General features: G+C 40.8%; 5 protein-coding genes across 9 annotated transcripts in view; 4 read left to right on the top strand and 1 right to left on the bottom strand.

The window, feature by feature from the left end:
- Positions 1-757, top strand: part of LOC115381399 (14 kDa phosphohistidine phosphatase) — a 1,687-nt gene extending 930 nt beyond the window's left edge. Inside the window, exon 3 of the mRNA XM_030082740.1 lies at positions 94-757. Coding sequence (XP_029938600.1) covers positions 94-186 — 93 coding nt within the window. The 3' untranslated portion in view covers positions 187-757. The remainder of the gene's footprint in view (positions 1-93) is intronic.
- A 4,315-nt stretch (positions 758-5,072) lies between these two features.
- firrm (fignl1 interacting regulator of recombination and mitosis) lies at positions 5,073-18,037 on the top strand. 4 transcript variants are annotated; one of them, XM_030082724.1, is made up of 25 exons: positions 5,073-5,091; positions 5,477-5,610; positions 6,593-6,632; positions 6,730-6,818; positions 7,149-7,253; positions 7,407-7,547; positions 8,003-8,165; positions 8,247-8,331; positions 8,432-8,570; positions 8,990-9,079; positions 9,207-9,271; positions 9,357-9,505; positions 10,366-10,495; positions 10,754-10,940; positions 12,977-13,059; positions 13,292-13,343; positions 13,925-14,014; positions 14,700-14,885; positions 15,948-16,067; positions 16,150-16,245; positions 16,332-16,445; positions 16,654-16,758; positions 16,863-16,943; positions 17,017-17,163; positions 17,696-18,037. In XM_030082724.1, exons 2-25 carry the CDS (start codon positions 5,515-5,517, stop codon positions 17,891-17,893), a joined length of 2,751 nt encoding a protein of 916 aa, XP_029938584.1. In that variant the 5' UTR covers positions 5,073-5,091; positions 5,477-5,514; the 3' UTR covers positions 17,894-18,037. The 4 variants fall into 4 exon arrangements, with proteins under 4 accessions (XP_029938584.1, XP_029938585.1, XP_029938582.1 ...); XM_030082725.1 differs by lacking the exon at positions 5,073-5,091 and adding an exon at positions 5,111-5,253 and having other exon boundaries at positions 16,156-16,245; XM_030082722.1 differs by lacking the exon at positions 5,073-5,091 and adding an exon at positions 5,111-5,253.
- Positions 18,038-18,482: 445 nt separating this feature from the next.
- scyl3 (SCY1-like, kinase-like 3) lies at positions 18,483-29,725 on the bottom strand. Its single transcript, XM_030082726.1, has 14 exons — positions 29,467-29,725; positions 29,183-29,361; positions 25,638-25,823; positions 25,432-25,545; positions 25,249-25,305; positions 25,067-25,169; positions 24,850-24,961; positions 23,861-23,938; positions 23,481-23,620; positions 23,046-23,236; positions 22,638-22,809; positions 20,899-21,063; positions 20,015-20,817; positions 18,483-18,643 (listed from the first exon to the last, which is right to left on the bottom strand). The coding sequence occupies exons 2-14, from the start codon at positions 29,345-29,347 to the stop codon at positions 18,581-18,583; spliced, it is 2,349 nt and encodes a 782-aa protein (XP_029938586.1). The 5' UTR covers positions 29,348-29,361; positions 29,467-29,725; the 3' UTR covers positions 18,483-18,580.
- A 3,388-nt stretch (positions 29,726-33,113) lies between these two features.
- On the top strand, positions 33,114-41,033 carry lpxn (leupaxin). Of its 2 annotated transcripts, XM_030082734.1 has the most exons (9): positions 33,114-33,164; positions 34,021-34,097; positions 34,287-34,348; positions 35,014-35,110; positions 35,540-35,782; positions 35,862-36,035; positions 36,583-36,664; positions 36,747-36,895; positions 38,627-41,033. In XM_030082734.1, the coding sequence occupies exons 1-9, from the start codon at positions 33,152-33,154 to the stop codon at positions 38,891-38,893; spliced, it is 1,164 nt and encodes a 387-aa protein (XP_029938594.1). In that variant the 5' UTR covers positions 33,114-33,151; the 3' UTR covers positions 38,894-41,033. The 2 variants fall into 2 exon arrangements, with proteins under 2 accessions (XP_029938594.1, XP_029938595.1); XM_030082735.1 differs by lacking the exon at positions 33,114-33,164 and having other exon boundaries at positions 34,059-34,097; positions 35,031-35,110.
- A 14,809-nt stretch (positions 41,034-55,842) lies between these two features.
- Positions 55,843-123,027, top strand: trabd2b (TraB domain containing 2B). Its single transcript, XM_030082727.1, has 7 exons — positions 55,843-55,956; positions 58,512-59,081; positions 94,912-95,058; positions 100,658-100,832; positions 117,900-117,996; positions 120,235-120,519; positions 122,183-123,027. Exons 1-7 carry the CDS (start codon positions 55,843-55,845, stop codon positions 122,409-122,411), a joined length of 1,617 nt encoding a protein of 538 aa, XP_029938587.1. The 3' UTR covers positions 122,412-123,027.
- The last annotated feature ends 21,152 nt before the right edge of the window (positions 123,028-144,179 follow it).

Below are 144,179 nucleotides of genomic sequence, written 5' to 3'. Positions count from 1 at the left end.
CCATGATCAGGGTTGGAGACCCCTGGACTTCATAAAATAACACCCATCGTTGTATTTATTTTGTAATTTAAATTGTGTATTACTCCTTTTCAGGCCTTTGGGAAGGCAGACCATTCTGTGTCTGCTGACAAGCTGAGGACTACCTTCTCCGGCTATGAGGTCACCTGGTCTGATGACACAAAATAAGACCCTAAACCTGCAATTTATTTCAAAAGTTATGCATTTGTTTCTCAGACCTAGTTTGGATTCTGGATAATTTTGCTTTGGCCCTCATGTGCAACAGTCATTTGTTCAAACGCATAATGTCTGCCTTCGTATGTTTACTTCTGACTTGGAAAATATATATTTCGACTTATGAAGGGTATTTATGTTATATTATAAAAAAAAAAACATGTCATATATATTTATATTCATGGCCCCTTTGTGTTTTCTCTGCTACCAAATATATTTAAAAGCTATGTTATGAATACTGAGGTCATCCTCAAATATGTGTAATTTTTTTTTTTAGAGGTTGATTGGCCGTGTATTCAAACTGGAGTCCTTTGCCAAGCGTAAAGTCCATGCAGGAAAGGGTGAGCCAGTTGAAATCACAGACATATCCTGTTGCCCTGAGGGAAAGTTTGTTGGAAAAAAGAGAGAGACTTTGACTTTCCGTTATGATAAAGACACTTTCGTTTGTGTGTGCTCCAATGATGACTGAGTAACTTCCACTGAGGGGAAAATGTCACTATGTAGTTTGAGATTTAAGCCAATAAAAACCTGTGTGAAACTGAGCTGAAAGAGAAAATGGTCTGAATTTGGTGTTTTTGTCAGTGAGACTTCATCACAGTGGAACATTTTCTTTCACTTTTCTTTCAATGGGCCAGGTATCGACCATGCTGAAATGACCTGTTTTCCACTATAATACGTTATAAATTAGAGTATGTTTTTTTTGTTTTTGTCAGTGTGTAAACAGATGCTTGTTAACATTCTGAAGGAGGAGTGTCAAACTCAACTCTGGAGCACTGCAGCTCTGCACGTTTTCCACGTTTCCCCGCTTCAACAATGCTGGCTGTAATTGAGGCTCATTATCAGGCTTTCTGTTGAACTTGATGATGGAACCGTCATTATATTCAGCTTTGTTGAAACAGGGAGACGGAAACCATGCAGAGCTGCAGTCCTCCAGCATCTGAGTTTGACACCCCTGTGTTAAAGAGAGCTTAGGCTAATGGTATCAATGGACACATTTAATTTGAAATGCCTTAAGTTAGAATGTTGATTTAATTATTGGGAAAGCAAAGAAACCATCTAAGCATTCTTCCCCAGTAATACTTCATCTCACTGAGGGTTGTGGGGGGACAAGTTGTGATTCCATCGCAGGGCAAATACTGATAGAGAGATACTCTTACGCACTTTGAGACCCATACACAAATTAGAATCGCCAATGATGTTTTGGACTGTGGGAGGAAACCTAAGTGTACTGTGAAAACCCATGAAATCACAAACAAAATATGCAAATGCTGCACAGAAATGTCTGAAAGCCCTATATACAGTTTTTCTCCATTGGTTTGGCTCATTTCTTGAAACTGAAATTACATTTTCAAAACTCGAAGATCATTTGGCAAAATGATCTTACAGTTCAGCTCAACACCATAGTTCACTTGCAAAAGCTCATCTCTCTCCCAAAATTATTCACTCATGTTTCAAGTTACATTTCTTTCCCATATAAACAGTCAGAGCCTCCAAAGTGTAAAGATCCTTCTCAACAGCTTCGGCTCATTCCTCAAAACAGACCGGACGTTCTCAGTTCTCTTGGTTCTCTTGTCAAAAACCACCTGGACGGTTCAGCAAAACACCACGGTTCACCTGTCAAAGCTCAGATCTCTTCCAAAACTGTTCACTCAGGTGACAAAACTAAATTTCTTTCTCAAATAAATGGTCAATGTCCTCAAAATGCTTTGTCCTTTTGACATTGTGTGAGCACTGACAGTCAAAATGTTTAGATGTTTTGTGATTAAGGGCAGAGGACCATTGAAATATTCCTCATCTACCTTTCTACCTGGGCCCAGTCCTTCATTCATACTGGTTACTGTGATAGTTTTTATTTTTTTCTTTGGGTTTTTTAGCTAACAGAAAATATCATGCGTAAGAAAATGAAGACAAAAAGCATTTTACAGTAAGAAGAACCTTCAAGTTCTGATTCACACATTGCTCTCATACCTCCAAGGAAACTGTTATAATTTTTATTCACACACAAAGCAACTTCCGTCCATCGGAGTTCAATATGCTGTAAAATAAAAACAAAGAAATAAAAACAAAAAAACAAAAAGGAAAGTTGTTTTTAGCCCAATGTACTGTAAATGAAGCTGGGGTTTTAAAGCTCACTTCTTCGCTGTTTCCCCTCCTCACCCTCTTGACTGTCCTCCTCCTCATGCAAATAGATTCATGTCTGGTCTTCACGGTATTGAAGTGTGTTTTTGACTAATTCTTGACAGTTGAACAGATGATTTTGCAGGTGGTGACTGATACAATGAAATGATGCTGATATGTTTTGGAGAGAACAACCATGAGACTGAGAATCAATCAGTTTAGATCAACAGGATCTATTCACTTGGGAATTGTGCTAAATCTATCCTTACTGTGCTTCATCATTTGCAACAATTTTCTGAGACACTGAGACATGTACTAAGACATTTCCAATGTGATGACATGAATGAGAAATGCCGTTCTGTTGTGAGCAGCTACAGAGTAGTTTGGAGATTTGTCCATGTTGTTTTGAAAATGTAATTTCGGTTTCAAGAAATGAGCCAAACCAATGGAGAAAAACTGTAACCTGGGGTTGTTGTAATACTGTAAGGCTAAACAATACACTTCACTATCCACTATTCAGTTTCAATATTTAAATGTTTCAAACAATATTTTTCAGGCTTATATGCTAAAGTCAGTTGTCACTCATTTTCAATATGTTTTTCATTTCAGGTGGAATTAAATGAAAATCTACTTAAAGGGAAAAAATGCACTGACTGTGAAGTTGCACTGCACTTTCAGGTCTAATCTGTAGTCATGAAAAGTTAATCCACTGTCCACATCCATGTTGTTGGTTGAATACAATGAGTACATTGACTGCTCTATATATATGTATCTTAATAAAATGTGTTAAAGTATTGAGCCATATAGCATAGGGGAAGGCTTAAAGAGTAAATTATATCCGTAACATTCCAGTATCAACATGAGTCTTTGAGCATCTTTATCCTTTTCATCTGGATTTTTTCCCAAGTGAAACTGACAGTCTTTGATGGCACCAGTTGCTGCTGCAGTGAGAAACATCCTTGCCAGTACATTATTTTTACATTTGTGAGTCACCACAATCCTAATGAGTTACAGAAAAACAATTAGACTCAGAATGGTATGTGACTCTACAAACTAATACAGAAATAGCACTTGCTGTAACTGTGTCAGTGCCAATATCCTTGACCCTCAGCAATATAAAAACACTGATACTCTGTTCCCTGTAACCTCAAGAAAGATGAAAAACAAAGGGCATCTTCCTTCCACTTTCCATCACAATACAAAGCCAGGTTTCCTGTCAACTGATAACCTTTCCATTATGCACACTTTTTGGGGTCAGTGTGGGAGGGAAAAGATTTGAACTCAGTCTACTTCTTGGAAATGACGGGCTCAAGTCAGAGTTAAATAAAGGGGCGGGGGGGGGGGGGGGGATTCTTTACATTTTTTTTCTGTTTGGCAAAGGCTAGATTTCTTAAACAGGAAACAATGCAAGGCTTTTATTTACACAGGCTTATTTTTTAATCATATGACGTTGCTTGTTTGTTGTTTGCTCTTCTTTTTTTTTTAGTTATTTTAAAATAGATCTGGATAGCATATCCACCTGTTTCCATGGGGGTAAACTGTACATTTTCATTTCCTGAAAAGTTTAAGTGCCATGTACTGCATCTACAAAGAGATAAGCATCAATGTGAAGCTCTATTTCCTAAACAAGAAGTCATTTCCTTCCCGTGGAGGCGGTAGCTCACACCTCGAGCTGTTGGGGAATTCAGTCAGAGCAAGTTGCAGCACATGTTAGTCCTTTAGAATGTTCCAGTTGAAACAATAGCATGCAGGACAATGATTAGGAAGGTCAGAATCAACAAAACTTCCATATGCCCCAGACATACACATATTATCCTTTTCTTAAAGATTCCATTTAGACATGCTATAAGTGACAATACTCTAAATAAGGAAGTGAATTCCAAAATATGGATGTCATATGCCAAGTGCATGTATACCAACATTTGACATAAATTTTTCAGTTGACCTAAATTAGATAAAAATATCTTTGAAATATAATCTATTCACCTTAAGTATTTCCATTAAGTATGATATTATCATTAAAATGTTAACCAAAACACCTGTCATGGGTCCAACTCGGAAACTTTGGAATTTCTACATAAACTTTGTTACAGATAGAGGTTTGCTCAGGTAAAATTTATGGGGAACTGTTAATCAAAAGAATACATCCGGAATATCTCCTCCATTTAAGGACTGCCCCACACAAGTTTATACGTCTCACCTTATAACAAATCACAAATGATAAATATTCTGGCTACAGTGTTTCATGAAGACAGATGCTATCATCACATTATCCATAATGTGAATCTATTCTATGAATTCAACTGGATATAATTAAGTTGAATTAAGAAAATCACATTTATAATGAAACTAATCAATAATGTATTTTTTTTTATATTTGGATTTCTAGTGTATAAAACGTATTTATTTGAAGGATCACGTGGCAATTCATTACATTTGTAGTTGTGAAAAATGTGGCAGTTTTTTTAGGTCTATACGTAATAATGTATACTAAACACTATGCGTACTTTATACACATATACTCAAGCAACGTGGGTCAACAAACGTGATTCTTTTCATCGTCAAACTTGACACTATCTTTTCAGACAGGAAGAACAGCAGTAGGTTTTCTCAGCGCTTACAGTTTGTCTGCTCTCTCGTTGGCTTGATGGAATTCAGCGCTGCAGCATTTGGCCAATCAGAGCGCGGCTGATGAGGCGCGTCAGTCACGACGTCACCTCCGCCTCCACACAGCGGCGCGCGGTATGTTTTTTTGTTTCCCGTCACTTTTTGCTTTTATGCTGAACAATATCTACTTTTTTAACTCGTTGTCCCCATTAAAACGGCGAAGTTTTGACGAACTAACTCGTAGGAACGTCAGCGTGACTTCATGCCGAGCAGGTGTGGAACCCTCCCCGCTTCTTGGTAGGACATTTACATGTATTATTCATACGAGACAACTAAGCTAGCGTTAAATGCTAAAACGAGTAAAACAAGTCCATCAAAAACCTCTAATCTTTCAGTGCAGTCTAACAAGTGAGCCCTGAATTACACGAGCCAGACACACGTCCTGGTGACACATAGCGCACTTGAATGAGTCGTTCTCAGAGAAAGTAACATCCTGGATGTTCCTGTGGTCTGGCTGCAGTGCTGATATCCCGCCCCCCTTCCTCCCGGTGAGCCATCATGTCCCAGACCAACGCCTCGCTCCTGAACGAGGTGGTGCAGTGGAGCCAGGAAACCTGTCGCCAGGAGCTCAAGTCCGTCCTGCCCAAGCTCACCATATCCTCTCCATCACAGCCTCATGTCCTAGTCTGCTATCCCATGAGTCATTACGTTGTTGACTTTTCTAAATAACTTTTTTTTTTTTAATGTGGTTCTTATGTTTGCTGCATACGTCTTATGTTCACCCACGCTGAACATCAGATTGATCAGACGGATCAGGATGATTAAGTGTATCGTTAGAAAGCATATAGTTGATGACATGTGTGTTTTGCTCAGGCAAATTGGTGAAGTAATTGATTTGTAGGTGTGAAAATCGGGTGATACATTATTATGTTGCTGTATATTGTGTTCCTTGTCTTATATAAGCAAATTCAATTTCAAAGGTGTAACGGGCACAAGGGTCCCTAAATTACTCAAAACTAATGTAATTAGCCCCCAAATACATATGGAAACCTTTCTGTATATAACGAAAGTTAACTCCAGTAACACAACCTCTGTTTAAGTTCAACAGTGCATCTTTCAAGACTTCAGTGGAAATACATACAGCATTTTGAAGCACAGCAGAGTAGTGACTTCATCTATCATGGACAACCTTTTCTAAGTTTTTTTGGCAAACACCTGGTTTCTTTTTTCATTTATTTCATGTCTATATTGATTGACAAGTAGCTGAAGCCCCCAAAATGCAGAAATGATCAAGAAAGAAGATAAAACATTTTTTAAAATAGCTGTGTATGTTTTGAAAGCATGCCATTACATACCAAAATCAGATTTCCTCAAGGTTCTAAATTATCATGAGATTACATTTTATATGAAAAATGTATTAGTAAATAGAGCTTCAAATTCTCATTTCCAGCGGTATCAACACATAATAGATCAAACTTAACTCAAAAGTAGGAAAGAAACATGAAATAGAATACAAATAAAACCTGAAAATGAAGTAGTTTATAGTGTGCTGTCCGTAAACTTGTATTACTTTTAGAGTATTTCACACAGCAACTTAATGTCTGAACTGACTGTGGTGCTCCTTAACCTGTTGCACTCTTTGCATTGCCAGTCTGACAGCTGGGAGGACCATATACGTAAGTTTGTGAAATGCACAATTCTAAGTAGCAAGTTGTTTGTAATCCTAGATTTAATTGTTGTTTGAACTGTCTTCAAAATGTGTCAACTTCACAGGTGTACTGAGAATAATTACAGACATGTTCCTCCCACATATTGACCTCTCAGAAATTGAAAATGAGTGCTTCTCCAAGATCTTACCAAAGGTAAACAAAACCATTTTATGCTGAATGTTTTATCCCAATGTATGTACATTCTGTACATTGGTATTAAAATAAGTCTTAAGTTCGTTCTGTCATAGAAATTTCATAAAAGCCATTTGACCCTGTTAAAGGAAGCTTTCTTTCTTGATTACGCTCATGGGCACCATGACCACAGTGCTGGATTTCTCTGCAGTATCAGTCACATTGAATGTTTTGGCTTTACTTTTTTGCTGCTATGTCATTTTACATGCCACAAACTGTTTGCTGTGCATTTACATCCCTCATTAACATTGCACTTCCTAAGTTTGTTTGTGTTTTTTGCCACACATGCAGTTAGTGACCATGTTTGACAGCATGCTGAAAGAAATTGTGGACCAAGTTGGAGGTCTTTCAAGCCAAAACACTGAGCTGTGTGACTTACTGAGGAGCATCTTGCAGGTATTACAAAGCAACGTACTTCAAAATTATGCAGTGAGACACGTACACCCATTGCATTTACTCTTGTACATCAATGCGCATATGATACACACAGTATGATGTTTTTGCATCAGGGGTCAGTAATGTTTTGACCAGACTTCTTGTGATTTTTAGGCAATGATGCAGATAATTGATGCATTATCGTGTTGCGTGCGTCACATCGGCTCTTTTCAAGAAGCTCCAGATCTGTGTGCTATCCGCTCACTACCAGTGTGTATCCTCAAAGTCCTGAGAGAAACCTTTCAGCACTGCAAAGTAAGTCTGTTTGGTTTACGGTTTAGAGAATCAAGTGCAATACTGATTCTTGTGTATTTGACATTATATGCTGAAGCTGCTCTCATTTGTATTGCTTAATTTTATTTATCCGAAATGGTGTTTGCAAAAATATAATATTGCTTCTGGATGAAATCTGTGAGCTTTAACATGTGCAGTACTGACATAGTGAACGTGTGAAAATCAGGCATAACATACCAGAGCAGCCTAGGACAGTGATTATTTCTTTTTTTTAATTCTGTTTCTGTTGTTTCCTTCATAGTATTTAACTGAATATGAGTGCAGTAATCCCTAATCAATTCAAAACAATTCAATTCAAATCAATTTTATCCAGTTAGAGATATGAAAAAATATGAAACCAGCAAAATGTACATGTTTTAAAAAAATCAAATAGATAAATGATTTAGCTTTGTTTTCTCTGCATGTTGTCCCTGCAGGACAGTGATGCGGTTTATTGCGGCCGCCTGTCCCTGGTGGCTGACCTGCTGCAGGGACTTTTCAAGGAGGCCTATTCCCTTCAGAAGGGCTTGTTGGACCTGCTGGATCGGATCTCCCTCAGCAGCAGTGCCTCTGAGGAGGAGGTGTCAGACATTGTCACAGGTTTGTGTTTTGGTCATATTAATTAAAAATACATTTGCTATGGTCTTGATTTTACTGGACATAATTTTTCATCACACTCAGTTATCCATAGTCTTCTGGACATCTGCTCCATCATCTCCAACCTGGACATTGCTCTGCATGCAAACACGTGGAAGTTCCTTATCAAGTGAGTGCCGTCACTAACAGATTATCTTTCATGCTACATTTCTTGTAATAATGCAGTCCTAGAGCAAATTAAATTGACTTTTTTTGTTGTTGTCGTTCAGACAGAGCCTGAAGAATCAGTCGTTGGTTGAAGAGCATCTACATCATGGTGATATCAGCCGCAGTCTGAGCGACAACCTGCTGTCCTCTTTTCAGAGCTGTGTAGAACTGGCTGGACAGATTCAATATGCTGGACTGCAGGTAGGAAGCTCTGCTGAGTGTAAATTATATATATATATATATATATAATTTTTTTTTTTTTTTAATTTAATTAAATTTTTGGTGTCCAGAAATACATCACTTATTGCACAAATACTTTTCACCTCCCTTGTCCAAGTGTTAATTCTTGGGATTTAATAATGGCATACATTTATTGTGATCTGCAACTATTTATGTTCACTTACAATAATCTATACTCCGAATATGTTAATGACTGCAGTTTTACACTTTATTTCTGCCTTTGACAGAATTATCAGACACTATGAGAGATTTTTTTTTAAGATGTTGGAGTAATGTGCTGACGTAGGATGTTGTGTTCCCCTATTCCCATCAGTGAAAGATCAAATGTAAACTTGCTGTTGGCTCCCTTTTGTGTTAATATTCATTTGTCTTTTGTAAAGGAGACGCCACAGAGCCCAGAAGTCAAACTGTTTCAGAAAACTGCGAAGATGTGCAGATTTTTTGCCAACACCCTGGTTCATTATATAAAGGTACATAAAAAAATCTGGACCTGGTTGTGATACTCTTGGTTGTTTTAAAAACAATTTTAAACTTAAAAAAAAAAAAAAAACTTTATTAATGAAAGTGCAGCTGAACATGTAAACCTCTCTTTAACAGGAATTCAAATATTTTCTGGTAAAGCACTGTGGCTCCTTTCACCAGCTGTACCTTCAGATCATAAGGTATTTTTTGTTTATCTCAGACTCAGCAGTATTTAGTGCCTCATCGGTCGATTTCAGTTGTGTTGCGTGCTCGATTGTTTTGCAGTAAATTTCCTCCCAGCATCAGCGCGCCAGCGCTGCCCGCAGGTCTGTGTGAAGAGCTGAACGCAGCAGCTCGCGTTCCCATGGACGCCTTCTTGCTCCAGCTGCTGCCACTAAAGCCTTTTGCTGAAGTTGTGCTCCAGCAGGAACTACGTGAGTCTGAAGTCTGTTTAACATTTTTCTGTCCGATGCCGTGCTAAGGCTGACGGATGCTTTCCCGTTTCTCCCCATAACGGAAGAGTGGGGCAGTTGTAACTTGGCATTCAAATTTGTAAACATCACTAATGGACTCAGATCTGCTAGAATAACGTCACATTAAAAAAAAAAACAAAAAAAAACCTACAGTTAAGATGCTCTCTCAAAACTGAATAATTGTGGTATTTGTCCAGCAAAACAGCTCCAAACAGTAAGAACTGATGAAACAAAAAATGCTGGAAAAATAATTGGAACAAATCCAAAAGCAACTGAAACAGCATTTTTGCAACTGTTGGGGTGATTGGTAGCAGGTCAGTAATGTGGCTGTGTGTCAAAGAAGCATTTTGGAGAGGCACGCAGATTTAAAGGTCAGATTTCACAAACCTGCAGCAAATTAAAAAAAAAAAAAAAGAAAAAAAGTGAAACTATTTTAGAAAATTCATGGAGTTGTTGAGGATCCCACCATGTGCGCTGATAATGTCAGCACACACTCAAGAGAATCAGGAGAAATCTCCATGGCCCAAAGTCAAACCTGGAATGCTACACTTTTCAGGCCCGGCTTTTCTCCCATGTGTCGTTGAAGTATTGTGCAAAGAAGGTGCTTTATCTAAACAATCCTTGAATGTTGCCATCAGCTCTGGTGATAACTCGTTTGAAATGGCCATTTGAAGAGGTTGTTTGAGTATGAGCAGCATTTACACAGATTCTGAGGTTATTGCTGCTGCGGCTGTGAGTTTGGTGACGTGCTGCTCGCAGTTTAATCAGTTGTGTGTCTGAATGGAGTTTTCACATCAAATCATGCAACATGGTTTCTGCAGAGTTGAGTCCTGAGCAGGAGCTTCCTCAGTGTCTGCTGCTGGTCAACATCATGGGGCAGATGGCCGACCAGCCAGAGGAGGTGCTGCAGCTTTGGCACACTGGCAGCCAGTTTTCAGAGGAGACGCCGAGGTAATGAGAGCGCATTGGACTGTTTTTAATCATGTAAAGTGTTTCAATATATCAGGTGCGTGGTGCACGGTGTTTAGCAGGAATGATTTTGATATATTACATTTACAACACAGGATAACACAGGATAATATAAGTGAATAACATAGTGATAAGTGCATCACTCGAAAGCCTTAGAAAAAGTGCATGTTTCATTGATAAAGCTGACTGGAGGAGCATTTTTATGTTTTCAGAGCTTGTTTCCTGTGCTCTTGTCACCAGGCTTCCTCTTTACCAGGCCATTTTTACGGCTTTCCGGCGATGCCACACTGAGCGCCAGCTGCCGGTGCAGTTGCCAGGGGTCATGCTGAAGGGTCAAGCCCAAACCCAGGTCTCGCTCCACCACCATGTGTGTGTGCAGCTCTGCGCCAGTGTGGCTGTGCTTCCACCTGTGTACTTCCCCATGCTGGTGAGACCTTTACACAGGAACAATGAGAGTGGAAGTTCCCCTGATTTAAGTCTTGTGGCACTGTGTTTCAAAAGCTGAAATCTTGTTAAATTCCACACATTTTCTTTCTTTCTCTTTTTAATTTTTTGTTGTTGTAAATTGTAACCTCTGAGGAGATTTTTTGGGCATGCTGGTGCCACTAATGGGAAGTGTAAACACCCATTTAGTCTAACGTAATACGTGACTGCTGTGATTTTGTTGGTTGTTTTTAAAATATCAAGGCTCTGTGCTCGGAACCAGCAGGGAGATTCTTTCAGCAGGGCAATGATGAAGGTTGTGCCTTTAATCATTGTTTGCCGACTTCTCCACTAACTTGGCCTGACTTCATACGGCCTCTAATTGCTGCTAGAAGTTTAATCACATTTCGGCTTTAATCCCTGAATAAACCCATTATCGGTTACCGGGGGAAGAAAAAGACGAGGAGTCTGCTGGAATTTTGTAGCTCTCTGCTGCATTTTGTCATAAAATATCATCTAGTCTACATATAAGACGCAAGCACGTTGTACTTAACATAGCAACGCACAAATAATGCTCTTATTTCACATCTTTATTGAGCATATCCATTAAATTCAATCTAACTCAAGTTAAAATTTTGATTTAATAACTCAGTGAACCTGTTTTGGCAGCAAAATCTTTGACCAAGCTTTACTTGTAGCTGCTAATTAGAACAGCGTTCAAGGAATTTTCATCAGTCCTTGCTTGACTCCGTCAACTCGTCCATATTTGTGAGTTCCCTGGTGCATCGCTATGTTAGCTCTTGGTATTTCTGTTGGTTTCGTTCTGTCTTTTAAGCTATGTTGTAGATTTTTTTTCCAGTGTGTGAATCACTGCTCCTACTGAGCTTCACTCACTCAAACATTATCCTAAATGTTTGTAAACATTATTCCCTGGGGAAATATTTTCCCCTCTATATTGGCCAGCTGTCCAGGTTTCCAGCTTGTGAACCAGACCTAAACCGTGACTGAATCTCCTCTGCACTACTGGGGTGATGTTTTTAATGTTTCTTTTCACCAGTTTCATGCGCTTAAGGAACACAATATATTCTTCCAGCACAATTCAGCCTCGGTTCAGTGAATCCAGAAAACTTTTTCCTAGTAATGTAGTGGAGTGTCAGCAGGTTCTTTGACAAACTTCTGTACTGCAGTCATGCTTTTTTTTCCCCCTCTTTTTCTTTTTCAAGCAGTGGCTGTCTCTGTGACGCACCACCAGGGACAACTTGCCGAATCAATGTTTTTGTAATATTAACCAATTCATAAATATCTGACAAAGGCTTTTTTTTGTTGAACCCCCACCAGCTTTACGAAGCTGAATTACTCCTTCAGAAACTTGGTTCATGTGAGACACGGATCCTTTCAGCAGTTGCTTTTTGTTCAAAGCACATTTGGAAAAATTGGATTTGTTTCTAGGTCAAGTGAAGTTGGTCCTTGGCCCAATCTCATTTTTGGAATCAAGGTTTGAAATTCCTGACTCAGATAATCTATTGTGAAACCATTAGCATTGGAGATAATTTACTTTTCCTACCAATTCAGTTATTAAATAATATTTTAAGGATCGTTTTGATGAAGACAATAAACATGATTTCTTTTTGTCTTATATTAGGTTAGGCACTTTGTGTGTGTGTGAGACTTCGACAGGGACGAGTTTACATTTTATGGCGCTTTAACACAGAAAACAAGGACATTCCATGTGCTTTGTCCATTTTTTCTGCTCACTGTCTGCAGTCTGAAGTGGCTTCTGGCATCATATTCCTAAATTGTTTTTAGCAAAAATTATGCAGGCATATTAGATGGATAGAAAGTAAGTGATTTATTTATCAAGCTTATCTAATCACATTCTAGTTGTGTTTTTCCCACAGGATTTCCTGTAATTCAAGTTCATACAAGTTATTTTTTCACTTTCATTTTTACAGTTGTTAAAACATTTTTGCTTTCTGCAGATTCACTTTTGCTTTCACCACCTGCTCGTCTGACTGTCACCGTTTGTGTTTCTGCTTTTAGGAGCGATGCTTGCTCGACGCGGTGCTGCAGGCCGATACTCACACAGCGCTCCTGGCAACAGATGTGTGGTGCTTCATGGCACGGTGAGAGTGAGGAGCTATGGATAAATATTAATCCTTTATTATTATTATTATTATTATTATTATTATCATTATTATTATTATTATTATTATTATAACAGCAGGTAGTAATTTGAAACTTTCAAAGCATTTTCTGTTTTTTTTTTTTTATCATTTGTGTGCGAGCAACAATGCGAAGTGTCGCTGCTCTTGGAAGATCTCAGGCATGTTTATGCTGCTCACTCTGTGCCTGCAGGTATGGAACGGCAGAGCTTTGTCTTCATCACGTGCTGCTCATCGCTCGGCTGGTGGGTAGAAACTATGAAAACTAAATCACGGATGGTGGCATTCAGTATCCCTGTGCTCTTCAGTCGTTCTTATTTATATTGTACATGCGTTTATGTCTTTAATTTATTGTTGTGTTCTCTGTTTCTCCTATTATACTGTCACTTTGCTGCTGCGACATTGTAAATTTCCCCCTGTGGGACTGATTTTCAACTTCACACTGCTGACTTGATATTTTATGCACATTAAATAGGATGGATTTCAAACTCCCTTGTGCCTCTCCCCCGTCTGTGACCTCTCTCACCCAAAATAACTAAATCCCCTCAGCAGGGTTACAGCTTGGTATGGGGTCTAACCCTGTTTTCTGTGGCATCCCAGCGGAGGTGATGATTGGTGTTGTAGGAATTTTGCACACTGTGACACCTTTTCATAATCTGTTACTTGTTATATCATCGGATTAAGCTGGATCTCACACATTTATGTACAAATCCCTTCTGCTTCAGTTCTTCACCGTCCGTCTTACTCCCTACGCCTTGTTGCTGTTATTCCCTCCACGCTCTCACACCGGCAGTCGCACTGTCTCACTTCATCTCTGCTCCTTTAGGTGAAATTGTGCAGTGCTGAGTGTTACCAGTCCTTCCACCTGGGCTTCCTGCTGAAACGCATGGTTTTCCTTATGACACCAAACCACCAGGTGAGGAAAACCAGGAGAACTGGGGAACCCTCCCCCCAACAAAGTCTTCATTAGAGAGGACTGTTTCTCAACTGACTCTAAGGTATTATCGAGGACTGCAGGAAACTCTTTACAACCATATGAGAAGAAAAACCATTTATACTCCACTAGACTGCAGAAACTCACATGTCAAAGTGTTCACTTGAAGATAGATTGATTCCTTTTACTCCAACCTCTTTGTTTTTATTTTACCGATTAAGATAATGCTCTTTGTTCATTTACTGCATTTGGCAGATAATTTCTATCTTATTTTTGCCTTGATATATATTTTCAGTATGCAATGTGTCATGTAAAAATGCATAAGAAAAAATCTTCACAAAGATGTATCCTACTCATGTCATTACATGCAAATGCATAATTATATCATACATGCAATCAGAACATTCAGTTTTCAATAAACCTTGAAAAAAACAGGAAGCAGTGAGAAAGATTCAGCCTTCTAAACAGCAGTCAGTCGTTAGCTGAGGTCGTCCACTGTCGAAATCCAGCAACTTCATGTTATCCCTGGTGTGACGATGCATTCATCATGCCCTGACTCCTCTGTGTGGAACTCCCATCAAATGGTGCTTCACGTATTCAGCCCAGTGCCTCATCCAGTGCCTGATCATACGCTCTGACAGGTTTTTAAGTGTTTGGTGTTTTCCAGGTGGAGTTGGTGACACATTTTCCTCCGTCCAAGGTGGAGAACCTTCCCGTGTGGCATCAGGTCGTCCTCAGAGCTCTTTCACGTGACACACATCAGCTTGTAGAAACTGAAATCATCTCACATGCTCAGAAAGTCCTCACTGACTGGCAGAACGAGGGATACAAGCTGGGACAAGTGGAGAAAGTGGTGAGGAGATTTAAAGAGTGTCAGTGCTTTATGTGATATTGTGAGAGGCCGTGTTTGAGTTTTAAGACGTTACTTGACATCTCTCGGTGGTATTATTTAGTTTTGTGCTGAGATGAAGTAGCTGCAATGAACAAAAGAAAAAAAAAGCTCCTTATGAGAACCTCTTAGCAAAGCTTTTACCCTTGAAAAATGATGAAAGACTGGACAGATTATAAAGGCCTTCAACAAGTGATGTCCAGATAAGCTTGTTCTGAAGGTTGAAAGCGGACAACTTGATAAGATTGTTAGTTGCGTCAGTAAAGTCACTGTTAGGTGGGAAAAAAAAAAGAACTGGTCTGCAGAAGTTGCTGTGGTGCATTTGTTTTTTTAAAGGTTTTCTTCTTTCATGACTAACAGCTTTATCACTATTGGAATTTGTCTATCGTGCATATAAAACCTGTAAATTACATTCCTTCTTATTGGACAAGTGACCATATTAACTTATACAGTTCTTCCTGTTTATTCCAACTCAACTAACCTGACAGCATCAGCCAACTGGTTATGTTAAACTTTGAGATAGATGTGGCTTTTGATTTATTTCTAGAATCGGAGAAAAAATATGAAAAAAACTTATGCTTTAAACTTTTCACAATATCACAAATGTTGAGGCTTTTAGTTTAACTACTGTCAGCACAGCTGCATTCAGTATTATGACACTATGTAGGATCAGAATGTAAACATAAACCTTCCCTAACGTCCAGTACATCACACTCATGCAGGTTACTGTTGTGGTTAATCTCACATTATGTGACATGACAGCAGTATTCGGGTGTGTGGGTTGCACGTTTCAGAAGTTTAATTTGTGAGGACTTTATGCCTGGAGAAATATGTGAGATTTTTGGTGAATGTATTTATATTTAAAACAGTTTCAGTCTTTAAAAAGCATCTGTCATAAAGTACGTAACGGTCTTTATTTCTACTTCCTTCTGCAATGTAAAAAAAGTTGAAGTGAGCTCCCTGTCAGAGCTTCGGTGCAACTGCAGCTCGAGGGTGTTGTGTTGACTCAGTGTCTCTCATCACCAGAATGTGGTGCTGTTATCCCTCCTAGTGGTGCTTCGAGGGCAGTCGTCTCCGGAGGAGCAGTGTGTGCTTTCTGCAGTGAGGATAGTCACACAGCTTTGGCTGCGAATGAACCCGGACCAGGTGAGGTGAAAGTACCTGTTTGATCGAGTAGCGAAGAAGCCAACGTGCTGGACTCTCCTCCCTGTAATGTGGCGCTCTGCAGTTGCAGGTCCACCCCGTGCTCCAGTGTACTCTGCAGCAGCTCTTACCGCTCTCATCCATCCTGGTGAAAAACATGGAACCCGAAGTCATTGCTCATGTATGATGTCTGTTTGCTCAGTCTCCACGTTTGACTGTGTGAAGAGTGGACGAGGTGTGTGTTGATGCGGTGCGCTGTCCCTCCAGGCGCTGTCGTGCGTAGAAGCAGTGGTTTCCCTGAAGTGTGGCGATCAGCTTCTGCTGGCTGCGCTGGAGTTCCTCTCCTCTCTGGGGAAGATCTTTATTCCTCCTGAATCCCAGGTGATGGATCCAAAGTTACAAAAAATAATAGAAATGTGACTTTTTTTTTCTGAGAAACCGTGTCTGCTGCTGCCTGAGACGCTACTGTGAATCCTACAGCAGATTATCCATGTCAGAGTGCTTATTGAAACAGTCTCTGACATGTTTTTTGGAACATCATGTCATTGGATAGTGAATGTGATATTAGACAACTTATTTGGCTCCACAGAGTGAAATTCTTCCGAGGCTGAGTGGCCTGTTTGGATTCCTCTTGGCTGACTCATCATGGTTGCTGCATCAGCATGCCTTGGAGGCTTTTTCGTATTTCGCTGAGGTATAATAAAAGACTGAACCGATGCCAGCTTTTTTTTGATGTATTCCGGTTTTGCCTCTGAATCCTTGATTTAACCTCAGTGTCCCCTCTTTTACTGTTAAAAGAATACAAACCACGAAGAGGTGATCTCCCAGAGTTTGTCTGCAGAAGACACGAAGACCAAAGTGGTGAATTATCTCAGCAAGGTAAGCAATGGCAACACATTACTGGAATTAATCCTCAGGCTGAATGGTGAATGACACTTATGCTATTCTTCAGACCGTGAATGCAGAAGAAGAGGTGGGGTCACGGCTCCAGAGGCTCCAACAGGAGAGGCCAACTATTGAACAGCACAATGAAAAGCTCGAGCTCAACAAAGAAAATGCCTCCAACAAACGAGCTGCTGAAGCATCTGTAGATTCAGAGGTTAGCATCAACACTATATTAACTTTACATGTATTAACAGCTTTCCTGAATATGCATGCTTAATGCATGGTTATGCCTCCGCTGGCCAGAGTGACACACGCTGAAAAACAGTAAAAAAAGTAGCAAATGTTTGATCCAAATATAATTTACAAATACAGACTTTTTTACATACATAGTGATGCACAAACCCTAAGGCAGATGTGGGTGAAAGCAGCAGTTGTCATCAGACTATAGTCGGGTGTTGGAGCAGTGATGGTGTGGCCAGTGAGGGGCCAAGTGAAACTTCATGCAGTTTATATCTGCAAAGGTTTTATTTTTCATTGTCCAAGATGTTTTGACTGACCTTTCTGCAGAGGTCCTTCACAGTGTGCAATTAAACTAAGATGGAAAATTGTTATTTGAATTACCTGAAAGTTCTCAAAGGGCTTCCCGCCACATTTTACCTTTTATAAATAGTCCAGCTGGTCGGATTATATTATTACAGGATATTGGCCTCTCTTCAAGATGTCATCAGTGTCCTCTTCCTTTTCAGCTGTGCCCGAAGAGAGCTCGACAGGAGACCAGTAGCGAGGATGAGTACAGCCGCTACCTCCAGGCTGCTGAGAGTGCCTTAAAGGCCCTTCAGGCTCTGGCTGAGCGTCAAGCCGGCAGCACTTCACCACCTCCACACTGGCTGCAATCCAGACTGCAGGAGCTTCAGGCCCTCATAACCCAAATCAGCACATCGTAGCAGCTCCAAGTCTCAGATTATTATCTGTCTGTACAACCTAATCTTTGATCCTTCTCAATGTTTCCTCACTATCGACTGCTGCTGATTTCTTTCCCCCCAAATCCTTTTGACTGTTCATTTGTTAAGTTTTATTAAACATTTTATTACCAAGTAGTTTGTTTCCTTTTTGCGGTACTTACAAACAGAATATCCCTCAAAACTAAATACTTCACACTGTTAAAACAGGGACATGTTTCATACAGCATAAAATGTTTATTTCACCAGCAACCAAAAAAAAAAAAAACCCTACAAATAAATTATGTAATTTTTGTTTCACATTCATACAAAGTGCAAGCCATCTGTTAATCAAGTTGATTGATCGTGGTTAAGTTGTCATAGTGTACCCTAATCTCAATGCCAATATTAAAGTTGGCACTTCACAAAAATTACAGTCGAGCAGATGGAAAACTTTTACCTCTGGATTAACTAGAGAGGTGATTAATGTCACTTGGCAAACAGTTATGATCGGCTTGTCTTTGAAGAGCCGGTCCTTCCAGTTCATCAGCAACTTCTCATGAGGTGCAACCAGAAAGTCTCTTTGTAGTTTGAATGAAGAGCAACTTCCAGTTTACTCTTCTGTTAAATGGCATTCCAGATGTGGCGCATAGTTTTTTTTTTTCTTTTTTTTTTATCTAGTGGTCGAGTCTTTCACCAGGCGTTCTCATCATCCCAGTTCAGGTCATCTCCGTCTCCCCAGCCGTCAGTTTCAGCCTGTGAGAGGGGAGAAAGAAAATGGATGTGCTGCAAAATGAAGTTTCCAGAAAGAAGAAACTAACTTTCTTTTCGTGACTATTTACATTGTAGATTCTCACTGAAGACATTAAAACTGTAAATCAACACATAAGGTTAAAGCTTCGAGTGTGAAATCGCTCAAAACATGTTGACTTTAAAGCCTTCAAATCGCCACCCTGTGCTTGGATTTCTTGTCTTTTTAATGGCGTTGGGGATCATCAGATGGTACACAGCTGACTGTCCTATTGGACAACTGTTCATCCATCAATCATCGCTGCAAAGAGAAACTGTAACAAACTGACATGAGGACCACCTCAGAGTCGCCTCTGCTGCTGAGGATAAGCTCATCGGAGTCAGCAGCCTCATAAATTCACAGCAAGTTAACAGCATCTCAGATTAGAGCGCAGATAAATGCTACTCAAGAGCTCCAGTAGCAGACACATCTCCACGTCAACTATTAAGCTGCTACAACACTACGACTGAGGAAGAACAACAAGTAGAAGAGTTTTTTTGTAGGGGGGACAAGGAATGGACATCAAATATGTCCAAATCTGAGATGTTTGGTTGCACTTGCTGTCTTTTTGCAGAAAATGTGAAAGAATGTTTTCTCCATGCCCTTCCCACTGTGAAGCATGGTGGAGGAGGTGCTTTTCTGGTGGCACCGTCGGGGATTTATTCCAAACTGAAGGCACAAAGAATCAGCGACATGCCATGCCATCCGGTTTGCACTTAGTTGGACCGTAATTTATTTTTCCAACAGGACTGCCACCCAAAACACACCTGCAGGCTGTGTTTAGTTTATTTATTTTAAGTACTTGACAAAATTCCGACAATTTAAAGAGAAGAAGAATGAAAACTGATGAGATGGAGAACACAGTGAAGCCAAAAGGGCCAACAAGTGTTCAGCATTGTAGGGAATTCCTTCAAGACTGCTGGAAATCCAGTTCAGGTGACTGCCTCCTGAAGCTCATTGTGAGAATGAAAAGAATGCGCAAAGGGAAGAATGTTGAATAAAAAACAGGTTTTGAGTTACTTCACACTTTTGGTTTACTGCATATTTATGTTCATTCACAGTTTAGATGCCTTCATGAAAATCTACAATGAAAACAGTCAAGAAAATGAAGAAAAAACATTGAACGAGAAGGTGTCCAAACTTTTACTGGTGAAATAAATTTTGCTACAAAATCTGAATAAATTCAGGATTATAACTTAGATGTAATTCAAGCTATTAGGGTTAGGGTTACAAATTAGGATCACCAATTAGGCTCATAAGCATGTTTTTTGGATAATGTAAGGAAACACCCGCCGAAGGAAAAAAAAAAGGCGTCCCAGAGCACAGGTTACACTCACCTCGGCCAGGCTTGAGACGGCGAACTTGGTGGTAAGAGTTAAATGGTCGACACTGGAGTCGACCTGCAGAAACTTTGCGGCGTCCGAGGAGGCTGGAAGCTGCCCGGTCTCACCCACGCTGCCGTCTTCCAGTGGCAGCAGAGCAGGAGAGGACAGCTTGATGTCCGGCACCATGTCTGCAAACAGGTCCAGCTCTGGGTCTTGTGCTACCTTTTTCTTGACCTTGATGGTGAACTCGTCCCCCAGACCTCCTGTGCCACCCGCCTTTTGCACAACTGTGGGTTTCAGATTTGTGGGGCTGAGTGATTTCCTAGAGTCCATTTCCTCTTGAGCCCAGCCACTGTCCCACGAGGAAGTGTTGGTTTTCTGTGTCGACGGCTGCAGTGACGAGGTCAGTTTAAGAGGTTTAGACGAGCCCAGTTTGATCACTTCAGGAGGAACTTTTGCAGGCGCTACAACAATGGCCCCCGTGGGCGGTGTAAGTACGACTGGGTCTGAAAAAGGAGCTGTAGGAGACAGATCTGACGTAGCTTCGGTGTCCTCAAAGTCATCCCATGGCTCGTCTTCAGTGTTTTGATCTGAGAGGGGCAGCCTGGTGCTGGTGGGATCTTCTTGCTTCGCAGCCTGAATGTGAATCTGAACCGACTGTGGAGCTCGACCGTCGCTTTCCTCCGGGTCACTCCAGTCAGGCCAGTCTTCTGTGGCACCTCTGAGCCTGTCGGTCCGCTCTGGGCTGTACGACAGCGCCATGCCACGATCTGGATGAAAGCCATTCAGAGGTAGAGACATCTGTGTGCTCACATCTGGAACACAAAGGCAGTCTGAGCTTTAGGTGCTATAAATTCAAAGACATGAATTAATACCAATGACAGTGTCTTTCCTACCCGATATCGGTGTGATGACCCTTGGTTTCTCTCGAGCGCCAGACAAGTTACCCATGTGACCGAGGACTAAGCCTTCAGTTCCTGCCGGTCTGGGAAACAAATTCAGCACTTTGGAGGGCTGAGCCATCTGAGGGTGGGAGGCTCCAACGATATGAACAGGTGAAGCTAAAAAAAAAAAAAAAAAAAAGGAAAGGTTTCCTTAGCTTTGTGAGAACATTACCTTTATGGTGATGTGCTGGTTAGCATTCTTGCTTCACATCAAGAATGCACCCTTGTTTGAGTAAGTAAATTGAGTAAATTGTAGTAAACTAAGCTCCGAAGAAATTTATCAAAGCTGATGTGAGATAGTTTGCTAAAATTCCCATCATTGTATTTTTCTGTCACTATGTTTTTGTCCTCTGATGGATATTTGTAACGTCTAGAGTGTATTCTGCCACTACTTTTAATCAGCTGTGAAACTACAACAGCTTTAAGCTGGATCAGTGAAGAACAACTGAAGACATGTTCACTTTCCACATTTAATCAAAAAATGTTACATGAAAATTAGGACAAAGGATGATTCTTTAAAATACTGTAACAGTTGATTGCACTGACCTTTGAGATTTTATGAAACTTACATAATTTTAATTTTTATTGGATTTAATGAAATTGTGGTTATATAACTGTTTTTGTGATTAACCATTATGTTAATGAGTTGCCTTGCTTAAGTTGCTTGGGTTGTTTGATTTTTCTTTTTTTTTTCCTCCTTTGTAAAAAGGGTAGGCATCATAAGCTGAGCTTCAGACAACACCTTTTTTTCAATTAACATCATTTATCACTTTTGTAATTAAGCTGTGTTCACTATTCACACTTTACCAGTGAGTCTGCTTTTTGGGTACATTGTCATGCAAAAGACAATATAAGTAGCTATATGAAAACACAGCTAAAGATTTTCTCTGCAGAACTAAGTAATTTGCAGTTGCATGCACAGTAACCAGAGGAATTTAAATGAACATATTCATTTAAATAAGTCATTGAAGTTTCTTAAAGCCTAATGTAAAACTGGGGCAAACCAGCCCTTTAGACCAAAATGGAAAGAGCAGCTGACTTTCGCCTTTGAGCAAAGGCAATGTTTACACTTTTTACTATTAGTCCAGTTCAGACACATTAGTAAGATTTCAGCATTTCTTCAATCCCTACAATTCAGCACAAACACGGCGTCCTGTGGCCCAGTACGCACTCAGCGAAAGGACCGAGTTTGCTTGAAAAAGAAACAGTGTGAAACAGCAGCAGTTAAAGGATCAAACGCAGAACATTATGTACTTTAAAAGCATTTTATAGTCAAAACATCAAACTTTTATATTTCATAAGCTGCTTAGGAATTCTTTGCGAGTTCATTTATGACAAATGATCTGCTGTGCCTTGCACAGTATTCAAGAAATCAGAGTAGAGTGTTGTGTTGCATTCCATCCATCACAACAGCTCACACACATCTTATATCAACGATCACATTTGCTTTGTTGACCACAATAATGGTCACAATAATTTATCGTTAGGTTTGAAAGACCAGTTGTTTTATAGTTTTGCTTTGATGACACCTTACATCATAGTTCTTAGGAGTAATTATGTAAATAAAAATATTCCATGAAGTTTATATAGAGACTTTCAGGTCAACACATTCTCTTTAGAGACTGTTAATTGCATGTATTTTCATAACTGTGGCTGTCACCGTTAAAATATGATTGCTTGGCATTGCTTACTTTCAGGGGTGACTTCTGCCGACTTGTTGAAGTTGGGCGTGGTGCGTTTAAAGACTTTAGTTCTCTCCCCACCAACGACCACATGAGCCCCCAACAACGGCACCAGCACCGCCAGACTCTGCAGCGTCATTGCAACTAGAGAGTCATTACTGTCTCTCATTCCTAACAAGACCTGCAAAACAAGCCCAGGAAGAAACAATAATAACACAATTTGAAGTATTCAACAGTGACACATATGTCTAAAACAATTTAGCTCAAAGTGTAACTATATACAGACAAACCTGTTCAACATCTATAGTGAGCTACACCCTTTTTAAATGCTCAAATGTGACAAACTTTAAACCTCTCAACAGAAATGCAAATAAGAGTATAACGTCACACAAAAAAACTACCATAAAGTGTCATTACCTGAGGTAAGATCTGGTTTTTAAGCTCGTCGTGGGAGAAGAATTCAGCATAGATGTGGATGTGAGCGAGCAGCACGATCCGGATGTGTTCCTCATTAACTTTGTACAACTTAAGAAGCTGAGGTATCACATGTTTACGGTACAGGGAGAGAGACAGTAGGCAATCTTCACCGCTATCGCCACTGCTGGGATCTGTGCACAAAGGAGAAATTAAGAAGAGCTTGAGCTGCACAACTTCAAACTCTGCACTGCAGTGTGCTTGTCACAGTCATCTGTTACACACTTTTAATTTCCCTTTGAAGAGGAAATTAGCACATTTGAATTATTATTACTGTTCTCTTGCTCTGTAGCACTTTGAGATTGTTGAAATGTGAAGTGCACTACGAATAAAATGTAGTATTGCTTTTGCAGAAATTTGAAAAAAGTCCCATCTTACCCTTCTTTGGCCTTAACAGATGAGGCAGGAAGCTTTTCACAGCCATGGGCTCTGCAAAAACGAGAGAGTTGAGGAGTTTTGGGACGAGGCGAACAGCAATCAGCTCTTCAGGGAGGTTCTGGACTCTGTCTAGAAGAAATCTGAAAACATAAAATCAGAAGGTCAGGAGACAGACACTCTGGAAACATGTGAAAGAAAAAAACAGCTATGGTACAATGGTGGGTTAAATGGTAGTAGTGCATTAATGACAACATTTAGTCAGAAAACTTCCCCGAGGAAAATTCTTCACCAACAATTTATTCATTCATATTATCTATTTTTTTAACTGATAATTAATAGAAGAGCACCATTTGTAGGAAAACAAGAAAGGCATTCCTTACTTAAAGAATTCATTCTTTTCTTCTTCTGTCTTCAAGGTCAAGCTTTTCAAAAAGTTCATCACTTCCAGAAAATCATTCCTGCGTATAAAACAATAACAGAGTTTGAAAGCAGGTCATTTTCAGTGTTGCACAAAAAAATACCAAACAACGTCACTGATGGGCAGTAATGCGTTAGAAGTAACCCGTTACTGTAATGTGATTACTTTTTTCTAGTAATGAGTAAACAAAACTGCAAGTAATTAATTTACTGTTATTTTCACGGAAGTACGCCGTGTTACTGCGTTGCTAAACCGTGACTGTTTTGTGAGACTGTCTTGTGACAATGGCGTGTGAGTGGTAGAGCATCAGCGGTAAACAACAGACGTGTATTGATGAACAGACACCGTGGAGTGGGAGACAGTAGGAAAAATTTTAAGGCTGGAAAGTACCGATATGACTGAGTTTGACTCAGTAAAAGGTGAAAGGAAAAAAAACGCTGTATGTTCCGTAGAAAGCTTTCATCTACAGCGAAAAATTCGATCTCATACCAGAGCAAGCACCTTACAAGGAAATATGAAACTTAGTGAGGAAGCCCCTGATACAACCACTGAATGAAGGAATGAAGGAGTGTGCACACAAAGAAGAACTGTTTTTATATGCTGAAATATGCAGAAGTATGTTACCAAAGAATGACTTTATTAAAACATGGTGGATGCAATGTGCATTAAGTCAAACGACTGGAACTACTAAAACGTCTAATAAGGACACTTTCATTTGATTCAGTTTTATATGATGGAATATGCAGAAAAAACAGAAATCGGCTGAAAGATCTACTGCTTTACATTGGATTTAGGTCGTGCATCACGTTTTTGAAAAGTAAAGTAATAAATAACATTACTTTTGAAAAGAAACAATCAGTAAAGTAACAGGATTACCTTCTTAGAAAAGTAATAAGTACTTAGTAACTAATCATTATGTTCACATAACTTGACCATCGCTGCACAACATACCTGAAGAAGTCATGACTCAGCAAGGAGCTAAGTGGTGGTCGAGACAGGGGATCAGAGTGCAACAGGCCAGTCTGCAGTGTCTTTCTTAGACTGTCGGACAGCTCCTGTGACACTGAAGGCAAAACAAGACCGGAACGAACAACTGACAATATATACATGCAGCTTTGACATGACACACAAAATAAACAGTGGCTGTTACGGGGAGGTGTTCACTCACCATAGCCACTGAGCAGGGGAAGAAGGGCCTCCACCATCATTCCAAAAGAGTAACAGTCTCGGGAGTGAGCATGTTTATCCGGAAGGATTTTAAAGCCCTCCACCTGCCAACAACATATTCCTTGAATAATTGTGTAAAAGGCGTAGATTATTCTTTGTCATCCTGACATTCAACAAGCTTACCTGCTCTTCAGGGGGAACGCAGCTCACCTCTCTTGCATTTTTAATGCTTGTGAGAAACTGTAGAGATATACCAATTTAAAACATGACAAACTAACTTTGAATAAATCTTGAAATGTCAAGAATTATAAAATCTACCAAGAACACACTTTGCTTGCTCTGCCATGCCTTCATTTTCTCTCTTACCTCAGGAGTTGCTTCAGAGAACTTGCAAACAGTCTCCATTCCTCCCAGTTTCCAATGACCATCTTCGCTGACGAATACAGATGAAATACAGACATTGTTGTGACTTGATTTACCCTGGTGAACAAGAGAGAACAGTTCAAAAGATTTGCACACAAAAAGACAAAAAGACAAAAAAACTAGCAATTTCAAGAGAGCGTTTGGTTCACCCTTTCGTGGAGAAAAACAAGCGCCTGTAGGAGGTCATAGATGCCTGCACAGATTTCCTCAGGGGGCAGACTTTCCAGCAACAGCTCCAGGGGCTGCACATGCTCTGTTACCAGGTGGATCCCACCGTCCTGCACTGAGCAGGAAAGGAAGCGCAGCAGACACGGATGCCTCAGTGTCTTTAGGTGCTGCAGGAAATGAAACGACAATTAAAGAAATGTTTACGAGTACACAATTGTTTATGTTCTGTAAATCTGACTTATATTTTTATATACCAGTAATATTGAACAAAAGCTAGTGAAATGAAAACATACAAACATTTTTACAGGCTTTGGATTTATGGTAGTGCACAGTCTAATCAAAGCAGTCAATGTGAAGACACACAAGGTTGCAGCTGAGTCATTTCATTTGTAAATATAAGAAAATGTTCACCTGAGGCTGACAATGCAGTTTGTCAAATGTGCTTACAATGCTCAGTAGATTTGTATGTGGCTGACAACACAACAAAAACAGTGGAGGATGTAAGATATTCTCCATATTAAACATTTCTTAGAGGCTTATACTGAAAGCACTACCAGCAATGACGAGACATGGATTTCTGAATTACCTATATCCACAGCTTGTGTAAAGGAGTGCCATAACTTGTGTGAAACAGCCTGGCAAATAAGACATCAAAGGCTCACACACTACCTACAAAATCATCCATCACACTGATCGATACTCATTTCACAGAAAAAGCTGAAGAATTTGGACTGTATTTTTGTGAGGTACACTTCTTTGTGGTAGCTTTACCTTTCACAGATAACCATCACAAAGTGCTTTAAGTATAGTGCTTTTGGAAGTTAAAAACAGGAATAAAATCTGTGAAAATATTAGTATGTGTTGTAATAAAAACAAGGGAGTAACAGCTAAAACACAAAGGAGCAAAAACATTCATATACAAAAAATAATAAATACAACTGATCAGCTACAGATCAAAGAAAGGAGTGTGTGAGAAAAAAATGTTTTCAGCTGCCTCATTAGTTTCACAGGACTGAAGAGATCCCAGCTGTGGAGCAAAGAGCAGCTTTGGTGTGACCATGGGTCACCATGGGTTTTGTAAGACCTCAAGTAACTATTCATGACCAGACCTGACAGCTCTTTCTGGAGCATAAAGGTGATGGAGGTCAGCAATATACCAAAGTGTTTGACCATGCAAAGTCTTAAAAGTTAGCACCAGTATTTTAAAATGAACAGGAGAGTGACTGGGAGACAGTGAAGAGCGGATAAGACAGGGGCGATGTGGGAGCAGCTGCAGTTTGGCCTGTTTGAAGGTGACTTGAACAGGTAAAAAGGGCAATACAATATTCTAAACAAGAGGAAGTAAAATATCATAAAATCACCTGCAATTTCACTTTAACTCCCAAACATTTTAACTGACTTATGTTATGCAAATGCAACAACAAGAATAAGTTTGCTGGTTGACACAGCTGACTAGTGACAGAGACTAGTCAAAGATACACCTAGATAATGACGGCAGGGTTTACCACGAGCACTTGGAGTCTATATGAAGTCAATATGCTGATTAATGGATGATATCCATTTTGGGGTGGGGGAACAATGTGACCTTCTGTTTTGCTTGAACCTAGTTTTTAGACATCCACATTTGCAAAGAGTCTCTTAAAATTGGTAGTTTGCTGCTCTCGCCTTGTTTGAATTAGTAATATAATTGAATGTTGTCAGCATATAATTGATATGACATCCTAAAACAGCTAATTATCAACAGAGAGAGAGAGAGAGAGAGAGAGAGAGAACAAAGAAAGCAAGAAAAGTGTTGGACTCAGGACAGAACCCTGTGGAACACCACTAGACAGAGGGGCGTTGTGGACATTAACTGGCCCACTAAAACAGACAGTGAAGAATGAGAACAGTGTCATAAGCAGAGCTGAGGTCAAGAAGCAGTAGCAATGAGCATTTCCCATCATTTTCCACCATCAAAATGTCACTATTGATTTTATTCAGAGCCGATTCTGTTGAATACAGGTTACAGAAGACAGACTGGAATGGCTCGTACATGCCATGTACTTCGAGAGCAGCTGTGAGCTGTGTGGCAAAGACCTCTTCCAGCATTTTAGAGATGAAGGGCAGTTTGGAGATATGTCTATAATTGGTTGATAGGGAGAGGTCAAGATTATTTTTTTTTCAGGAGAGGCTGGATTATAGCATGTTTGAAAAGAGTAGAGACAGAAAGGGGGAGATTTATGATGTTGACAACGGTGGGACTAATTTTAGAAATATTACAAAACAAGGATGGAGGGATAAAATCAAAACGACCAAATAAGGGCTTCATTGCAACTAACCTGTAACGGTTACAGGTTATTGTAACCTCTTCTAAGGAAACAGAGGAAAATGAGTTTAAAATCGAGATGTGAGAGCAAAGCAGAAAGATGGTGATATGACTGGTGGGGGGGGTATATTGGCTCTGGTTCCACTGAATTTATCAACAAAACATTTTACAAAATTAGTGCAGTCAGTGTGAGAGAAAACAGGAGCCTGTGGATTAGTAGGACAGATTACATTTATGTTATCAAAAAGAACTTTTAGTTTGTTTTGTTGACTGATATGAGGTTGGGAAAGTATGCTTTTCTTGCAACCCTAATCATTGCAATGAATTCCAATAACAATTCTTCAAGATGCAGTCGATGGACCTGTAGTTTTGTGGATTGCCATAAACGCTCTACCTTCAAACACTTATGCCAGAGACAGCAAACTAACTCAAGGTGAGGACTTCACTTTTTTTTTTTTAATATGAGAGAAGCAACTGTATCTAGAACAAACACTTGCTGTGAAAAAGCTGTCACCAGGGCTGGCACATCATCACAGTCTGATTGACCATGTTCGTCACATAATGCATGGAATTTTTCATCTGTGTGTTCATTAATGATGCACCTAGAGTGAGATATGGAGTTGTGTGGTAGAAGATCTAGAAAACAAGAAACTAATAATAGGACACATTTATGATCACTGACTAGGGAATCCTCAAGGCCGTTGTTGGTCCAAATGTAAAAACCAAGCCAAAAAATGTCCAGCTTTATGTGTGGGCCCAGAGACACATTTTCTCTGGGATACTCCAGTTGTCTTCATTTGAAAAACAAATTAACTGAATGCTGACTGGTGACTTAAAATTGTCACTCAAAGATTTGACTGCAATGGCACAGACTCACGGCATGTCCTGGGCATTCCCTTCCTTCCAATCAGAGTAAGCTGCATCTATCAGAGCAACCTCCAACTCTTAACAGATAAAACAGTTTAGATTCTACAGTGTAGAATACAGATGGATTCTGAAGTGATAAACGTTCATACAGCTGCGTAACATTATGTCTCTACCCATCTCGGGTACATGAGAGCCAAGTGTTTAGTTTTCATCTATGAGTATATGTACTATTACAGTTTCAGTGAGACCCAGTTTAATGCTATATTTGTGCAAACGTGTGCATTCAGGCACATACGACCGATCAATACTATTTCAATGAGAAGCAGAAGCGGGGTGCAGTTTTACACTAAATACCTTCGCAGCTTTGCTGACTTTGTCTTCATTGCCTCGCTTGTGAACAAACACTGAAGCGGGCTTTCCATCTTGGAGCACAGCCGAGTGCATGGTGAGTCCAGAGGGCAGAGTTAAGAGCGGCTCCTCCAGGGTACAGCTCCGCAGCGCGCTGCTCTCCGCACCCATGGCCACTCGCCTTTCTGAACCAGCAGGTTGATGCGGGGACGGAATAAAAAACACGAGAGACTTGACGTGGATTATATGCCAGTGGATACACGCACTTCCAACGTCGCCGACACGCTTACCTGCTTCGCAGAGTCGGTCACCGATCGAGCTAATGTTGTTAGCTGCCGCGCTGTGTAACCTCGTCGCTACGTTAACCAGCCTGTCATCGTAACGCGCCTCTGGAACTTTTAGTTCTGCGAGCAAACATGCTAATTGCAGTGGGCCTGTATTTTAAGTATGTGATTAATAAAAAGCTACCATGCCGTAACAAAAGCGTGACAATTTCTCCGGCCAAACCACCAAAGTTAACGTGCAGTGGCTGATACGCTGCTGTAAACACGGACGCTTCCGGATGAGGACGGAACCAAACAGGACGGGGCATTTCAACAATGAAACAAATGGAAGGACTCAGCGGAGCTTCGTCAAGAATAGCACTGAAAGCTCATAATTTAAACAATGTAGTTATTTTATGAACATGAAATGTATTTACCGTTGGAAAACACGGCAAATATAGAGATGGCGATTGTGTTTTTTCGTTCATGTTAATCGACAGACCCCTGCTTTGAAAAACAATGGTCGCGACCAAAGTGGTGCGAGATAACGCAGGTATCCGCGGAGAGGTGACTGCCATATGTTGGCCAAAAACAGGACTTGAACTCTATTTTTGGGAAAAAATTCGTTTCACTGCAACCAAATCTGAAAGCTGTGAATAGAATAAGTTGTACTCCCACTAGCATGCTTCGTTTCCCCTATATTCTCGTGTGTGTGTGTGTGTGTGTGTGTGTGTGTGTGTGTGTGTGTGTGTGTGTGTGTGTGTGTGTGTGTGTGTGCGCGCGCGCGCCAAGCCCCTAAATCAAACAGTATTTGTTCTCTCATCCTCTCTCCCTTCCTTTTCACCTTCTACACGTCGGACTTCACACATAGCTCTAAAAACTGCCACATCCAGAAGTTCTCCAACAACACAGCCATCTCTGGATGTGTATCTGAGGCCCTGTCCACACGGAGCCAAAACGGTCATAATTTACAAAACGAATTGCATAAAGACGGAGTCAGCCACAAAAAAAAAAAAGAAAGAAAGCGTCCACATTAGTGAACTGAAGACGCATGTAAACGCTGTAATACATAACCACGCCCATTGGCGGCGCTGCAGTGCAGTAATAGTTGGGTAGTGCGCATGCATATAAAATTGCGTTGTATTCATGTTGTATTGCAAACAAACGCAAAGACGGCGACCTCCGGAGCGAAAGTTAAGGAAAGTTTGGTGTGGACGGACGACGAGGTACTATTATTATTTTGCACAGATATTTAAAAGACATTTTGAAGCGCCATTGTTGTTGTGGTTCTGTCGGACTTCCGCGCATGCGTCCTGTTGTAGAAGCCGGGCGATGGCGCAATCATCTCAATAAATATGTGCGGCAAAGGCGTAACAGCTGAGACGTCTCAGGCGCGTCTTCAGATTTTTCCACTCTGGGACCCGGCTTCAGACTTTGTCGTTTTCAGAGCCCTGTGACGCTGGCTCCGTGTGGACGATGGTTGACTTAGTACAAATATTTGTGCGGATTTGTCTGAGCTTGGCTCCGTGTAGACAGGGCCTGAGGGGAGCAAACAAGAATACAGGTCTATTATCAAAAACTTTGTCAGCTGGTGTGAGATCAATCAGCTTGAGCTGAATTCCAGCAAGACACACAAAATGATGATAGACTTCCAGAGGAAAACCACACTCCAGTGAACATTCTGGATTCAGTGAACATTCTGGCTACAGTTACATGATGCTTTAATTTCGGAATTAGCTTTTTCAGAATTAAGTTAATCGGAATTAAAAATGTTGTCCTTCGTGTTTACATGGGGAAAGCAAAGGATTAAATCCGCTTTCACGGTGGGGGTTAACAGCTCTGCTCCCCACTTCACCCGACGCGACAGGAGGTCAGATGACATAACAACAAAGTCGATCACGGACCTCCATCCGTGTCCTGGTGTCAAGGGCACTTATGGACACCCCTGTGCTTGAACATGGTGTTTGTTACAGACAAGCTGTGAATAGCATAGAAATCATGTTCATATATTGTACTCTCAAGTCCCTTATTTTCTTACAAAGCAGGGAAAGCCACTCTGCTCTGCTGATCCCAATATTCTGTACTTGCGGTGCAAGTGATGCTGCAGTGATATGCCAACCACAACTGCACTTCAGCATTCAGGACCCACCAATAATTTTCTTTTCTTAATTTTTTGCCAGGTCAGTCCTGCTGAGACAAAATTATCGCTTTTCTAAGAGAAGCCTGGCCAAGACAGCAGCATAAAATATTAAAGGTGCTGTAGGCAGGATTTTGCTAGTCAATGCTAATTTTTCTGTGTTTTCTTTTAATTAAATGTTAGAGTATCCATTGATAATCCTTTAGGAGTGTAGCATAATTGCACTACTGCGAGGGCGCAGCGTTTCCATCTGTCTCTGTTCTGAGCTGAAAAGGAAACTCGACAGCTCCAGGTATCTTTGACCAATCAGAGAGTCCCTGAGGCTCTAACCTTGATTGGTCGAGGGGCGTTCGTCGCACGTTCTTGTGGGAGGGGCTTAACTTGCGTAAGGGCGTGATGTCAGAGAAAACAGGACAGGATTGGCTGTGCTGGGTTTCAAATTGCCATCTTAGATGGGTCAAATCGCCATCTTGCTTAGGTAAACCTAAGCAAGATGGCGGAGATGCGGAATCCTGCCTACAGCACCTTTAAGTTTCAAGTATCACAATGAACAATGCAGAGTTTTCCTATACTCAAGATTAGTAGTATTTCAGTGCTGTAGTCTGTGAAGACATGTGAGCCATCCACATCATGCTGATTACATTGCGTATCTTCAAGGGCAACTGAACACCATCCATCTTCTACTACTTATCTGGGGTGGGGTCGCAGGGACAACTGAACTCGCTTATGGCACTAAAGACCTATCAAAAACCTTCACCTCTTGTTGAAGTAAATTCACAAGTTCCAGTGTGAACTCATGAAGGTTCTCAAAGAAGAAGTGAAAAGTGTTTTTCAGAGTAAAAAGCTCTTCCAATGAACAATGAAACAACTGAGCAAGAACATATAAACACTTGTATGCTCTACACTGTTATTGTCCAAGTGAAGAAAATCTAAACAATATTTATCACTATTGAGAAAATATTTCTGACCGTGTAACAAATACAAACAATGCTTATGTGTTATCCCAGAATCTAATGCACTCAATCAAACACAACACATTAAAAAATCAACATATATCAGTCTTTCATTTTTGAGATGTAGAAAAAAATATTTAAGCTTCTGACACACCTTTCTGTTAATATGCAATTTTGGAGACAATTTGTGTTGATTCGCCTGAAGAAGTTATTTTCCTATGTAGTGTTGTTGAGTTTAGTTTAGACCGTGTCTAACAAATGTTTTTCATTATACCTTTTACTGATACATATGTTTATACATCATCAATTAAAATCTAAATTTCAATACAGAAGTAAATATTGAAATAATCAAATTCATCATCAGTTGTCATCTCCTTTGCTGCCTTTCTCCTTACACATAATGGCTGCTGAGCTTTAATCTACCACAAAACAGATAGCGTAGCTGTTTCACCAGTTTCACCTGTTTCAACTTTGGGGAGGAAGTAATACTGTCTTAGATGAAAACAAATCCTCCAAAGGGGAAATGACGTCTTTGACCAGATGTGACACGAGGCGTGTTTCCTCAGTTACTAACTACCAGAAAGTATCACACACAGTAGGTTATGCACTGAGAGGAATCAGCATGGATGAGCTCGGTAAGACAAATTCCTCTCATGTTTTACATTGCTGATCACTATCAAGTGGATTAATTTCCTATAAAAACTGAAATAATTAAAGGAATCATAATTATTTCAACTGATTCCCCATGCTATATTTTCTGTAGCTCATTTACCTCGTATGCACCAGATTGTTTCTTCATTAAGTGTTGTAATATACAGTAAATCTTTTTTTTTTTTTAATTATTTAGCTTTGTTGTCATATCTCTCATAACTCATATTAAGCCAAAATCCCAACTGATATTTTTTGGTGGGGGTAAAAAAAAAAGTGATTTCTGAATTAATAAAATACAGTATAATTTAACTAAGTTTTTTTTTGCCTGCAATCCTCGTATAACCAATCCGGAAAATCCTGAATGAATTAGCAAAAAAATAACCACAATTATGACTGAACATTTCAAAATGGCTTCAGACTGAACTGTTTAAAAATGTTTTGCAAAAGTCATGTCGTGTATCTCTTCTTAATTTACTTCGTTTCACCCAGGATGTGTGAGTTAACACTGTGAAGGAGAGAGTCATACCTATTGCCAGTTTCTTGCAACATTGCAGAAAGTTTCACTTCTGCAGCCGATTATATCATAACTTCCTGAGGAAGTAGAGTTGCATGAAGAAACCTTTCTCCTGATGTGCACTGCAAGGTGCAATCGGCCTCACTTTCTAGAAAACACTTCTGTCGATACAATTGATACATCTGCTCAGATAGGAAAACACGGTCAAATAACAAACATGATGAAAAAATAGCATGTTTTGGTGCTGTATGCTGTTCTGATTGAATGCATGGCCACATGTGTATTCTTGTAAGATTTTAAGATTGACAGCCTATATTCTGCCACAGATTCGCTGTTAGAGGAACTGTCCTTGACTTTGGTGGGTACAGACAATGTGCATGGGAGCGGCACTGCTGCTACAGAGGTAATAAAGCCACTGATTTTACAAGATTGTAACATCATATTTTAACTTAAAATGTATTCAAAGCCAAGCCTGCAATTCAACATGAGCTACTAAAAATAAAAAGACTACATCTGGATTTTGGAAATAAAATCACATGTTCAAATATGTTCTTGCTGATTCCCTCACACTGTATTCTGGTGAACTTCACAGAGACCAGGTACAGATGGTCAAAACAGAAAAGGAGGGAGCACAGTCTCTTCAGATGTCTACAGGTAAAAACCAAAGTTTGAGAATTGTGATAACCTTAATTTAAAGAGTCATTGTGAAATTCCTGTAGGTGAAAACTTCAGTGATGTACAATATCACAGTAATAGTCTTAAGAAATGACAGAAACATGTGCCGTTCTCAAATGTAAAGAGGTAACAATACATTATGCAAATATACATTTAAATTTTATTAAATCTCTGCCATTTCAAAATTATGCAATCTTTTCCACTGCGTCCTGATGCAAAATACAGTAACATGTCCATGTCCACTAAGTTGAACATTCAAAATGAGAACAAATGAGTTAATTTTGTAATTTTTTTCAGGCAGATTGCTGTGAGATCTGAAATCATGTGTCTTGTAGTATTTCACTTTCTGATGCTCATACAATACCAAAACACTGCTGCAGCTAGACATTTTGGCACATTTTGGACCCCTCGTTAAAAAAACTCCCCAATAACTGTAATTGGAAAAATCAAGGCAACATCCTCTGTCCATTTCCCCCCTCAACTTGGCAATAATATTGGCTATATCAAATTTTGTTTTATTCAGCAAACAATTAACAAGACTTTCCTTTTGAAACAAAATTTCATGAGACAGCATTTTTTTTCCAGTTTTTCTTTTAAAAATGCAAACCATATGATGAATTTATAATTAGACCCACTCTCTTTAGTGATCTGTCACCTCCAGTGGCAGCTTGCCAAACGCCGGACTCACCAACTCTGGAACTGGAATCCATCCTGGAAGATATGATGAGTCTTGGACAGGAGGTCAGTAGCAACGTCTGTAAATGCTTTATCTCTTCGAAGCTTGCAGCCCAAAGAGGTTTAATATATGTATATACGCATTATCCCCAGGCATTAGAGGACAAGTTACAATTGCTTATGGGCCTGTCAACAGTGACACTGACAAAAGCAGACATCTGGTTATCAGTTTGGTTAACCCCTTAACCACCACTGCAGCCCAAGAAGAGGATGCAAGTAGTTTAAATTGGAAATGAAATTAATCAGGTTCAACACTAGAGGGCGCCACTGTATTAAATTGGGTTCAAACCTGAAGTTTCCAACTTGAGGCTCATCAAGGACTTTTGGTGGTGGGACTGCTGAGAAGCATTAATCTGTAAATTCATATTTAATAACGAATCTTCTGAAAGCAACCTATATGTCAGCTTTTCTTCTTCGGTTTTTTTTATTTTTTAGGACCCAGCATCTTCAGCAACACCCCCACCACTGACACAGAAGCAGTCTGTGAAAAGAAAAGAAGACAGAGGCCAGGGCAACGAGGAAGGCAGCAACTCACATACAAAAGCCTCAAACCAGAGAAAAACAACAGACACAATAGATGATCTGCTCGGAGGCCTGAGCTCTGACTTGGAAAAAATCGGTGTACGGACCACAACTAAGGGCAACTGTGCCTCCTGCAACAAATGCATTGTGGGAAAGGTGTGATTTGCTTCCTGATGCCAAACTGCAAAAAATTAATTAAGATAAGAATGAGCTCACTGATATCTTGTTTCTCCAGATGATCACAGCTTTGGGTGAAGTGTGGCACCCGGAGCACTTTGTGTGTGTGGTGTGTAAGCTGGAGCTGAGCACCACAGGCTTCTTTGAGAGAGACGGACAGCCATACTGTGACAAAGACTACCACGAGCTCTTCTCTCCACGCTGTGCTTACTGCAAGGGGGTCATTCTGCAGGTAAGGAGGAGCAGCTCTGACTTCAAATTACGAGTAGATGTTTAGGCTGCGCTGTCAAGAGACAAAATATAACATCTGATCTGGAAAAAAAATGAAGCAAAAAGCAACCCCCCCCCCCAACAAGGGAAAAAAGGCTTTTAAAACATGCAAAACTCCAGTTGGTAAGTGTTTGTTCTTGTTCAATTATTGCTCTGCATTTTAATTCATTACATAATTGGTTCTGTCAGAAATTACACCCATTAATTTTCAGAAGAATCTTTTGAGGACTGGATGTTGACATACAGTTGCATGCAGTTGATTTTTCCTTCAAAATTTCACATGTCATGTCATTAAATGAAATAGTACACCATATTGGGGTTGTGAATACTGAGCAGACAGCATACTGCAGACCAAAGTAATTAATCAGAGACTGTGCAGCTGAATTTTTTTTTTGTGGCTCACAGTCCACATTTGTGTTTCCTCACATTTGAAAATGAGATGAAATAAACATTACTACTCCTCAGGAAGAAACACAGTTGCGATGTAATAAATCTGTCTGGTTCACCAGAATATCCTGACAGCCTTGGACCAGACCTGGCATCCAGAACATTTCTTCTGTGCACACTGTGGACACCTGTTTGGAGCAGAAGGTGAGGGTGGTCGTACCCATTTTCTCCTCTTCAATGGAACAACAGCTTCAGCATACTGCTCACTATCTCCAATGTGTCTTAGGTTTCCTGGAGAAGGATGGGAAACCGTATTGTTGCAAGGACTTCTATCACCTCTTTGCCCCTAAATGCACCGGCTGTGGGGAGCCTGTGAGGGAGAACTACCTGACTGCCGCTAATGGCACCTGGCATCCAGAGTGCTTCGTCTGTGCTGTGAGCTTCTTTAGCTTAGACCACACACACACACACACACACACACACACACACACACACACACACACACACACACACACACACACACACACACACACACACGCAATGTTTTGGCACACAAACAATCCCCAGAATAAATGAGCATGATACCCACACATTTGCTTTATTTGAAACATTTTGACCACAAGGTCAATGAAAGCCATATGCTAGATGAGTAGTTGGTGGTTGAAATGATGCAGATGAATCAAAGAAACCGTTTTCGTCTGTGTCGGTATCCATTACAGTTACCCACTTCTGTGTGTAGCATCTGGACAAAAGCAGCTCAGTGTGTAGCTGTACTGCTTCGCTCAGCTTTGAGCAGTTCTCACATATAGTCTCAGTAGAAATGGCATAATTATTATATTAATAGCTGTTTTTATGATGTCCTTTAACCAGAATATAAAACATGGGAAATATGCTGTCCATCCCCATCAGTCAAAATCACTGCTAAAAACTCCTCATAAAACAGAGAACTCACACAACCATGATTATCTAAGCCCGTCACCACTAGCAGCACGCATTTAGGTGCATAACCTAAACATTTTTTCAACAAAGCAGAAATCAATTATGAGCAAGGTCAATTTTACCTCCCCTCTAAAGGCTGAACTCTATTTGTAGTGGGTATGGGGTCAGGCACTTCATAAGCAGGAAGAAGTGGGTGCTCAACAAATGTTTGATGTGATTTTTTTTTTTTTAAATCAACCCACCACAAAAAATATATAACTCCCTTCACACAATTAAGGACCTTTGGCCTCAAAGCCATTTGCAGTTAACTGTTCTCCAGCTTGTTTCCGTCAACAGTAGAGAGATTTTCTGAGAACCGAGGCTCTTCTGTTAACCCCTTTGTTAAAGATGTATGCAAAGTTTTTTCCTCAAAATGTGACTCTGAGTCATAAAAGAAAAGCCTATAGACCGCCATCAGTTCATTATTCATCTTCCCTTACATAATCATACAAATATAATGTTTTGCTTAAAAAAAACAAAAAAAAAAAAAAACAAAACAAAAAAACAAGCAAAAACCAAACACAACAAAATAAACGCCAGCATTACTGAATAAAATAGACCTCTACCAATTACTGCTGGGACTTGTTGACTCCATCAGCCATGAAAATAGGGCATGGTTCAGTGCAGGTGTTTTGAGGTTTTCTAGTTGTGCATGCTTACTCACTGACATACTGACATGTGGCACAAAACTGGAGCAGAGCTGCAGGTGATGTTAAAAGTTACACCTGTGCTTTCACCACTGCAGCATGTCACATTAATTTGTATGCCAAACAAAACATTTTTCATCAAATTCAAGGCCGTACACAACATGATTTTAGAACATTTAGTTTCCGTGTATGCCATCACAGTATTAATGCAACCATATGACAGCTGCAATTGTCAGTACTCAGTACAGTGTATTGATGGTTAGCACCATGTGGCATTGGATTACTGTCACTATATAATTAAGTTATCATTTAATCTACAGTGCTACAGGTGACTGGACCAAACATTTCAGTTCAATGATTAGATGTTATTCACAACTCTTTATTTTAATGTGATAAAAGAGCGCAAGAGAGAGAGAGCGAGAGAGAGACTCTCATTTTAGCACAAGTTGGACCTCTTTCTGCATATAATTCGTGTCTGTTTTCTGTCTTCTCTATTCTCGTACACCACTCTCACAGACGTCTTTTGTGTTCATACCTTCAGGACTGTCTGCAGCCTTTCACTGACGGCTGTTTTATGGAGCTGGCAGGTCGACCCCTCTGCTCGCTGCACTTCCACTCCAGGCAGGGCACTCTCTGTGGCGGCTGCAGCAAGCCAATCACAGGGCGCTGCATATCTGCGCTTAACCGCAAGTTTCATCCCGAACACTTCGTGTGCGCTTTCTGTCTGCGGCAACTCAGCCAAGGCATCTTCAAGGAGCAGCAAGGAAAGCCATATTGTTCAACCTGTTTCAGCAAGCTCTTTGTGTGACACTTTTTCATCAAGTGAATGACAGGATGCAGTCAAAATTATTCAAATACTGCATTACTGTATGGTTTTCGGGCTATAATTACCATCACAATTGTCTAAATATCAATACTATATATGCATGAGACAATTGTGCTTCGCTATTCTGTGAACTCAATGTATATGTGATGAAAAGCATGTAAGAAAGACAGAGGTATAACATGTTATTAGTAATATATGGAAACATCAAAGTAAAGTCTTAGCACAGGAAAAATAATTGGATGGTTGTAAAACTACATTTCCTATGATAAATGGTTTGCAGAAAGTTTTTACACGTGTGAACTTTGGATGTTTCTAAAAGGTGTGCTGCTGACACTTGCTCGACATTTTATGAGATTTCATACATCATGATCACATAAAATGTATAAATGGAGAAAGAAAAACAGAAATTCTTTTTCATGCATGGTTTCCATTAAGCTATCCTCAGTTTGCCGTGAGACTTGGCAGTTCAGAGATACTCTCTCACAGCATGGAGCAGTTTGTCAGGCAGCTTGTCTATGTGGTCTGATAGCTTGTATTGGCAGTGGCTGGCATGGAATCGGCATGCCAGCCCAAGTTTCCTCTTACTCTGGCTGACCACTTGGCCCCTGGCACGAACAAACGTCAGACAAACTCTTTACTCTTTACACAGGCCCCTTTATGGTGGTATAGGGAAGATTAATGAAGGCAGTCAGGTAAACAAAGGTAGTTTCAAAAGGAGCTCCTTCACGTCACTGAATCTCTTCAGAGACTCACTGACTGTTGAGGGATGAGAGAACTATAACTGTGGTTTTGTTGTAGAAGACAAAAAATATTTAGTAAATTTATCTTGTGTGGTCTGCCTCTCTTCACTTTACGCTACGACATGAATGCGATGTGTGCAACACAGTATAGTTCTAATGATGGGAAAATGTATTAAATGGAAATGTGACATTTTGTTCTGAGTTCTGCAAAATGAAATAGCTAAAAGTCATTCATTGCATTAACTCAGGCAAAGTTTCCTAAATATAATTAAATGCAGCATGAATTTTAATTCAGTATGGTTCCTTTCTTGGAGATTGAAATGCATACATAAACCCTGACATTTTTTTTTTAAAAGGACCTTTTTTCCTTTTTGTACATCTTGAACAGTATGTCATTTTATAAAAACAAGACAAACACCGAAAACAATTATTGCCAAAAAACAAGGACAAAAACATTAAGGCATCTTGACATTGAATTTATTCATTCATTTTCCCAGCCGCTTGTCCGTTTCAGGGTCGCTGGGGGCTGGAGCCAGTCCCAGCTTCATATGGGTGACTTCGGGGTACACCCTGGACAGTTCGCCACTGTTGCAGGACTGAAATTGAGTTTTGAAAGTGACAATAAATTTCTTATTATACTGTGTAACTTCTGTCAAACAGTGAGCTTAATAACAATTTTAAAAATGTCAAAAGTATGAAGTGTCTTCTATCATCATTTATTCTTGCTAATTTGAGCATTTTATCTTTGTATATTGGCTTCTTTTTGAGGGGTCTCTAAACAGCTTTCTTCGTTCCTTCTTAAGTCAACCTCTTAGGTTTGCTGAGTGAAGTTAGTGTGTGAGTGGGAAAGGAGGTGGACATTAATCATCCTGTCAACACGGCCATGCCAGGCCTCTCTGGCCTCTGCTGACTGTGGACCTTGCATCACTGAACAAGTGTGAACGTATCATGTTCAGTCAAATTTAAAATCCATGATCATGAAGTGCTTGTTGATCTGACAGATGTGAGCCCAGACTTCCTCTGAACTGAAATACTTATGATAATATATGAAATAATGATAAATAAATAATAGATAAACACATGGGAGAGACCTGAAAGTTGTATGTGCACCAGTATGACCACCATTTGCATCATGCAATCATGCAGTGCAACACATTTCCTCCTTATTTGATTAGGTTGAGAATAAATGGCCACAAAAATGGGCCTCAGGATATCGTGGCTCCATGCATTCAAAATAGCATCAATAAATTTCATCAGTCTTTGTTGTAGATAACAAAGCCTACCCATGCCGTGTACATATATATGTATATGTATATGTATATGTATATATTAGTGCTGTCAATTTTAATCGCGATTAATCCATTGAGGTCTGCCAATTGGGTCAAAGAAAAGAACTAGAGGATAATAGTGTTTTTCCTGACATTGGGACTGATTTATGAGGATTAGATTCTTCATTGCAATTAATCTCAACTTTAAAAAAGTTCATTGTTGACAGTTCTCCATGAATTAATCACGATTAATTGCGATCAATGCGATTAAAACTGACAGCACTAATATATATATATATATATATATATATATATGTGTGTGTGTGTGTGTGTGTGTGTGTGTGTGTGTGTATGTATACATGTATGTATATATATATATATATATATATATATATATATATATATATATATATTTATGTATGTATGTATATATATGTATGTATGTGTATATATATATACACACACACACACACACACACACACACACACACACACACACACACATTAGTATAAAAAAACCAAACAGTGTGAGTGTGTGGAGGGGTGAAAGTTCTCTCTGCTGCATAGTAAAAATGAGAAAACATGAAATGCGAGCAGGGGTCCTTTTAAAGGGGTGTTGAATAAAGGCCGGTCTGTGGAAAGCAAAGAGGGTCTAACTTAGGTGACATTTACAGCAGTGAAAGAGCGAACGGCAGGTCTGGAAGCAGACAGAGCCATGAGATGGCAGCCATAGCTCAAAGACGAATGGAAGGGGAGTGACGAATATATTGGGACACAGTCGACAGAAGAGCTGAGGGAGGCAAGGTGAGGAGACAGGGGTTGAGAAGTATAGTTGTAAGAGTTTCTCTTGTGTGATACTGAAACCAAACACTTATCTACCCTCTCGTAAAAAGCTGCGTCTGTTAGGCCACCCCTGATGGAGATGGGGAGACAGCCTGTCCACATCCTTTTAAGGCTCAATGTCAACATGAATCCCCGTGCCATTAAAGTCAGATGTTCGCATGAGCTTTGAACTATAACTGTCAGACTGGTTCATGGATCTGTATATTTGCTTGTTGACAAACAGACACACATCCATAGAGGCATCATGGGGATGTGGCTGTTGTTGTAGAGTTGGTCTGTCCTTTGTATGAAATTTTTAATAGCCCACAAAGATGTCTGACTAAACTTAGATGGCCTGTCAGAGTTCAACGCCAGTATGAAATATGGTTCAATGAGAGATTCTAAATGAAAGCATTTTAACCAGCAAAGGAAAAGTGACAGCTTGAACACCTCAGTAATTACTTCCACACAGAGAGAAGTGGGGCTGGAGCATGGCTCTACTTTTGTTGTATTTGCTTTGGCATTCAGTTGAAGCCGGGTGCAGGTATCACACCTGATTCATGACTTGCCTCTCTGTCCAAAAGGAACTTCTTGTTTTTCTTGGCTGAACGTCGAGTTCTCCTCGCTATCTCACACTTTTTTACACACCAGCTTGAAGGCATGCAAATCCACATGCACACATGTTAACCCAACAAACTTGTAAATACTATTTAGAGATTTTCTCTCCATGCCTTTTTGGATTTGATCTGCATAATCACAAACGCAGACATTAAAAAAACACAAACATGAATGGAAATAGTTGGGAATTAGCCATACATAAAGTATCTCAAAATCGCCCACTCATTCAGGCAATATTATCTTTGGGTTTTGTGAACATCGTGATACACAGATGAGAAAAACACATAGAGTGCAGTTTTTTTTTTTTTTTTTTTTTTTTTTTTTTTTTACGAGTTTGGTTTCAGCCTCTGTCGTTTATCTGTTTCAGTCGGCACAGACCTGCAAAACCAAGATCTTTTTGATTTTTGGTTGACAGAGTATATCTGTATGACCATCTGTGCACTGCTGATCTTTAGCCAGATCTTGAACCTGAGGTCTTTGTTTTTATGGGTTCAGTGCAGTCAGCATCTGAGGGTTACGTTGTGGGAGGTTTTCAAGACAATTTCAAAACACTTCTTCTCCTGCTTCTTTTCTACACATCGCTGTCTCATCTCTTTTACATCCAATGCCAAGTCACTCAGTTGGACCTCCATGCTCTGGAGGGAAAAACCCCATGGCAGACCGAATGAAAAACAGCACGGTACATTTTATCTTGATACTAATAACTGCAAAGACCAAACTGGCTGGGGTTATGAGAACGACTTATAAGACAGTGAGCTCCTTCTGTGTGCAAGCCTTTAGTGTCAAGAAGATCGATGGTTTCATTATGTTCCTTCATTGTGTCCATGTGTGGGTTTACAGTATAGAGTGCCAGTGTGGTACAGTCTGTGATAAGTTCAGGGAAACCTTGCAATTGATGGGACGCTTTGGGAAAATTAAGCTCTCACTGTAATTGTTAGAACATGTTTTGAAAGGCGGGAAAGCCTGCAATGATTTACTTGAGTTTCTTAGGGTGACAGGTTATTGGTTTAGAAATGGCGGCATGCAGATGGGATTCTCACAATGGTTTAGCCTGGGTTTCAGATCAAATAGTGAAACCGGAGTTGTTCAAGTTAGGATCTTCAGTTCTGCCCTTTTTGGTTTTATTTGACTTAGACTTAGGAACAGCAGACCTTGGCTCGGACTAAACGGCAAAGATGAGGTTTTGACAAGAGGCCTGGTACTGGGGCAGGTCCAGTTGGGCGTATGGCTTTGATCCAAGTCCGCCACCTCTGTGGTGGCCACAGCATGAATCATTATAAGATTTGTTTTAAAGAGAGGTGGGTAACCACAGAACAGCCCTGTTACCCGAGAGCTGAATGTTCCGTTGGATTTGGATGAGCTCAAGGAGGTTTGTTGAGAACTGGAAGCGTGACGATCAGCAGGTCAGGGTCAGACTGTTCAGAGATGTTAGTCTTTCCAGGGATGGCCATGGCTCCTATACAGTCATGGAAATAAACCGAGAGACTTTTAAGAAGCACAGACTGACACATGTGCTGAGGTCTGCTGTTGTACAGTTGTGGATTAAATATTGACATGCGATCACACTCAAAAAAATAATTTCACATCAGCAGCCTCTGTGCAAATTTAAAGCTATTCAATTTGAGGGTGTCTATTTCCAGCTCATCACTTCAATGTGTTTAAATCAATTTATTTAAATTTGTCCAACAAAATTCAAGTCTATTGATTGGAAGATGCATTAGCTGTTCACTCCAAACATTTAGGTTGGAATAGTGTGCTTTCTAATCATTAATCCCGTAGTACTTTCTGTGACACCTTGTTCCCACTGAACCCATTAAGATGCAATCATAGGGTCTTGTCTGAACCCAAACCTCGCCCACAGCTCTGTGATGATGGAGCTGGAGTTACTCTTTAGCATAAAAATGATTTAGTGTGGAGTAATTCAAAACCACCACATTGCTTTCATCATGAAGATTGCATCTTCATTTTAAAAATCCTGCAATAGTCATTCCATTTCCATTTATCTGTGAAAGCAGTGAGGCCTTTTGTAGAGAGAACATCCTGTTCTCACAACAAATGACTGCATCTTTTACAACCTTTTAAAACATATAATAAATTAATTTAATAGAATTCCCTCACAATGCAGCAAGATAGGATAATCAAGTGATTTTTTTCTAATGGAAAAGTTCGTATTGTTACCTTAACATGAGCTATAACGTGTAAAAAAAATGGAAAAGTGAGAAAAAAGACAAATAAAAACATACTGATGGAAAAGTGTGTTTGATTTACAACACTGTATTTTATCTTTCACATACATTATGTTTCATGTGGTAACATTTTTTGAGTCCGAGGAAATTCCAATCTAAACTGTTATGGAATCTCTGTTTCGTATTGCTCAGTTTGGATTTGATCGTGTGGTTTTCCTCAGGCACTTAAAACAGACAGCCATTTTTTTATTGTCTGTGTGTTCACCGAACTTTGTGATTACAGCTTATGTAAACTATATTAAACCTCAAAATCTATTTCAACAAATGCAGTGGAGCAATTGATTTCTAAAGTCTTTGGTTTGTGTCTTGTTATTTCAATATAAATGTTAAAACTACTTGATTTGAGAAAACACATAATTAATCAATTACCTGGGAGAAAAAAAATCATCTGTCTTCAGTACAACTTAATACAGTTTAAGGGATGGAACCAACATTTTACACTACAGACGGTGAATTGTGAAACATCTCTCAATTTTACATGTATTCCTTTGGACAGTGGAAGACAAATGAAGCAACCAGAGGACGCCTAACATCCACACAGAGAAGATACACATGGAAGTCCCACCAGCTGAGAATGGAAATTGGACTTATATGAAAAGTGTCATTGTAATTTATATGTACTAAGCTTCAGCTGTGATGGAAGCAAAGACAAATAGGTTCATAGGAAAAAGGTTTGGAATTTGGTTACCTTTTGAACTGCAGTTGAAAAATAAAAGAGATTACAAGATTGTGTTTGACATCAGCAAATCATAGAGGTTTTACCAAATTACCACTCTGCTGTTGTGTTAATGATAAACTAAAGCAGACATGCCGCTATCTTTCCACTTCACATCATATTTTGCTTCGGCTTTATGACTTTGACAGTGCTTCTTAGGTAAAATCTCAAGAAAGCAAATGATTTTTAAACATTTTTTCTTGCCTGATATCAGAAACTGGTTGCCTTTATTTCTTTCCCTCTCTTGCTCTCTTTCACACACACTGCAGTCACATAGCAACTAACAAAGCCAAGACAAACAGGAACCCAAGGATTACTCAGTCATTTTTATCAACATCTTCTTCACTTTTCTTTCTTCGAATGATGTCTGCCTTTGGAAATGTTTCCACGAAACAGTTGAGTCTCTGTCAGGGCTTACGGAGGAATTACAGCTCAAATTACTGACTCTGTGGCTCATTTACTCTCTGAATCCATGGTCTTCAAAACAAAAGTTACATGTGGACATGTCCAGTGATATGATAATAGCATGAAATGAGAACCACATTTCAAGGGAGAAACTCTTTCCAGTACCGCAGAAAGGCTTTTATCTGTTACGTTTGATGTCGCAACACATAGAAAACGAGAAAGGCAGGACCAGAGACAAAAGTAAAGATGTTTTCTGTATATGAGGGAGGAAGTCTGTGCGAGTAAAACAGGCAAATGCACCAGTGTGGGACCAAGAAGGATGAGATAATCAGCAATAATTTAGACAAACCAGAAATATTGAGAAATAAAAGATGGTAAGTTAGAGTCACGGTTCAATAAAAAATTTAGAAGAAGCAGATTATACTTGAGGTAAATTATATTCATTATCATCTTTACAGAGTTTTATAAAGAAAATACATGTAGGCTTTAGGGGGCACAACTCCACAAAGGAGTTGTGCTGTAGGGACAGAGGTAGATCCCTGACACCCCTTCTTACACCCCTCAGCATCCAGGGCCAGTCTGTTGAACAGGTTATGTTTTTTTTATATATATATCTGGCACATAGATTGACTCAACCTGTCATTTGTGGATCAGGCTGACTTTTTTTTAACAAAAGAGCAGAACAGTGTCTTCATCTTCTGACAAAACTGAGAACTTTTAAAGTCAAGTTAGCAGAGGCATTTTAATCCAGGTTAAATTATAGTTACTAGACATAACTACAGTTCTACTCCGTGTGGTGCATAGCCCACCTACGGCCTTCGCTATTGGTACCCTCCTTTGGCGCCAGCCAGTCAATGAGACAGATAAAAAAAAGTTGCTGTGGCAATCATGCCCGCGCGCTGGCACACGCCCCGCTCCGCTCCAAGAGGATATAATCCGAGCGGTTCCGTCAGCTCTCCTTTCTTCAGATCAGCCCAGGAGAAAACGGAAGCAGGCCAGCTGGTCTAGCAGGGAGGTGGGCACGCACAAACTCGTAGAACTGTAGTTACGTCTAGTAACTCTAATTTCTATTTTGTGTGGTGCTTAGCCCACCGACGGGCTTCGCTATTGGTATCCTACCAAGGCGGAGGCCGTAGGGATAAATGTACCCCCAGCTGGACCGGCTGACAAGATTGGTGCGGAAAAGGAAGCAGGCAGGCCGTATGCCCAGTACTGCTACACTAAACCCCCAAGACACTGATGTCAAGCATTCTTTCACCGAGGCGCTGACCACACACATATCCAAATAAAAACCGTGACACATCGTCAACGGAGCACACACACACCGGGCAGGACTCCCAGAGTCACACCGGCAGGTGGGCAGAACCCACGCCGCGGCCTGAATTCCCCCAGGGAAAAACAGCAGCCGGCCAGGTGAAAAACCAGTCCACTCAAGCGACAGGACTCCTGTCCCCGCTTAAAACCAACATGGCCACAAAATCTGCACACATATCCACAAGATAGGAGCACACGAAATTGGACGCAGAAGCCCAAGAAGTAGCCTGGCAGATGTCACCCACCGTGACACCTCTGCACAGAGCCGCTGAGGCGGCAACACCATGTGTGGAATGGGCACGGGCAGGCGGTTCCGTGCCTCATAAGCTACCATAAAAGTTCCACCAACCCAGTGGGCAAGGCGCTGGGAGGACAGCGGAGCTTCACGCTCCCTGGCTCCAAATCCCACAAACAGCTGGTCCGTAGTGTGGAAGCTAGTTGCACGCTCAATGTAACAACGCAGAGCCCTGACCGGACACAGCAACTGCAGCCGTGATTGTCCACTGACGAACCAGGCGAAGTGCAAAGTGCCCTGATCCAGATCACTCTCTAACGAAAATCCGAAGTGATAACCTTGGGATGAAAGGCTGGGTTGGGCCAGAGATGAACCAGCCCACCATCCTGACTGAAGGACATGCAGGAGGGGTGGACCGACAGGGCGCAGAGATCCCTGACCCTTTCGGAAGAAGCCAGAGCCAAAAGGAGGGCAGCCTTGAAGGAGAGAAAATGGAAGTTCGCCTGTTCCAAAGGCTCGAAGGGGGGCCCCCCCAGGACATCCAACATGGTGTAAAGGTCCCACGGGGGAACTACATGTCGATGGGGGAGCCTCAGCCTACACGCACCTCGCAGAAACTGTAGAAACTCCAGAACCCCGCCGATGGTGCAGGAGCCAGGGTCCAAACCATTCTCTGAGGATGTTCCACTGCAGGGATGCCACCAAACATGGTCCAGGTGCCATCAAGTTCTCCTCCACTCCATTGTGACCCTGTCGGAGGAGGGCGGGAGAAAGGCGCAGGAGAGGTACACGCAGCGCTCCCCGCCGGGAGGCTGACAGGCAGCGCGAGCAGGAGGGCATCATACATTGCCGTGGGGGCCAATCTGGGACGCTTGGGGACAGACGCAGCGTCATTAGGGGCGCTCCTCTTCTGTGTCTCATGAGCGATGTCAGCCGGGCCCGCCGCTGCCGCCGGAGTAGGAATGAGAGGACCCGCATCAAGCGCAATACGCTTTCGTGGCGTGAGCACGACGTGTGTGGACATACTTCACCAGCAAAAATAAAAATAAAGACATAGACAAATACAATGTTTCATCCTCCCAGTGTATTGACTACTCCACACACAGCAAACACTAAAATGTTCTGAGGATTATGAACACATGCAGATCTCTCTGTGCTCAGCCCAACAACATGAGAATCTTTCTTTCTTTCTGACTCAGGATCAGCACCATCAGTTCAAACTGTGGTCCTCTAGTAGTCCTACAGTCCAGCACCAGCACCAGGAGCCGGATTAGCAGTGTTAACACACATTTATATCATACTGTGGTGTACTCAATCTGCTGTGTAATTGTACTGCTGTAGTGAGGAGCGGCATTTTCTGTTTAGGTATGCCATGCACAATAGTTTTTAAGAGATCAGAGTGCGTTCATTCATTCCTCAGTGACAGAAGGCAACATGCAGTCTCCAATAAAAGACGCGTCAAACAGGCAAAGACTGCCTGTATAACGCAAGTAAATTTATAGTATTGTTCTGTGGGTGACAATATCCAACTGGCTTTCACTTAAAAGGCTCAACAACGTAATTAATCAGCATGACACTGAGTTAAAGATCCAAGGTGCCAACAGGATGTACCATATAAAAGTAATTGGTTCAAAGAGATTATATCTGGTGGCTTGAATGTGCTAATTGTCCAAATTTTGTAATATATCTACCACAGGCATATGTACCATATATGCTGGTTCTTGTACCCATTGTGTATTTTTTTTTAGTTACCACTGTATGCTCAAATTGTTGCAGAAAACATTACATGCACAGTATGTGAATTTGTGTATTAAAGTTGCTTAGAAGTCCAAGGGTATTATAGCTCCAGTTTGCCTTGCACTTGGACTTGAGCATCAGCGCATCAGAGCACAATCTGATAAAACTCATTCAGTGGTGCCAGGAGGAGTATTGAGGCTGTCACCACAGGCTTATTGATGTTGCAGTTGAACTACATTTTCAGCTTGATTTGCTAAAAGGTACACTTTCATCCTGTGAGGAATTTTCACACATTACACAACTCGTGATAAACATTTCACTTGTTTTCACCGTGATCCTTTGTCATATTCTTTGGCTTTATTCTTCTGACTAACTCCAGTTATTTGTAGTTAGTCAGAAGAAACTGGGAAACTGGGTGCTACTATATTCATGCCAGGGCTACACGACATGCACACGACCCTGTGGAATCATAGGCAGAGCTCCAGGCAACACCATAAATAAATCAAGAAATGAAAGAGAGAGGCAAAGTTGGTGTATTTTCTTTTTTCCCTCTTATACAGCAGATTACAGAATAAACTGTGACACATGTTCAGGATCAGCTGAAGACGCAAGAAAATTACTTCTCTGAGTCATTCCTAGGTGGACTGTTTGTGGACCTGTCTGTACACGTGTGTATACGTATGTTTGTGTATTCAGCCAGAAGGGCCATGCTGTTTAATGTGTTAACATGTGTGTGTGTTACAGTTGAACCACACAACCTATGCAGCATAATGTATTCCTCGTCAGTGGCTAAGCTTGTGTTTGTGTGTATTTTGTCATAGAGGCCACATTGTTTGACACGTTTCAGCTGCATGCACATGTATGGATGTGTGTAAAGATCAGCTTTTGTGTGTGTGTGTAGCATGGTAGCGTGGTAGCACAGCCTGCTTCTTGACAGGCTCCGGGCTTGTTGACAGCTCCACTGCTCCCTGTCAACCACCAGAACAGCCCTATGTGTGAGTGAAGATTAGCTGTAGGAACTGTGCCCAGAAAGCAGAGTGAGGGGTCTGGGATATGTGTAAAGCTGCATGTGTGACTACCTGTATTAAAGTCTATGTCTGAGCTGATGGGTTGTTGTTATTATGGAGATCTTGAAAGTATCCCGATTCTCTTAGTCATCCATTCATGTTTTATAAATGTCCAATTGTAGACATTTATAATACGCAAACTTGTCTTTCTGTGGAATTTCTCTGTCTCCTAGTATCAATTTGTGTCTATCAGGCCTTTTCTTATTTTTATTTTTTTTTTAAACTCCCTCATTCCCGTCCATTCCCTCCTTTCTCCCTGGTTCATATTTAGATGAATGTATATTCACACTGACACATGAACTTAAGTCTCGGGGTTTGGAACAGATCAGCCAAGTGTTACAGAACCAGGCAGTGATCTTGAAAATAAACAGAGCTGAAAACCAAAGGAGATGTGGAGGTGAAAAGACACAGAGACTCAGAAAAGAACAGATGATAGAGAGGAAGCATGAAATGTCAAATTATTTTAACAAAACAGAATACGCAGAGGAAAAACGAGGGCTTTCACATTATTCTGTCAAAGCTTGAAACTGATTCTGACCTTGCCGCTTGAAGTCTACTTTTATTAATCCTGCTGATCAAGGCACTTTTATGTGTGAAAAACATTTGGTTCTCAGCGTAGCTGAGTCAAAATATTTTCCTACCTTTGCTTCTTTGTGAGTTTTACACATTGCTGGGGTGCAGGTCGAACGACCTGGAGCTCAGTGCTCTAAAGACAGTGGAGAAGATTGCGGACTTCAGAAGGAACACAGCTCCACTCACCGCCATCTCCCTGAGAGACTCCCCAGTGGAAACTGTGGCGTCCTTCTGCTTCCTGGGCTCCAGCATCACTCAGGACCTCAAGTGGGAGCTGAACATCAGCTCCCTCATCAAAAAAGCCCAGCAGAGGATACTTCCTGCGACATAAAAAAGCAACATAAGCCCAATGTGGTTGAGGCCATGTTTCACTCTTGATGCTTGATATCTTTTATCAAGGCAAACATAAAGTCTGAAATTTACTGTATACATGGGATATCACAGCACTTCATCAAAAGGACAATCTTCAAAGAAGTGCATTAGAGCCGATGGCTACCTTCAAAAGAAGGTCATGTTCAAATCCCAGTTTGAGCTCATCTGATTCTTGAGGCTGGAATTCATATATGGACACCAGTACCGACTAGACGTTTTTTTTTTCCCCCGACTAGACACTCTGACTCAGTGGCATGCTGTTTTTACGATGCACCCCATTCGGTACAAAAGGCCTTACTTGGCATTGGAATCCTCTGATGAGCCCTTGTCTGAATAAACCACAAACAGGACATTGACAATGAACAACAACAGTATTACAGAGGCTAACAATGAAATACATATATCATATTTCCATCATATTAATATATCAAAGCTATCTATTGTCCTGTGCAGAGATGTGTAGCAGCACTACTACAGTTGTTGAAATGACAAGAGGGGAAACATCATTATTCCTCCATGTCTTATTCTTTTACCATTCAAATGGCCAAAAGGTAGATCTGATTAGCAGCAGGGGAAGGCTTTTCACTCCCCCACATCTCCTGCTTTGGCTTTCAGGGGTAAATGGGGCAGAAAAAGAGGCAAGATAGCAGGGGGGTGGTTCCAGATATAGATAATACAATTTCTCACAATGCCAATGATCAGTGGGAGAGAGCCCAGTGCATCATGGGGTGACTTTGCCAGTCGGGCTTTTGATGTAAAAGCATTATAGGCTCTACAAAGCAAACATTAGATGAGGCTCACTGTGAAGAGTCTCTGCATATGGGTACAAAAAGAGTAAAAAATAAATATGATCAAACTGTTATCTTACCAAAATGTCGGGACATAATATACATAACTTGTGGCCTTTAATAATGCCACAAGTTTTTTACTAATAAGCCCAAACTTTTTTATTTATAAACTGAAGCTCATCAGCATATCAACAGTGGAGAATTCGGTAAATATTAAACCTTTTATATCATTATAAATATATGTTTCAAATCAGCACATGTCTTCTTCTCCCAGTTCAGATGTTTTTGCTTTGTAATTGTTTATTTCATTGCACTACTCCTTTATTTATTTCTTAATGCAAGTGCAACTTCTTTCAATAATAATGAGGCTGTCGCAAGATTATTTTTTAATTGTGAGATAACCACATCATTTCCATAGTTAATTAGGATTAATCACATTTTGAATGACATGTTTAAATTCAGTTATTTTGCATTTTAAGGCAGTTTTAAGCCCATAATGAAAAGCATTTCTTACCAGAGTGTCTAAATTTGAAATCAAATGAGCACAAAGAAAGAATTTCCTTTTAGATCTTTTTTTTTTCTTTCAAAAAAGTGTCATGTAGACTAACTTTATGCAATGTCTACTTCAAATATGGCTTTCAAAATGAAAAAGTGCCATGTAGACCCACCGGACTACTTAAAAAGAAAAGACAAACATTTTGAACAAAATGCTCCTACATTGTGGTCATTAAAGGAAAGAAACAGCTTTCAAGTTTTAAGAAGAATATAGAAACACCGTGTTTACTTTGACAAATTCAATATGTCAAGTTACACTCTTATGCTACTTCAATAATAAATAACATCACTATTATCAAAACAAGCATGCTAATCTTAACTTCAAATAACAGCATGCAAATGATCTGTAACACAGCTGAGAGATTTGTGCTTCGCTCCTCCGCATGCCCTTTTGAAAGTTACTGAATTTACCAGAGATTGGCAAAGCGGGACAGTGGCCTTTAGCTGACCTAGTTTGAGCCCATGTAAACCTCTACATGTTCTAAGAATCTTAAGCAGACAGGACTCCTCCTTCTCTTCCATTTGTTTTTGCCACTCTTCTCCCGGGATGCTCAGAAAGGGAACCTGTAATAACATTTCACCAGATACTCAGTCAATATTATTCCTTGACATCTTCAAAGCAGGTCAGAGGATATTGGAGAGCGAGTGGAGGCAGCGGAGGGCGAGAGTGTGTGTAGTCCAACTGAGAGCAGAGACAATAGAAAGACACAGAGATAGAAAATCCTTTACTCAAAGTCAGTCATCCAGTCAGTCTGTAAAGTTTGGTGCTATCTAAAGATGTGAGGCACTCATATACATATTTGAAACACCAACTTTCTGCCTTCAGGTGAACAGTCTTATCTTACCTTCAACATGATTTCTATGCCTTTTTATACCACTAGGGGTCCTGTGTGCATAATAAACATACATCCAGGCCCAGTTGCATGAGTCTGCACAGTGAATATGGATTTCCTTTTCATGTGGTATTTAGCAGCGGTGGCATTTGTAGCACAAGTAGTAATGCCTCCAACATTACTTACCAAAATACAAGTAGTGATGATGATGCACAGGCAGTGAGTTAATACTGAGGTTTTGTGGCAGGACTGCACAATATCAGACGGACAGGCAGCTCAGATCCACAAGGACAAGTAGAGAGAGGATCCTGTGCAATGCAGGGCCACAGAATTCAACCTGGTGCCTTCATTTTCTCCTCCATCTCCATGTGCTTTACTCTTTATCTCCCCATATGTAAAAATGCAGGCAGGCTTATTAACAGAGTCCGATTGTAAATAGATTTATCCTTTTTAAAAAAAAATAGCCTAGAGTGGAGTAGGCTCACTTTTTCTTCTGCCTCCTTTCTCCAACGCCTCCCCAGATGTGCAGTCTGTAAGTGAACGTTTTTGCGATCTGCTAGCACAACATTAACTTTAAAGTCTTCTTTCGTCCCCAGCTATATGCGCACCATGCTGTAAGTGTGGGCCCTGGTCCAGGAATCTCCTGCAGCCAACTGCTCATAAGCCCTCTCCTAACCAGCCAAGAATGTGAAAAGCTCCTTCAAAGAAAAGCCCCTCTGCAAGGTGTGGTTAAAGCAGGTAGGATACCTGAGTCCGCAGGTGGTCATATTAGAGCAGCTGAAACTGCTAAACTGAAATCCCACACCTGCCACTCATGGCAAGAACCACAAAAGAGAAAAAACAGATTGCCAGTGAGAGCTTGAAGATTAGATTAAATCAACACTCTTCTCTTTTGATTTACAGACTGTTTCATGCGTCTCAAAACATCAGAGGCTGTATTCAAGTGGATCAATCTGCAGATACATTAAACAAAGGAATGTTTACTGTTCGAGCTTTCTGCTTTTCAACTTATTCTGGATGTTGAAGTCAGAGTCAAGAACCAGAAGGCAGATGTGTTAAAGTTTAACAACTTCAAACATATTTAAAAAAAAAAAAACAGGCTGATCAGAGATAGTATTTTGCACTAAACAACCAATCTGCTTTGTGTGACTGTAAAAATACAATGCCTAGAGGGACAGAGTTGTCCATTAACAGGACTGAACGCCAAGTGGAAAGGAGGGGAGAACATGGCTTGGGACAAAGAGTTGCTTGTCTGAGGCCTGTCAGCCACTGGTCTGCAGGGAGGGGCCCGGTGCCACTTGTTTGAGGGGTCCCCATGATAAATTTCCACTACTTGACTCTGTCACACTCACTGCCACTTGGACAATAACCGAGGTCACAGCAGAGTAGTAGAGCACTGACACTGTGGCCCACACAAAGAGGGGCCACTTTTCTCATCACACTATTTATTTCAGATCTGCGTGCACATCCTAATATATATATTGTTAGGAACACTGAAGCAAAAGTAAATAAATGAAAAAAGTCATTGTAGTTGACTTTACTAAGGCCAGTTTATCATGTGTCTTTCTTCTATGTATGAGTAAAAGACCAAATCTGAGCCCGACCTTCATATAGATGTATGGGCTTGTCAAACATGGACGGACAGACATGAATACCAACCAACACAGTAGGAAACACATGGCAACATGAAATATTGTTCATTTACGTCTTGGAAAGGACTTTGCTGAAAACCAAGCCAAACAAACCGCTGGCTAGCCACCGTACTGATTACCACCTCTTCAGAAACTACAGCTTCTCTTTTAATGAAGACATACTCTCATCCGAGTGTTTCGTCCAGTGTATATTAAACATGTTAATCCTAAAACTGAGGTGCATTTAATACCATATAAAGGTAGATGGCACATTTGTGGAACCAGTAAACTTTCATCTTGCAGTCAAACCTGTTTTGGCAGAATGTCGACATAGAAGAATATATGGAAATATATTACCAATGAAATTTATAACAATTATGAGTTGAAATGAACATTTAACAATAATTTAGGATGGAATATCAGGGACATCAGGCGAGAGCCATCACGTTAAAGAAAACTCTATACCTAAAGGACTTATATAAACGTTTAACTTTGGTTTATCTCTGATCTCCTTTTAGATTCTAATACCCGAGCAATCCTGTCATCCCCCTCTGAACCTGCGCCCCCCTCCTCTCAAAAGGAGCAGGAGACGCGTGGAGGTACACACTGTGTGTGTATTGGGATGGGTGGGTGGACTCAGATCGTCCCACCTCCTCCTCTCCCAGTCAACATGCTCCAAACTCGCAGCGCAAACTCTCCAAAGAGTTTATAGCTCCTGCTCCAGGACTGAATCGAGTTGGGAGGAAACTAGAGAAGTTTAAAAACAGAAAGAAAAAAGAAAAGAAAAGAAAAAGAAAACCCCACAGTGAGAGTTAGCGGCGTGCGTCGGCAGCGGCGCAGAGGCGGAATGGTCCTCCGGCCGAGCTGCACACGTGAGCCCAGAGGCCACCGGTAACTTTTTTTTTCACTTCAAAGGAGACAGGGAAGGGGCAGTAAGAGGAGACGACAAGGTAAGAGTGAGATAAAGTGCACTGAGCGCTGACTGTCACAAGTGTCCTGTCATCTCGACGCGATGGTCTTCCTGCCGGGACTCACTGTGGTCCTCCTGAGCGGTCTCCTGCAGGCTGTTGCACCCTGGGGCGCACAGAGACCGGCCAGACCAAGACAGTGCGACGCACCGAAGCTGGTGAGTGGCGTGGGAACACTTTATCCACTCAGTCTCTTCAAACGAAGACTGCATGTGATGCTGAACTAAGTTGTGTTATACAGTTTTTGTTACTGACCAACATAAGTATGCGACACAGTCACAGCCAAATGTCAAGCATTCTTTTTTACCGATTTATCCAACTTAAGGTTCACTTATCAGAAAAATAATCAACGATGCTTTTTTTTCTTTTCTTTTCCCACTTGGACAGTATGTGATCAGAAGGTATAATGAAATTGAGTGTATATACTAGGTTTTCTATGGAGGAGACATGAGACAATGAAAGCAGCTTAATATGTGATAGTCTATTTCTACAGGCACCTGTCTGTATAGACACGTTAAGTTTAGAGCAAGATAATATATATATATATATATATATATATATATATATATATATATATATATATATATATATATATATATATATATATATATATATCAAAGACTTTTTCAGTTGTATGATTTTAATGGACGTACGGAGCTATGAATGAATGAATTTATAATTGTTATAAAAGTAATAATAATATTAATCATATGAGTTGGTATTAAATCACAGTGTCTGACGCTCAGATGTGTAACGCTTTAAGTTTTCCCTGAACGGCTTAAGAAAATGTGGATTTATTGCATATAGATCCAGACCTTAGAAATGAATTAGGCTGCTAAGACAAACTGGTACTGCACGCCAACTTCATGGGAACACCCACGGGTGACTTCACTTCATTTGGAAAAGTTGCATTGACCTTTCAGAAGTGATCGTGTTTCACCACAACATACGACCTATTAAAACACTTATCGGGCACACTGGTAAAATTTTAAGGCTGTGGATTGAACTACAAGTGCAGATGTAAGGAGCAGCCCAGCCCAGACGCACACTGGCTTGGTTAACCTGTCCGTCCATCCGCGTGTCTGTAATGATAACTGTGACTACAAACATCACATCCAGCACGTTTTCCTGAAAAAAATACCCTCCTTGAGAAAACTATATGACCTCAGTATCGTGTCGATTTCACAATGACATCTAGGTGCCCTTGATTGAAGTTAATCGGGACATCATAAAGGCATAGTTTATAGATCATAGGGCATTGTTTCATTAGTGACTCATTCTGTATGTGCCGATAATTGATTTATTGTCAGAGATCACTGAAAGCCTCGTGCTCATTCGCTTCATGTGATTTGTAATGCGTCAGTACAGTGGTCTCTGTTTTCGGTTAGGAGTAATTACCCCCATAAAAAAGAGCCTGAGCGTCAAAGCTCTCCAGAAAAGTCCATGCAAACGTTCTGCATAGGGGAAATTAACTCTCGACAGAACTTTAGGCAAGTAGGACCACACTTACTTTCTAGTCTGCATTTATTGGAACAATTACTGATTATGCAGTAAACATATGCCCATGTATGCAGGATGAAACGCTGCACTTGCACCCCCCCCCCCCAAAAAAAAAAAAAAAAAAAAAAAAAAGAAAACCAAGAAGTAACCTTTATGTCTTATGGGATAGGTTTTAGACAGATTTCAATCATGGCTGAATGCTGCCCTTAAAATTATGTAAGTATGCTCAGTGCAATTAATTATGATGATAAACTAACATCCTACAAGAGGGCTTTACTAATTTTTAACTGCTTTCTGATCAGTTTAAACGATAAAGGCATAGTTGGCAGCGGTAACACAACTGGAGTGCAGCTGAGGGAATTGATTTAAATTTAAGAAGTAAACATATTCTAAGAATAACTTTGTTCAACAGTAATGGATTTCATCCCCAAAAATGCATGATTACATCATCTCGGGAGCCAGAAGATTGATATTGTTTATAAAAGTAATTCTTTTTTTCATGTTTGAATAAGGCTAACATGAGAGCACATTTATAGGGCACTTAATAAGAAACATATTTTAGATGCAATTAAGTCTCATGCCTGCTTAGAATGACTGTGATTATTTCCTTTCTATTGTGACATTGCTCTCTATAAAGAGAACCACAACACATAAAGGGTTCCTGTAATTTTGAAGATACAAACAGAGTTGTACCTAAGACTGTCAGCATCAGAGTTCTCTGCCTAGTGTAAAACAAAAAAACTACAAAACAGACAAAAGTAATTCAGTGAGGTCATAGTGGAGAGCAGGTTTCTTTCAGGTTTTGGCTTTTATAAGCTCTAGTGTAGTATATTTGCACTGCAGTCTTGAAAATGCTTCCCAGGCCAAAAGAGGCTTTGGCAACCGAGGTATGCACCTCTACAATACACGGGGGTCTGTTTACAGCCCAGAAGGCCCCTCTATAAACTCCCTGCCTGCACCATAGCAGCAGGGACCTCAGAGCACATCTCCAACTTGACTAGACTTCAGACTTCCTCTGTCGTCACTGCAAAGTAATATTTCAGTTGTTAACTTTTTGGACATGATTATATGAATCATAAACCACAATAGAGGAAAAATATGTCAGCTTTAGTTTTGAGGCCACTTGAGTTGATGTTTCTCATATTTTTGCTCTCAAGAGCTTGATGCATTTTTTTTTTCTTTCTCCTTGTTTTTGCCCCTGTTTCTTTTGTAGCAAAGTCACATGAACTCTTTTCTGTGGCGAGTGAATCGGACGGCACCTAATCCACCATCCTACCTATTCGGTACCATCCATGTGCCCTACACCCGGGTCTGGGACTACATCCCGAACAGCTCCAAACAGGCTTTCCAAAGCAGCAACAATGTTTTCTTTGAGCTGGACCTGACTGATCCACTGACCATTTCCAAACTTACCAGCTGCCAGTTACTGCCTCACGGAGAGAACCTGCAGACCCTGCTACCTCGAGACCTGTACCGCCGCCTCAAGCGCCACCTGGACTACGTCAAACACATGATGCCTTACTGGATGACTGCTGACCAGAGAGGCCGAGGCCTTTATGCAGACTACCTATTTAATGCTATTGCAGGCAACTGGGAGAGAAAGAGGCCCGTTTGGGTGATGCTGATGGTCAACTCACTGACTGAGTGGGATGTCCGGTCCAGAGGGACGCCAGTGCTGGACCTGTTCTTAGCTCAAGAAGCTGAGCGGATGGGAAAGACGACAGGGGCAGTGGAGCGCGTGGAGGAGCAATGCCACCCACTCAATGGCCTCAACTTCTCTCAGGTAAGAGCTAGAAATGACTGTGTTCCCTTTAGATACCCTGTGTGTACACAACTGGAATAAACGGAAAAATGTAGGTAGTGTAGTCAATCATTAGGTTGTGCATTTTAATTTTCTTTCATCAAAGGTAAAAACAACAAGAGCCTTTCACTTTATGATCTACTATAAAGGTGTAAAGGCATATTTTGGATGTTACATGTTCTCTGTAGGAAAGACAAAATGTAGGAGAAGACAATTTGAGGACAATGAAGTGATTAAAACGTGTCTGTTGGAGACAGCTTTATGGTTATAGATGTCTCTTTACCTCACTAAGCAAACATACTCAACAGCTGAATCTGCTGAAAGAGTGTCAGACTGAGCCACGCACACGAAAAACAGATTAAAGAAGGTGCGAAGAGCAGAGTGCTCTCTCTTCCATTACTGTCTGTTTCTCTGTCTGCCTTTCCATGGGAAAGCTTGGCTCATACTGTAAGTGGAGATTGAAAGATGGATGAGATAACCTAATTACTTGATGAGCAAAACATGAGGAGTAAACCCATCTTTCATTCCTTATATGAAGATGAAAAAAATAAAAGGATCATGCATCTATTTAAAGTATTGGTCAGGTGGAGCTAAGTTGAGCTGGAGTCTGGAGACCATTTTTGACTTCTGCAGGAGGTCATGGAAAAATCTGTGCTCAGCCTTCATAGACAGGGAAAGGATGCTCTGTGATATTTTATGTCCCGACAACCTTTGATCCATATTAAGAATGAAAAACATCTCCGTACGTGTATTTATTAACTTCTTACAATCAAACGCATGTGCTTTCCAGGCACAGCGTGCCACACACGAAGGAGCTTTGCACAAAAGCGTGCAAAGCTCCTAACAGGCGTATTGGCAGTGCGCTGCAACAGAATCTGTGAGGGCCCAAACCTCCATGTGACAGGACAGAGGTCTTCAGAGCTAATTTGAGATGCAGTGGGTTTCCAGCCTCTCCTCTTTCATCAACACCTCCTAAGTACGCTGTCAAAGTCGCACTGCATGGTCTGCAAATGCCTCAGAGCTTTACTGCCCCTAGAAATAATCCCAGCAAGGCACACTGTGTTTCTTAGTCATAAAGAGCAGGAGTACCCATGCGTCTGGCGAGGCTTCACAGTTGTGTGCTATTGACAAATGTTTTTCTTATTACCTTAAGGGATTCATCTGTGGCGTCTGTTGGCATAGTCTAAGTGCATCTAATGCTGGTCAGCATCCAGTGTGGTCAGCATGGGGCCTTGTAACAACACAGTTTTACATTACATCCATACATGGTTGAGAAGCTGCACATCTCCCGTTTTAGAAAACGGCGTTTATACTCTGAATTGACTTCACTCTTCAAAATTAATTCTTTAGTGAAAATTCAAACTGAGCAGAAATTATTATGAACAGTATTTTTTCATTCTTTTACAAGGCAGGTGTATAAAATTCAGAGAGGAGTTTCATTGCTGTTAAAAACTAAGCTTTAGTATGATTAACTTGAATTTTACCAAGTTCCTACACAAGCACCAAATGACTTTGATCTTCCAACTTCTCCATTTTCTGATATGTCTGAGAACGATTCAGGGCTGAACTGAAGCTGACATGGAAACCATTATTCCCAATTATAATAATTTGTGATTTAATCTGAACATTGTGGTTGATTAGATCCCTTTATGCTTGGCTGTAACAACGGTGAGGTCAGACGGATGGATAGCTTAACTCAAAGAGAAAATGTGTGGGCGGTAATCAGAAGAAAGGGAAACGAAAAAGCAGAGACAAGGGAATAGAAAGAGTGTAAAGACAGTTGTGAGCTGAGACAGCAGGGAGACCGATGTGCAGTGTCTCACCGCTAATGCTAATATGAAACATAAATGAAGGAAGATTAGAATAGGAAAGATTCCAAAACCTGGTGGCCCACATATTTGTTCCCAATAGAAATATCACAGGGAGTGTTTTTTTGAAAAAGCTTGCTCATGAGTCATTTATCATCTGTCATGCTGTAGGTTTCCTGTCGCGGCCTGTCCCAGTGGTGCCAGAGCCGTACAGTTTGCACCACTGGGACACAGGTGGTCTTGAGGCTGTAGTTTGTCCAACTCTGTTGCTGGAGAACCAATGACCTGAGAGCAAGGAGCTTTTTCAATGAAAAGTGATAGAGCAAACACATCATTTTCTCTGGACTAAAAGGAGCATGATGCACAACGGCTGTTTCAAAGTAGTAATTGCATGTTTGTAATCATGGTGTTGGTGGCAGCGTGGGAAGCATCGAGGAGATATTTTAAGTATGTCAAAACCCTCTTCAGATAGTTTGCAGTATAACCAGCGGCAGAGAGAGGTGTGGATATCCTGGCAAGCGGCAGCTAGAGAGTGGAAACAAAGGCGAGTCATGGTGCATAGTTCTTCAGTTTTTTACGGGCCAATCTAGACTGACAGCGAGGCGGGTCAACTAGGATTAAATTCTTCTAGTACCGATTTGAAAATAAAGGAATAACTCATTGTCATCTCAGAGAATGCAAGCTGCACAACCATAACTCCAGGAGTCAGGATGACCTCGCAGAACAGATTGGAAAAAAACCCTAAGCGATCGAGCAAATGCATCATTCTTTTGAAGAAACCAGCTTTCCGTGAGCAGCAATACCAGCAATCTAAAGTTCGTTATGATTCTTTGTCTCAGTAATGCAGATTACCTGAGCTTATTATTAGCATAAATTTAAGCTAGAATCAAGCTGTGTTTGAGGTGAGACATAGAAAAAGAACTTCTCAAGTGCAAAGCTTCTTTTTTGGGAATCTTGAGGTTGGCTCCAGCCTGTAAGACTCTCTCGTTCTCACCAAATAAACACCCATATTTATTTTCCTGAGGTCACATTACAGCTGAGGCCACTGGCCCATGTCGAGGAGAAATTACATCTTATCCGTGGCGCCTTTCTCCTGGGCAGGGGTCAAGGGTCACGCTGTTAGGTGGCGGTGGAGCCACAAGTCGCAGAGCGGTAAGGAGACTGGCAGTCTGCCGGGGTCAGTCTGGGCACTGCTGAGCCGGCAGACAGCACCCAATCTGATCGAGCTCCAGGCTCAACCTTTGACCAGGGTGAGTTTCCATTAGCTTGAGCTGCTTTGTGCTGTGGCTTGTGCAAACAAAGGACGGCTGATTTTCTGGAGACCTCCCATTTTGACACTTCAGGATTGGAAAGGAGGACTTTAAAGGGACCAGAAGGTGGTGGAAAACAGAATACAGCTTCCTCTCAGCAAAAAGGGGGACATCCTCTTCCCTGTGAGGCGGTGCCCTGCTTGCTGCATCAGTGACAGTCTGATGTGTCTATTTCAATCAGCATGGCTCCTGTGCCATTACTCTGCTTAAGCAGGCATTAGCCTTTGGCTTTCTGTTGCGCTGACACTGCAGCCTCATACATATTGTGGTCACAGTCAGGCGCTTTCAGGCCTGGTTATGTGGCCACAACATCACAACAATGTACTTCTTAATGGTAATTTAATGTGCAATGTGATGACATGAGTTTTTCCAATATATGCATGAAACATATAATGAAAAGTACATGGTGCCAAAGCAGCAACCACTGCATGTATAAACAGTGGTCATAAAGTGAAACGTTTGTCTGTCTGGGCCAGAGATATTGCCTATAACTGTATTTGTACCCACATAGTCTGGGTTTTCCATAAGTCACAATTACTTCATATGATATTTAATTTAATCTGTGCTTGGTATATCCAGATAAACATTTAACTTACATTGCTCTAAGACAAGTATTTTTTTTTTTTTAACAATTTTGGAAAAGCTATAAAGTAAATTACAGCATGTCAACATGGCAAAATAAAGATCCACAGATATCTGGTAGTGCATGGTCATGTTCTGCATTTATGGTAAGCAGTGTCTCTAGGCTGGGCAAGGATTGCTAAGACTAACAGCAGAAATGAAATCAAAATAAGATTTTCCTGCGTCATATCAAATCATGCAAAATACTTAGCTTTGTGTTTCTTGGACCGTGTTCAGCCATGTTCACAGGACATCTTTAAAAGGAGGAATTAAGTAACATCCAACTTTCCCCAAATCCAAATATTTACATTCAGTGATGAGTGTATAGGCTTGGGTTTGTAGGGATATGCTGGCCACAGGATCAGACTGATGGAAAAAGCTCCTCATTGTCTACACTCTGTTCTTGTTTCTTCTGACCTCCTTACTCTTTTTTGGATATCTGTTCTCTTCTTTTCACTCCCTATCTTTCTCTCTTGACATGTCCCAAGGCTCCAGTTGTCCCAATTGCTAACCTATTGCTCATCTAGACACGCACGCAGCGAATGGAAAAAAGGTGGGAGCGGGAGGAGGAGATTGCTTTTAAAGTGTGCTGGCGATGTGTATTCCTCTCTTCAAGCGTGACATCTGAGGGTGTTTCACATCTAAGCTATAATTACCTGTGCAAATATGTGGAAAACTGCAAGGCAACACATATCAGGCCGATCATCTGGTCCCGTCTGCAGGCAGACGGCAGTCCCACTGTTGCACTAATGACTTAATAGGCCCCTTAATGACCAAATCGCCCACTGCCATCCAGAAGCACTTAGACAATTATGTGCTGGCCAGAACTCTGCAGGCGGACAGCGAGATGAAGGGAGTTACAGAGGCTGGATGTGGATGTTGGAAAACTGGGGGTGCACTTGACAATAGGATAAATCACAATACTTCTGCTTGATTAATATTTTGAAGGAAAGCTTGAGATAAAAAAAAAAATTGTTTCCTTATTTGAGTCCAATGGCTGCAGGCAGGAAATAGTTAATAAGAGAAAAAGTAAAATGTGGCTCCAAAAATGTCCTGCTAAAAGTAAGTGCTACAATTTTAGTGTTTTCTTTACTTGAATAGCATAAGTCATCGTCACTGTCTGTTCTAATTCATTTTCCAAAGGGAAAATGTGAATATTATCTGAAACTTTAACTTCAACAGATGTTAACGAACAGAAAACTTCAATCTATCTAAAAACTGTGATATCTCTGCAGCTCTATGAACTCACTGCAGTGTCTCTATTCAGTAAATCCAGCAGAGGTCATGTCCCTTTTCGCTCAGAGTACCTGAGAGATCCAAGGTAATGACTCCACCACATTGTCACAGCGCTGAGTGCTGCTGAGGCAGGGAGTTAAGCGTGACAGGTCAGAGTGCTCTTCCATAGTTTTGCATTCATCTTGCCAAATTCTTCCCTCCTTTCTTCGCCCTCATTCTTCCTTCGGTGTACAAAATTTGCATTTTTCAGTTCGAACTGTAACAACCTTACACCCGAAGAGCCATTTTTAGTTTGGGCTCTACGTCTTTTCAAACGAGAACCGAAAGCTGATCAACACTCGCTCACAACAAGTGTGCGCGCGCACACACACACACACACACACACACACACACACACACACACACACACACACACACACACACACACACACACACACACACACACATTCAAGCAGTCTCTTTAGAATTATTTTATCGACCTAACAGTTGAAATTGCTGTAAATCAAAGAGGGAGAGGTAGGTACACAGACAGACACACACAGACACAGACACACACTGTCACAACATTTCTATATTGCGTATTTGTTCATCACAACAAGGAAAAGTGCAGTGAAAGACTGGAGGTTGTTTTCTATGGAAAGGGCAGGTAGTTTCCAGGATGGCTGAGGTTAATCTCAGGTTGTCTGAGCCAGAGGCTGATTGATCACAGGCAGGAATGTGACTGACTGATTTCCTCAGAGACCCACTTGGCCCCTCAGGAATGCTGTTGTCTTTTGGGACGTTGTTGTTTTATAACCTTTTTAACCAGGTTAACCCTGCCAGATCAGGGATCAGAGAGTCTATGCTTGCAAAGTTTATGGTTTCGTTTCACATGGTTAACGTGTAATTATATTCTCTCCTCATATGTCCATCAAATTTTCAACATTTCATGAACAATTTTCACTTGTTAGTGAAGGCTATTAGATAGTAAATACAGTAACCAAACTCATGAAACTGTCAAGATTAAACATAAACATAAAATTACTGTGTATATATTGTGTAGCTGTAAAAATGTAGCTTAGTCTGGATTTTGCTTGAAAAATAAACATGCTGGTCATTTTTAGCGATTGTTATCAATATTGTTTATTTTACTTGAGTCTACATGTTGCAGTGGTCCCCTGGGGTTGGTGAGCTAGAATGAAAAACAAATAGTGTAAAAATGGCATCATTGGTGAAGCGACATGTGATCCAGACTCTTATAATACACTGCAGATTTTTGGCCAGGGGCTGGGGACTACTGACAGACACTTGTGGATGATCTGATCTCTTCCCAGCATGTGTCTGCTTGTGAGTATGTGCTATACTAAATCAGTCCTTCATTTGTGTGGAGAGGAGTATGTGCGTGTTGAGCAAAGCACGTCCATTAAGGTGCTTATTGCCATGAGTGTTTGACTTGAGTTGTCATCTCCATGTTAATGCTTAAATGATGTATTACACAACTGTATGTGATATGTTGGCGCTGTGTGTGTGTGTGTGTGTGTGTGTGTGTGTGTGTGTGTGTGTGCATGGGCACACACTTGTTGTGGGCGTGTGTTCTGCACTGTAGATTTTCCGTTACATTAAAAGAAACCTGTAACAGATAACAACCAAAGTATTCATTTAACTAGTAAAGCCAGCCTGACCAGCTCCCTCTTCACACAGTCATTTTATGCAGCCTAATTGTCTACATAAATCTACTTTCTTTGCTCTTACTTTGAATTAACTTACCAGACTGTAAGCTCTATCAATATCAATTCACGGTAGGTGAACATGGTAAAAGGTCTCCAGCGTGCCAGGGCATGCACGTTTCCATGTTAGATACTTGATGGTCTGAGATGAACTCCACTTGCCGGTCTGTTTGTGGCATCAGGCGCACACACCTCTCACACCTCTCACTCTCAGGCCACTGGTCATAAAAAGGTGCCAGTAGAAAATAACGTGCGTATGAACAAGTGTTGTGTGGCCCAGGCTTGCTAGGGATTAGGTAGCATTAGCCGAGCCCTCTCGATGAACCCAGTTTTAATGTGACCCAAGCTTCTTTTTTGCCCCCTCTGCCCTGTCCCCATTATACACAACCCAGTGGAGCACTTCAGCTGTGCTTATACACTGGCCCTGTACCTCTCACCCTTTTTTCAACTCTTTAACCCAAAAATACGTGTTCAAGTTCATTTTCCCTCTCACACCGTTCACTTGTGTTGTCCTAAAACAGGAAGAGTAATGTGTTATGTGCATTTATGCTGTCACACACGTTCACAAACAATGATGTGTATTCATCCTCCGTGCGAAGAGAGTAAGCATTGCTTAAATTGAACTTTATCATTGTCATTTCGTTGGACTGAAAATTGGATCTTTGTATTAAGTATATAGTAAGTTGCAGGTTTGTTTTGCTTTGTTTTGTCTCAGTGCTGGTCTTCCAGCAGTCTCAACCTCTAGCAATTTAACTAGATAATGGTCCATGGTGGCCTCAACCTGTCCCAAATGTAGGCTCGATTAAATAGGAAGGTAGAGTTTGACATTAAAGGAGCCTGACAGAGTGAGTTCTCTGCCTTCCATTCTACTTTTCGTCGTGCTCTGAGAGTGAAACGTTCTGCAGGGGTACTATAGGACTAACAGCTCTTTAAGATGTGATGGAGTCTGGTTTTTGAGAGCTTTGTTAAAAGAAGGATTTTTCACAGGAAGGCAAACAAGAAAAACTAATATTGGAGTGATATGATTATTTCTTAGACCACACAATACAGCATTTTGAATCAAAAGAAGAATTTTAAAGAAGTTATTTACACTACCTGACAATAATGAGTGACAAAAGTTCTGTTCAGTGACATTCACAGTGGTGATAGAAGTCAAAGTAATATTATTCAGTGTTACTATATGTCTGCATAACTGACAGATGTTTGGAACAGTATAACAATCTCTAACAATTTATTGGGTTCAGAAAAAGAAAATTACAGGTCACCCAAACTTTTTCGTCTTTATGACAAGCTTCTAGTTTGGCAAGTTGATCAGCATCAACTGAGTTTCACAGATAAATAGATGTGTGTAACATCAGATTAGCTATGGAAGCTTAGTGTTACAGAACCCTGTGGAACTCCATGATTAACCTTTTTCAGAACTGAAGAGTCATTAACATGAACAAAGTGGAATCTGTCTGATAAATATGCCTGAAGCCATTTAGTGCTGTACAGTTAATCCTGATGCTATGCTCCAGTCTCTAGATGTTATGATCAATCGTATCGAACGCAGTGCTGAGATCTAACAGGACCAGACCAGAGAGCAGAGCGTTGTCTGAGGCCGTAAGAAGATCACTAGTAACTCCAACCAGAGCCGTTTCAATGTGATGAAGAGTTCTAAAACCTGACTGAAAAGACTAAAATAGATCATCCGTATGTAAATAATCACATAGCTGACTTATAACAACATTTTTTCTAGGATACTAAAAAGAAGGTTGGATATCAAACGCCTGCATCAAGGGTCTGCTTTTTAAGAAGTGGTTAAATTAAAAAACAAACAAAACAAAACAAACAAACCCTGAAAGGCCTGTGGTACATAGCCTGTTACTAAAGGTAAACTGATCTAATTGAGTATTGATATGCTAATTAAACATAGGGGAAAATGTCTTTGAACAGTTTAATTTGGACTGGATCTAACAAAATGATCCAATCCCCACTTTTTTTTTTTTTTTAAACAAAATGAACAAACAGTTGAGAATATCTCAGAGAGCTGCATAGGATGGAATCTGTAAAACTGTAAAACACTTTCTACTGACATTTCTGGAGCTGGAGTAGATCAGTCTGTGGCAGCTTTGCAGAATGTGTCTTCAGTTTTATCTTTAGAATTTTGACAGTAAAGAACTTTCCAAAGTCGTTACAGCTCAGAGTTAAATGGATGAAGATCGACAGGGCTGCGACTTTACGTCAGTCTGGTAACAGTGCTGCTGAGAAATATGGGATTGTTTTTGTTTCCTTCTTTTGAAGTGGAATAATCACTAGAATATTTCAAGTAACTTTAAAAAAAAAAAAATAGATTTACTATCCCTCCAGACAGTATGCAGAACTCTGTTATTTGAATCACGTGTTATTTCTTCTCCATTTTTGTTGATGCCCTCTTAAATGTTTGCGCCTGTTCATGATGCCATGGAGCCATCCTCCTCTGAGGTGTTGCTTTTATCTTTCAGTGTGGCGCGAAGGCTGCTGCACTGTGTGTCCAACCAGATCCCCCTGAATGGGGCTAAAGCTAAAACAACTGCTTTCCACTGGATCCACAGACAGAACTGAAGTAAATATTTAATTAATTATTTCTTTAAATTTGATCACAGCATTGTCTGAAAGACATCTCATCTCAGATACTGTAAAACCGGTAAATGTAAATTCAAGTGATATCAAGAAGTGGTCTGACAATACAGGGTTGTGAGCAAATACTGATAATTGATCAATGTGTATACCATAATTGACAACAAGGACAAATGTGTTATTGAAGCATTGAGTGGCTTTATTCACCTCGGGCGAAAAGCCAGTTGTGTCTAATAATGAACGAAATGCTATGCTGAGGCTGTCATCGCTGGCTGTCTGTCTGCATGAGGCTCAGAGGAAGGCGGTCAAAAGGTTTCGATTCCATTTCAGGTCCAGGACTGAAGACTAGGTTCATAGACTGATGCTACTCCTCCTTCTCCTCCATCAGTTGTTTGAAGTATATCAGAATTTATTTAGTTCAGATCAGGATATTCTCCTCCTACAACCAGCTTTCAGTGAAACTAAAAAACTGAAAATTATGGTTATTTATTAGATAATTTACTAGTAGAAATATGGATGAAAGAGATCTGATATTTAATAATCCACATTTGATTATTGAGGTTTTTTATTCTGCTACAAAAGCAGTTTGGATTTGAATTCGGTTTTTTAAGATTAAAGAATTCATTTTGTCCTAAAAAACAAAAAGGGTGGTTCAGGGACAGAGTCTGTCTATACAATATTAAGCCTGAAGTGAACAAGGTGGCCTTACATGTGCCCACGAGAAAGCACCAAATCCACCAAATTCAGGTTTTACAACTGTACTTGACAAAAATTAACTGCTGAAAAACTCTGCTCTTCTGAATTTATAAAGAGTTAAAGTGAAATGAAGGTGTTCCCAAGCTGTGCTGAAAATTGACTGTTCTCAATCTGTGTTTGCAAATGCTGGAAAATTGTCTACAAATGCTGGCTAAAAAACTAGAAATTATTGTTCTTTTTCCAGTACAGATTGAGTGGGATAAATATGAAAAATGCCAGTTGGAGCTATTGAAACAAAGCTCCGCTCATAAACTTTATTAGGGAGCACATAAATTCTCTCGTTCATCGTATCTCCCCCAAAACGATTGCTTACAATGACTTTCATTGCACACCTCTCCAATAAAGAGCCCTGCAGACGAACAGCATGAAGGGAGACGGGGCAGCAGCGAAGAGTGGCTCCACAATAAGAGTTGAGACGCCCATGGTCTGGTACCAAGGTAAACCATTTTTGTGGATAGATTACTTCAGAGATAAGTGAAAACACAAACACAGGACTTCACAGGTCAAGCCAAGCTTAGTCACTAATTTGAAAAATGTTACCCTGTGTCCAAACTTTAATCCTTCCAATTCAGACTTCTTCACAGTCACCTACCTCTACACTGCGGCCAAGATTATTCCTAACACAAAACAGAAGGATCTGATCAGTGAGTTTGAGTCTGTCCTCTCCAAACATGTAGAGTTATGGCTGCGATGCATACGTTTTTATTTGACTGTTAGTCAAATGCTGTGCCATGTCAGTGTGGATTATAAAACCAGCATGTTCTGCCCCTCGGACTAGTAAGAGACCTTGTGTTAGTGGATCCCTCTCCCGAATCCTTAAGCTTAAGATCAATAAATTTATTTTACCCCAATGGACCTTCAATCCCTCAGGGGATTTTAGGCATGTGTGCATTTAAGGCCTCTGTTTCACCTTTCAAATTAGAGTTCCCAGAGCTTTCTGAGAGCCAGACTGACTGAGGGAATCAGTTGCCCTTGCACTTGCCCTCTGGATGACCCAATTTCTTTGGCGAAGGACCAGTAGCTCTCCCTCGCCCCCCACATTCCCTGCAGTACAGTCGAACATGACATTTTCAGTTTATCTTAACGATACAGGCCTGGCTTATTAACTTTCCAAAATTGCTTTTAAAAAGATAAATACTGAATGTGTGAAGCAATAATGGTAATTTGTAATTCTTCCTTTCAATAGAATGTAGATAAACTAAATCTAGATAAAACTGGAAGATACTTTCCAAAACTTCCTTCCACATGTGGAGATGTCCATGCAGGTGTAAGATGTATTTTACAAGCTGTCATGCTGTTGGCCTGGAAAACCCTTGACATGAAAAAGGGACAAAAAAAAAAAAAAAAAAAAAAGTGGGGACGGGGGGGGGCTAATACAAAGAATGAAACGAAGATTAGGAAAAAGCAAGAAGTGCAAATGAAAGGCTGAACAGCTTCTGTACAACTGAAGCGAGAGAACATTAAAATAACATAAAATAGTGTAACATTTACACATTCACTTTCTCTTGTCATCATCATCTATGTGTCACAATGAAAGGCAGTGTTTTAAAATAAATAAAAGGATGCTGCTGCTTGGTATTTCTCTTTTCTTTTCTTTTGGTTTATAGTTCGGTTTCTCCCAAGTGTTTTCCCACATCACGCTCAATTGCACCTGTCACTCAGCGGTGCTGCTTTTCCATCACTGTTGCTCTACCTTTCCCAAGGCAAACGCTCTCCTGGCATCCACTGGAACCGTTTAAATATAATATCAAACATATGGCAGAGTTTATGGAACACAAATGAGATGAGAAATCAAATTTACTCAGAAAGTCAGAGCAGGACTGTGGTCTCTAAGGGGTGCTGTTGTTTAGTGAGAGCCTAAATGATGGGCAGCTGTAATTACAGCCACAAACTGAGTGGGAGAGCTGTGCATGCAGGGAACGGCACATGTGAGACAGTCAGGAGGAGACGGAGCGTGGGGAGAACGGCGCAGGAAGAGGAACACAAGTTTGGGAAGAGGAAGGGGAAAAAGCTGGGAATGAGGAGCTCTCAGTGGGTGGCTCTTTTCTCATTTTTCTTCCTCATTCTGTCTTGTGGGTATGCATCATGTGACGATGTGTAATTGGCCTGCGGTCACACCAGAGTTGTGCAAACAGATTAGCAGGGAAACATGTCAGTCTGAAGGGCCGCGGAGGTAAATGTGTGTGTTGTGTGAATCACAGATGTGGGATTGTGTGGGAAATGGTTTGATGGCGTAAAGCCTGTATTAATGGTGAACAGGTGGGGCAGTTGACTTTGTCGTGGACAAATTTGTCGTTGTGGGCCCTTGGGAAATGTCGAGTGCTCTGGAGCTGTGTTTATGCACTGCTACCCATGTGTATTCAGTATAGACACATTCATCCATCCATACACAGATTTTCAATGCTTCATTTGCATTCACTAAATTAAATTACGGCCACACTCTGCTCATATATTCCAGAAGTTCAGTGTGGTTTTTGGACACTTGAGGATACGATTCTTGCTCTCTGCATTAAAGCTTGACTACATGGCAGGCTGCACACACTGAACACACTGTTTATTATGCAATCAGCCTGGTATTCCTTAAACCTCTCATAGAAAGTTTGTTGCTACTGCACAATTCACACTGACCTATTTATTCTTTATCAATAATAAACTACTGATAAAAGTCTGAAAGTCAAAGTTTGCTCAGTTGGATGAAAATGTATTTTTTTTCAAGTAAGTGCAAAACAGTGGCTAGTTTAATTTGAAAAGTTAATCAGGAAATTCTTAATCCTTACTCTTATGCACTACTCTATGTCATAGATTAATATTCCCAGTTTCATTATTACATTGATACTATGCAAAGAATTAAAATCCAATTACGTTCTTTGCTAACATCAGCTGTGGGAACAGACAGATACTGCCGGAGTGCACATTCCTGGAACTGAGCTGAGGAGACAAGACAGTCTGAGGGTGTCGGGGAGTATAAGAACGGAGGAGAAATCTCATGGACATACTGTACGAGCCTATTCAGATGTGTGAGTTTAACTTGGCTGAAGAAAGTCGATGTGTAAGCACACCCAGTTATTGGTTTCTGATGCCCCTGTCAGCTCTGTGCCAAACCACCTGCCCCCGGGTAGGAACAGCAGCCCGTCATATACCGTACCATCCAGAGTGGTTGGCAACAGAATTTTGCATATTTCTGCTCATGGCTAAAAAAGAAACACATTTCTTTCTTTTGTAATGAAACACTCTTGTAAAAGCTGTGTGATCTGATAGGGTGTATTGATGTATAACTATTGCTCGCAGACAAAATCCTGAAATATATATATATATATATATATATATATATATATATATATATATATTTCAGGATTTTGTCTGAAATATATATATATATATATATATATATATATATATATATATATTGTATGCTGATTCTAAAACAAATGGATGAAATTTTTAATCATTCTTTAGAGACAAAACTGGGTATAAATATAAAAAAATATATAAACTATTGGACATTGACGCCTATAGTGATTTGTTTTCTTTTTTTTAAACATGTCTTTTGGTAAAATGAGAAATGATAAACAATTGATTTAAGATTTACGAAAGCTTTTAGTTTAGATTACTCCATCTGTCCTTCTTTCTTTTATACCACTTATATCCTGCATATCCAATCACAGCTAACTGCAAGGACAGGTCACCAGCCCATCACAGGGAAAATACACAGAGACAAACCCCCCCCCCCCCCCCCCCCCCCCACAGATACTCACATTCACACTGAGGAACAATTTATGGTCACCAGGTAACTTCACATGCATGTTTTAGGACTGCAGGATAAAGAGTAGAGGAAGAAGCAAATTTCTAACGTCAACTAGTGATTGAGAAGAGTTGTTTCATTTCTGTTTCATCTGCAATTCCAGACCTACATTGCATCTATTAAATAGAGGAAATATTGTCTGAACACTTTTTTGTAAACTTCTGAAATCAAATGTTTGCTCTCGCATTGTGTTTGGAAAGTACTGCTGTGTTGTTTTCATTTTATCTGGATGTTTCAAAGTTCAGTCGGAGTTTTCTGGCATGTGTGTCCAATGTTTCTGGTTTTATTTTGATTGTTTGTCTGTCACCACTGGAGAACTTCTCAAAGATGTTCTGTCTGATATCGTTTTCCACTGGAGCGCTCTCCCAGTGCCATGTCACTTTAAAACTTAACAAAATCTGATAATATGAAGCGTGTGGGCTGTGAGTTTCTGAGTGAGCAAAGCTATATTGTTGATAGCAATGAACAACTCCAATGTTTTTGATAGATTTTACTGCTGTTCTTTCTCTCAGGTAATAGTGTCAGCGCCTGGGGTGGCCGACAGAAGCTCAATAGACACACGGTGCAGGCATGCGCGCCATTGTTGACAGATATAAAGCTAGACCTTTGTGAAAAGTCCATGGAGAGCGAGTGAGTACTGAAATGGAAACACAAGTCTATTTTATCAGCTTGCCAAAATGCAAAAGGGGAAAATGCATGAGAGACAGAGAAACGGCGAGTCAGAGGGAGAAAGAGAGAGAGGCCAGGGCCTCTCAAAGCCTCTGTAGTCAGCTATGGTGACGGCCAACCCAAGCACTTGAGAGCAGTGTGAATGGCTTTTTAATGCTTGCTAACAGCCGGGGTATTTAGTAGGATGGGGGTATGGCTGAAAGGATACAGTGAAGGATGGGAAGGATGGAGAACGGATGAGAGTGATGACAGTGTTTACACAAGAGGTCCCTGCTGGCCACTACTACAACACCACTACCCTCACTGCAGGCTCAACACAACTGTAGGACTTAAAGCCAAAATGGGTTTTGCACTATGAGTGAGCATATTTTTAGCAACATCTCATCATCCAGGGTAGCTGAGCAATAAAGACGACTGCCCCTGTGATTTCCAAGTTAGTGAAACTTCGTTTGTGTCAGTATGATGTGAAATAACAAGACCCGAAGAGAAATACTGGGACACGACCAAGATGGATGCTGTTGGAGTCAGAGAAAAGACCTTTCCAGCTGGCGACTGATTGAACTAGATTTATATACTGTTGAGAAATGTTCTCCAATTCAAGTACAATACAGAGTGTGGTAACAGTGCTGACAAATTTGCACTATATTGTGGCACTGGCCAAAAGGAATTTGTTGGCTTGTCTTTGCCTTAACTTAGACTTCAGTTTTGTGTAATCTGGTTTTGGCATTGATTGTTACTCCAGTGGGTCTAGTGATTTTCCTACAGCAAGATTCAAGCCATCAAGCACATTATTCTTCCTAAAATGGAATCAAACTGTATTTGCGTGTACCTATAGAATATAGACTATATTTATAGACTGCAGTATAGTTTCTTCCGTAATGTTGTCTTACCTGGAGAATGTAGTGCACATGTGATTGCTCAACATGAACACCAGCTATCCAGACACTGATGGCCAAAACATTACATCTGTTGATGTTCAGTTTCTTCAAACGACATCCTTATTGTATGTATGAAGAAAAGGCCTGAAACTAAATCTTTGCTATAATGTAATATAACTAGATAATTAAAAAAAAAAAGGCTTACTAGATCTGGATATTTGTGATACCATCTGTTTGCAACAAGTTTGTCCTGCGTTGCTCCAAGTCTGATTGTCTTATATCTGGTTTCACAAAGCAGCATGTGCGATAAATTGGAATGCATCGAAATGCATTGTATCGATCCAAAGAAAGATATAGGGAAACTGTAAGAGTCAGAATGTTCTTTTATTGTGTTTATCGCAGGAGGAATAGTGATGTAAGAAACTGGCCCACTCATATAAACCACACATAAACTTCACTATCTCCACTCAACCTGGCTGTTGTTTACACTAAATGACCCCTGGCTGAAACACAAGCTGGAAGGATCCCTGGAAATACTGGGAGGAGAAGATGAGATTAATGCAGAGGGGGAGTGAATGGAAAAGAATACATGAGATTGTCAGAGGAGGAGGAAAGAGAAATGATACATTAAAATGCGTTTGTTTATTTCAGTTTCAGTTTTTGAGCAAAAAGAAAAACAAATAGTTTCTCAGAACTACCTGTGGATTCTCTTTCATCTAGAACACTGTATGGTGTTATCAATCAGTTTAACCAATAGAGCTCCATTTGAGTTACATTATGATACATTTATTTTCATAGATCACAACGCATTTGTAAAGAGTATTATTGCTGCTTGTCTCCCTCATGAATCTGTAGTTCACTTTCTTGGTGTTGATATTAACTTTCCAGATGACTCTAGTAGCTCGATTTAAAATTTTTAAGCTGTTCCTGAGATTGATCTGCAAATCACCAAAAACAAACAAGAAATCCTCAATGTACTCCAACCTAGTAGCTAAAAGATGTGCCATCCAAGCTGCTCCTCTTCATTGCTTCACTTCACTCCACATAGAGATCCTAAAAATTGGGTCTGTTGGGAATCTGCCAGATGCTGCAGGAACTTCTCTTCCTCTTCATTCAGGGTAACCTGGGATGGTGCGCACACCGTCAGGGTTTTTATTTTTTTGTCATCTGTTTATGTGGTACATGAAGAGTTTTGAAAATTTTCAGTTTGGGCATGTCTGTGGCACGGTGGACGTTCCTCTCCACTGAAGCAATTTTCTTGCGAGTCAAATGCTTGTCTTGGATCTTTTGCAGTCATCAGTGCTACAGTGATTGAGGATAAAATTATTTTGAAGGATGTCTGGCTTTTTTCTGGGGTATCATTGCCCACCCAGGCGGACCTGCTGATCTGGCTCTTGTAAAAAGCAACTCTACTCTACTTTGTCTCCTTGAGAAACAAAAATAAATTCCTTTTAATCACCAGTGGATTTTTAAGGGGCTCATTTGAAAGGAATGTAATTGAAACTTAAGGTAACATTATTCATAAAGTAAATGTGCTTTCGGAGCTTGATTTCTCTGTGTCCTGCAGCTTTGATCTATCCGAGCGTGATCTTGCAGCAGTTAAGATGAAGACACATTTATTCAACAGGGACATGGAGGTGGGCTTTGAAACTGTTGAGGGTCGAGTTCTGCGACCTGTAAAACTCACACCACATAGCAGATATTTCAACGACTGGTACAATCTCTCCAATATCATGAGGCTCTTACTTTCTGTCTGTCCACTTTCCTTTGTGTGCACTGCTTTCCCGCGAGTGTCGACTCCTGATGCTTCCTAGAAGTGCTGAGGGGAAAAGGTCCCAAGTTCAGCTCCTCTGAAAGGGGAGCTAAATTCTAACGAGGATGCCAAGCCTAACAGGGAGTGACAGCTCATCGCGCTGAAAACTGCTCTGTGTGTGTGTGCGTTAGTGTGTACTTGTGTGCGCGTGTGTGTGTGCGGGTCAAGATTTGGTGTGAGAGCATGCCACATATCTGTGTGCATTCATTATGAGAAGGCAAACATCCCCAATGAAGCTTAATAACTTATGTACATTTTCACACACACGCATGCAGGAATGCACCCACATAAACACGCGTGGAGAAAAGTGTCAGACTACAGCCGCAGGATCAGACAGGCATGCCATCTCCGTGCATGAATCAATCACAGACAATAATATTTAGGAATCTGATTGGGAATGTAAACAAAAAGTGCTCCTCCCTTTTCCTTTTAACAGCATCATGACCTTAAATGTTTTCTTCACTCCTCTATGTGGGCTCAGATGAAAAGCAGATGTATCACATGGTCGTAAAAGAATCACAGACATGGAACTAAATCTAACAGGCCAGGAGTCAGACAAGGGCCCACAGGTTAAAGTTAGACAGTAGGAAGGAAAAAGTGGATAAGAGACATAAAACAAGGAAGAAAGAGCTAGAGAGAGTGAAATAGGGAACGACAACAAGTGATAGATAAAGGCAGCTGAGGGGTCAGGCTGGGAGCGGCGGAACAGCCAGCCATTTTCAGATGAAAGGAATTCAACAATCCCCTCAATGATAAACATGTGTCTGTGTCACCCTTCCTAGGACTCTGCTGTACTTTTGTGCGTGTGCGTGCGCATGTGAAATGTGCAGTGTCTGTGTTGCCACAGACACTGAGTGCTGCTGATGATACACACTTAGACACACACACATCAATACCTCATCCACCTTTTTGGCAACAGCAAAGGAAAACGCGCTGCGTGAGTGTTAACTGACAAAAGCCATCACACTCCCCTCTGCAAAACACCGGTGCCACACAGTCAAGCCTTTCATCTCCTCTACTCTCGACTCCTTTTCTCCTTTGGTCCTGTCCACACCTGCATTCACACTTGCAGCACTAATCATGAAAAAATGGTGGCCTAGTAGTATGTAAATATCAGTGGCAACAAGTTAAATAAATATGAACTGCATTTCAAAACATTGGTCTTTCCAAACTCTTCCCAAATAAGCATCTATCATGGTAGTGAAAACATGTTTATCAATACCTTGGTAATGACACATGCCAATCAACAACCTGCATGAAAAGTGTTATTTTAGTGATATGTAATAATGTCATTATCATTGAAAAGACTATTAACATGACAATCTTTAAAAAGACAGACAATCTGCATTAACTATTGAGAAGTTGACAAATTTGAGCTGAAACTGCCTTTTCCAACAGCTTGTCTGTGTATTCACAGCATGAGTATTTTCAGCTTCTACTTGAAAAGAAATATTAGTCTTAATTTTCATTCTTTAAAAAAGACAGACAACAAATTTGGACTGAGTTTAGATTTACTGCTTGTTTGTTTTATATAATTTTAATAAAACCATAAACAAACTTCAAAAACATAGTAGTTCGTACTTGGTCAACTAGAGGTTAGAGAAATGAACTTGTGACTCAAGGGTCTGGGTCCAAATCCCACTGGCGTTCACATCAAGGAAGGCACCAGACATGAAACTTGAGCCAATACAAACATGAATCATAATCTCTTTTTGCATCGGAAGCAGCAGACAAAGCTTGTAGTGGGTGTCATAGCTCTATTAGGTTTTTACCATCATATATTCTGTTATGAACCACATTGAAATAAAAGCAGAGACTTCTCACACATTGTCAACATCAACAGGTAAACAACCCTGGCAATCCACCCAAACTTACGTATTGAAGTTTTGTCAAGAAACCAAAACAAAACTAATCATTTTACATGCTGGCTTGTGCTATGACCGCATGCACATGCACTTATCCAAGCTCACCAAAGTAAACAAACTGAGACGAATCAGGTGCTTAGAGTCAATTTAATTGTGCCAGTTATGAACTGCAGCTAAGAGTGACATTTTCTCTCATTTTTAGAAATCATTTTGTCAGTGTGTTATGTCTGAAAGACGATGATGACAGAGGCGTCTTTTATACATTTCTAGAATAAAATATCAAACGGAAACTATAAAATCTAACTTTCAGCAACCATTTTGCAATATTTCTTCTGTCTTCTACACTGCATTTCCTTCCCTCTTCATCCTTCCCTCTCCAATCATGGTGGGAGTTCAGACTTCCCCTCTCCCATCTCACCCCCTCAGGATATGGCGGTCGAGAGAAGGGCCTCTGTAGCGCTCTGTTGACTCACCCAACTTCTTGGAGCGTTGCCATAGCCACTGCAGCCTGGCCTGAAATGAACCAGGTGGGGGTGTCAGTGGGTGTTGGGGAAAGTCTGACGGTGGACAGAAGGAGAGAGCGTAAGGAGGTGATGCAGAGTGGTGGGATGCTGGCTTCAGGAGGCAAAGAAAGAAGGAGGGGTTTGTTGTGGGATGAACCCACTCTCTTGTTTCAAACACACACTTCAAGATGCACACAAGTTTAAAAACTTTTGGCTCCAGAATAAGTTGGTGTTTAGATCCGTGTGTGCAGCTCACTTTACGGTATTTTCACAACAATGGTTGTGGTGGACAGAGTATTTATTTGCAGGAGCTGCAGAGTGCTGTCATTCTTTCTGTTCTTCTTTTGTGTTCCTGAGCTGTGTAAACTGTGTGTGTGTGTGTGTCTGTGTGTGTGTGAAGCCACGGCTACTCACCCGTAACCACGCTAACGACTGGGTCACTGGCACACGCTCATGCGTGCAGGAGAACACATAAACACTACTTCTTACACACACTCACTTGATGTGGCTCGATCCCAACTCAGCTGACTTTGACTCAGATATTGTTTTCAGCAAACCTCAAGCCGATAACGTCTCGTTTCATTTGACACATCCACGTTTCGGCTAACACACGGAAACCTCGGCCAAATTCAGCACTTAATTACTGTCAAAGCCGATGTGTAGCCTGTTCTAAACCAACAGTGATCTAGTAAAATCCCAGTGTTAATTAAGATAGGCTTTAGCCCAGCAGGGAGTGTGGTGAGGTGGAAACTCAGGGCTCGGTGCAGAAAAAAACACACCCTTGTATGTTTAGAAAATGCCACCAGTAATATGCATGTTCATATAAATAAATGTTAATCTTCAAAGATTAGGATCAGACCAGGAGTTCACAACACACTAAGAGAGAATGTCTAATCTCTTACAATTAAAAACTTCATTAACAGCTGTGGAAACTTGTAGCAGCTTGGATAGGAAATTGTTTCCTGTGTGGTGAGAGTTTCCCAATAAACAGAGGTGTGTGTAAGCGCGTGCTTGTGTGTGCATGTCTGTAGCTGTAGTTCAAGCAGACAGCTGGCCCACAGTCCCAGCCACTGATTAGGATGGAGATAACACATAGGTCACGTCAGGGTCGCGAAAGGATGTGTGTGTGTGTTTGTGTGTGTGTGTGTGTGTGTGTGTGTGTGTGTGTGTGTGTGTGTGTGTGTGTGTGTGTGTGTGTGTGTGTGTGTGTGTGTGTACATGCATAACAGTCTATGTATCTTGGATGCTTTCCTTGTTGATTTTAAATGAGGCTGCACATGTCCAGTTGCTTCTGTCTAAAAACGATGGTCATGCACCAATAAATTGGCCTCTGAAAGAAATGTTTTTTTGTTTTTTTTTTGTTTTTTTACACAGTACAAGCAACAATGTTGCTTCTTGGATCAGAGACTGAATCTACTCACTTGTGGAGCGAAAACTCCCCTACAACACTGTTTAAAATGGCATCAAATTGTTAATAAAGATCACTGAAGATTAAATTTTTCTCATTTCATGAGAAGTTATTTTGTTGATGTTTGACAAACCAGAAATTAGTTTCCTCAAAATATAAATGTTATCTATTGTTTTCATAGTTTATTGTAGAGCGCTTCCTTTTGTGGTTGGAAACAGAACTCACCTTTAAGAAGCTGGACTGTAGTTTTGTGTAAAAAGCCTATGAAGAGGTTTTTTCACAATCTGCGTCAGTGTGATTAGAATTGTTTATTAGAACTCAACCGATGTCTAGCAAGAAATGAAAGATGAGAAATACCTCACCAAGTTTCATGTTTTCACATCTCTACAATTCCCATTCACTCGTTCATTCAAACAAACCAGTGTTGACAAATAATATCATAGCTGATGGCAATATTAGTAGCCTTCCTTGATGAAGAGCAGGAGAGTTCTCGGTGGAATAAATCGCAGTCAAAACCTATGATGACAGCTTTGACTTTGAATTAACCAGCCTAAAAACTGTTCTGGAAAGGAGACATGAGTGCCTGCAGCAAGTATTCCTGCTGGAAACATCTCATACAGTTTGGAAAATCAGATGAACAACAACAGTGAGCCGACTTGCTGATTTGAGGAACTTGATTCCCCCTTTCAGGAACTTTTGAATAAACTTGTAACACCAAAATGCTTGTTGGTGTAATTATTAGCAGTGCCCGAATGGCTTTTGTGACTGACATCTGTGTGAGCAGACCCTCAAATGTGTGTCTGCTCCTCTAAAGTCAATAAAACAAGATATGTGAAAGTTCCTTGCAAAATTAAAATGAAACCTGGCTTTGTGTTGTGATTAGTTTCAATAAAGAAGAGTTATGTTTCAGCACTTTAATGAATTGTAATATTAATTTGTTTTATGGAAAAACTAGGGGAGCAACAGTAGAGGCTGCTTCAGCAGTCGACTCACAAAAACAAAAAAACAAATATATTTTACAGTATTGCGACATATTGCAAAAAAAATAAAAATCTGCTACTTGTGAGCTGCTTCTTCAGTCGCTTGTACTCTTTGCCCGTGAGTGAGGACAAACTGCACAGTTGTAATCTTGTTTATTCAGTGCTCCTCCTTCAGCATTCCTCTCCATCGGTGGCCTCTTTGATGATTTGTGGCCCGTTTAAAGCCACAATCTTGTGATCTGTCGGACAGTATGACCACAGACCCCCAGACTGGCTCACCAAGTCTGCTTTTGAGCCATTCCGACCTGTGCAAACACACAAAACACACACACACACACACACACACACATACACACACACACACACACACACAAGACATCCACACAGCACAGTTTCAAATAATATGCGTATATTGTACACAGCAAGCCATAGGGGAAAAAAGCGTGCACCAACGTGCGTACCCCTATATGCGACTCGCATAGAGGCAGTGACTGAATCCTGAATTATGGGCCTTTCCCTCAGCCTGATCCCATCTGTCAAAAGCCTGTGCTGAGTTGTGGTCTAAATCCAATGTTTTCCGTATGGGTGCTAAATCTATTAGAGGCAGCAATCATATAGTCTTAATCATATTGGATTTCTTCATACCAAGCACTTTCTCTGGGTGACTGCAGCTATGAAAACTCTGGGTGGTGAGAAGATTGTGGAAGTGTGTATGCACGAGTAAGAAAGACAGCCTGTGTAAAAAGTAAAGAAAATGGAAAATGTATTGGAAATCTACCCATCATTAATAATCAGATCCATGTCCATCCACCATTACCTTAATTTATGTTGTTTCAGCAATACTCTCCTTCTTTCTCCGTCTCTCTCTCTCTCTCTCTCACACACACACACACACGCACATACTCACACACACAAGCAAATGAATCAAGATTGTAAATAAATTGAGGAGACCGTAAAACACTCTCTAAGTCCTGGCGAAGGTTCAAATCAACAAGGCCAAGTGCCTAAACTGCAGATTTATGAAATAATGAGAGTCTTATGAGAGCAGTTAAATGACTGGTCTCTGATGTGACAGCCAGTGCCGCCAATAGCCAAAGCCAGCTCAAGAAGAGCTACTAATCTGCGTTACTGTGACCCCTTCATCAAATGCTAACCAGATTTAGCCTTCCACCTCCAAACCGCTGGTAGCATGGAGGAGTCATTCTCAATCTCCAATTACTGGACTGTGTCCCTCTTTCAACACCTCTGCCTCAGTGCTTTTGTTTGTCTGTATGGCTCTGTCTCTATTTACGCTTTCCTGTCTCTTTCTTGCATTCCCCATTCCTCCCACATAAACATATTTCCCACATCTTAGCTTTTAGTCTGTCAGATTCAAGCATGCCAAAACACAAAAATGTATATTTTCTTGAAGTCTCTTTCCTTCATTTAGGGTCTGCTCTTGAACATGAATAATTCCTAATCAGTCCAGTTTTCAGCACAAGCCTGTGGTCCAAAGGTGTTTGTCCATATGATCAGACCTGGTCAATTCCATAGAGCATAGAAAGGTTAAATGAAAAGACCATTTTGGAGTCCTGATGATGATGCCCTCACTTTTCTAATCAAAATCCTAATTGCCAAACATATTTTGATTGACGGAGGTTGTGTTGTTGATGTCTGCTTAAAAGTCAAGGAAAACTTACAAACTGCTCCGAATGCATGCAGAAATGTTCTGACATATTTGTTAAACTCAAATGTGGCTGCTGCCGAAAGAAAATATCATTGTATTTTGCAACTTTGATCTCAAATCAAACTAGTTTCAACATGTAATTAGAAGGATAAAACTTTATAGTCTTTGACGTGAGTATAAATGTTTTGTGTGTGTGTGTGTGTGTTTGTGTGTGTGTGTGTGTTCGTGTGTATGTGAAAGTTTTCAAGAACTTACAAAGAAACCAACCTGCCAAAAAGTTTAAATGCAACAACAAAAGTTTTAGAACCACAAAGACTCTAAATTTCAGTATGTTTATTTGTTGTCTTTTAGTTGAATTTATTTCATTTTCAGCGACGGCACAGCCCATAAATTCAGTACTTTCAACAAACAGGCTTTGAATGTACCAGTGGTGCCGTAAACTGTATGGCCCATGGGTAAGTGAAATACTTCTGTAGTAACATCAAGGGCCTCTATTATACCACCTCATTTTTAGTTTCTCACACCCACTTCGCTCCCACTCATGTTGTGTTTCTTACGTTTCCTCCGTTCAGTTTGTCTCCGTCACCAACAGGCTTTGCACTCCTCTCTGTAGGTTGCTGGCTGCCATTTAAAGACCTTTGTGAGGTTGGTTAAGTTTTGCGCGGGGGTGTGAAGGCCTACTTCCTGTGATCAGCAGATATGCCATGCATGTGGATTAAGATGTTCAACAATGCCAGGATTTTCCAAGCACCGTACGAGGGATTGTTAGTCTACTATTCATCTGTTTTTCATTCACACAGAATGAAACAATAAAGACAGATGAAGGGGAAAGCGGGAGTTTTTCCTGACCCCAAATTATTCATTTCATTTGCGATCATGACATGTGGCCACATCACAAGAACTGCTTCTGTCACACTGAATAAGGTAATAATTTTGTAGAGAAGCACTCAGCTTGTAAACATTTGACCCATTTATGACACCACAGTTGAATTTAGATAATTTCTTATCAGTAGAATCCAGGGACTTGATGTGATTGAGCAGACAATACTGACAGAGTATTACACCTTTTTGGCTCACTTTCACACTGCTCTTTTGAGAGCAGACCTAACCCAAATCAATAACAACAGCTGCTGGTTTAGGGTGATCCTACCACAAAGACTTCCAAGAACTTTAAGAAACACAAGAAATAAGAAAACCTGCTTCATCGATTGGTCAGAAAACAAAAATCTACATAGCCCATTTGATCAAAATCAAAATGTAAAACCTAAAAATTTGGCTTAGTGTGGTATTTCAGTTTTCTCTCCTATTTTCAAATCAAATCCCTTTGTTCACAGCAACCTTCTCAGTTTGAACAGGAAGCAAGAAAGTCAGTATTCCAGCACATTATGAAAACAGTATAATTATACTAAAGTGAGAGTGTTTTTCTGGTTCAGATACAGAACTCACTCTCTGCATTTGGTCAAATGGATGATTTACAAAGGTGTCACACTTTTCATTTGACAGGGTTCACTCGCAGGTGAACTGAGGCAGTCCGTTTCAAGCCAATATATGGAAATCATATCCAGCTGCTCTGTATTGGCTATGGTGACTGGTGATTTCTTACACAACGACAAGTGTATGTGGGCCATGCAACAAGCATGCTGTCATTTCTAATTAGTGGTAAACATGATTTTACTATGGAGATTACGTGTAAATAAAAACTCTGTTTTTGAAAAGTTAATTACTTCTGGTTGGTTGGTTGTGGAAAAACCAACAGATACACACATACACCTTGTCCTCGCTCTCCATTACATTAACTTACAAAATTCACAAAACAGAAACATTCACAAAACAGAACGTTATCATGAAATTCTGCTAAATGAAGTCAAATGAGTAAATAAAGTATACCTTGTCTATTTTCAAACAGCAAAAATATTTTTGTTGAATCTCAGAGAATCTCTCAGACTTGAATCTCTCTGCTCGTCCACCGTTTTGCTGTTGGCAAACCATGGTTAGCAATCGGTGGAAAGGCTGTAAGTATTTAGTTTGAGAATTTGTTTAAGGCAAATTGTTTGGACTTCCTCACCGATGTGCTAAGAGAAAGTTTTGAAATGATTGAGAAGCATGACCTTCACACATAGTGTTTTCAGTCCAACCCAAAAATATCCTTAACACTCCCTCTCTGGCCATTTGTTCACAGTCTGTAACTCTTCTGTGCTTGAAAGGTTTATATTATAGTCTGTGTCAGCCTTTCACTGTTTTCCAGCACGCTGAGTGCCCTTGCATGAAATCGAACATTTCTCCAGCTGATTTGCCATGAAATGGTGTGCTCGTATGGGATTGCACCGTGTTAACTCCAGCGTTGAGTCTAACAGAGGGGCGACTTAGAGAGAAGAGAGGAAACAAGAGGAAGTTTGATCCACTTAGAGCCACTTTAACTGCTCAACCCCATTAGACAGTCGGAGCTCTGTGCAATTTGGACAAACTCTGTAGTGAAGACAGACACATATAGAAACACAAACACACTGTATCCACACACATGCACACTGGCGTTAAATTACAACTGCTTCCTCAGAGAGAGCAAGTGTATAAGATGTGGAGCACAGGAAGGAGGAAGGACACAAAAGCTAAATAAACAGGGATCAGTGACAGTGGTGGAAGAAGAGCTGCCATAAAACAGAGGACAAGAAAGACAGAGCTCAAGAGGGATGGGTGGGAGAAAAAGATGAAGGGCAGAACTCTATAATCTAGAGATTTGTCAGTGTGAGCACATAACCTGGGCGTGGAAAGGGAAGAGGAACGACGGCAATTGAAGGTTTGAGAATTGATTAAAGATGGAGTTGTGAGATGGTGCTGGAAGAATGGAGACAGGTTTAAGGTTGGAAGGGTTTGGGAGGATGAACAATGTGGCGGAGGACAGCTGTGCTCATGATCTGTGAAAGAGGAATGGGATGCAGTAGGGATGCAATAGGGCTGCTCACTCCTCTCTTTTTTCGTCTGACTTGTGATTAACTATAAACATCTGGCCTTTTGTCTGATGTTTTTCTCTGAATTTTTATGCTTCTTGCTGTGTTTCCTATGTATTTTCCTCATACCTCTTCTTTGCTACCTAATTTATTTCAACTGTTTTGCTTGTATTTTTCCCTCTTTCATATATTCCATGCTCCCCCGCATAAACAAAATGCCCCATGTAGAAACCACTGGATCATATATGTCTTTGATACAAAGTATGCTTCTTTATGCCTATTTTGTCTTTAAATATATATTTGCTCTGCTGATTTTCATGCACCCATCAGTGTCTGCCATCCAGGAGGTAAAATCTATCCCACCAGTCAAATGGTGCAAAGAAATAATACAAATTTCTGGAGAACTGCTCAGGTGCACGCACAAATATCAGATAAAACTGTGATTTATTTTTCGAAAAAGTCATCTGGATGTGACTTGGCATTACATCATTTGAAAAATATCATCAGAATGATGGACAGTTATTAAATATTTTGCAGAGCTCGCACACACCCACAGAGACCTCTTCAGAGATCTCTGATAGGAATTCAGTCAGCTGACCCTGTTCCTGCTGGCTGTCTGGACACTTGCTGTTTCTCGGTCTGGATGCCGTGTTTCCTCCATTACCCGCTTTATATTCGTGCAGCAGATTATGTGCTGCTCTCATGTTTCGGTCGGGCTTCAGATGTGGACTTTGCAAAGGACAAATCATTCTTTGGGAATTATTCTGTCTAAAGCCATTAGTGCAGCCAAAGCAGACTGGAGCAGATAAGAGTGAATGATCGGGCCCTGTTTTGGGGCCGGGGAGGCATGTTTTAAACATACACGGCTGTCTGCCTGCACTGTTCTCATGCAGTGGGAGAAGACTCAGCTCATCTGGTTTGCATAGCATCACACATCATAATGGGACCTGGATAAATCCTTTGGAATTCAATGAAACATTTTCCCTTGGAAAAAATGTGAATGTGAAATGTGTTAGGATTAGCAGAGGCCATGATGGGAGAGGTGGACTCGGAGTTTTGAATGAGATAAGGTTAGAACTGACCTGAACGAGTGTTCATCGCAGCAAGACCTCCGATGTTATCACAGCCAAAGTCACATTAATGTGAATGTTATTAAGAACAGTTTGTTTGCTCTCAGGGAAGTTTCCAATGAGGCAATAACAATAGATCTTATGAAACTATTCAAGTTCAATTATCACCTATTTAAAGTGCCAGAACATAAGTTTTAAAATCTTTTTAAGACTTTGTTAATGACCCTGTTGTCAACACTTTTATCACGTTCACCTCCAAAACATACAAGAATTGTTTTTCTTGCAACATTGAATAGATCCTTTAATGAACCTTAACATTTGAAAACCTTCAATACAAGTCAACCTTAAACCTTGTTCCTATATCCACATAGTATGTTCATGTGCAGAAAAAGAAATCCAGAACAAGTTGAACTGGTAAGCAATGGCTGAACTTTTTTTCTGTTTTGAAATTTCTGCTTTAGAGTTCCACAAACCTGGAATCAGACCACTGGATTTCATACACCACTTATGTAAGCATCAATATCTGTGAACGTGAACATGTGTGGTGGGACTGAGTCAAGCAAAAGTAACATGATATCTCATACATTTCTACTCTTGAAGACAGAAATACATCTGCATTTAGAATAAAAGTCCTGATGGTGATCGGAGGTTTGTATGGACTGTAGAATAAGTGGCAGCTTACGGGGTAACTGTAGAGTAATACCTAAGCCAATCTAACATATTAGGAACTTAAAACTCATTTAAAAAAGTAACGGGAAAGAGTTTTGAGGAATTTTACAGTTCAAAGTGCAGGTTAAAATGGAGCCATGGTTATGAAGTAACCTTCAGATCACCAGTGGTCTGTTTAGACAGAAAGATCAATGTCTCTTGTTTTCCATTAAAATATATGTCTATATATATATATATATATATATATATATATATATATATATATATACACAGGTGAAATTTTACTGATTAACTTGATTGGAAAAATTTTTCTGAATTTTAGAGATCATCGAAAGAAAATCACAGAAGTCTGTGGAAAAAGCAGAAAAAGTAAACAATACAGTGAAAAATAGAACATACTCTTCTGAAGATGCAAAAGTCATTTTGCAAAAAAAAAAAAAAAAAAAAAACTTTTTCGGTTATTCGTTCCACATATTTTGTGTTAACACATTTAGTTGTGCCAAATTAGTGCAAATTTAGACAGTTTTTTTTTGTTTTTGTGGCAGGCATGAAAAACTGAACAATTTTTTCCCCAGTTGTTCCTGTTAAGTGTTGACCTCTTATTTTTTGTGCATAGACCTAGTCCTGTTTAGCAGCTCCAGGTCCTTAATGTGAAACGAAAACAAAAGTCAGCAGAATTTGCTTCTGTAATTTTCCATCACTCATTCACACCCCACACTATTTACTAGTGGGCATTCATGGTGAAGCAGCTGTCTGCATTTTCACTCCGGATCAAGTGATACTTTATTATTTTCACTGTTTTCTGGGGAGGAAGGAAAGCTGGGATGACTAGCACAGCGGCAGTGCTGCCAAGTCAAACAGCAGGGTTTATTTGTGGACAAGTGTAGGGGCAACACCCACCCCCCATTTCACTGGAGACTCTTAATAAGAGGAGAGACGGGAGGCTCGAGGGATGGGGGGTGCATATAGTGTAAGTGTGTATTTATGGGTGCCTATAGGTCTGCTTTCATTGCAGGAAAGAAGATAAACACAGAGGAGAAGAGTGAGCGGAGGAAGGTGCTAGAAGTGCAAAGACTGAACTTAAATCAGAGGAAGGAAGGGCAACAAATTAAGAAGGGGGTGCATGTGTAAAGGGCTTATTTTTACTTGGCCAAACTATTGGTGGTATATCTCCCATCATTAGACCCTCACCCCCTGCCTCAGAAATAAAAAAAAAGACAGGACGAAAGAAAGCTGGAGAGCAAAGAATTGGAGGCTTTCTGGGGAAGCTGCGAGCAGCAGGCCTCTGCCACAAGGATTGTCCTTCTGGTAATCCCTGGATTTCCGAGACTGAGACAGGAGGTAGACCAGGCACGGCGAGAGACTTAAAAACAGAATGAGAGAATAGAGGAAGGAAGTAGGAAGAGAAAAAAAGGCAGAGACTAAAGGGAAGCGTTATTCGAAACACTGGTGCTCTGTTGTGCTTTCTGATACAGCGGCTGATGGCACTGCTGTAAGGTGTAACACGTTGTTGTGGTCCACACAGTAGCATATTGTTGCGAACTCTTGCTTCAAAGTGAGTCTGATTCCAGGTTCTGAGTCTCTTCTGCGAAATTCATATGTTCTCCCTGTGAAAGATCTGCAGACCGGAGGAACTGCAGCAGGTGGTAATGGCAGCAAAGACAGACCACGTTAACAGCATCACCTCACCTGAGGCACATTTACACTGAGTAACTACAGCACAGGGTCAGCTGTATTCTAAAAAACCCTCATCTACTCTGTACATCTCCTGTTTTCGCTTCTGTCCTCCTGTCGCCATCGCTGTTGTTGTGTACTTCTTCTTCAGGGAACAGGGCATCTAAAAAGTTGCATTACTGCCACCAAAACTGAGATTTGTCTTTTCGAGAAAATCCTGTATTACACCTTTAAATGTTTCCTTTAAAGCCCTTGAAAGATTAAGCGATTTGTTTTTTAAATGACAATAGGTGGACGAGGTCCTCACGCCTTTATGATAAAGATGCTGGATACGACAGAGAAGTTATCTCATGAAAACATCCTCACATCTTGATGTGGTCTTCTGTGACGCTGTATTTACATCCTCATACATTCAAATTGGGTTTTAGAGCTTGTCAACTGTGGAAAAAAACGGTGATGGTAGATTGTTTTTTTCTTTTACAAATTTCTTGCCATGTTTAAGCAATTAGTCTTACCGAGATTAAGCAGGTTAAGGGAAAATATATTTTTTTAAACAGTTCTCTACTGTGTCCTTCAATGAGATGTACAGTCACACTCAGTGGTTTCCAGCCTTTTGTTGGTTGCTCTCGGGGAACAGAGTTGAGATATCACGCTTCTCCTATCCTTGGGTTGCCCTGGATGTTATTTCAACTCCCTACCTTCCTTCCTTTCAGTCACCCCAGGGCGCTGTGAACCCAATCCCCTCCTGTAGTCTTTTACTGAGGTTCACAGGGGAAGTTGGCTTGGCTCAGAGGAACTCAGCAGTGTGTGTCCTAGGTCAAGGGTCGAGCTCTTCTCTTTCTCAAGCAGTGAAACACAACCGGCTCTCGGGAAAGATGGGAGCATTCAAGAAGAACACAGTTCCCTGAAACTGTTAAAGGTGTTTTCTCCATCAGGGCTGATTAAATGACCAAACAGTTAAATGCTGCTCTGTTTGGACGCTCTCAATTTAAAGGTGCTGTGAAATGATTAGTTTAGAGTACTGGTAAATCAAATAATGAGCAATACCACAGATTTTTGATTTGAGTTACATCATATCTAAGATAAATTGCTTTTCTTGATATTTTAGCACTTTCTTTGAGCTGAAAGAGTGCTGCAAACATATTTTTAAATATGTATAGGTCCAACTTACGTCAACCTTCATCTAATAAGAATACTGAGCACCTTTGACTTTTTTTTAACACGTATATAGCACTTTTGCTCTGCATTGACAGAGCCCAAAGCGCCGCATGATCACATTCACCCATTCACCCATTCACATGGGTGAACAATTTAATCAGATACTGAGTTCAAAGCCAGCATGTTTCATAAATGTAGCCTGTACTTCACTTTGGATAAGATACAGGATCTTGACCTTTTTATGTGGGCTTAAAACATCCTGAAACTGTGTAGTGAGCTGGTGTTAAGTTAATGCAATAAGGTTTAAGAGCTTATATTGATGATCCAGGGCTGAGATGGAAAAGGGGAGCAAAAGGCGCAGTTTTCCATTTAAATGTATCTACTATTATTCTTGTAAGGAATCTGAATAAGAAATAAAATGGCAAACCAAAACCATACAGTGCTGCAATGTGTTTGTCCCTTTGAAGTGCCACGTTCCTGATCGGCAAGGACAAAAATGAAGTTGACAAGTCAGAGAGAAAACTGGGAGATCAAAGGAAAAATAGAAGAAGTGCGAAGAACAAAAAAGTTCTCAGATCTCCTGCCTTGACTCTGGCAGGGCTTTGCTGGGCTTTCATGCACCTGACTGACTGGTTATACCCAGTGCCCATGCCAGGAGTTACCCTTACATTTTACACCCACGAACCCAGACTCTCCACAGTGTAAATGGACAGAGAATCACCGCCATGTGTACAGCACATGATCCTCAAAGAGAGCAAGCCTTTATTTGTCTCAAACTATTCCTTCGCACATTCATCTTTTCTGGCTTCGCTGCGTTCCCTCTGTTCTTTTTTTTTCTCTGTCAGTTTGGAAGAACTTTAAATAGTTTTTTATTGTTTTACTGCGCTGAAAAAAGTGGTAATGACTGGAACCTTTAAAGAGTGTGTTAGAGACAGAGGCACAAATCAGTGAACAAGATGCACATTTCTGACTGTTCGATGTTTTTGTTACCTGTGTCACACGTCTTTAAAGTTACCTTTAAAGGTAACTTTATGGACAGGGCCATCAAAGTAGAAAAGACACAAAACAGTCTATATGTTGTTTGGTTTTTTGTTGTTTGCGTTTAATTGCAATTGAAATGTATAAGTTTGAATTTCGTCGTTTGGAACATGATAATTGTGGGCAATTCTTGTTCCTGGACACGAATCAGTAGAGTAAATTTCATCTCTATATCACAGATTGCAGAGGAACTGAGTTTCCTGTGTGGCGGATACCTGATACTGATGTTGATGTTGTATATCCATGTCTTTTCAGTGGCTTCTGTGTAAATTCTCCAGTACATTTCACAATCATATGCACTAGGTGTTCTGTTTTATTCTTTGCCACTTTTCTGAGCCTGGTTGCTAGTTTGACACTTCATTGTGCTGAACTGCAGCCCACAGCCTTTTAGCTCCATCCATCACTTCATTCTCTACTTCAGATTCAGGAGAGCATGTAATGGGGGAGTGATATGGCCGACAAGAGTGAACGCTCTCCATTCCATCACCTTGTCATTGGCACCTACTCATTACAAGCCTCAGACCAGTAAATACTTCAAACAGGCTCACACTATGGCCACCAAACAACCAGGATTTAATGCTCTTCAAGGTCAATTGTTACAGTGTACACACATGTTGACAAATGACATTTACAGAAACTTAAAGCACGCTCTGCCTGATTTCTTTATTTTCTGCTGCTCTCACTCCTGCCTGACCCGTTCTTCTTTCTTTCCAAAACTCGCTAATGACTTCTTGGATTGCTGCTCAGAGATCGCTGCTTCCAAGTCCATCCGTGTGCCATGCTCCTTCCAACTTTGTACTTTTAAAGCTTTTATTTAATTACAATAGGAGTTTCTCACGAATGTATTAGACAAGAAGAGAAAAAAAGGAAACGAGGAGAGAAGTAAGACGTGCTATAACAAACTAAGGAGAACAGAGTCAATGTTTGTTCCTTTGAAAGTCTTGGCTGTAATTAAAAAAAAAAAAAAAAAATCTGGTCTTTCAAAGTGAGTAGAACACTCCAGCAGGAGAACACCCACTTTGTCAGACAAACACACACACACACACACACACACACACACACACACACACACACACACACACACACACACACACACACACACACACACACACACACACACACAGCCAACCAAGACTACTACTTGCCACTAAACTTAACCGTATTTCAGTCTCACCTTAAATTGTGTCTTCACCTAAAACTTATTGATTTTTCTCATGCTTACTTGGAATTTTTCACCCACAAGGTTGATTAGTACGCGTATCCTTGAGTGTACAGATTGAGATCCCCACAACAGTAATAAATATCCTTCACACATACACGCACACTCACACACACACACACAGAGTATTCACTGCCTTTTGGGGACATTGCACATACTTACACTCATTTCCTGTAGACTTAGTCCAAACTCAGCTGTAACTACTACTTGCTCTTATCCCTTAACCTCAACCTAACCCAAGTCTAACCATAAAGCCTTAAATCATGTACTCAACTTAACCTTTAATAATTTTCCTCATGAAGACTCATTTTCTTTCCTACAATAAGGACTACTCTCCATAATGCATGTGTGTAAACTGATTCAGGTCCCTACAGCAGTAATAAATACCCTGTCCACACACACAGGGAATGTTTACATTTTTCCTCCCGCCCCCTCTTTCTCCTGCTTTGCCTCCCCTGCGGTGATTGACGTGCTCTCTCATTCAGTCCAGTGCAAACTCAGGCACCATGGTTACAGCTGCAGAGATGTTCTTTCCCCAGGAGACAGACAATATTGAAATAACAACTCCCTTAACAACACAACCAACCGTGAACTCACACTCGGGTCTGTCGTCTCTGGAGCTGTATGCCATGTTAGGAGAAACTACCCATTCTGGCTGCACGACAAAAATCTTGACAGGTGTGTGTGTCCTGCCAGTTTCTGCCCAGGGTCTACTCCGGTGTTTCTCTTGGAAAAGAAAAAAACCCTTAAATAAGTGACAGAAAGCTTTGCGGGTCCACAACTGGGAGGAGTGACAAACCATTAGACAAGAACCTACTTCTACAGCAGCAGCAGCAGCTGGTTAGCTATCAGGAAGTGTCACTCTCTCTGGACTTGGTGTCACACCGCGACAGGACTTGAAATGATTTGAGAATTTAATTTTAGATTGTAGTTTAAAGTAAAATGAATTATGATGTCTTTTCTATGTCAGCATGAAAACTTTTTGATTTGGGATTTCTGGTGATGAGACAGGATTTCAGGAAAGAAGAAATATGTCTTGGGGAACCTTTCTTCATTGAATGGCTGTGATGGAGGACAGTGGGCGAATATGCTGAATGAAGCAGCTAGAATTTATCATATCAGCCAAAAATTAGGAAAAATGAGGCCCTGTAAAGAGGAGAAGGGGAATGATTTTGCGGGGGGGGGGGGGGGGGAATAAAGACAAACATGAGGATAAGTTAAATACCGTTTGCTCATCAGCTGTATATTTTGCAAAAGCGAAAGCATTTTGTATAAAGCAAACTTAATCAAAAAGAAACCCACAATGCAAACGCAATGACCTCTGAGAGACGGAGAGCGGGAGTCACAAGGTTGAGCTTAGAGCTTGGCTGTGATTATCCCAGCGTAAAGGTTACCTGGAGTTTAAGCATTCAATATGCACAGTGTGCGCAAGTATGATTGAAAAAACACAAGTTAATTGTTTGAATTACGACCCAGAATTTTAACAAAAGCCTCAATCAGTTGCGCAGCTGTATCGGCCTTAAGCTTCTCCACAAATCATCTGCGCCTTGCTACTGACGTACCCCCTGCAATACTTTCTGAAGCGGTCGTCAGGTTTCTCGGTAATTAGGATCATGGACACAGATCAGTCTAGTGAATGTTTAGGAAAAGATGAGCTGGCTCCCATCCTCTAATCTGGCCAGTTGACCCTTGTGTGTGTGTGTAATGTGTGTGATTCTGTTGTGGTTTAATGTGAAAGTTAAAAAAAAAAAAAAAAAACATTTTCCCCTTCAAACAAACCTCTTGCTCCAGTGAGGGTCCTTAACAGTAACTGACAGCTCGGTCTCAGTTGCCAGGCCAGTCAGAGGTGGCGTGGGATTTTGGAGAGCAGGAGGAGGGAGGTTAACCCCTGGTGTCTAGGACAGCTGTGGAGTTTTTCGGCTGGCTGCCGGCTGCACGCTATAAATTCTCCCTAAAGAGGGTTTACTTTTGATTTTAATGGGCGCCATAAATTTCCAGCGCCCCGGTCCTGGTGAAAGAGACAGAAGAGTTATATTTAAAGGGTCCCTTTCTCTTTTGCGTGCGCCCCTCTTTTTCTCTCTGCAGGTCTCCCTTTCTTCCTCTGTTCTCTCCCTCCAGGAGAAAGTCAGTGGAGTCCTGCCATGTCCTTTGTGGCCAACTTTTACCTGTAGTCAGGCTGTATGGAAAGTGTATGAAAATATCCTGAAAGAAATGAAAACGCTGCGCAGGAACTCACATTTCTCAGACGTGCTTCATAATGGCTTCTTTGTATACTAAGGTCAAATATTTTTTAAGAGGAACACTGGCCGTGCTCGCACATTTTCTCCCTCTTTGTCGCGAATTCGTTCTCAGAAGCACAGAGAAAACTTGAGTTGGTGGATGCAGAAAGTAACGGCAGCCTTCCTGTCTCTCTCCTACAGGTGCTGTTTGCTTTGAATCAGACACTGCTGCAGCACGAGGGCGTCCGAGCGGGCAGCGTTCAAGGCTCTTACACGACCGAGGACCTCATTACGCACTACAACTGTGGTGACCTCAGTTCCATTATCTTCAACCATGATACGTCGCAGGTTGGTTACTTTCTCTCCGTCTAACTTGAATAAGAAAAGATTGAGTCATCCAAACATAAAAATAAAATCACATCACATTTCCATTTCTTTCCGCTGAAGCTGATTTACAGCATCGAGCCTCATGTCAGCGTGCTGCAGAACAACTGAAATCACTTAAAACAGCTGGATGCTCTGAGTTTCAAAAAGGATGAAAATTCAGAACATAAAATGCACGGCCTGTCCAACACAAAACAAATGTTCTGATGCCATTGATGCACTTTGCCAAAACATACAAAATTTATGATATTGTGTCTCATATTTTTCTACTTACAAAGCTGCACATGGTCCAACAGCACTGTGCTGAAGAGGCACACTCACCCTCCCAAAAGACCTCATTTTCATGCTTTTTCTCATGCTGACATTGCACTTTTTGACCTAATCAAACACACCTATGGATTATCAGGAAAAGACAAATCAGCATCATCATAATAAAGCAAAAGAAAAAAAAAACCTCATGATAATACACAGTGTCACTAATATTTGAACAGTTTTAGATGCGCATGATAAAATGTTCTGTGGTAAAGTTTTGTTATAAAGCTTGTAGACTTAAGACTGAGGTTGTGCTAAAATGCAAAAAACACACACACACACACACACACACACACACACACACACACACACACACACATATAATAATTTTTCGGTGATCAGGACATCATTGCTTGGATTTGGATTTACTCTTCAGACTCATGTTCTTTTCCAACTGACTGAAAAGTGAAAACCGTGACTATGTGAAAAAAACCAAGTTCATTTACAGGCATGAAACCACGTTTCAAGATTCACGTTGAAGGACTGACAGGACAACTTTATAGTCTCCACACGTACGTTCTAATATTTGTAAAAGTTCAATTGGAGGCCAGATATTTGAGAATAATATTTTTAATTATACTCACTATGGGTGTCACGTGAAGTTCTTTTTGGTGTATTTTCAAAACTTTTTTCCTCTTTGCAGGACCATCAACGTGCTGAATTTTAGGTGCTTATTGCTCATTCATTCAGTCTGCCAGGATTTAAAAGAATGTGAATATGAGTCTTTGTTATTCTGTGTCAATTGTGTTTAACTGGACAGACAAAATAATCATAGTTTCTGCTACAGACATTTATTTATATAAAAATATTTTCTACGTGCAGCCGCAGTCCAAAAACATCTGTAACAGTGTAGAAAAATCCAAATCTGTCAGACCCTCGATTTGAGTTGGCGAAACTCTCGTACCCATTTCTCTGCAATTACGCTATCGTCACCTCAGACCTTCAGGCGTGCACATCAATTCCACAAATCTGCACGTTGCCATATTAATCCTTCTCAACCTCAAGTTACTTGATAGTCTGACACTTTAATAGCTCTGGACTCGACCGTAAATACACTATCTCACTTCCTCCAACTTTGTGTTTCCTAACATAGCCTCTGCTCCTTTCGCGATGGCCTCTTCATCAGTCTTCACACGCAGCTGTCAAGAGGTCGCGCGGTGTATGGCACACACACATGCATGATAAACATTACACACAGTAGCTCTCTCACTCCATCTCCACCTTCAAATGCAGATTTACTCAAAAGCCCTCCTCATAAGTCAATTATGCTGTGTCAACCTCCCTCGCTGATCCTTAAGTCCCATTAAACCCAACACTCCATGTAACCTCAGCTCACTGCTCCACTCCACAGATACCACATCATTTGCATGAGAGACACACAAAGTATGAAAACTTGGGCACAACTTACTCTTCAGACGAACTCACCGTTTCTGTTCTTGAGACTCGCTCTCTTCTGAAAGACACATTTTTTTCTGGATTTCCCATCTGCCTCTCTCATTTCCTTGTTTTTGTCATCTTTTTATCCCTGGGACCCACGACGCGCTCGCTAGCCACAGTTTCACCGGCAGCCATGGCGACAGTCCTCTCCTGCATGAACGCTTTAAATCACGATAGTTTGCCACTGCTCCTCATGTCATAATAACATGTATTAACATTCCTCACCATATGTTACAGCAATCAGACAGCTGACTTAGCAGCCCACTTCTGTAGCTCGGTGATCTATAGCAGGTGTGTGTGTGTGTGTGTGTGTGTGTGTGTGTGTGTGTGTGTGTGTGTGTGTGTGTGTGTGTGTGTGTGTGTGTGTGTGTGTGTGTGTGTGTGTGTGTGTGTGCGTGTGCAAGTGAACTTGTTAAAAAGCAGGTGTTTTTTGATGGATAAAACCTAATCCAGAGGCACAAACACCCCGATGCTCTCCCGGCTCGATCCTCATCATAACAGAAAGAAGCCAATGACGGGTCCCAGACCACGGGGACTAGGAGAGGCGTGCCAGACAGGTTAATGTGTTTCAACGTTTAACTGATCCCAAATCCGTCACGGAGAAGATAAAGTGAGGCAGAAGAAAAGCTGGAATGGGAAAGGCAAAAACTAATTTTAAAAAGGAAGATGATGGAAAAAAAAACATTTTGGCATTAAATATAACTTTATAAAATAAATTTTAAACTTTATATGTAACAGATATAGTTTGCTGCCACACTGATTTGTAAAGCGAAGTATACGTTTTGCCTGAAAAAGAAAGGAAGAAAGCCAGAAAGAAAAAGAGGACGAGAGCTTAAAAGAAAAAACATGACATGAAAAAGCAAAAAAAAAAGCAAAAAAAAAAAAGAAAGAAAAGGTAGTGGGGTAAACTCCTGGACACAAGACAGACAGGCTAATAAATTGAGGCAGAACTGTACGAGAAGTGGAGAAGTCCGGAAATATCTTACTGTCACTCTGTATTTCCTCTGGAGCTCTGATGACGAGCAGCTAATGGCGTCTCCTACGATAACATATCTACATCTACTGCTACACTCCTACCTTGAACCCTCTCTGACCGTACACTTTTTTCCTCATCATGAAACACTCACACTATCCGTACTCATTGGATCAGTGATGGAGTCTTTTCCCCTGTCCCGCCGCTCTTGTTACAAGTCTGCTTCTTTTTACTCATGAATCATTGCGCCCTGTCAATCTGGACGACCCTGGGCCACTCGAACTGAGGAAACACAGACAATACAAGGCTTCACATCTGTAAGAATGTGTCTTTCCTAAAATAAAACACTGTTACAAACAAGTAAAGTCAGATATTTCACATGCTTCTTTTAAATATTTTTTTTTCCTGTGATGATGAACTTCATCTGACGAGGCAGTATTGTGCTCCTAATGTCATTAAATTATTTTGCTGCAACTGTGGCACAGCTGGTAGTGTGGGTCATTTTCCATTGTCTAGGTAGAGAGTTTTGACCCTTAAATTACCCTGTTGGTGTGACCTTAAGCTAGGTTTACACTTGAACGATTCTGTGGCACGCATTGGCACGAATCGAGTCGCAAACTACTCGTAAAGTGGCGTGAAGTGTGCGTAAACCCGTCACGACTGCATGCCATATCGGGACAAGAATTTTGAAATGTTCAAAATTTTGGGCACGACAAAATATTGCGACCGGGCCGTGAACTATGCGCCAACTGTCCGTGAACGCCTCGTGAACTCGTCGGGACAATGCGGGACAACTGGCACGCATGGCACGCACTGCAACGAATAGTTCACCAACAGCCCAAGCCGAATTGCGCAACCACGTCGTGCCAATGTGGGAAGTACGCAAACTATGCGTGAATGCGTCGTGCCAGTCCGTGACACTGGCGGGCGCGCATTCGTGCGCATTGCTGAACTGATCGTGAACTGGTCGGGAACAATGCGGGAGCCTGCCAGTTCGGGGACTCCAGATTGGCACGCCTTGCCACAACAGCAGCGTGGCAAAAAGTCGTGCAAGTGTAAACCTGGCTTTAGACAAAAGACTTATAAATCCTAGTTTCTCCTGGTGATGTGAAAGCAGCACCTTGCATAACAATTGTCACTATTGTGCACTATTTTGTGTGTGTGTGTGTGTGTGTGTGTGTGTGTGTGTGTGTGTGTGTGTGTGTGTGTGTGTGTGTGTGTGTGTGTGTCTGATCAGGTCAGCTGCATCGACATTATAATTTCATATGCAGAATTCAAAGTAAAGACAAACAATTCCAAACGGAGAGTGATCTACAGTTCACTGGCCTCGATGAGCGGAACATTACAGTGTCGGTCTGCAAAAGACGTAACAACAGACTGCAGTAGGTGAAGGTGACAGTCAACAGATTGTAAACAGCACCATTAAAGGAGTGACAGGAAATATATCAAATCCAGCTTTTGTACAGGGTGCTGAATGACACCTAATTTACATACATCATTCTTAAATAGAAATCTAGGTTACAGTAAACCCATTCCTTATGAGCACTCAAACACAGCACTAAAAAATTATTATTTTTTTTTTGAATGAAACTTATGTTTCGTTCTTTCTGACTTGGATGAAGAGACTGAATGACTTTATGTGCACCAAAAAGACTGAGCAAAGTGACAGAAATGTCCACGGAAACAATGATTCCACTGAAATATGAAAGAGGGAAAGTTGAGTCACACAATGAAGTGCACAAATATGTGAGTAACTGTCAAAAATGAATGAGAAACAAATGAAGTCTAAGTGAAATCCACGCTATTCATGAACCAGAAAGAAATACTTTCTGAATATTATTAAACAATACATAGCATGGTAACAACATATTAAAAAGAGTTTTATTTATTAATCTGGCTAAAAGTGTCTCATGGTTGCTTTGTCTTAGACAACTGCTGTGTGGTAGAAACCTGTAGTTATTCATACATTAATATTTTAATGAATATACCTTGTTCTGACATTAACTGAAGTGATACGCAATTACTTTTTCCTCACCACTTCATAAGTAGCTCATCTTAGATCCACCATTTTTGTGCCCTGTGAAAATAAATAGCACCACACCGGCATGACAGACATAAATCATCCAAACAAAAAGAAAGTACGCTCATATTTTCTGGTACCTGTAAAGAAAAAGCACTAGGGCAACTCAAACAGGCGGTGTGTGTGTGTTTAGCCAGCTCTGCATGTGACAGAGTTGAACAGCTCACACACTGATGACAAACACTCGGCCGCTGCGGACCCCCGCTTTTTTCTTTGCTGATTAACAACGTGCTGAATCCACTGAAGAAGCCAAAAGTGTAACAGAGCCAGCACGGTCTGTCTCTGCCTGTCTGGCCTGTAATAAATCACACAGCAATTATACACACACTCACACTTGTGGTTATACTGTACTGATGCGAGTGCACATCCACGCTCCTTCCGGCAGTGCGCCCACGGACAAAAACACCAACTTATAAACACATCGGTGTTAGCAGTTTTTTTTTTTCTCATGCACACAAAATTTACCTGCGCGCGTACGTACATGCACATATGGTGTTAAGGTTTTCCTTTCTCTTCCCCTCATTTAACAATGGTTTCTCAGTCAAATGTCAGCCTGCGTAGCAGAGCGGTCGGACTCACATGGGCAGTCTAAACCCTTTTCTTTCCATCTCAGTCTTCTTTAGCACCTTTCTTTTCATTTCATGGCTGATGACGTGTAAATGAAATGATTCATCATTTGATTCTGCCATGAATTCGTCAACTTCAGGGCTCTGTATTCTCATTTTGTCATGGTTGTTTTTTTTTTTTTTTTCTTTTTCCAGTTGCCTCACTTTATAAACAGCTCCCTGCCGGCACATGACCGCACGACGGCCATGGAGATCGACAGCTACTTCCGGCAAGAGCTCATCTACAAGCGCAATGAACGAATGGCCCGTCGTGTGTCAGCCCTGCTGCAGAGGAATCCTAACCAGACGTACTTTTTTGCCTTTGGTGCAGGTGAGGTAGTCCCAGACACCGCACATGTAATCAAGTTCAGTTTATTTCCAAGTAACATTTTGAAAGATTTTTGACCTGCTAGTTAACGACCCTTTGCTGATTTGTAGGCATAACATGATAAGAAACAGTAACTCCAGGTAAACTATATTTTTTTTGCATAAAATGTGTTCCAGTGCTCTCCAGGAATATTGGTACTGGTGCAGAGTTTATTTTCATGTAATCGTGATTTGGAAGAAAGATGTGGTTTGGTTTGGTCTGGATCGCCGATTCTGTCTAGGCTAATATGTGTTTATAGTGGGTAAATTTGCACTTCTTTGTGCTTGAACAAAAACCCTGACAAAAAGCAGGACATTAACAATGTACAACAGTTCCCAGATCTCTGGCGTTCAAAAATGGTGTGTCCATGCAACTGTATACTCAGAAGTCTCCGTTACAGTCAGCTCCAACCTGAAATGAAGAAAACAAGCTGTTTGTTTCAATTAGCATTCCTGGCTAATGCTGCTAATGTTTCCTGAATGGAGTGTGCCTCGAGGGAAATATCCATGTGTACAGGTGTGACAACATATACACACATTAAGTCTTTGCCCACAAAAACAGGTGGTAGGTAGGTGTTTGTGTTTGTACTGTACGACTGTGTGTATTTGTGTGTGTGTGTGTGTGTGTGTGTGTGTGTGTGTGTGTGTGTGTGTGTGTGTGTGTTAATGAGAGTGCCATATTTGATTAATTCAACAATATGATTGCTTCATGTAAAGGCTGCACAATATTAGAAAAGAACTGCATTGTGATTTTTTCTTACTTTGCGATATATATATATATATATATATATATATATATATATATATATATATATATATATATATATATATATGTGTGTATGTATATACTGAGCTGTGTTCTCGCCCTTCCTGGGTGGATGGTCCTTCAAGCTCGGGTCCTTGACCAGAGTCCTGGGAGCTTGAGGGTTCTGCAGGATCTTAGCTGTTCCTAGCACTGCGCTCTTCTGGCCACAGATCTCAGATGTCGTTCCCTGTATTTCCTGGAGCCATGCATCCAGATGGGGGTTATATCCAGCTTAGTAAAGTTGTAAGACAGATGACCTGAAGAGCATTTCAAGTTATGCCATACTGTGGGCATCTTGTTGACAATTAACCTGCACTGATCTTACCTCCTTTTGAAAATGTTAGTAGAATGGTTTTTCTCTGTATTTCAATTATTTTTCTCATTGTTATCTTTTACTGCTTACTTTAGTTCTGCTGGCACCTGAGTACATGTTTAATTCTATCGTGTGTGAATGTGAATTGTGTTTTACCACAAAGCTCGAGTTCATTTTCCTCTAATATTACTGGGACATGCAATGTGACTATTGAATAGATAGGGATTGTGGTGGTGATGCTCAAGCGATATATCGTGCAGCTCTACTCCATGTACTTCAGTTTATTGTTAGATGATCCAGCCGACATGCTCATAAAGTTTTAGCAAAGTTAAAGCACGCAAATAAGCTTTTTAAATGCAGAATTATCTGATGGTAAACGTCATGTGGCTACCACTTCAACTCAGAAAGCCTGTCTTACCTCCTGTTTGTGTCTCATACATGAGAGTGCAGCTCACTTGGTGTTGCAGGACTTTGCCCTGCCTCCGTTATGACGGACTCTCAGCCTCTTTTAGTCTTGATCTTATCTTGGTCATGATGCTCTCTTGTTTCAGTCACAGCTTGGTTTCAGTCTAGGTGGTCTTGATGACAAGGCGAGTGTGGGGCAGCCATCTGTGGCTAAATAAGTGATAGAGTATGTCACTGGGTGTCTTTGTTACCTTCCAGACTTGTAGCAGTTCTTGGCAAGCATTCTGAACGATAGAATGCAGCAGATAAAACTTAAATCTGTCATCGCTCTCTGCTACACATGTTACCTGGTGAATCACGGTCATAACTGCATTTCTTATATTAACTTAAAACCGGCCGGGAAAAGTTTGTTCTTTAATTGGCTGTTAAAAACCACATCATGAAATCTAATGATCGTTCATATTTTGCAAAAGCGCAAAACCGTGTCCTTGTTTCGGCTTTCCTGTGTGTCACATCCTGCATCGAGGTGAAGTGAGCGTTTCTGTTGGGTCACACACAGGCCGCAGCGTGTGTGTGACTAAACTGACAGCTAGTGTGAAGTGACAGGAACCATTACAGTCAGGAAACACACACACACACACACACACATATACACACACACACACGATTCTACCATACCATTAACACACAAATACAGGGCAGGTGCACGTACGTGTGTACTTTATAGCATACACTAAAAAGCATGTTCCCCCCACAGAAGCAGAGAAGTGAGTGGACACAGAGGTCTTAATAGAAGTTTTTGGAAAAGGAAACATTTACGTATATGGACAAAACAGTGAACCTTATGCTGTGTCTTTTTCACATGAAACATCAACCAGTCAATAAAAGATACTATGATTTACCACAGTCGGATATTGTGCACTGGTAGCTTTCTTCAAAAGTTGTTCTACAGAAAGTAACTCCATTTAAAACAGAAATTGATCCATGAAACAGCAGAAATTTGCATACTCTCATGGTGAAATTCATTAAATACTGCTTCAACCATGATGTATATTTCCAGTAGCTTTCGCCCTGCTCCAAAACATTTAAAGGAAAAGATACACACTACTGAATAACAGTAAATTGTGTTTCAGAAGAGAGACTGAGCCTCTGATCTGCAGATCTCATAAATCACCCTTGGGCTCTAATCTTAAAGGTCCTTTCCATGCTCATTATGTTGACTCATGTCTTTACGATCCTGTAACTGTCCCTGCTGGTCCCATACTAATCCTAGTTTCCCACTGGCTGTAACCAGTCATGAAATTTTATCATTCGTTGATGCCAGGATGTATTAAGTGTCAGAACGAACTCCCAGAAACGTGGTTATCACATTTCTCTTTCAGATTTGATGACTTGTTCTTGAAGCGGGCATGCCTTGCTGTGTGACAGGAGGTCTACTTATAATCTGATAATCAATCTAATCTAACCGCAGGGCATATGTGGAGCAACAGAGGCAAATAAAGAGGGTGGGGGCACCAGGGTTAAGATTATCCAGACATGATTTAAAAGAAATGCAGACTTGAGAGATGAATTACAGCAATGTTCAGGCCAAAAGTGGGTGTACAATAATATGATCACATAAAATCCAATCTTTATGGTCGGATCTCAAAATTCACATTAACATGATGTGTGTGTATGACTGCAGGCTACAGACTGCACAGTTCATTTTGGGGGATTAGAAAATGGAATATTCACATTGTGCGACTGTGGATATTTCCTGGCAATGGATAGTGTGTTTGTTACTAAAAACCACAATTTGTGTGCTTATATAAATATACACATATATAGGCTGTATATATACTTATATACAGCCTCTATAGCAGACTTTACTGTGCACCACTCATGTTCAAGATGAACTATGTCCAGAGTGCAGAGAGAAAATACTGCTGTCAGGAAAGAGCCGGGACAGCTTTCAGGTCAAGGTCCTCTCGAATTACTGATGTTGTAGTCCGACCCAGGAGTTTTTTCACAGGGTGATTAAACTATACGATGAGTGTATAAAGTGGTTCAGCCAGGAAATCCATCTCAGCCCTGCTCTGCTCTGCACTTTACTTCCCAGCATCCTCCTTTCCTCTCATTGTACACCTACACTTTCCTGTAGTATAAGTAATTTCGTGTGGTATAGGTATATGCTTTTGTAATCTTCTTACTTTTTACCCCCATCCAGCACACACAATAATGCATTAGGGCATTATTTACTTGAATGACTTTAACCAACAAGTTATTAGTAGTTATAATTTCAAGTATTCCTGGCAGTAAAGGGGATTAAGAAGATGCATTGAGTATATAAGTAATTAACAAGTCTTCACTATAAAACATTTTTTGACTTGCGGTGTGAAAGTTTCAGAATCTTTGCCCGAAGCTTCTCTCACTCTGAAGCAGAGACGTGACGTTCGTGAAGGAGTCGGTCGTTTGACGGGCTGTTTTAGTGAATGACAAGAACTGATTCACAGTCACTTGCAAGTCGTTTGTTTGTGCAAACTGCTCGCACTTTTTTCACGACACCTGTGTGGCGGATGAGTCCAAGCTCTCAACACTGCCTCTACTGGTTGATGACATCTCCGAGTTCGAGTTGTCTACAGCACGCTCCATTCATGTGAACGCAGCAGCTAATTTAGGCTGCTTTCACACCAGGATAGCTCAGGACTCGGTTCACTTGGGGCGGCGGGGGGCCGAGAATTTTCACACCTTCATTTGGTTCGGCTTGCTTTCACATCGCACTATTGAGAGCTGACCAAACCACTTGGACAATGTCATGCAATTACAACAGCTGCTCATTTGGAGGTGTTGTCACTCAAAACGAACACTAACCAGAGAGGCAGTAAAGCCTGACAAAGAAGAAACCCGCCTGACTGACTGGACCAAAACAGACCAAACGCAAGTCCTTTCCCAGCAATCGACGGGCATCTTGCAGCAAGCCACAAGCAACTGCAATATACTATAGTCTTCTGACCATCTAATAATGAGCGCCTGCACTCCCTCGCCACTCTACATCTGCCCACAGACAACTCTTTCTTTTTCTGTCCATAATTTCTTCCGTTTTTGATAACACGGGTTTGCGGTCACTGCTTTGCAAGCTCACTTTTGCTCATTTTTCATTCTTTTGCCCTCCTCACCTCGACACATTCACTTCTGCACAACTTAACCTTGCAGTTAAAAATTGAAAAGCAGTGTGACGAATATCACCCGAGCCGCTGACCACCGGCAACAGGCAGGGTCTCCAGAGCCGATACCCATGTTTTCATGGAATCGCTTGCTTGATCTAGATCAGAGTTCAGGGGAGCGTTCACACATGCCCAAATGACGCCGACTTTCCCAAAAAGTTGCTGAAGTGAACTCTGGTCTGGATCAAACCGTGGTTGTGTGAAAGCACCCTGAAAGGAGCAGTGACTGGAGACTGGAGCGGAGCCGGGGTTTCGGACTAACCGATTTCCTTTCCCGTCCCTTGTTTCTGCTAGACGTGAACGCCTGACAGAAAGCTGTGTTGGACCTTTTATGAGTGTTATTCAAATACATGCTGGTACTGGCAGCGGCAGCGGCAGATGCTAATGGAAGTTGGACACCAGTTACCAAGGAAACCAGTTCATTCGTAACACCACATTTCCCGCTTTATCAAGGAGATTTTAACAACAGAAACACAAAACCACACACACGTGATTAATTAATCGAAGGCTGTCAACGATTCATTTTTTTTTAAAAAATGTAATTAATTGCAGAATTAGGGTTAGGGTTAGCAGCTGGCTCAAAGAAAATAAATAGGAGACAAAACTCATTTTACTGTCTTTGGGACTTTTTGGGGATTAGATTCTTCATTTGAAACTTGAAAATGTTATAAATATCCTACCGTGGCTGTTATGTTTTGGACTAATTGACATGGGACTCGCCTTCCCTTGAGCATCTCAACTTTAAAATGTTGGATGGTTCAAATTCCACATTTGTGAATGTTTCCTGATGTGAAACTGCTCCACTGAAGTTAAGAGATTCAGAGAAAGTCATTTTTGTGCATTACACTGGTGATTTTGTGTGTTGATTACAATTTCACAAATGATGTACTTATTTGTGAGTAACTGTGTTCAGAGTTGCAATCCATCAATTAAGAAATTTTAATTGATTAACAGCTATAGTTTCAAGTGACACCCCACCCCAAAAAAAAAAGAAAACCAAAACGGTGTTGTAAAAATAAAACTCATCACTTTGTTACAATTTACACACAGAAGGAAAAAGCTTCCCAGAAACACTCAGCAAAAGACATCAGCTTCATCCAGCTGTCATGTCTGTGCCCCATGAGCAGCCAGTAAGCCCATAAGCTAGCCTGGAAGCAGGGGAATTATCTGGAAGCTGCTCCTTTTTAGCTTAAATAAGCAGCTTTGTGTTGCTGAATTAATATTTCTCGAAATTGTTTTTTCAGTTGTTTTTTTTTTTTTCCATATTGTGCCTTCTATTCCTTCCTTGTCTTTTCCATCTTGCTGCTGTCCAACAGTCCGCACTGCTGTTCACTGTTACAATCAGTATTACGTAATGTGGACCAATGAGAGGGACGTGCGCTAACATGACGTGTGTTTCTTCAGGAGGCCAATTAAATGCATCACTGTTTCCCTTTTGGGCAAAATGAGAACAACACCAGATGATAGCTGGAAAGAGGGAGGCATGTTTGCTGACAAGCCGTACACACTCTGGACACTTGTTCTGCTGCTGCTGTAAACAGATACAAACCCTAGTGGCTCTTTCAATCACTCATTCAGTTATATGCATTCACAGTCACCCTCTCCTTTGGTCTCACGCTAAGTAAAAACATGTATGCAAGTATGTGCGGTGTTATCATTTCTGTTGAGGACCGAGTGTGTGTTGTGAGGGTCAGCAGTGTGTTGTTGAAGCTCTGTGGTGTGCTTCAGCAGGTTTTCATTTGCCAGTTCCTTGGCTGCCGCTGCCCATTCTTATTGAAAACATCCCCTGGAATTTCCTGACGCTGCCACGGCCGAGACGCCACTTCATACGCACTCACAGTCACGCGTGTCTTGTGTATGTTTGCAACACAAAGTCATATGAGCCGCAGATATTTATCGCGCAAAAGAGTAGTTACTGTCAAAAGTACACATGTAGTACTGTTTGTTTTGAAGTCTGAGCCACTTTGGATCAGTTGATTTTTGTGCATGTGCTCCGCCGTGCGGGCCAATAATAGCCCATTGTGCAGGCAGAGTGGGCCCATGTGTTTTTCAGTCACTTGCGGTGTTGTGGTGTTGAAGTGATGACTGAGGCGGAGAGCCTGCCTTGCATGCATGTAACTCAGTCTCTGTGCCTCTTCACCGCTCTGTGCATATTTGCTTTCCTCAGCTCTTTGTTTTTTTTTTTCTTTTTACTCTCACTTATTTCTGTCGGTGGCACTAATTCCATCTTCTACCTGTCTCTCTATTTTGTCTTCCAGTCTATTAGTCTTAAACCGTAGCCTCCCTTATTTGCCTTATCTTTTCCATCTGGTGCTCTTTTTGCTCTCACTACCGTCTATCTCTGTCTTGTCTCAGGCTGTCGTCACCTCTGCAGTCTGCAACAACGGTTTATGAAGTGACGGATATAGTATTCATGCTGTGCATGCTGGTGAGCCCTCTGTTCTGCATGAGGACTGATAGGGAGGGAGAGATAGAAAGTTATTATTAGTCCTTTCCCACTGACAGTTTGGACTTAGCACGCATTTACATTTATTTTTAACACATGTAGTTTTGCCAAGAGAACTCAGAGTTGTTGTCTCCCTGGTTTTCTGCTGGATCAACATGGGGGAACTTGTGCTCTGTCTCAGTGTGCGCAGTGTCTGCAGGTGAAAATGCTGCTTTATTTTAATGGTTTGAGACATTAAGCAGTGCATTAACATCCTGAAAATAGGCTATATTTATAAAACCCTCTGGAAAAAATGTGCAGTCAAATCATCTAATTTTTAATCATACAAACTCTGGAGTATTTTTTATGGGGGCTTGATTTAACATCTTTGGATACTAAATAGTTTGATTATCATATTTTCAAAAAGAAGAGGAATGATCACATGCCGTCAAAAGAAGAAAAACGAAAACACCTGCTGATAAATTCTGCCATGTTTTTTTCCTAGTTTTGATCTAGACTGAGGTTCAGTATTCAAAATTTGAAACCAAAAATAACTCACACATTTTGTTTTGTTTTTCCTAAACATTGCTTGCTTCTGTTAAAAATGCCATTTGTTTACTTTGCTCATGTTCAAAGTTCATACATGACGAATGTATTTGAACTAGCTCCAGAATCTCAGTTTTTTTCAGTAATTATGCTTTTTTTTTTTCTTTTAAATAAATCTCCTGCTTGCCCCATGTAAACAAAGCTGATATTGGGTGTAAAAACATTTATCTTTACCTTATTCAATAAAAGAATTAGCTTTATTGTGGTACCCATGTAAAACCTTTAAATCTTCAGGAATATAACTTTGCATGAAAAAAAAGTCTTCTGGTTACACTTAGCTGCTCTGGTTGGATTCCTAACTGTAATTAAATCAATACAGCTCATTTGCTTGTTTAAAGATTACACACTTCATTAGCAGCTGAAAGAACATCTCATTGCCCATCAAGAGCCAGTGGGTTTAATGCCACATTTCATAAACACGTGGATGCTTGGGATTTACTTGCTTTGATCAGTTGAGAATGAATTGGCACGTCTAGACAGAAAAGAAACAGCAACGACTCAAGAATGCAACAATATGAAAGCCCGCTCCTCGACACCTATGGCAGTGGTCGTTTTTCTTACTTAGTGGTTAAGTACATTCACCTGTTGTTGATGGTGTAAATCAGATCCTGATTAAAAAATATGAATGAAAACCAGCCGTCCTCTGGGTTCTGGGGAACAGCTGACGTGAAATATTGCTTTCTGCCATTACACACTCAAACGCCGAAGGCTACATACATCTCTGAGCTCACGCTTCCTATGAAACATGTCTGTGTAATGTAAGCCAGTCGCACACGCATGCACACACGGGCATGTGCACGCACGCGCACGCACATGCACAAATGTTGCAATCACGTTAACCAGATAACATGCATGTTGCCAGTCATTTAAAAAAGTGATTATTTTCCACCTGCTCAAACAAACTTTAATGTCTCAGTTTTTTTTTTATCATCTGCAGCTTTATTTGACAGTTGGACAGAGAGAAATGGACCCAGGCTGTGACGAAAGGGATGCGTACTAATACATTTAATAAATTTTCATTGAAGGCATTTGACTCCTATGTGCCTTTCTTTTTATTTTTGTCATCTCCTGTTCACTCACTTTCTCTTTCCCTCTGTCCACCAGAAGTGTTTTTACACATTGCAGCGCACTAAGGTCACAGCCTAAATATTTAAACTGAGAAATGACTTTAAAAGACTCAGCCCTCCCTCCAACCTTTCCGACATGGACCAGTGTCAGGCATGCCACATGCAGCAGTCAAGCTCTGGATTCGACCTCTCCCGGTGCCGTTATTTGACCAGAACGTAGACTAGTAGACTAGAACTTGGACAAGAAAAGGCCCTTCAGCAGCTGTCACTCACAGCGCCTCAGTGTGGTGCAGGGAGACAGACTGCCGTCTCGCTGCATGAATGAGGAGTGAAGTCATAATGGAGATGAGAAATGTGACAGAGTAGAAGGAAACTCCAGAAAGCCAATATTTCTGTGTCGAGAAACCCAGAGTTCTGCAGAGAGCCGAATTACACTATTTCAGATTTACAGGTGGAGTCAATGTGAAGCTCTGTTTTCAAGGCAGTGGTTCAACTATTCCTGAAGCGCTGTGGGTAGTTGTTTCTCCAGCTCTGCTCTGTTAATCGAAACGCTGCTGTGTGATTTATAGAGGGATCCTGGTACTGTTAGTATAAATGGAAGTGCACAGCAAGGTGCAAGGATACTGGGCTTATTAAAATCTTTGCAGCATTACTCATATGTTGCTGAAGGAAGCATGAGCGGTAGTGGAACACAGGGCACGTCAGAAAAGACTTTCTCCTTCAGCACAAGCATGAAAAACTGTCCAAAAATACACGAGCACTCACTGCTGTTAACAGGGAAAACACAGTTTGGTAATCTGATAAAAACCAAGAGTAGGCATCAATGGAGAAAACAGCATAACTGATGAAATGAAGGAGTTTTAAAGTTGGATTATTATGGAAAATAATCCAACTACAGTTACTCATTTTTCAGTCACTAGCTGACTACCTTTAGAGACTAAGTTAATTCAGCTCTCACAATCCAGCAAGTGGACATACACACTCATTATTTACTTTCAAAAGACGTTTACAAAGGATTGTGCTTCATTTGGTAGGTTTGGAGTCTTGTCCATAAGCACCTGGACTTAACTGAAAATTTCTCTAAATAGGCCAGATTGCATGGCGGCTCCAGTTGGTGTCATGTATGAAAGTGTGTGATCGGATTAATGTGAATTACAGTGTGACCTGCTTTAAGGCTTCTAATCTAATGAAAATGTGAATGCTAAATAAATAAATAAATAAGAACCTATAAACATAACCAACAAGGCATAGACTATTATTACTTTCTACTAAACTGTGTTCGCCAAACACAGTTGATGTAGCAACAGGTTGTATGCCTGTAAAAACAACGCCAGGTTAATACTGTATTCAGTAAGCTTCAGTACATGCTATGTTTTACAGCAATGTTAAAGTATACTGTTTATACTGTTGGCACAAACTGCATTGCTATCACTCTGTTTATAGTTTTAGAAAAACAGAGAAAGACATCTTAAAAGTTAAATGCTGTGGGTGATTTGTGCAACAGCAGCAACACAGAGCCGGCCAGGACTACCAACCAGAACAGCAGAGGAAGGAGAGGATTTTATGGAAGAATTCACTCCAGGGGCCTTCGGAGACTTGCAGAATGATACTCAAATTGACATTTGAAGCTATTTTGGTGGTGATTCATGGTGGTCCAGCATCTTACAAGTTTCCCCTTTAATTTGTCACCCATTTAACACCTACACACACAAACACAAACAAGTGGAGATTAGTTGAATTTTCCCCCAGTCTCATGTGTCTGCACTTTATTTCGACTGGAAAAACATTCACTAACAAATATAAACAGAGAACACACCCCTATCAACTATGAAGTCCCCCCCCCCCCCCCCCCCCCCCGTTGGCACGTGTATTTGCTCTCTTCCTCTGTTTTGCCTCATCTGCTAATCTCTCTTTCATCTGTTGTTTAAATGGCTCAGAGTCAAAAGCTTGTGTTTGTTTCCACCACATTATAGCAACAGAAGTGAGCGTGCATGTTGGTGGATGGAGGGTTTACGTCACTGCAGTCACTGTTGCACTCCGATTCTGCTCACCTTTTACCTTCAAACCTTTTCCTGCCTCTCCTGCCTTGAACCGCTCCAAGTTATCTCGTTTTAGTTTTCCTTGTTTTCTCTCTTCCTTTGTTCTCTGTTTGAGCAGTTTTCATGTGAGGTGGTCTGCTAGCAGGCCCTCTGAGTCTTTTCTTTTTTGTTCAAAGCCCCTCGCACATATCAGTCGATGTTAAGTTTACGCAGCATAATTGCAAACACATTTGTTTGTGAAAAACCTGAAAAATAACATAATACTCTTCCTGTGTCTTTTCTTTGGTGTTGGACAAGTCTCAAGTTTGCTTTGTTTGTATTTTCCTCTCTCTTCTTGTTTCTAGCTTCTTTTTTATTTGATCAGTGTCCACAGGCCAGTAGAATGAAAAGAATGGAAAAATCAAATTAATGGAGAAGCTAAGCAAAAAAACCTGCGGGCGACCCTGAGGTGGAAATTAAAGGCCATGTGTAAAGCCTACACATAAAGATTAAATAAAGATTGAAATAGCTTCAGTTGAGTGTGGGTGGCGACAGGAAAATATTCTACAGCAATGTTTTTTGGAGCACTAATAAGTTCACAAATAATTTTACATGAAGAAGAAACAGTGAATGTGAAAGGAAATTAGACCAAAAGGAGTAGAGGGGAAAAGACAGTGCCGCAGTGGCAATCAGATGAGCAAACCTGCTTTAAACAGACATCTGCATCACAAAAAGTAGGCCAGATGAAGAGACAGACATTAAGTCAAGGGGTGGGTCCAATAAACACAGACAGACAGGGCGAGTACGTTAAGGTGCTGCTGTAAGTGGAAATAAAGCTGGAAAGGTTAATAAACTGAGAAGTAACTGGAGCATTAACTGAGCTCACAGGAGCCTCAGCGGGGGAAACACCCTGTGAGGGACGATACGCACTGTAAAAAATGAAGACTGCTTCTACTTCAAGCTGTTTTTTCTTCATGCAAAACACAATGAGGCATTCACAGCTACCTCACATAATGGTGACAGACACTCAACAACAAAGGGTTGTTTGCAGTGTTGGCTTTAACATATTACTTGTGAGACATTTTTTTTTTAACACCACTGTGTTTGGCAGTAGTACCTTACTAGAGTATTCAGTTGATCTATCTTTTAAACCACTTTATTCAATTCAGGGTCACAATTCATTTATTAACCTCACTCACAGCCTTTTAGACAAAGTGAGGAAACGTCAGTACCGGAAAACCTGAGAAAGGAGAGAAATAGAGACGCAGAGTAGGAGCAAACCACTGCAGCATCATGGAACCCTAATCCAATAATGCATTACTATTGTAAAATTTGTAACGCACTTGTGTTTCTGTGCCCTTGTTTCTCATCTCTTCTGGCGGTGGCGGTTGCAGTTGCAGCACTGCTGCTCTCTTTCTGCCCTGCACACAAAATAAACTGTTAGCTTTACATCTCCCCAAAGCTGCCATCAATAGTTGATCTTTATTTACAACCCAGTTTACTAGATGAGTACCTTTATTTATAGGATCTGTGATGCAATCCCTGCTCTATAGAACTTTAGCTTTCCTTTATGAGGCCTGTAAGGCGGTCTAAGAATATCTGCACACAGTTTATTGTGACTGTTTTGTTGCGGAGACTTTATTGTTTTTATTGTAAATTCCTTACTTATTGTACCTTTAACCGAGGGAGTCAACTTCAGGTGACAGGTATTACTTTTCCAACAACTTACATCCTCAGGAACAACTAAATTAATCCTATAACTTTTTCAGAAAGTAAAAGTAAGTGTAGCTGAACACTGGGGGTGTGATGAGCTCTTGTGAGATTAAATCATGACAATATTTCTTCTACAAGTGAAAAGCTGTCTCAGGGGCACAGTGCAGAACATAGACATGTGGTGCAGAAGCCAATCAGAGCTATCCAAGCTTCTATTTGTGACCGGTGGGCAGCAGTAATATGCTTTTGCTACATTTAGCACAATGCAGGAGTCTCCATGTTCTGTGGTTGAAGATGAAGAACTGATCTGGAGTCAGGGAAAGCTAGAAGCACCAGAAGTCGACAAAATAACAAAAATGAACAGCACTCAGACACACGTGTGCATAACAAGAAGGATGGTAACAGCACAGATAACAAAGGTAAAGTTTTAATACTTGCAGTGAACCAACTAAAGCCGTAGAAGTTGTGAAAGTGAGGTGAAGAACAGCTTTAGGTACGGTGGTTTGAATGAAGACGATGATCAGGAGTATCTGTGTAGAAGGTTTCTTGATAGGTTGAAGGTTAAAACTGTTTTTTACACCTGAGTTCGGCACCAACAAGAAGACAGGAAGATGAACTGGAAGTTGGTGGGGATGTTGAGGTTTTTCTGGCAGTGAGCAGGATTGACAGGATTAATGAGTGCAGTACATGAACAGCATGTTGAATATTTTAGTGAGAAAGAAAAACAGTTGAGGTTGATGACATTAGACAGAGGATATTGAAAGAAGTTGATCCATTGTGGCAAAGATGAATGATAATGAGTTATCTTTTCTGCATTGCAAAAGCGAGAGATTATTTACTTGTTTATTTGGCTGCCATAAATTGTGAGAATATAGGTACACAAATTTGAGCAAAAAACTTCCTTTGTAGTTAGGAACAAAACTGTGTCCTGTTAAAAATTTGATAAAAAATTTGATTTTGTGTCTTTTGACTTTGTCAACATTTAACCGAGACCATTATTGTTTACTGATCCAAAGATCCCCGGATGCCAAAACCTAACCTTCAGATTTTAATCTTGGAAAATCACGTGCAAATATGTGGCAAGACAGTTCTAGGAAGACATTTTAACAGAAAACAAAATGGTTTAGTTCTTAATAATTACAAATACAAGCATTAAATTGTGTCTCCAGTGTATCATCAAAATAATTGACTACATAACATTTACCTTCATCCCATCCTTGCCAATGAAGAGCATGAATGATTTAATGATTTGTCACACAGAATGCCGACATGCATAGTTTTACTAAATTAGTCAGTGGTTAACGCCGCCACAGAATGTTAAACGGCGTAATACCTGCTCCGTTATCCTATATGTGCTGCGTGATGTAGGGAAGCAATTAGGACTCAGATGATCTCTAGTGTGACTCTTTTAAGATGTTTGCCGGGAGTTCTCTGTGCTTCAGTAGCACCACATTGTTTACTGTCGGGATTCTCCACAAACAAACACAGCAGTCTGGCCTCCCACCTGCACATTCATCGCTAAGGAAAGAGTTATTATCCACGTTTCTAACCGCTCACCCACACACAGGGATGAATGAACTACAACCCTTCCTGAAAGCAAACAAAGCACATGCATGTCAGATGAAACATTTCAGAATAAACCTCTTTTTCAATCCAAAATTCATGATTTTGAAAGACACAGAAAACAATGTTGTTGTCTGCAGTATTGTGCTCACTCAGGGAGAACAGTAATTGGAGGTCAAACATAAAATCGAGCGATGATACAAGTGATGGATTTCATCTTGTGAATGACAGGTTTGGGGATTCTGTATGTGTTTTCTATTTATTCCCAGACAGAGTTTTTTTTTTTTTTTTTGTCTGTTTGATTGCTGATTGAATGAAATTTCAATTTAATCGCAAGTGTGCCTATGAAATGAAACCGATGTGGAGGAAAACTGGCATCTCAATGTGTCACGCGCACACACACGCAGGCATGTACGCACACACACACACACACACAATGTGTGATGTGAAGACAGCAGGGCAGAAGAAATCAAGTCGACACGTAAAACAGCCAACTTGGCCTCGCAGCTGGCGAACACACAGGACAGGCGCTGCTCTGAACTGGCACGCAGATATTAATGAAAACATTACTTGACAGAAAGATGAGGTATCTTGAGTCTGTTAGCATTCAGTCACTGAATGAGCGGCATTTAAACCCAACATCTTGTCAGAAGGGACGAAAGACAGAGGGAAGAGCGTGTGAGGAAAATCTTGATCATAAATGTTCAGACATTTGCGTAGATGGACATTTTTAAGAGAACAAATACTGAAGGTACATAGTTTACTGAGTTAAAGACGAAGAAGTCATCTTAGTTGTGGCTCTGTGAGAATCATTCATGTGATGCAAACGAAAATCTCAACTGTCATTGCGATGTATTACATGAAAAACAGGAATATCTTTGCAGTTTGATGGCTGGCCATTTTATAAAAAATATTTAATAAAAAAATTAGTGCCTTTGCAAAAATTTACCAGCATGGGTTGATACATTTCACTCTTTACTAAAACGAATAATAAAAGAATCAGCCATAAAGCCAGACTACAAGGCTTTTTCCATTTCATTATTTCTACAACTTGTCCTTTTTTCTGTACGTTTTTATTGCATTACATAAAACGTTTGCAGCCTTGGAGAAAAAAAAATACACAAAAGAACAAAAGAACACACACAAATGCACAAATACACACGCCCACCTTCGCCCGGACAAAATCTCACACTCAGGTCTTTGTGTAATCCCATTTGATCTTGCCGACACTGTGTTGGTAGAAGCCTCCTCTCACTCTGCAGCCTATCCCAGTGCTGCCTTTGAACTCAGATGCCAAGAAAGTGTAACACCGCGTGCCTCTTTTTTTTCCCTTTTTTTTTTTTTTTTTACTTTCAGGAATGATCAGGAACATTATGATGATAAAATAGGCAGGAGGTGACAAGCTGAGTGGGAGCAGAGGGCCCAGGCAGAAAGCAAGTAAGAAGCTTGAATATTGTCAACGTGTTGTTAATAAGCTCAGGAAAAGAGCCGAGGCGTGTGAGAGTGTGTGATCTCTTGGAGGTGTGCAGGTAGGCTGTGTGTGTATGTTGAAGCATCGATATGAATTCCTGTTCGAGCGTGAGTGTTAGTGAGAGTGATGTCAGGCTACATTGCAGCTTATTGCCGAGTTGAGTGAAGCACAGGATTATCGGGGGGGTAATGAGCTCATTGGTGCTCACTACCGAACGAGTGAGTCCAGGAGATGAACAGCAAGATTACATTTAAACACTGCCTTAATGTTTGTCTTCAGTAGCACCATCGCTTGCAAAATGTATTGATATACCTGCAGTCTCAAGGGGAAATACCCATTTAACAGAAATATCCAGAAGGCATGCTACAAGAGTAAGTAACAGCTGGGCAAACATTCATTAAGTTTTTTTGGAAAAAACTTTTTGGATCATTTCCAGAAGCAGCAAATGTACCAAGCAATGATACTCAGAAAAATATTTATGTATCAGAAAAATGTTGATGACTTACAAAATAAATTGGTTAATCGATTACTCGGGTGGTTCAAAACCTGGAGACTGAAAACTGCCCATTGTTTTAGTGTTACGGCTTATCCACCAGTATTCTTCTGCCAGTCGCAGATTAAAGAGGGGAACCTTAGCCATTCTTAAGGTGAATCCAGGAGGGAAATGCTGGGAATGACTCCCAAACCAAATCATAGTTACCTTTTGGAGCACAGTAGTTACTGGTTCATAACATTTAGAGAATACTGGATATTGAAATCTGCAGTACCACAGGTACAGTGGGGTGATGGGTGGCACATTGAGAAGATCTGTGTGGATGTTCCCTGGATGCTCTCACTTCTGCAAACAAAATGGAATTGAAGTTGTTAGTATAAACAGTAACTATAATTTGACAGTAGGTATAAGTGTGTGTGTGTGTGTGTGTGTGTGTGTGTGTGTGTGTGTGTGTGTGTGTGTGTGTGTGTGTGTGTGTCTCAAGTTTACTTTGTGATAAACTGGAGTTCAGTGCTGTACTCTGGTTTGAATCCAATGTGGCTGCGACAGTAATCCCACTGTCACACATTACAGACTTGGATAGTGAACAAAGGAAGAGGGCAAAATATAAATTACCCCACCACAACTTCACTAGCACTTAAATAATTTAAGCAAAAACAACGACAGCCTGCATGGTAATAAAATTATTTGTTCTACAGAGATGAAGGGCCTTTGTTCAACTGAATGTCTGTACAACAATTTATGACAAACAAATGAAAAGATGGAATAAAATTTTACTCACCCTAACGCTACAAAGCATTGCATCCTGAAAGGTTTTAGTTTTGTTCTCTTATGTTCATTAAACTCTGTTAGTCTCCAAGAGAAATTGCGTGCTCAGCATGAAAATGTTTTCCATGCCCTTGTTCACCTGTCCTACCTTTCATGACCTTTGGCTTTTTGTCCACTGTTAGGTCACTTCCTGGGGAACCACAGTGTACTGGACATCCTCAGGCAGGAGGGATACGAGATCGTTCACATGCCCTCAGATTATCAAGAGCCAGTCTCAGAGTGAGTAGTCAAAGAGCAGCGCAGTGCTACAGGTGGTCGATTATTCCATCTGATTTAAGCAATGTGGTAACAAAGAAAACTGAAAATTAGAAGATAGTTTGGAAGACAATCAGTCATCTGGGGATGGAAAAAAATCTTTGTTTACCCTAACAAATGATGGGCAAAAGCGGATTTTCTCCCACCCTCTTTAAATTAGTTTTGTTCTGGAGTTTAATGAGCGAATTCAGATTTGAACATTGAGCAACTGCAGTTACGCAATCACTGGCTCTACTTTGAAACCACACTATGAATGTCTTAACTTGACAAGATAATGAATTGAAATTGACAAGAAGAGTACTAACATTACACTGATTCCGTTAGGGGAATATGGGACGTTGAGGCAGAGAATTTGTGCGCTCATTGTTTCTGTCAGGTGTGCAGATACATCTGCACATGCATCTGTTACTGCTCACCCCTTCATCACTTAGCCAGTCCACATCCGTCTAATTCTCTCAAGAGTTAAGGCATTTAACCTCTAGATTTATTGGAGTGCACAGAAGATAGGGCCCCAATTGTGCTCTGTAACAAATATGGCTGAGCTTTGTAGCAATCCTTTGATACCTCATCAACTCCCTCACCTTCCTCTCTCTCTCACTCCCTCCCTTCCTTCCTCCCACATCTCCCCCTCTCCAGCGGCTGCCAGAGGCACGCTGCCAGCAGTGGTTCTGCCTGTTCTCACCACAACACACGAAACATACGTACACATTATTTATGCCGGGTGAGCTGAGTGATGAATGGTGACAAGGAGCGAGGATAGCAAGACTGTCGAGGCTTGAAATCACACGTGTAGTTTATACATGATTCACATGGAGATTTAACTGTTCAGAGCGTCTTCTCTAAAATTCTTTTTTCAATCCCTACTGATATCCACCCACCTCGGAACTTGGTCCATGAGGCTATAAAATAATAACAGCCTCTGGAATAATAGTGAAAATGAAAAAAACAAAACAAAACAAAACAACAAAACAAACGTTTTTTCATAGCAATAAAAAAACAACCATTCACCCAGAAATCTGGGGATTTTTTACAAACTTTTATACTTCAACTTAGAGCTGTAAATGTAGCTTTTCTATCCTCCCTGCACCCCTTCAGCAGACTTGTGGTCTTCAGCCAGTGGTTCTGGGTTTAAAAGCTGAGAAGTGCACTGACTTACTGTGGTCACAGAAAAGTTTTTCATGTTCTTCGACCACACACTCGCATGGAAGCAGTTGCATTCCCTGATGCAAGGTGATGTGACAGGCACGGAAAGAAACACAAGATGACAGTGAGAGAGGTCTTTATAAAAGTTAATAGCCTCAAACCTGGACTTTTTCCATGCAACACACAAAATTTCCTGAAGTGTGCTTATATGACTGACAGAGAGCAGACCAGAGCTGGGTTTGGCTCTACAGTAGCTTGACCACAGGCATGGACCTATCATCACACTGACCAAGCCTCCAGGACCCGTTTGAGATTAATAGAGTTTAAGCTTGTCAAAGCAGAAGTGCAGACCTTCATATTAATAATGACTAGAAAGACAAAACTAACAGTAAGTAAATCGAACTGATGGAAACCATAACTAAGGTCCGTCCTACGGTCTATGATATGACAGATTTGATATAGCAGATTTTAGTAATATGCAAGATTGAGTTGTTGAAATTGTCCTTGATTTCCCTTCTTGACGGCTTCTTACAGATTTACTGTCTGGAATGAGAACATGTTTTTGAAATTCTACCTTATAAAATAGAGACATATGCAAGCCATATTGAGGGGGAAGAAGAAAGGAGAAAGTACGAGTAATGGTGAAGGAAAGAGGAGCATGGCAAAAGTTTTTGAGGATTGGCCAGAGATTCTGGGTGGTCTTCTTTGGTCAGGCAATGGTTCTGATGCTCAGAGTATGGCCACAAGAGTTATAGTTTCCTCTAATGTTGCCTACTGGGAAATTCAGCCACTCAGGACAGTGTTAATAGTGCAAAGTGTCCCTTGTGGTGTTTAAGTCCTTGATTGAATTTAAGGGTTATAAGTGTATTCGAGTGGCCAGAAACCACAAACAATAACATTCACTGGCAGCGAGTTCGAACTCACAGGAAAAGGTTTTTTTTTTTCCCAAGTACTGTGTAAATAAAGTGTTTCAGTTACACGTCAGAATACACCTATGATTTATATAGTGGAAAATGAATATTAACTAACTGTACGCCTGTCCTGTTTTCCTCCACTCAGCGGTAAACCCGAAAAAGAACAACCTGCCGTAGAATCCAGCGAGGAGAGTAAAGACATGAGCACCGTGGCTCCCACCAGCTGGCTCACCAGTCCAGAGACGAAGCAGGAGCCAGATGACCCAGACAGCATACCCATCCCCGGAGAAGAGGAGCTTCCTCACATCCTGCTCCCCGATAGCTTGAGCCAGCTGGAAGAGTTTGGAAGGCACAAACGGCCTCGAAAAGCCCACCGAGGGCATGGGAGACCACGTCTTTTCAGTGATCTCTGGGTTCGCATTGGAGATGGGTGAGATATCCTTTTATTTCAGTTATCTGGGATGTTTTTTTTAATTCAGGCTCGTGGATATACAGCATTCAGGCAATCAAGTACATTTAATAGTTTAGAAAAACAAAAGGAAGAGAGAGATGCTTTATTCAAAGAGACTTGGTTAGGTAAAGATGCTTGAAAACTTGTGGATAACATTAACTGGAAGACCATCATTTTATTGTCTGCTGTAAAAAGGATTGACATGTTGTGGTACTGGTGGTGGTGTGACCTTACAGCAAACTCATTGTTGTTTCAAGCATCTCTCTGTGGAGTTTACTTTTTCTTCCTTTGCCTGAGTTAGCCTTCCCTGGATACTTCATATTCATCCCTCAATACAAAAACACGCTTGTTAGGTTAATTTGTTGTAGGTGCAAATGTGTTTGACATTGCGGTGTACCCTGCCAACCTCGTGGAGGGCAGAGTGACGATGCACTGACTGTATATGTTTTGCGTATGGTCACATAAAAACCATGGATCGATGCCATACAGTTGCATAGAGTTGGAAGAGGGATGTCATACATTACGTAGAGAAGGTGTTCTGTTCTCCTGTAATTCGGTCTAATTTTATTTACATCTCGCATCGTCACAGACAGTGGGCGGCTTGATCCCAGTAAAAAAGGCATTTCCAGATGAAATTCCGTGTAGATTTCCCTGCCGTACCGCATATGCATGAATAATACAGGACATACAGGTGAATGGCCACATGTAATACTACGCAATCAGTCACGATTATCCAATTTGGCATTATTAATTCTCCCATAACTGCATACCATCTTGTCTGATTTTGGATAGACTACGCAGCGATGTCGCACATTTCCGATTCTTTCTACATAATGTGGACTGACCTCAGACTGTTCTCGTATAACCCCGTACCAGCCAGCACGCCACAGCCTGCAGCAGCCCGGTGTGAGAGGGGGTTAGGAAAGCTCTGGGACTTTTGTTAGCCTTCTACATACATATGAACACAAAGCTGTTTGGGTTTATTTTCACATACTTATACTTTAGTAGTTTAAATGGAAAAAAAATGAGACACATTTCCGTAGCTGAAGACAAAGCATGGTCAGATAATGAAATTCCCCATCTTGAATGGACAAGTGTTGACTAAATGTCAACAAGAGCTTCAGTTTGATATCATTTGGAGACTGTTTGGTACTCATGGATGGAAGTGCTTTGAGAAAAAGAGTTAAGAGAAAAAATAAGCTGCTGGGCTGAAGCCACAAGCTGATTGTTTATAAATAAAACTAAAATTGGACTATTTACAATTCTTTAAAAACTGTTCTGAGAAGCTGGAGGGAAAGGCACTGTATCTCTTAAACCACTTTATCCATTTTCAGGTTGCAGCAAATCCTTGACATTATCAATGGTAGCGCCTGAATAAATTCCCAGTCCATCACACGAGAGACAAACGATAACAGGGCACTCAAATTCACACATAAGAACAATTCAGAGTCACCATTTTGTGTCTAATGCATATTTTTTCCCACCAAAAGAAGACCCCTGCATATGCAGGGAGAACATGCAAACTCCACGTAGAAGGTCTGTTCTTATGAGTGCGAACAGCAGTACTGTGCTGCCTGGAAGACAGCCCCATGTTTACAATTACTCAGCTGAATTCACTCCCTTGTGTTTTCCTTTCTTTCAGCACTACCCCGATGCCTAATGTGAGGATAATAAACGGTTACATAACGGTGGACCCTCCGCTCATCCATCAAGAGCAGCATAGACAAACGGATATCTACGTGACAGAGCGACACCACAGCTCACCTCCGCCCACTCCGCCCAGCTCCAGCTCAGCCCCGCCAGTCCACAGCACTCCGGCACTGACTTGCATTTTAGCTTGGTTTTTGTCACACCTGCTGTTCACCTCTTGACCACAAGTCAACATTATCTCATAGACACAAACACTTAAAAACAGTACTGCATCTATAGCAGAGCACTGGAATGTACCTGAGGAGACAAACAGAGAGCGGCCATCACACATACAGAGCAGAGTCGGAGGAATATTTCGGTCGGGACAAAGCGTTCTCAGTCAGGAGAGTCCTGCATTCAGTCTCCACCAAAGGGAGAGACCAAAAAGAACATGTTGAAAGGCCAAGGCTTTAAAAACTTGCCAACTGGAATAAGCTTCCAGCCATGACATGAGCAATGAATGGACTATATTAGACTGTAAAGGGTGGAGTCTACACCTCATGAAAGTATTAAGGTAGAATAACAAACACATAGCACAGAGAGGAATTGTAATTTTGGAGAATCTAAGCCTCTCTTTTTTAATGAAAATTGTAATGCTGCATAGAAGTAAGATTCCCCTAATAATGAAAATTGACCATTACTAATAAGAGTTATGAGTCTGTGATAAATGAGATGAATGCATACAGTGCTGTGTGTGTGGTGGAGCACTCAGTTGCTACTTTGTAAATTGTGCATTTTGTTTATAAATAAATATTGTATATTTATTATTTCTGTAAGGAAAGAGTATATTTTCTTGCTTTTTGAAGACAAATGTAAAAAAATAAACTTTGAAAAACACTGAAGTGGGTCAATATTTTCTTCTTTCCAGCTAACTAATCATTTGTACCTAAATGTACATGGAGAAACTACAGTGAATTCCATAACAGGGAGTTTATATGAACTTAGCAGTTGGTACCATCAGTGAGATTATTAATGTGTATGACTTTGGATTACTCAAGGTAAAAAAAAAATAATAATAATACTAAGATTTATCATAACTGGCTGACTTTGAGATGTACTGATGTCCATTCAGCTGCGGGTGGAAGAATAGTGAAACATTCAATGTGAGCCTGCCATCTGCTGGCTGATACTATTGTAGCCACTGATCCTGGTTCTGTTCCGCCACAGAGGGCTCTGTTGTAAGCACATGCATGAAACATGAAAATGACAATGGTATAAAAAAAAGGACACAAAATCAAATGGAAAATATTCACATCATGTTAAAAAAAGTAAACTGGATACTGAGATCTCTCTGTCGGTGTGTGTGTGTGTGTGTGTGTGTGTGTGTGTGTGTGTGTGTGTGTGTGTGTGTGTGTGTGTGTGTGGTGGGGGGGTGGGTTCTTGAGATCCTAGTTTATACAAAACAGTGAAGCAGCTTTGCTTAAATTAGAATAATTAAAGATTTAACTTGTAACTTTTTATTACTAAGCTGTCTTGTATGGCAGAGCTTCACTTTGAAACTGAAATTTGCAAATCTATTCGACTTATAGGGACATCCGATCTGAAACATTTTCCCTTTGAGTAAATGATTCCTGAATAGCAAATCAGTCAAATAATAACATTTAGAAAATGAATGAATAGACAGATAGACAGACAGACAGACAGACAGATAGACAGATAGATAGATAGATAGATAGATAGATAGATAGATAGATAGATAGATAGATAGATAGATAGATAGATAGTTGTAATGTTCCACATGTCTCAGAAGACAGCGTCGTATGGTATTCAAAACATGAATGTTTGGTTTGAACCCACTGACTGACAGGGACCATTGTGTTTAGTCTGCATGTTGCCTCTGCATATGGGAGGCTTTTCTCCAACCCACATGTCAAAATCAGTCAACAGGCTTGTTTGTAGCTCTAAATTGTCAATAAACGTGAGAGATCGTTTAATTGTGAACAGCTGCCTAAATGACAGCTTTCAAAAAACTTTAAAAAAAATATTAAATTAAGCTAAAAGAGTTACTGTAGCTTACGAACAGCAGGGTATATCAATCGCTCCTGTATATACGTAATCATATTTTATCACCATCAAGATACAAAATTAATATAGAAACAAAAACAAAAATAAATGAAACATAGATCTGTCAGTGCCACTGAGGGAGAAACTCTGCTGAGGAAAATCTAATCAACTCCACATTGAGCTGGGGCAGCAGGGTTGGTTAGATGCCACTGAGCCATTTCCAGGTGAAGCAGCATCAAATACAGCCACCTGGTCAGATTCAGCTCAAGGCCTGCTCTCACATGGTCAGGGAGCAGCTAGAGGTTAAGAGAAGACGCCGGGTTTTCTCATGTCTGAGCTTCTTTGCACTCCAACTTGGCAGCAGTAGCCTGTGCTGTCTATGTGGGAAAAAAACCTGGATGGATGGAGGTGGATGTCATGCAAGAGGCTCAACCCATCCATTTGAAGCGATCTGGGGTTCAGTGTCCTGCTAAAGAACACTTCAACATGTGGACAGGGGGAGATGGGGAATCTGCTGTGGAACCTCGTGACTGGGAGATGACCACTTTATCAACTGAGCCACAGAAGACCAAGGATGGATGGATGGACAGATGGATGGACAGATGGGTGGATGTCTCCTTAGGCAGTGGCAGTGTGTCTGACTGCAGTTCTCAGTAAAATTATTCTGGCCATCTCTATAAACCAACTCTGTTACAACTGTGACTATTTTAAATATTTAATGTAAAATCTCTTCAAATGTGTATGTTTGTATGAAAGGAAAAGTGGTAGGTTTGATTTTTTGTTGTTGTTGTTTTTTTTTTTTTTTTGGCGAGTTTTATGCCGAAATACAATAATGTTGTATTTTCATAACTGACAGGATGTAGGAGCTGGTAAGAGACAGAGTAGGAGCCCAACTTTAGTACCAGCACTTAAATATAGCATAGAAGACGAGAGTGAAAGATAAATGCTCTACACTCTTTTATTAAGTATCATCTCACTGTCCTTGTGGAGGACACTTGACCCCTGAAGTGCTCTGGGTGTGTTGCTCTGTAGCAAGAAGCTGAGTAGTTTGTATCTACAGAATGAATCAGCCCGTTTGGAAATAAATCATTTCGAAATTTATATAACAGTGTTCCTCCAGTGAGGGAGTTCGACACTTAGCCCTAAAAATCTTTATTAACCTGCTGTAGTTAGCGGTTCTACCACTAAATGGCACCAGAGTCACACAACCTCATCAAGACGGCCGACTGCACAAAACAGGAGGCAAATAAATTATCTCCGGGGTTATTATCGTTCGAAGAGTACCGGGAGAGAGATGGTGGAAGCATTTAGAACTCTGTATGTGTTTCAGAATATTTTTTTAATATACTTATATTACAGAAATTATTTACCAGTGATTTGTAAAGTCACAAGAAACAGCTTTAAGCATTCTGATTCAGGATCACGAATGACCAAAAAAAAAAAAAAAAAATCAATCAGAAATATGTTGAAAATAAATATATGACTTTATATATTTTGTTTAAAAATTACAGCTTTACACAGCAGGGTGATTAAGCCTGGAAATTATGCAATAAACAAAACTCAAAAATTAAGATATGGAACAATCAGTGTGACGCACACATATTGCCATACATATATACTATTTATTGAGGAAAGGAAATTTAGTCAATTCCATAATTCAAACCGATTAATTTAACTTCCTCAGTAATATTTATTGATTTGTTTATTTATGGTTTTGAGAAAATGTACTGGAAAACAAGACAAGTCAATCTTTCTTTTTTCCAATTTAAATCTAATATGCAATTTTCCTCATTTTAAATTCAGTACATACTCTGATTAAGATGTTTGCATTAAAAGCTTCCAATTATTGTGTTGAGTGTTAATAAATGTAGAACATATTTATTTCAGTTTTGATTCTTTCAGGAAAGACGTTTCTTCTTTAACTGAGAAAAAAGACACAGAGAAGCAAGATTTTTTTTTTTTTTTTTTTTTTTTTTTAAGAATAAACAGCTTTTTCGCCCCTTAAGCCAAGACAGGACAATATTTGCCTTAGCTAGAATACCATTTTCCCTGGGCTTTGGGGTGTTGTTTGAAGGAGTGGGGGGCCTTGACAGGGCGCTCTGAGGGCTGACCCTCACTCTGCCGTGGACACGTTGCCAGCTGCATATAAATAAAAGATTACAGTGAAAAATCAATTTCTGAGCAAACTCATTAAAAATGCCCCTCACCTTAAATGATTCCTACTTGCTTCTATTCAACCTGTTAACGCCTTGCTGTCCCTGAAACCTACCACCCCACCCCCACTTCCCCAGCCACCACCTCCACCACCACAGCTCCATCCAGACCATCCCTCCCACCTTTCCTTCATCCTTCCTTCGCCCTGTTGCTCTCCCCCGGTGGTAATTACTTGCACAAGTCGTTTTTTGCCCTTTGATTTGCACCGTTTCACAAATGAAGGTTAAGTTTGTTTAACCGTGGTGGATTTGCCAGTCATGTTAAAGCATATAATGTGGCAGGTTCTTGGTTTCTCCACACACCTCAGGCGGCTCCTGCTCCCCCCTCACCCCCAGTCTCTCTCCCAGTTGGCCTGGACCTCTTAGGAAGGTGGGGATCAGACTCCAAGGTTAAGGCTTAGTGGACCTGAGGAAGCCTGCAGTGTCTCAGGCTTCAGACCCATTGACTTGACTCAAAGGAGACCAGGAAGTTGTTAAAAATCGGGTCTGGTAAAAGGATTAAGAATCAAACTGTGGTGTTTGCTCTGTGAGGAAGTTTAAGTGCCTAAAGACAACTCACTGAAAGATAAGAAGAAAGAAGTAGGGAAAACATAAAGGATCATTGGTTAACTTTTGTCCAAGGTCTGACATGAATAGATCCACCTCTGTTGACACACATATTCTTTTTCCTTTCTTTTCTTTTCTCTTTTCTAAGAAAAAGCAACACATGCTGTGCTTCAAATATCGTAGAGAAAAAAAGAAAAGTTGACAATAGCGAACAATACCTGTGCTGCAGCTTCATCTTTGATCAATATCTAATAAAGAGTGAAAGTCATTGGAGCCAAGGAGAGCACTGACCTTCTGTACCTGGAGCTACAAAGCACATTTTTAAGTACTGCAGTGTGTTACGGTGATTGTACGGTTTCAGTTCACAGAATGATCGAAGCAACAACATGCAGAGGAGTTTGTTATTACACAGCAAAGACAACAGGTGACCTTCTCATTAAAATGTGTGTCTGGCGGTTGACCAGATCTATTGTAACCCTGATGTTCCTGTTTACTTGTTGATGCTTTATGTTTATGTTTGTTTCTTCTTCGATTTTGTTTTTTTACACCATGTCCAAATTTGTGCATATTAAGGAAAGGTTGGGGATTATGTTCAGTCAACCGAGCTTCACCCTAAATTTTACTGCAGGCTTTGATTCTCTATTTAGCCAAAAGCCGCCATAAAGCTTATGAAAACAAATGTGTTTAGCCCTGAAGCAGACGCCTCCTTCCTTTTCAGATAATCCAACTGATAGTGAAGGAAAAGCGGTTCTGTTTGAAGGACTTATGGCTAACTAGTAGTCCATCTGTGTTTGTGCTGGTTGAGACATTATTCCCTCCAGTTGTCTGAGTCTCCTTGAAGATGCATGACTTTGAGGCTTGAGCCCAGAGGTCTTGTGCTACCTGACAACAGGTCAGGTGCAAGTCTCCAGCGGAATACAGCAATCACTGAAGTTACGGGTTCCTATAAAGGTTATAGCTGCAGTCTCAAGTCAAATAAACTAGACAAGCCATTGTGCCACTTATAAATGAGATGTCACCGATTTCAACACTATGTATCAGGATCTGCTTTGACAGCAGAAGATAAGATTTTGTAGAGGATGCCGAAAACATATTTAGACCTGTTTTTTTGCTCATTTGGTGACCTGATATACATGTATATTTTTGGTTTTTTATATGAGATTGCATTGCGTATTTGTTGTACCCTTCAATTTCCTCTCCATCTAAATATGTACACATAAGACATGTGAAATAAAAGTTGCAACCATGTTATATTTAAACATGTCATTCCCAAGAATAATATACGCATATGTTGCACAACAAGTTTGGTATTGCAACACACGGTAAGACAAAGTAGTTTGTTTTTAAGTGCAGATGTAGAGGGAGTGAATAGAACCAAATAGAGAAAAAGTAGGTACAAAGGAGAGAGGGATACCGTGTGTGCTTGTGCGTCTATGCGTTTATGTGCGTGTAGGTCCTTGTGTGTGCATTGGAGGATGGTGGTGAGAGTGTTGTGTTTCACAGTTTTTTGCCATGATGCACTGCTTTATTATTCTGCACAAGGGGCACTTCACATGCGGAATGGGTTCTCTTTGATATCGACAGCAGCTTGAGGGAGAGAGTGCACTCAAAAACAGGCGAGGGCGAATTTATTCTGGGAAAAAAACAGATAGTTGTGTACTTCCCTGGCAGTGGTTGCTGCACATACGAAGAGCCAACTGCTTTGATGCTCCAGCGGTGACACTCCACACACTAATGAAATATGGTAATTACAGCCACATGAAAGCTCTCCTAAACAGAGCTGGAGAAAGGGTATAAAAAACAAATATGACTTATCCAAAGATGCCCACTGTGATTAATTCTTCTTTTCATAAACATATATTTTATGCCGTTCACTAGCTACAAAGCCTCATGGGCCATCAGTTGACCCAGGAAAAGAAGAGGGGGGAAAAGGTCTCCTGATTAGGAAGACTATTGTCGCTTTTAATACAAGATACTGTTTGCAGGTGAGTGCTAGATTAAGTGGTGTGAGAAAAAAAAAAACTTGCATAAAAGAGTGCATTGTGTCCTGTTCAAATTTTTCTTTGCAGCAGCAACATATTTTTTGGATTATTTAAAATTCACCCAGTTTGGACAGAAAAAGTCCATTACTCCCAAACTTGGCTCAGAAAAACACCTCAGAACTCTGCTTACTCTGAAACCCTATAGAAAGAGATAACAGAAAGAAAAAAAAAATCTAAATGAAAGTATTATGTATCGGGCTTACACAATACAAATTTGAGCATTTGCTTGCATTTTCCAGTTGAGCTCCAAAAATAAACTTTCACAAGGAGGACCACCACTTGTTAAAATATCAAAATATCGAAGCAGAAATGGCTGGAAGCTGTTGACTGGGGTGGATTTGCATCGGGTCAGTTGGAAATGAATAAGACACAATTCAGCTCTGTCTCGGTCGGTTGCCTGCAAAGTTACCCCATAGGAAGAAATGCAGCAAGAAACACCAGCTTTAGTGTGGAGAAAGTGTCAGATGCACAATATGTTTTGGAGCACATACCTTCAATGGAACAGTGATTACAGTGAAACTATCTCAACAAGATTGGTTTTACACCTGCAAAATTTCTTGTCATAAAACAATTTAAGTTCTTAGCAGGCACAAGTGTTATGCTATAAAACACTTTATGGTGGAAAGTCTCTTCAAACACTCTGGAATCTGGTTCTGGGTGCAGCTAAGTGCATATAACATAGACACGGTGTAAGAGTAAAAATAACTGCATTGCATAACCTTACATCAAAAGTATATTTGTACAAAATATTTTGTGTTAAGGATATTTTTTATATTTAGTATTTTAAAAGTTGGTGATGAGACCTGATGCAATACATGCGTTAGATGAAAGGAGATGGCAGGAAAAGAGACAATACAAGAAGGCAGAGGAAGAGTGTTTGACTATCAGTGTTTGCACAGAGTCAGACGGCGGACCAGCAGCCCCCCCAACCACCCACCCACACACACACACACACACACACACACACCCTCTAACACACACTCACACTTTCGCCTTGCTGACTGGCTCTCCCTAGGGATGGAGATAGAGGTCAGGGAGAAGGTGGAGGTTAAATGGGCTCTGATAAGTCCTGCTAATATGATGGTGTGTGTGTATTTGTGTGTGTGTTTTTGCATGTGAACGCGTGTCTGAGCAGGGTTGTGGGAGTCTGACCAGCTAACCGGGGCTATGGCCTTTGTGAATAAACACAGCCATGCAGTGATGAACACACATACAAAGTCACACACGTTGTATCCCTGCAGTCTTTAAGGTCAGAGCATGGGGTGAGAATGTTAAATGGCCAGGCTGGGGACATCAAATATTTTCCTATCCATCACCATCAGCAAATCACCTGGCTGAAATCTTGAGCTGTGTGCATGTGTGCATGTGCGCATGTGTGCGCGCGCGTGTGTGTGTTTATGCAGAGGTGGCCAAGCAACATATATGGGTTCAGCTGATGAAACTACTGAAAGAAGTTGGCTTTATTGGTGGACATATGAGTCAACCAGACATGCAGACACTCAGGCAGACAGACAGACAGGAGTGGTGTGTGCTTGCGTGTGTGCGGGCGCCAGCATTTGTGGCGTAGCAGACGGGCAGATGGGGTTTTGGGTGCAGACACCCGCATGGTCAGATAGGAGCTCATTCCCACCCTTTGCTTCTAATACCGCCAGCTACTTTATTGCTCTCCTCCAGGTGTAACCAGGTAACTCCAAGGCCACGCTGCTCTTAAAATGACGACAGTCAAGGTAACAGGCAATTGCAGAATGGTTCTCGTAAAACAGCTTGTTTGCCTACGGCTGAACTCCACCCCTCTTGTTTTTGATGTCCAACTTGGCCAGAGAGGAAGCGGCAGTGCAAAAGGTGATTCTTTTTTTTTTAATTCATATTTAATCAAATTTAACTCTCATACTGTTTGCGTTAAATCCATGTTTTCAATTTTCATCATTCGATTAGACTTATTGGCATTCATCGCAAATTATTTAGCTATTTGTAGAACTCTCTTTATCTATTCCGCCGTCCTCCCTGTGGCCATATTTCTCTGACTTTATGGGTAACTCCAGCACCCTCCCTCTTTTAATGTTTGATTCCAGGCGATAAGCGGAAACTGAGAGATGAGTCTGACTGCAACGGTTAATGTGGTCAAAGGTCAGGGGCTGTGCTGAGGAGTGTGCGTGTGTGCGTGTGTGTGTGTGATGGGTTGAGGGTGTCAGTCAGTCCAAGCTGAAACTGGGCCGTGATCAGCCTCTTGGGCCGTGAATTGTGGATGGTGGCTTTTAGCCAAACTGTCTGCGCACAAGCCAAGAAAACATACATATTGAAGCAATTGTCCATATCTGCCTGAAGAGACATTATCTGACCATCTATCAAGATACTGATCAAGAGTTTGTATATATCTACTGTCACATGTACTTACCCTCTGAACAGTGATAAGATTACTACTTCTCTTTGCACACAAGCCAATAAATACATATATGTGCACGCACAGGGATGTGAATAAACCCACAAATGCATGTGAACTTCCCTTTTGTGGGATCTACTGTATGTATGATTTACATATGATTTGTAGATATAGTCAAGTTGAAACACTGTATACAAACATATGTACACATACACTGTACTCCATGGATAGCTTTATTTTCCCTCTTTCTCTCCGTCCCCGTCTCTGTCTCTCACACACTCGAGCACGCACACAGTTTACTGTCAAACAAAGTCACAGTTCATCTCCTCACTCCTCAACAATCACTTGTTTGTTTCTGACCACAAACAAACAACACACTCCCTCGCATAGTGGTCATTGACACAAGCTGAAACTAAACCCTCCTCTTGCTCTTTGCTTCACCATCTCTTACCCTCTGTCTTTTGCTCCTTGTCCTCCCCAACCCCACTCTCCCTCTTCATCCCTCTTTTTCTCCATTTTTAACATGTTCATCTGATTTCATTCCTTGTCCGGCTCTGGCCATTATAAATTCATTTTATGCTGTTGTGGCTGATTGAAGTGATGGGCTGATTTCTCAGAGCTTCCTGGCTGATGGAGGGTGCTATAGCAAATAGCCCAATGGGTCTGTTTAGATAACACTGACCTCTCGCAAAACCACCGCCACGTCTGCCACGAGTGAGCTTTGTGAGACTTGCTGACATCTGTGAGCAAAAATGACAAATTGATTATAACAAAAGAGACAAATGGAGTTGAATAAAAAGGGAGTTTCGTCAGGAAACTCTTCAAATGTGGGAAATTAAAACGGAAAATAGGGACGAAGGGGTTGAGAGGAAGAGCAAAAGCGCGATCTCACGTGAGGAATGATTTGAAGCTTGTTGTAACTCCCACCTGCCCTCTCCATGAACAAAAGTGTTAGTCATCATCAGAGTGAATTGTGAGGGGAAACAAGGAGCTGCTTCGTTGGTCCCCCTGATCTGCATTATGTCCCTGGGGTTACCAGGGCAACGTGTACAGTAGACAGAGGAGCGAGGAGGGCGAGGGGAGCATGGAGAGGGGACTCACCCTTTTCCTTGGAAATGGATATTCATGCCTTTGTTCTGCTGGGGTTATGATCGTGTTGATTAGGGGGAAAAAAAAATGTTTAAACAGCCCGCCCTCTCTTCTGGTCTCAGATAACATGTGGCTGACCGGACTTCACCTGACCAACAAATCAGCATTTAAACACCAGTCCCCATTTTAAACAGGAAGATCATGACACAAGTAATAAAAAAATAACCCCTCCGACTTTTAATAAGCAGTGAACACATGATATATGTGAGATTACACTTAAAAAGAGGAAGTTATCGAATGTAGCGCAGTAGTTTTCTTCTCCCTCATCAACTCATTGACCTACTTTGTTCGTCTGTTTTATATCTGCAATATCTGTCTGCGCTCATCACAAAGTTACACCTGTTCACCTGAATTCAGAAATCATACAAATATTTATGGAAATACTGAAAATGTCATACTGCCCTCTTATTCAAAAACGCCATTGATTGCAATACCCCTTATGTCCATATAGGAAGTTGCCATGAAGCTGTGTTTAGTAGTTGACATGAGAAGCATTTAACTCCTTTCATGTCTGCAAATTGTTCAAGCATTCACTTTATGATCCACATCACAACGCTCTGTCTTTAAGTGAGCATTTAAAAATAATGATCCCAGGAGTTATGCAAGTCTTTGTACACACTGAGAGTGTCTTAAAAGTTAAAGGGGGCAATATTGTGGCTCATCTTTGAAAGCAGGGGGCTGTAAAACATCATTGTAATGCTCTCATGTGACAAGATGTTTTACAATCACACCATTAAAAGATATTGGGAGAACGTGGGCCGCATAGACCAGAGGAGAGCGAGAGCCCGGTGCTCTTTTTCTCTCCTGACACAGCACTGAGAGCAGGGCACTCCTCTCTGCGAGGAGTGAAGCAGCCCTAAGATAATGTTGTTCTTTAATTAAACTATCTTTGCTGTGCAGAATGAAGGAGCGGGGGAGAATTCTAACAAGTATGGTGGCCTTGGGCTCATGGATTAATGGGCATAAGTGAAAAATCTATTGTGAGCTGTAAGGAGTAATGTTGTTTCTTTGAAGCTAGAAGTATTGTACATTGAAATTGTATATGGGATGGTGTGTGCAAACACACTTTGCAGGCGGTTCGCCAATTAAAACAATCCTCCTTACAGTCAAAACATGAAAATGACTCTTGCGATCACAGTTATGATTCCACCATCAAACCATCAGAGCTCATTACAGAAATCAGCTCGTGGATCAGCTGGAGCTGAACTTTACGCTCTGTGCCCCAACCAGTGGTGTCACCAGTCTGAAGCACTGACAGCTCAGCTTGCTTCCTCATGTGTGCTGGCAGCATCTGCTCAACACAGCCTGCTTTACATTGATCAATGGAAGTATACAAACTAAAATATTCACCATAAGAAATGTGGGCATGTCAATTTGATGATGCTTACTGATTATTGCTATTTATAGCTGCACATTATTAATTTGTGTACAAGGTAAGCAGAACACTTTGCATTTTGCATCATTAGAAAAAACTGCCCTTCATTTATCACTTGTCATTTAAGCAAGAAATCAGTTTATTCAGCTTTTAAGGAATTGAATAAATCGAGTTACCCCATACAAGAAAGATGAATGGACCTGCAATTAACCATCATTACAACACACACACACACACACACACACACATATATATATATATATATATATATATATATATATGTGTGTGTGTGTGTGTGTGTGTGTGTGTGTGTGTGTGTGTGTATTCAGGTTTGGATATTTAATGTATTTACATATGGTGGCTATATATACATGTTCTGGATATGTATAGATGCGTGTCCTATATGTCATCTGACTGTTGGTAGGCATGCATAGAGCACAGTTATAGAGTGGTGTGATTTATAGGTGTATTAGTGTTCACACATATGTATACATTCATATATCCACATGTTTGCATCGATGGTTTTAATTGTTTTTAGTTTGAATGTAATATTTTGCAGCAAAACATATGAATGTCATAACAAATAAAACTGGGCTGAAAATCATTGAATAAATCACAAAATAAAATTGCTAATTTACCAATTGCCTTTTTGTTGGTGAATTAAATTTGCTGAATCTAATTATAGGTGATTGTAGCGATGGTGCCCGTTCGCCGACTTGACGCAGTCCAGTAACTTGAACCGGCGCACTCTGTCATCTACAATTTCTCTCAGGTCGAGGAGGCGGCAGGTCAGAGCGACTACTGCTGAGACTCGAGTGCAATAATTCCTCTATCTCCGTGTCGATCCGTGTCCTGCGGTTAGGTCCACGCGGCCTCCGGCTCCTGCTGCCTGACAGAAAGTTGGCACACAGACATCCATGCAGGTCTGGAGATGACGGACACGGTGGACGACAGCCGCAGCTGAACCGAGGATTTCCATCACATTTCACATGATGTCGCTGCGCTGACAACTTTTTTTATTTATGTATTGATTTTTTTTTTTTTTTGGTGTGCACGTGCGTGGTTGTGAGTGTGTGTTTTGTCGCGATGTTTTTAATTTAATGTTTTTTTTTTTGTATCCTAATTTAAAAGACAATTCTTGTACTTCACCTTGTCGGCGCTAGGAGGAGGTGTAAAAGAAGACCATCATCCCTAATTCCTCTGCAATAAACCCTCGCCCTCGTTTTGACTGGTCATGGTACAAAAGGCACAGGTAGTAATGACTTCAGGAGGACCCCCCCAATAACCCCCCCCCCCTCCTCCTCCCCCACCAAAAAAAAAAGGGGGGGGGACAAAGATGAGCTGGATGAACTGAATGCAACTGATTTCAAACTGAGTGAAACACTAAACATTATTCAAGAAATTTCACAGGACATGGCTACCTGCTCTTTATAATTCAGCATCCTAAATCTAACAGGAAGTGCACACACACACACACACACACACACACACACACACACACACACACACACACACACACACACACACACACACACACACACACACACACACAACCAGTCAAAACTTTGGTCAAACTTTCTCATGCAATGATTTTTTTTTATTATTATTATTGCTTTCTTCACTATTTACATTGTAATTTTTTCACTGAAGACATCATAACTATGAAGGACCACAGATAGAAATACAGCTCCTCAACGCATGCAAAGTGGCAGACCCGGTCTAAAGGCCCAAAAAAAGAACATTTCTTTCTTTAACAGAGAAATCTGCAAATTACAAAGTCCTATGTTATCTTTGACAGAAAATGTCATCAGTGGTTGTTTGTCTTATCCTAAATGCTAAGCTACCATTCTTTTGTTGACTGGACAACCTTTCCACAGATAACAGCAAATCAGGATCTTGAACTGTGCTGTGTTTTCACTTGGAAAAAAATGTTTATTTTGTACTTTCAGATTGAGCTGTTGAACATTTTCGTGTTTTCAGGTCAAATCAGGTTATAATGTTTTCTATGTGATGTTTCAGGCAAACCTTGCACTGACAGTGGCAGAGTGAGACAATTTCAGTGTGGACAGCAAACTGATCACACAGATAGTCACCATGGAAATTCCCGATATACCACTGCATCTTTAAATGGATGCACATAATGCAGCTGCAGCCAATGCAATACTTTATTTAAGTGTTGGTTCAGTGACTGGAGATTACTGTGAACAATGAGGTTGTTCTGAAAGGTTCTGGCCTCTTCTTTTCCACCCCGAATATAATTCTTTCACAACGCTATGAAGGCTGTGACCATCGAGTCACAAGCCAAACAAAATAACAAACCCCAGCATGCCATGTAAAAACAAAAAGTAGATTGAGAGGCTGAGTGAGTGACGTAGAAAAAAAAAACATTAAACGTGTCATATGCAGCAGCTCATGCAGAGCGAGTGCTTGCCTGTGTATCCTCAAAGACAAATAGGCCTACCAAGGAAGAACCAACAGACCTCCACACAACATAAACTCACCATAAAAAAGAGGAAGTGCAAAGAGAGGCTGGCAAATGAACAGTTTGATAACATATTCTCTGTTTGGAAAAGAGTTTTCTCTGTGCAAACCACCGATTCTCTGTGCACACTGTTTTCTCTCTCTCTCTCTCTCTCTCTCTCTCTCTCTCTCTCTCTCTCTCTCTCTCTCTATATATATATATATATATATATATATATATATATATATATATATACATATATACATATACATATATATAGTGTGTGTGTCTGTGTGTGTATACACACACAATACACACACACACACACACACACACACACACACACACACACACACACACACACACACACACACACACACACACACATAAAAGGGTCTATATATAAGGCTGAGTGAGTGAAAATAAATGTCATTTAGCATTCAAGATATTTCCATTTCGCCTTCTCAAAGAGACTTAACGCCAATTGTCCTGCTGGTCATCTCACAGGATAAAATGCAAATGTGGAGGTCTATAGGGCCTGCTGCGGCAAAACCATTGATTTGAGATGAATACAGTGGCTACTCTCAGGCTCTTCACAGTTATTAGGACTAATAAAGAAACATAAAATAGTGAGAGAGAAGCACAGATCTGCACAAATGCTCTAAATAGCTGGCTACTCCACAGGCCTCTCGGAGAGTTTGGCTTGCAATTTGCATTCCTTTGTGTGACAACTTGTAATCCCCCCCCTCAGCATGCCAAGAAACACACAACAGATTTATTGTCCCAGTCAACAAATCGTTTAGGTCATCCCAAACCTATTACTGCCTAATGCAGTGAGAGCCCCCCATCAGTCCCTGCACGGCCTCGTCTCAACACCGGAGACTTGCAAACACAGAGCATGCACAGTCGGGGCCCCACAACACCACCGCTTCGTTGGCCCCACGGTCTATTCAGCGTGCTGAAACCCTCTACCGTCTCTGTGCAGCTTGGGAGGTTGAGGCAGAAATCGTAACCGAGGCTCAGGACAGCGGACTGGAGGTTTTCGTCGCTGTGGGCCCGCACAACATGTGCTGTGAGTTCACACTCGGAAAGCAAGCTCACTGGGGGACCAGCAGTGCACATGCCACATCCACTGAACTGCACTAGGTAATACAGCAAACATAGATACAAACATACATACATACATACATACATACATACATACATACATACATACATTCATCATTAATAAATTAAAAGTTGGAACAAATATGTATGGTGCCAAATAATTTCTCAGCTCTTTTATTCTCCTCACATTCATTTTATTGTCTTTACAGTTCCCAAGCTTGCTGCAGCACGCAAACATCACAAGGCATATTATTCTGGATAATAAGGTCTCAGAATGACAGTTGCTTGGTCCTGTTATTATGCTTCATGGAGCTGGAGCACAACCACATCCTCACGAGCATGCAGGGAAACCATCACAGCACTGTATTTCTGTTGTAACGTTTGTTGTGGGATGAAAAGAGTTGTATGGGCACCTTTGTTTCTTGATAGATAGATAGATAGATAGATAGATAGATAGATAGATAGAAGTGCTCAGGAAACAGGAGCTACTGAGTTGAAAGTAATTACATGAGTCGAATTCATCTGAACTGAACCGGGACTAAACTACAGATAATAAAAGAGTGTGACGGCCTGAACGCACTGGACGCGGAAGCGCCGCGCGCGGTAGCGCCGCGCACTGCGCTTCTGATCGCCTCCCATGTTAACCTATCTGACCGGCCGCACCAAACGCGCAGTGGAGCGCCGCGCGCGCCGCGGCTCGCGCTCTGCAGCGCGCCCGCTCCGCTTCGTTCTATTTTTCACGCGAGCCGCGAGCGCCGGGAGCGCCATGTGTCAAGCTGGATCAAGCAGATCGGACCAGACAGGAAGTCGGAAACAGAAAAGGCAAGAGAATCCGGTCAATTTTCAAAATATAACAAATTAAATGACGATTAGTTACGGGCGGTGTTGCTCGTCTGTCTATAATTTGTCACTTGGGTCTAATCACAAGACAGATGGACACACAAACAGACATACGCATGTACGCACACACACACACACACACACACACACACACACACACACACACACACACACACACACACACACACACACACAGCGACAGACATTCACGTGATGCAGAAAAAAAGAGGACAGGAGGAGAAAAAGTCTCTCCACAGGTCACCAAAACACACACATCCATACTGGCAGAGCGAGACAGAGGGAACAGGGAACAAACGTGAAAACCGAGAGCTGACGGAGCGAGCCGAGTGCAGCCGATGTGTGACCTGCGCGGAGAGCGCAGGCGCCTCCAGTGCGAACAGCCAAGCGCCGGCGCTGAGACGCGCGCGGCGCGCGCGGCGCCTCCGCTACGCTTCCGCGTCCAGTGCGTTCCCGGCGTGAGGCGACGCAGAAAGAGAGACTATACGGGCCATCTGTGTGTGTCGGCCCTGCTCCGCAGGACTCTAACACAGGGTCAGCCCACGAGAGAAAGGAAGACGAGGGGAGATCGGTCCCGTATGTCATCTTCCCACAAACACAAGGGGCCTTTGATTTGTTTGTTTGGACACACACACACACACACACACACACACACACACACACACACACACACACACACACACACACACACACACTCGTGTCTAATTGTTATTTTTCCTTCTTTTCTTCTTCTTCTACTTTTTTTTTTTGTACCCCACAAGGCGCATGCATCATGCCGAACAAGCGGCGCATATGGCATCTGTACTTCTCCAAAACCACACTAAACGGCCCTGCGCAGAGGCACAGCTTCCCTTTGCATGCATACCGGCAGACCTGCTTATGGCCCAAAAAAAAAAAAAAAAAAAAAAAAAAAAAAAAAAGCGCCTTTCTTTCTTTTGAGACATCTGCAAAGTCACAGTCACAACAAGGCAATGTTTGTTTTCATTTGAGCAAAGTGGAAGCACGAGGCAACTTATTGTCAACGTGGAAACTTAAATCACAAATTAAATGGGTAAAAAATTAATTTTATTTTTATTTTAGTTTGTTTTGTTCAGAAAAGGGTGATTATGTGTACTGTAAGGGGATGGGATATCCCTCCAAAAAATCGATTCCAAATAAATAAATAAATAAATAAATAAATAAATAAATAAAAATTAAAACATCGTATCTATATTTCTCTTCATACCAGAAGACATTATTTAAGCGTGAATCCAAAGAGAAGATCATTATAGCATGCAGACTGCTGAAGTAAATTACAGCTGATTCAGGCATACCTTTAATTGTCTGCGTGCTGCCAGGCTGCACAGACCGGCGGCCCCCCTACTCGATACTCATAACTTCACTATTCCCTCTGCCAACAAAGGCGGACCTGACTACATTTAACACCCATTTGCAAGGTCCAGCGGAGGCCGGACTTTTTCCCCCCTTCTTTTAATTCAGCCCTAATCCGTCTTTATCCTTACTTAGACGTCATTCATTATAATACAGAGAAACAACATTGCGCAGGTGAATGAAAGGGTTAAGAAAATAATTCTCGATCATTGTACCACCACCGCCAGGACGGTGTGAAAGCTGCATCAGCCATTCAAAGCTGAAACACATGTTCTCCTTTTCTCCACATCTGAGACCACCAAATAACATTATCCAATATCCAGGAATGACAGGGGAAATTTTAACTGTATTAGCATAATTAACGTTGAGATATTTACGTTTCAATTTTACAAAATGAGACTAGTTTTTTTTAATTAATCAAAATGCTTCAATTCTATTATTATTATTATTATTATTATTATTATTATTATTATTGTTATTATTATGTATAATAATAATAATAATAATAATAATAATAATAATAATATAAATAAATACATTCAAAAACGTATAGGGGGGCACACGTTTTACTTGTTTACCCCCATCAATATGATGCTACAGATCCACTGATATTAATTTATTTTTTAGAAATACAATTTTATCTGTACCAAACGTCAAGGCAAATGAAAGGAAGAAAAACTTTAATTTTTCTAACAATGCGATTTAGCCGTTGCAGAATTTCGCAGGATTTGTTATAAATACTACAGTCTATGAACCCGAATTTAAAATGAACTGTTTGCCAAACCAGGTCTTTATTTGCGCTAAATTTTAGACTATTCAAATAAATAAATAAATATGCTAGAACAACCACAAGAAAAAACAAAACAAAAAAAAAATGGCAGAAACAGATTATTAAACATCATCCTACAGTCATCACAATGACGGAAGACCAGAAATGCAATAAAAAAGCAAGTCGTCCTATCTGGAAGAAATGTACCTGATTCTGTCTCCCTGCAGGCAAATGTGAAGCCAGAATGACCTAAGCGACACGAATTTGGTCTGAATACATTTGTCTGGCTCCCTGCACACATGCCCTTGGTTAGGTCGTCTCCTTTTAGCGAGACTTCCCACAGATTCTCTGGTAACTCAATCTGTCCACAATCAATACGCTGCCCAGAGCCTATTGAATAAATACATTATTCAATTATTTTCAGCAGCGCCTCCCGCTACACCCACACCCCCCCACCCCACCCCTCATCAGACAGCGAGAGAGAGAGAGAGAGAGAGAGAGAGAGAGAGAGAGAGAGAGAGAGAGAGAGAGAGAGAGAGAGAGAGAGAGAGAGAGAGAGAGAGAGAGAGAGAGAGAGAGAGACTATACTGCAGGGATGGAGTCTCCTTTGGGCATCTCTTTCAGTGTTTCTCCACATCTAACAAAGGGAAATTGGTTCTGAGGTTTTTGTAGACTTTTGGCACCATAATCCCCCATCAACACCACACATTTTCAAATGCTACAATACTGCAATACCACCAGAGAACTATATTTGAGTGAGTCAAGCCCATTGTGGTAAAGGAGGAGCAGGTGTTTTCTTTTTTTTTTCTTTTTTTTTTGTGTGTGGTTGAAGGGTCCAGGGCTTAAGGACACAGTCATCCCAGGTTCTCCTATTCTGCAGCCCTGCTTCACCTTCTCATTCTCCTGGATGGCCTGCTGCTCTCCCCTCCCTCCTCCTCCTCTTCTTGGGCTTTGATCAAAGCTGGCCTTGCTGCCACAGCTCCCCATCAGGAGGCTCCTCACCCTCACCTACAACAACACTGCCTGCTGGGCGTCCCTCTCTGATGCACACAGCCGCAAACATACAGGGGCTCATGTAGGAACCCATACACAGATCTGGCTTCCCATCTTTCCCCCCGAACATACCATGAATCCCAAGGGAGAACAGAAAATCTGAAGAAGCACCTGGTGCAAGATTTAGTAAGTTTGAAAAATTGTAAGTTATTTTTGTATGGTGTGCAAACTACGGCAAAGAAGTGACAACAAGAAACACATACCTTTGGATGTGGTGTGGGACAGTTCACACAAGGCTTCACACAGGTTCATATGTGTTTTTGCAGAATGAAAGAGACAGTGAATGTTATCCAGAGTACATGCTATGCTTTGAGTGAACAAACACATTATGTGCTGGGAGCTGCATTTTCCACATACAAGCAGACACCAGAACAAACAAGCTCCACAGCTTGCATACATATGTAAGACTGTACTTGTTTCCACCTGTAAGCTTTTATCTGAAGGCCTGGTACCCAAGTTACTTCCTCTTTTGTACTTGACCTCAAAACTCCTCTCATTTGGCGTGTGTACCCCAATTATAGATGCAAGAACACTTTGGTCTGCCTTCAGCCACACTCAGTTTTCTCGTACAGAATTTTTTATAAACTGTCATGTTTTAGTCATCATGGCAGCAAATGTTTGTTGACTTCTTTTGTCTTCCTTGATGGCGAGTTGTTGGTGTTCTCATTTAAAATCCCCTGTTCTTCTCCAGAACTGGAAGTAATCCTGTCGAAACATCTGGTGATGACTCAGGCAGCATATCAGATACACATCACATGTGATTCATTATCCTGAGGTTGGCCTGTCCCGGGCAAATTGGACTTTGTATATTTTCAGACAGTCCCATGCATATACATGGGACCCGGCTGTGATGACACATCGGCTGGATGAAAGTGTTTCCAGTGTTTGTGTCCCAGTTCAAAGGGGTTGACGGGTACCTCCACTGGTGATGTGACACAGGAAGCACCTTGGGCCAATCCTCTCCACCCTCACCTGCGCCCCCAGAGCCCTGTTGCCCTGTTACCCCAATTCCCTGCAACACTGGGGTCAATTAACTAATTAAGTGCCAATTAAAGCATTAACTGCTTCCTGGGGGATGTGAGGTAGCACTCGGGGTGGGACACAGAGCAGGTGGCCACGGGGCGAAGCAAGTTCAAAAGGATTTTATTTTCTAAAACACAATGGCAAAAAAGAAGGTTGGCTACTGCGGTGAGAGTGGGTGACTGCAGTATCTGTAAAGTGTTGTCATTGCATAGTTGGAGGTCTGTGAAAATAAAACGCAGATTTTTTTCCAATCATTAAAGGGTGCTTTGTGTGTGGACAAACTGCTTCTAGTCATAAAAGTGACATGCAGATTCTATGAATAGATTTATTAGGTGTTCTTGAAACTTTGCACAACTAACAGTGTTTTATTTGTTTAGTTGCTTTTGTTTTGTTTTCAACATTTGGAACGACGGTATTTCATATACATCTTCCACAACTGGAGAAAGGTTATAAGCTCACTGACCAGTGCACATTACAGTGACCACATACTGAATGTATCATTTTGAGGTTGAGAGGTGCTTCGAAATTTTTTGTTTACCCACTAACACACACACGAGCACACACACACACACACACACACACACACACACACACACACACACACACACACACACACACACACACACACTACTCTAAAGATTACACCTTATGAAATTATTTCGGAACTGTATAACAATTAACCATTTAAAAAAAGCTTCTTTCTTTTTACAGAAAAATAAAGCTGTCTCCTTAAAAAAATCTAATGCAACAATGTATCATGTACTTATTCATATTTTTTCAATAAACTCTGTTTAGAATTCAAATAATTCAAGTAATTGCAACTTATAACAAATTGCTGTTCTGGGGTGACTTGGTAAAGTGCGAAGAAGCATTGACAGTAGGCTCCTGTGAAGGCCCTCCTATCAGCATTTTTTTTATCTTGTGCCTATAAGCTGGTTTCTTTTTCAGTCATATGCTGATTATCTATTCATACTATATTCATCTTCAAAAAGAAAAATTCAAACTACCTGCGTTAGTGTTTCCCACATAACATGTACTGTATTACTTTAGCCTCACTGTAAAACAATGATACATATGTGACAACTCCTCCAGTCCTTGTGTTTCTGCGGTTGGTATGCCACAGAATGCGGTCAGATTTGGGGGTCTTACCTTCACACTGACAGAATTTGCAGGTTTTAGATATTACCTTTAAAAACAATGAAAAGTGCACCAGTGACACATTACCTGAATCACAGTTCTCTTTTTTTTTTAGAAGAAATATTTAAAAGTAAATAAATAATAACAACTGCACAAATAAGTATGGATTAAATGGTATTTATTGTACTTGGTCCAGTCCAACTCCATATCTTTTCATGTAGTTTTGTTGCATAAACCTATAACAGAATGGCAGTTAGAAGACATAGGTTTGATTCACATGTCGCTGGTGAATTAAAACTGACCATGCCTTTCATTTTTTAAATAATCTATACTTTAGTTTTGTTGTGAAATGTGTTACTCGAGAGTGAAATGCGTTATTAAGAAAATGTTTTTCTGACACCGTCTGATATTTTGCAGCAGGATAAACTTCGCTAGTCTGACCTTCATACAAAGTCAAGTATG

This window comes from Salarias fasciatus, chromosome 23 (genome assembly GCF_902148845.1).
Source record: "Salarias fasciatus chromosome 23, fSalaFa1.1, whole genome shotgun sequence".
NCBI lineage: Eukaryota > Metazoa > Chordata > Actinopteri > Blenniiformes > Blenniidae > Salarias > Salarias fasciatus.
The sequence above is the reverse complement of the archived record's forward strand: the minus strand, read 5'-3'. Positions and strand labels throughout refer to the sequence as shown.

Bases quoted from the DNA above. Each gene is read 5' to 3' on its own strand.
- firrm (XM_030082724.1), top strand. From the start codon at position 5,515: ATGTCCCAGACCAACGCCTCGCTCCTGAACGAGGTGGTGCAGTGGAGC. The intron at 9,506-10,365 runs GTGAGTCTGAAG...TGGTTTCTGCAG, and splicing joins TGTGCTCCAGCAGGAACTAC to AGTTGAGTCCTGAGCAGGAG. The intron at 16,068-16,149 runs GTGAGGTGAAAG...GGCGCTCTGCAG, and splicing joins TGCGAATGAACCCGGACCAG to TTGCAGGTCCACCCCGTGCT.
- scyl3 (XM_030082726.1), bottom strand. From the start codon at position 29,347: ATGGGTGCGGAGAGCAGCGCGCTGCGGAGCTGTACCCTGGAGGAGCCG. The intron at 23,939-24,849 runs GTATGTTGTGCA...TTTTATACGCAG, and splicing joins CTGAGTCATGACTTCTTCAG to GAATGATTTTCTGGAAGTGA. The intron at 21,064-22,637 runs GTAAGCAATGCC...TTTTTTTTTTAG, and splicing joins GGCAGAAGTCACCCCTGAAA to CTTCACCTGTTCATATCGTT.
- lpxn (XM_030082734.1), top strand. The intron at 34,098-34,286 runs GTAATAAAGCCA...TGAACTTCACAG, and splicing joins GCGGCACTGCTGCTACAGAG to AGACCAGGTACAGATGGTCA. The intron at 35,783-35,861 runs GTGTGATTTGCT...TTGTTTCTCCAG, and splicing joins ACAAATGCATTGTGGGAAAG to ATGATCACAGCTTTGGGTGA.
- trabd2b (XM_030082727.1), top strand. From the start codon at position 55,843: ATGGTCTTCCTGCCGGGACTCACTGTGGTCCTCCTGAGCGGTCTCCTG. The intron at 95,059-100,657 runs GTTGGTTACTTT...TTCTTTTTCCAG, and splicing joins TCAACCATGATACGTCGCAG to TTGCCTCACTTTATAAACAG. The intron at 117,997-120,234 runs GTGAGTAGTCAA...TCCTCCACTCAG, and splicing joins TATCAAGAGCCAGTCTCAGA to CGGTAAACCCGAAAAAGAAC.